The sequence below is a fragment of the Rhinolophus hipposideros genome, assembly GCF_964194185.1.
Source record: "Rhinolophus hipposideros genome assembly, chromosome: 13".
NCBI lineage: Eukaryota > Metazoa > Chordata > Mammalia > Chiroptera > Rhinolophidae > Rhinolophus > Rhinolophus hipposideros.
In genome coordinates, this window is record NC_138059.1 from 50609562 (window position 1) to 50753740 (window position 144179).

The following is a 144179-nucleotide window of genomic DNA, read 5'->3' on the forward strand; positions in this document are numbered from 1 at the left end:
CAGCCTCAGCAAATTTAAGAAAATTGAAATCATACCAAGCATATTCTCTGATCACAAGGCTTTGAAATTGGATATCAACTGCATAAAGAAAGCAGGAAAAAACACAAATACATGGAGATTAAACTACATACTTTTAAAGAAAGATTGGGTCAAAGAAGAAATTAGAGGAGAGATCAAAAGACATAGAAACAAATGACAATGAAAATACATCCTACCAAAATTTTTGGGATGCCGCGAAAGCAGTTTTAAGAGTGAAATTTATATCATTACAGGCCTATCTCAACAAACAAGAAAAATCCTAAATAAATAACCTCATTTACACCTAAAAGAACTTGAAAAAGAAGAACAAGTGAAACCCAAGGTCAGCAGAAGAAGGAAATAACAAAAATCAGAGCAGAGCTTAATGAAATAGAGAACAAAAAGACAATAGAAAAAATTAATGTGACAAAAAGCTGGTTCTTTGAAAAGATTAACAAAATCGACAAACCCTTGGCTAGACTCACTAAGGTAAAAAGAGAGAAGACACTAATTAACAAAATCAGAAATGAGAAAGGGGAAGTTATCACAGACACCACAGAAATACAAAGCATCATTCAAGAATACTATGAAGGACTATATGCCACCAAATTCAATAACCTAGAAGAAATGGACAAGTTCTTAGAAACATATAGCCTTCGAAGGCTGAGCCATGAAGAACTGGAAAATATAAACAGACCAATCACCAGTAAAGAAATTGAATCAATCATCCAAAACCTTCCCCAAAGCAAAAGTCCGGGACCAGATGGCTTCACTAGTGAATTCTACCAAACCTTCAAACAGGATCCAATACCAATCCTGCTCAAACTCTTCCAAAAAATTGAAGAAGAGTCAGTACTCCCTAACTCATTTTATGAGGCCAACATTACTTTGATACCAAAACCTAGTAAGGACAACACACACACACACAAAAAAAAAAACAACTACAGACCTATATCTCTGATGAATACTGATGCAAAAATCCTAAACAAAATTTTAGCAAATCGAATACAACAATACATTAAAAAGATTATTCATCACGACCAAGTGGGGTTCATACCTGGGGCACAAGGATGGTTCAACATCCGCAGATCCATCAATATGATACAGCACATAAGCAAAATAAAGGACAAAAATCATATGATTATATCAATTGATGCAGAAAAAGCATTTGACAAGATACAACATCCATTTATGATTAAAACACTCAATAAAATAGGTATAGAAGGAAAATACCTTAACATAATAAAGGCCATCTATGACAAGCCCTCAGCTAATCTCATAATTAATGGTGAAAAACTGAAGCCCTTTGCTCTATGTTCAGGAACACGACAGGGCTGTTCCCTATCACATCTGCTTTTCAACATAGTGTTGGAAGTCCTTGCCAGAGCCATCAGGCAAGAGAAAGAAATAAAAGGCATCCAAATTGGGAATGAAGAAGTTAAAATATCACTCTTTGCAGATGACATGATGCTATATATAGAAAACCCTAAAGACTCCAACAAAAAGCTATTAGAAACAATCAATGAATACAGTAAAGTTGCTGGCTACAAAATCAACGTACAAAAAGCCTTGCATTCTTATATACTAGAAATGAAATCTCAGAAAAAGAAATACAAAAAACAATTCCCTTTACAATTGCAGTAAAAAGAATAAAATACCTAGGAATAAACTTAACCAAGGATGTGAAGGATTTATATGCTAAAAACTATAAGACATTTTTGAAAGAAATTGAAGAAGACACAAAGAAATGGAAAGACATTCCGTGCTCATGGATTGGAAGAATCAACATAGTTAAAATGGCCATATTACCCAAAGCAATATACAGATTTAATGCAATCCCCATCAAAATCCCAATGGCATTTTTTAAAGAAATAGAACCAAAAAATCATCAGATTAGTTTGGAACCACAAAAGACCCTGAATAGCCAAAGCAATCTTAAGAAAAAAGAACAATGCTGGAGGTACCAAACTGCCTGACTTTAGCTTGTACTACAGGGCTACAATAATCAAAACAGCATGGTATTGGCAGAAAAACAGACACATAGACCAATGTAATAGAATTGAGAACCCAGAAAGAAAACCACATAAATGTGGACAGATGATTTTTGACAAAAAGGCTAAAAACATACAATGGAGGAAAGACAGCGTCTTCAATAAATGGTGCTGGGAGAATTGGATAGCCATGTGCAAAAGAATGAAACTGGACTGTTATCTGTCACCATGTACCAAAATTAATTCAAAATGGATCAAAGATTTAAGCATAAGACCTGACACAATAAACTGCATAGAATAAAACATAGGTACTAAACTTATGGACCTTGGGTTCAAAGAGCATTTTATGAATTTGACTCCAAAGGCAATGGAAGTAAAAGCTAAAATAAACAAATGGGACTATATGAAACTTAAAAGTTTCTGCACAGCAAAAAGAACCATCGACAAAATAAAGAGGCAACCATCCGAATGGGAGAAGATTTTTGCAAATGGTTCCTCCGATAAGGGTCTAATATCCAAAATATACAAGGAACTCATGAACCTCAACAACAAAAAAACAAACAACCCAATTGAAAAATGGGCAGAGGACCTGAAGAGACATTTCTCCAAAGAGGAGTTAAAAATGGCAAATACACATATGAAAAATTGCTCAACATCACTAATCATCAGAGAAATGCAAATAAAAACCACAATGAGATATCACCTCACCCCAGTCAGAATGGCTATCATCAACAAGACAAATAGCAACAAGTGTTGGAGAGGCTGTGGAGAAAAAGGAACCCTCATACACTGTTGGTGGGAATGCAGACTGGTGCAGCCACTATGGAAGGCAGTGTGGAGGTTCCTCAAGAAATTACGAATAGAATTACCATATGACCCAGCAATCACTCTCCTGGGTATCTACCCAAAAAATTTGAAAGCATTTCTCTATTAGAAACACATGTACTCCAATGTTCATTGCAGCTTTGTTTACGGTGGCCAAGACATGAAAACAACCAAAATGTCCTTCGATAGATGAATGGATAAAGAAGTTGTGGTACATATACACAATGGAATACTATTCGGCATTAAGGAAATATGATATAGGGACATTTGTGACAACATGGATGGATCTTGAGAGTATAATGCTAAGCGAAATAAGTCAGACAGAAAAAGCAGAGAACCATATGATTTCACTAATATGTGGTATATAAACCAAAAACAAGACAAACAAATGAGAAACAAAAACTCATAGACACAGACAATAGTTTAGTGGTTACCAGAGGATAACGGGGTGGGGGGAGGGAGATGAGGGTAAGGGGAATCAAATATATGGTGATGGAAGGAGAACTGACTCTGGGTGGTGAACACACAATGGGATTTATAGTTGATGTAATACAGAATTGTACACCTGAAATTATGTAATTTCATAACAATTGTCACCCCAATAAATAAATTTAAATTAAAAAAAAAGAAAGTAAGGGGAGAAGAATAATTAAGCAACATTTGATCCTATAACATTTCCCCATGAAAAAGAAAACGTTTAAAGGCATTTCCAAATAGATAATGGAGATATGGAACAATAAAAGAATACAAGAAGTACCAGAACATATGTGACAAGAGATCAGAAAAGTTACCAAACACCAAATCCCTCCCACTGCCAACCCACTTCAGCTAGTTCTAGTTAGGCTTCCTTTTAGTTAGGAAAACTTAAAATGCAGTGCTTATTAAATCGATTTTTTATTATTATTATTATTAGTTTCAGGTGCACAAGACAAGGTAATACTTAGACGTTCATCATTTATATCCCTCACACTGTGGACCCCCCTCTCTCCATTCCCCCATCCACTATCCCTCCAACGTCGCACCAAGCTATCACATTATATATATATATATAAAATTATAGTTGGCATTCATTATTGCTCAGCTTCAGGTGTAAAGTACCTTGATCAGCATCTACATCTTCCCTGAGGTGGTCTCCCAAATAGGACCTGTGTCCATCAGATACCCTACAAAATCTTTACAAAATTATTGATTATGTTCCCCAAATTATTTTTCAAAAACCCTAACGCCATTTTGTGGTTACCGACTGTTTTCTAATCCCCTCACCTTTCCCCTTATCCCCACCTCCCTGCCCATCTAACAACCCTCAGTTTTCCTCTTTCTCCCCAAAACTGTTTCTGGTTAGTTCATTCACTTATCCTTTTCTTAGGATTCCGCATATAAGTGAGATCATATGGTACTTGTCTTTCTCTTTCTGACTTATTTCGCTTAACATAATGTTCTCTAGATCCATCCATGTTGTTGCAAATGGTAACATTTCTTTTTTCTTTATGGCTGCGTAATACTCCATTGTATAAATGTACCACTGTTTCTTAATTCAGTCATCTACCGATGGGCATTTCAGTTGTTTCCATGTCTTGGCTATTGTGTATAGTGCTGCAATAAACATAGGAGTGCATACAGATTTTTGAACTGGAGTTTTGGATTTCTCCTCATAGATACCTAGGAGTAGAATTACTGGATCATAAGGTAGTTCCATTTTCAGATTTCTGAGATACCTCCATACTGTTTTCCACAGAGGCTGCACCAATCTGCAATCCCACCAACAGTGCACAAGCATTTCCCTTTTTCCACCTCCTTGCCAGCACTTGTTGTTTGTTGATTTATTGATGATAGCCATTTTGACTGGGGTGAGGTGGTATCTCATTGTGGTTTTTATTTGCATTTCTCTGATGGTTAGTGAGGTTGAGCATTTCTTCATATGTCTTCTTGCCTTCTGTATGTCCTTTTTAGAAAAATGTCTCTTCATGTCCTCTGCCCATTTTTTAATTGGGTTGTTTTTTTTTGGAGTTGAGTTGAGTGAGTTTTTTTTATAGATTTGTGATATTAATCCTTTATCAGATATATCATTGGCAAACATCCTTTCCCATTCAGTAGGATCCCTTTTTGTTTTATTGATGGTTTCCTATGCTGTAAAAAATTTTTTGTTTGATGTAACCCCACGTTTTTATTTTTTCTCTTACTTCTCTCGCACGACAGGATATATCAGTAAAAATCTTACTCTGGATAATGTCTGTGAAGTTTCTTCCTATATTTTCTTCTAGATATTTTATGTTTTCAGATCTTACATTTAAATCTTTAAGCCATTTTGAATTTATTTTTGTATATGGTGTAAGGAGGTGGTCCAGCTTCATTTTCTTGCATGTGTCTGTCCAGGTTTCCCAACACCATTTATTGAACAGACTGTCTTTCCCCATCGTACATTCTTGCTTCCATTGTCGTAGATTAAATGGGCATATAGACATGGATTTATTTCTGGACTCTCTACTCTGTTCCATTGATCTATGAGTCTATTTTTATGTCAGTATCATGCAATTTTGATTACTGTACCCTTGTAGTGTAATTTGAAGTCAGGTATCGTTATACCTCCCACTTTGAACTTATTTCTCAAAATTGCTGAGGCTATCCGGGGTCTTTTATGGTTCCATATAAATTTTAGGATTATATGTTCTATTTCTGTGAAAAACATCCTTGGTAGTTTGATAGAAATTGAGTTGAATATGTAAATTGTCTTAGGCAGTATGGACATTTTAACTATATTAAGTCTTCCTATCCATGAACATTTATGTGTTTCCATGTATTTATGTCTTCTTTCATTTCTTTCTTCAATGTCTTATAATTTTCTGAGTACAGATCTTTTACTTCTTTGGTTAAATTTATTCCCAGGTATTTTATAGTCTTTGGAGCAATTGAAATGGAATTGTTTTCTTAATTTCTCCTTCTGATATTTTATCATTGGTATATACAAATGCAACTGATTTCTGAATATTAATTTTGTATCCTGTTACTTTACTAAATTCATCTATCAGCTCTAATAGTTTCTTGGTGGAGTCTTTAGGGTTCTCTATATATAGTATCATATCATCTGCATATAGTGATAATTTTACTTCCTCCTTACCAATTTGGATGCCTTTTATTTCTTTCTCTTGTCTGATTCTGTGGCTAGAACTTCCAGCACTATGTTGAATAGAAGTGGAGATAGAGGGCAACCTTGCCTTGTTCCTGATCTTAGGGGGGATGGTTTTAGCTTTTCCCCCATTGAGTATGATGTTAGTTGTGGGTTTGTTATATATGGCCTTTATTATGTTGAGATATGATCCCTCTATTCCAACTTTCTTAAGGGTTTTTATCATAAATGGCTGCTGGATTTTATCAAATGCTTTTTCTGCATCTATTGATATGATCATGTGATTTTTATTTTTCATTTTGCTAATGTGGTTCATCACATTAATTGATTTGCGGATGTTAACCACCCTTGCATACCAGGGATGAATCCCACTTGATCATGGTGAATGATCTTTTTAATGTATTGCTGAATTCTGTTCGCTAATATTTTGTTGAGGATTTTTACATCTATGTTCATTAGAGATATCAGCCTGTAGTTTTCTTTTTTTGTGGTGTCTTTGTCTGATTTTGGGATCAGGGTGAGAGTGGCTTCGTAGAAAGTGTCTGGGAGTCTTCCCTCCTTCTGGATTTTTTGGAAGAGCTTGAGGAGAATAGGTGATAATTCTTTTTTGAACGTTTTGAAAAATTCACCTGTAAAGCCATGTGGTCCAGGGCTTTTATTTGTTGGGAGATTGTTGATTACTGATTCAATTTCCCTGATGGTAATCAGTCTATTCAGATTCTCTGTTTCTTCTTGAGTTAGCCTTGGAAGGTTGTACGCCTCTAGAAAATTGTCCATTTCTTCCAGATTGTCAAATTTGTTGGTATATAGTTGTTCATAGTAGTTTCTTAAAATTTTTGTATTCTGCAGTGTCTGTTGTCACTTCTCCTCTTTCATTTCTGATATTATTAATTTGGATCCTCTCTCACCTTTTTTTAATGAGTCTGGCTAAAGGTTTGTCAATTTTGTTTATCTTCTCTAAGAACCAACTCTTGGATTCATTGATCTTTTGTATTGTTTTTCTGGTTTCTATTTCATTTATTTCTGCTCTGATCTTTATTATCTCCTTCCTTGTGCTCCCTTTGGGCTTATTTTGCTGTTCTTTTTCCAGACCCCTTAAGTGTGAAGATAAACTGTCGATTAGTGATGTTCTTGTTTCTTTAGGTAGGCCTGCAATGCTATGAATTTCCCTCTTAGGACTGGTTTTGCGGCATCCCATAGATTTTGGGTCGTGGTGTTCTCATTCTCATTTGTCTCTATATATCTTTTGATTTCTTCCTTGATCTCCTGCTTGACCCATTCATTATTTAGTAATAAGTTATTCAGCCTCCCTGAATTGGTGTGTCTTCCAGTTTTTTTTCTGTAGTTCATTTCTAATTTCATAGCACTGTGGTCAGAGAAGACAATTGGTATGATTTCAATTTTCTTTAATTTATCAAGACTTGTTTTGTGTCCTAACATGTGATCTATCTTGGAAAATGTTCCATGTGCGCTTGAGAATAACGTGAATTCTGCAGCATTGGGGTGAAATGCTCTGAAAATATCAATTAAATCCAAGTGGTCCAATGTGTCATTTAAGGCTGTTGTTTCCATATTGATTTTCTGTCTGGAGGACCTGTCCTTTGTTGTCAAAGGTGTTTTGAAGTCCCCTACTATGATAGTGTCACTGTTGATCTCTGTGTTTATGTCAGTCAGTACCTGTTTTATATATTTAGGTGCTCCTATGTTAGGTGCATAGATGTTTGTTAGGGTTATGTCCTCTTGTCGGATTGATCCCTTTATTATTATATAGTGCCCATCTTTGTCTTTTAATACGTTCTTCATTTTAAAGTCTATTTAGTCAGATATAAGTATTGCAACTCCAGCTTTTTTTTTTCGTTTCCATTTTCATGAAATATGTTACTCCAACCCTTCACTTTCAGCCTGTGTGTGTCTTTTGATCTGAGGTGAGTCTCTTGTATACAGCATATCGAAAGGTCTTGCTTCCTTATCCACTCAGCCACCCTATGTCTCTTGATTGGAGCATTTAATCTGTTTACAGTTAAAGTGATTATTGATAGGTACATAGTTATTGCCTTTTTTTTAAATTTGTAGTTAGATTGTTTTCATCTATCTTCTATTTACAGAAGTCCTTTTAGTATTTCTTGCAATGCTGGCTTGGTGGTAATAAATTCCTTCAGTTTATTCTTTTCTGGGAAGCTCTTTATCTCTCCATCTAGGTTGTAGGCCTTTGTGATCCATCACTTTGAGTTTCTCCTGCCACTCCCTCCTGGCCTTCAATGTTTCTGTAGAAAAGTCGTTTGATAGTCTTATGGGAGTTCGCTTGTATGTAACCCTCTTTCTTTCTCTTGCTGCTTTTAGGATTCTCTCTTTGTCTTTAAGCTTTGCCATTTTAACTATAATTTGTCTTGGTGTGGACCTCTTTGTGTTTATACTGGTTAGAACTCTCTGTGCTTCCTGGGCTTGTATGTTGGTTTCCTTCATCAGGTTAGGGAAGTTTTCGGACATTATTACCTCAAATATATTCTCAATCCCTTCCTTCCTCTCTTCACCTTCTGGTATTCCTATCATGCGCATGTTGTTGCGCTTGATGTTATCCCAGAGGTCTCTTAATCCATCTTCATTGTTTTTTACTCTTTTTTCTTTCTGTTGTTCTGTTTGGGTGATCTCTTCTAACTTGTGTTCTATGTCGCTGATTCGATCCTCTGCTTCCTCTAACCTGCTGGTCATTCCTTCAAATTCCTTCAGTAATTGTGTTCTTTAGTTCTAACTGGTTGTTCATTATGATTTCTACATCCTTCTTTAGTTCTAACTGGTTGTTCTTTATGATTTCTACATCCTTCTTTATGTCTCCTCTAAGCTCCTTAAACATTCTTATCACCAGTGCTCTGAACTCTGTCTCTGAAAGGCTGGTTTCCTCTGCTTCATTTGGTTCCAGTTGTGGAGGTTTCTTCTGTTCTTTTATTTGGGACATGTTTCTTTGTCTCCCCATTCTGACTGACTCTCTGCGTTTGCTTTGATGTATTAGGTAGATCCCCTAGAGTTCTTAGTTCTTGCTGGGTTATCTTATGTAGTATGTGTCCTTTATATTTGACTTGCACTATTTCGCTCTTCTCCTCTGCATGTGCTCCAAAGGTGACTCTTGTGTTGGGTATATTGTCCTGTTCAAGAAGAAGTTTAATTGCTTTTTGGTTGTGAGTAGGTGGGTTTAAGTCCTAGGCTGACTAGTTGTGAGACTTGGCTCTGCCCACAGCAGGGTGTTCTGCTGGGTGAGGATTGACAAGTTGAATGAGGTTTGGCCTCTATGGGCTCTTGTGTCTGCAGAGAATTCCCTCTGGCTGTATGACTTGTAGGTTAAACCCGGTAGTACTCTGGTTAGGTCTGGAGTTGGCTTCTTGATATGTTGAATCTTGTGCCTCTTAAGCTGGGCCCTGGTAGGGCAGTTTCAGAACAAAGCAAATCACCAAGCACAACAACAACAACAGCAACAGCAAAGAAAAAAAAAAAAAACAAGTACATTCACATGTAAAAACAACCAACAACCCCCACTCAACACTGTCAAATATATCAAAGAAATAAAGACAAAACAAAGCAAAACAAAACAAACAAACAAACAGAAAAAACACAAAAAAACAAAAAAACAAAACAAAAGAAAAGAAAAGAAAAGAAAAAGGAAAAAAAGAGAGAAAAAAAAGTAAAGCAAAACAAGGAGCAGCACCAGTATTGGCTTAAGCCCACCAAGTAATCTCCATGTTGTCCTGCATTGTGCCAAAGAGTCCCCTGCCTATTGCACAGGCAGCGCCAGTCACCTGGTGCTCAGAGTGAATTTGGGACTGTAGATTTAAATGCGAGGGGCTGAGGGGTCTGAATGACAGTTTTTAGAGAGTCAGTGCTGTTTCTTCCCTTGCCTGCACAAATGCACACTGAGAGTAGCACCCCCAGCCCTGTTTCCAGTACTCCTGAGACTTAAGACACTTCGTCCGTGTGTGTGTGAGGAGGGGGGCGGGCAGGTTATTTTTGAGCTGCTGAAAGCAAGAGACTGCCTCTGCCGCTTCTCCCTGTCAATCTCAGGGAATGCCTCTGCAGTTGCCCTGGCCTTGCCCCAGGCCAGCCAGAAAGGGTTGGGGCTGGGGAAGGAGGGGTCTTCTCTCTCCCAGGCCAGCTGCGTCAGACTCCTCCCGCAGGCCCGAAAAGGTGGTGGCAAGGGGGTGGAGGAGTCTCCTCTCTCCTCCTCCAGCGAAAATCCCACTCCTCCCAGCCTCTTCAGTGGGTCAAAGCTGGCTGCCAATCTTCCCAGAGCCTGAGCACTGAGGCTCCTCTGTAATCTGACACTACTCCTCAGTTCAGGGGTCAGTTTAAGTCTCTGGAAGGGGGGGCCAGGTGTTGAGTCCGTGTTCTTTGTCTGCCCTAGGGCCCACTAGCTGCCCGCCCCGGCGGGCGAAATCATCCATGTGAACAGGGAAAGAGCCCACCTCCTGGCTTTTGTGTTCTCTGTTCCGCCCTGTGCTTTCATGAAGCAGCGCACTGCAGGATCGGGGCTATACCGTGTGGGGGAGGTGGACGAGGCACGTTTCCTCTCGCCCTCCTCTCTCCTCCCCAGCTCGCCCACTTAGCGCACCCCTAAGCAATCCTTGCACGAGTCTCTTAGCTGTTCTCCTGGCTTCTGTGCTCTCCTTTCCACCCTGGACTCCCATATGTCGTTGGAGCTGCCGTTGCTGCTGCGCTGCTGCTGTTTTCGGCACGCTGCCATCAGCGACTTTACTGGGGGAGTGCACATCTCCACCTGGGGAGTGCGCATCTCCACTTCGCGCCCCTCTCTTCTCCCCCACTCGCCCAACTAGCGTACCCCTAAGCAAACCTTCCACTAGTCTCTTAGCTGTTCTCCTTGCTCTTGTGTTCTCCGTTCTGCCCTGGGACCCACTGTCCCCGGGGCTTTGGGGGCCGCCCAGCTGCCACTCCGCCGTGGGGGGGGACGTTTGCACTTTGCTGTCCTGCCTCTTCCCCTGCTCACAATTAGCGCGCAACTTCAGGTAATTCTTCCACAAGTCTCCCAGCTGTTCTGCGTGATAAGCAAAGAACTCCTCGATGAGTTATATGTCCCGTTTACAATAAGATCCTGAGGAGAACTCAAAAAGAGCGCCCAGCTGCAGCGATTCCTATGACATCATCTTAAATAGATTTTTGAATTAATGAGGGAAAGAGGGGAAGGGAAGAAAGAAGGGAGGGAAAGAGGGAACAAAAAAGAGAGGGAGGAAGGAAAGAGGGAAGAAAAGAGATGGAGGGAGGGGAAGAAAGTTGTGAAGGCAGGCTGTCTCTTATAATTTCCTAGACATTTGCCACTCCTGCATGCACTGAGGTTGACTCCTTTGCAGGCTCTTCCACCTCTGCAGCTCACCTCTGGGCATTCCCTTGGATACCTGAGGACAGGAATACTGAGTTGGGCAATCTGTGCATAGGAATGGCGAGGCTGAGATGAACTTTCTCAGCAGGGCCACGTCTTGGGCACAGATTGGAAAAGCCAGAAAGGAGTCCATGATCCCCAGAGCAGGAGTGAGGGCGATTAGCTTTGCCACAGATTCCTTTTCTGAATATCATGACTACCATATAGGATTTTTGTAAGGATTAAAGAAGATAAAAAGTAAAATATTCCTATAATTGTGTCTAGTACATACGGAGCACTTAAAATAAAATAATATGCTTTTTAAAAAAAATAAAAATAAAAGCTAAATCATTTGCTATCCTTTGTTCTGATAATGTCTCAACTGCCCTGCAGTTCACTCTGGGCACAAAGAGCATCAGTCTTTAGAGGTCACGAGCGACTTTTCAACAGAGCCCAGCCATGTGACTTTCTGCCCAGCTTCTGCACAAAGCAACTTCACAGCCCAGAGTCACCTCCTATCAAACACTTTGGGCCTTTGAAGGTGGGTGAGACTTTGTTTTGCATTTAAAGTGCCCATTTAAGGATAATCTCTGCTGTTTGGTGTCATGGCTAAATGAAAGAAATTTTCAAAGATAAGAATCCACACCACAGAGGGAAGACACAGGGGAAGGAACTTCTGCTCAGAAGTCCCTAGAGGGTACTTTTCTGTGAGAGAAGGGGAGGGATGTGACTCGGAGTAAAGCAAGGAGCAAAAACAAATAGAGTGCTCTGCAGTGAAGACAAAAGACTGGATTCAAGCTGTTCCTAATTAAAACTGTTTTCCTTTCACTCTGCAAACTATGTATTTAGCTCTTTTATTTTTTCCCAAATGTCAGATGTTTGAGACAAACTTATTTTCTTCAGCTCTCAATTTTCCTGTGCCTTTTTACCATGTTGTGGCTCATGCAAAACAGCTCCAAAGCCCAAACTAAATTATCCAGACCAGATCAGCATTTTCTCAAACAGAAATACGTGGTGTCTCAGGAATCTTTTTTACATCCTTTGAATGGTTCATGTCTGCTATACGGAAGTTGCACTAATCAGATTACATAGAAGGAAAGTAACCACAAAATTTCCCCTAGATTTTTTTTTGTTTTTCCTTTGTCTGTGAGTCTGTAAATCAAAGTGGGGGTAAATGAAGGATGAGGTGGAAGATTGGAGGAGGGCAGAGCATACAGAGCGGTGTGCAAACTCACAGATGTTTTAACAAGGCATGGGAGTGAGCAAGAGCCAAAAATACTATGGGCACAGGAGGTTAGGACCTTGGGGAGGGAAGAGCAAAGTGTGCAGTGGTCAACATGTACCAGCTAAGAGTGGTGAGGCAGTATGGCTGACACAGTAAGTAAGGAGAGCACCACCATGGTTAAAACAAAACTATACAATTCCACAATGCATAGAGTGAAATGCTTGGCTCCAAAAGAAAAGTAAAGAATGTTGAAAGAATTTGGAATAGAGGCAAAAGAATCATGGAGTGCCAACTAATTACTAAATGGTATCTCCCTCCAGGAGCTATCTAACCCTGACCAATCAGTCTCCTCTGCAGCATGCTAAACTTTCCCTCAATTAACATCAGAAGTATTTTTAAATATACTTAGTATTTATTATAATTGCAAGGGTATATGATCAGTATAGAAAATTTATTAAAAATAAACATTATGAAGAAAATCATCTCTAGTCTCACAAAGATGACCATTCTGAACATATTCTGAGTTATACTTTAATACAGATTCCCAGGTTCCCAAGTCATTACATATTCTTTGAAAGCATTCTTATCTGTGTATACTGTGTGTACATGCCATGATTTATTTAACTACTATTTGGGTATTTAGATGATATCAGTTTTTCCAAAAGTGTTTTCATATATACCACTTATAAGCCACACATCTTATTCTATGGATTATGCACATGATTTCTGTCCCAATTATGAGGCTTCAATTAATAATAAATTTTGTTTTGTTCAGATACTGCCAGTCTATCCCACATGTAAAATATGGAAGATAAGAAAGGAATTTGATATGTATCTGTTTGCAACTATATCAAGGGAGAGTGGGGTTTAGGGACACATTCCAGAGGTTAGGGCCTCTTCTGGGGCCATGCTGCCTTGCCTTAATATTCTTAACCCCTCTTTCCTGAAAGTAACATACACACACACACACACACACACACACACACACACACACACACACGCACACACAGAGCCAAAATATTTTGAGAATAGAAATACATTGATAAAATATGTAAGTATCACTAGGGTAAAATTATATTCTATTGAATGGTTAGAAGTACAGAAACCATACTGAGAATTTAACAGCTTGTAAATCTAATGAAGACAGTTTCTAAATCCAAGCTCTTTCCCAAGTTGTTTTTCCAAGAATGCTACATTGGTTCAAACGGTAACAAATGTCATTCAAAACTGATTGAGAATACGTCTTCTGATCTTCATGATCTCTTCCTACCTCCATCTATATACTAAAACTTCTGCCCTTTTCCCCAGTGTTATTGTCTCTGCCTAGAGCTTATGATCTTATTATTCTCTTAAATTCATAACCATGTTGTTTTATACAGAAAAAGAAGAGTCATGTCTTATTTTCACATAATCAACAAATTGTCCAAACACCTCAACAGACACAGTGAATATGGTTGTGAAGACAATGCAATACAACCAAGTGTATGCAATAAGAACACACACCACAACAAAAAAGTATGATTTTTATCTGCAATAAGAAAATGTTCATGATAGATGTTGGAGTAAGTTATTATAAGAAAATATGAAATTCTTTAAAACTAAAACAGTTTTTTAATGTTTCATTTTAACTCCTTTGGAATGAAGTGTTCAACAGTAGGAAGAATAAATTTTTTTTTAAGATTATGTTAAAACTTAAGTTCATTTGTTGCTATTTTTAAATGCACATTTTGTTATTCTTTAAATATAAGCATATTTTTGTATCTTTAAATAAATGAAGAAAGTACCAGAGTTAAATGTGAACATTAATTTCAGAAATCACTGTCACAAATAATAATAATAATAATAATAATAATAATAAATAACAATGAAATATATATGTAATTGTAAAATTGTAAATGAGGGTAAAAATCTTCCTGTAGAAATAATCAAATTACTCAACTGAATGTGTTTAATTAGTTCAAAATGTAAATCATTTCATTTTAAAGTTATTTTATTTTATTTTATTTTAATTTATTTTTACTCATCTGACCTGGCCCCCAATGACTTCTTTCTTTACCTGAAGATAAAGGAAATATTGAAAGAAAGAAATTTTGATGACATTTGGGATATCAAGGGTAATGCGACGACAGCTCTGATGCCCATTCCAGAAAAAGTGTTCCAAAATTGCTTTGAAGGGTGGACTAGGCACTGGCATTAGTGCATAGCTTCCCAAGGGAGTACTTCAAAGGTGACCGTAGTGATATTCAGTAGTGAGGTATGTAGCACTTGTTCTAGGATAAGTTCACGAACTTAATTGTCAGACCTCGTATATTATGACCGCCAATTTGTATTTTCTTTTTTTCTCCCCACTTCTTCCTCCTGCCCGCCCTGACTCCAGTTCAAGCTGTTGTTTCTCAGTCTAGTTGTGTAGGACACAGCTCCCTGGCCCATGCTGGTATTACGAGGCATGCGCTCCCACCCGGCTGAGGCAACTCATTTGCCTGTCATCGATCGGCTGCTCACAGCAGCTCCACTCATGCTAGCCACCAACTGGCCACTCACGGTGGCACATGGTAGCCCACGCAGCTTATGCCAACCTCCAGCTGCTCACGGCAGAGGGCACAGCTCACTGGCCCATGTGGGAATCTAACCGGAGACCTCGGTGTTAGGAGCATGGAGCTCTAACCACCTGAGCCACCAGGCCAGCCCCAATTTGTACTTTCTAATTCCTTCACCGTCTCTCCCATCCCCATTCCCCCTCACCCTCCATCAACCAGCAGTTTTTTCTCTATGTCTCTAATCCATTTTAAAGTTATTTTAGAAACTCAGTCTTGTGCTTTTGATTTCAGAAATAGCACTCTTACTAAATAAGATAAAACCTCCAACTGGCAACAATTAAAAACGATAAATTAAATATTTAAAATATTCTTAAAAGCATCAAATAAGCAACAAGATAATGAGGAATTACTCTGCTGAAACCTAAAAGTAGGTGAGAACCCACAAAGATAAGTCCAACACACTTAGGCATTTATGCCCTCGCAGAATTTACCATTTGAATAAACCACACAAAAACTGCACCACACACCTGAAACTAATAAAAAAAAAAAAAACTGCACCACAATTGCAGTGGCTTCATTTAGATAAGGGGACAAAGTCAAAGTTGGATTTTTCCAAAGATAGAGATTCTAATAAACCAATCTTCATTTAAACAGGAATCCTAATGGGCTACATCTTCATTTGAGGATAAACTGTGAGTTTTTAGTGTAGTTTCTTAACACTTCTGTGGTCTAGAAAATCTCAAGCCTTAAATTTGGAATAAGATAGTCTCACATGTTAGCAACTCCGCAGCCTGACAGAAGCAAATAAAATCATTTCAAAAAGATAATACTATAATCTTTTTATTTGTTATCATTTTTTTATTAGTTTTGGGTGTACAAAACAATGCACTAGTTAGACATTTCACCCCTCACAAAGTGGTAAACTCCCTTCCCCAATATATTGCCCCTCTGACATCATATATATCTATTACAATTCCATTGACTCTATTCCCTATGCTATACTCCATACCTCATGACTATATATATTAAATTATAGTTAACATACAATATTATTCAGTTTCAGGTGTACAGTGCAGTGGTCAAGCATCTACACCATCCATGAAGTGGTCTCCTTAATAAGACATGTGCCCATCTGACACCCTATAAAATCTTTACAACATTGATAGTACTATAATCTTGACCTAAAATTATTCCTACAGTGTTTTAAATCACAATGACCAGCACACAGTCAAAGATAACCAGGTCCAAAAATAAACAAGGCACCGTGAACCATATAAGCTGCAACAGACAAAAACAGACCCACAATACTTGCTATATTGGAGTTACCATACAAAGACTATAATATAAATATGCTATAATGATTTTTAAAACTTTAATTGAAAATTTAATATGGCACCAGAAACTAAAAAGAGACATACTAGATTTTTAAAAGAAACAAATAGAAAATCTAAAATTGAAAAATACAACAGTGTATATATACACAATGGAATATATTCTGCCATAAGAAAAGATAAAATAGTGCCATTTGTGACAACATGGATGGATCTTGAGATTATTATGCTAAGCGAAATAAATCACACAGAAAAAGTCGAGAAACATATGATTTCACTGATATATGTCACATAAAAATGAAAACAACAAAGGAACAAGAGAAACAAATAAAGAAACAAAAACTCGTAGACACAGACAATAGTTTAGTAGTTACCAGAGGGTAAGGGGGGAGGGAGGTGGTAGATGAAGGTAAAGGGGATCAAATATATGGTGATGGAAGGAGAACTGTCTCTGGGCGGTGAACACACAATGGGATTTATAGATGATACAGTATAGAATTGTACACCTGAAATCTATGTAACTTTGCTAATAAACTTTAATTTTTAAAAAAGACTTAAATGTAAAACCTGAAAATATAGAACACCTATTGGAAAACATTGGCAGTAAACTCTGAGATTGCCTTAGTAATATATTTTTTCTGATGTATCTCCTTGAACAAAGGAAACAAAAGAAAAAGTAAGCAAATGGGACTTCATCAAACTAAAAAATTTTTTGCACAGCAAAGGAAACCATCAAGAAAATGAAAAGATATGTTACTGAATGGGAGAAGATATTCACCAATGGTACATCTGATAAGGACATAATATCCAAAATTTGTAAAGAACTTATACAACTCAAAATGAAAAAAAAAAATCCAGTTAAAAAATGGGCAGAGGACCTGAATAGGCATTTCCCCAAAGAGGACATACAGGTGGCCAATAGACATATGAAAAGATGCTCAACATCACTAATCATCAGAGAAATGCAAATTAACACCACAATGAGATACTACCTCACACTTGTCAGAATAGCTGTCATTAATAAATCAAAAAATAACATGTATTGGTGAGAATGTGGAAAAAAAGGGAACACTCATTCACTGTTGGTGGGATTCCAAATTGGTGCAACTATGTAAAAGTTTGGTGGTTCCTCAAAAACTAAAACTAGAACTACCTATGACCCAACAATTCAATTTCTGGATATTTATCTGAAGAAATTTAAAACACTATTTTGAAATATATGCATACCCCTGCAGTGCAATTTACAATATTCAAGATATGGAAGCAACCAAAATGCCCATCAATAGATGACTGGATAAAGAAGAGGCATATATATTACTCTGCCATAAAAGAAAGTGAAATTTTATCATTTGCAACCTAGAGGTATTATGCTAAGTGAAACGGTCAAATAGAGACAAATACCATATATCTCACTTATATATGGAATGTAAAAAACAGAATAAACAAACAAATACAAAAACAGAAATGGACTCATAGATACAGAGAACAAACTGATGGTTCCCAGATAGGAGGGAAGTTGAGGGATGGGTGAAAAAGGTGAAGGGATTAAGACATACAAATTGGTAGTTACAAATAGTCATGGGGATGTAAATACAGTATAGGGAATATAGTCAATAAAATTTTAATAACTATGTATAGTACAAGGTGGATACTAGAGTTATCAGAGGGATCACTTCATAAATTATATAAATGTCTAACTACTGCACTGTATACCTGAAACTAATATAAAATAATTCTCTATGTCAATTAAAATTAAAACAAATAAATAAAAACTAAAGTAGTAAAAGGTAAAATGAATGATTTTTTTAAATGGCCATTCAATCTGAAAGAAGCCAAGAAAAAAGTGGAAAAAAAACCAGAATAAACAAGGCAGTTAATGCAAAATAAAATGTAGATTAAAACACAAATATTTTGATAATGAAATTAAACATTGATAGGCTAAGTGTTCCCAGTAAAAGACAAGATTACCTACTAGATTTTAGAAAACACAACTAAATATAACTATACCATATTTACAGAGACACATCTAGAATACCACAATATAGAAAGATTAAGAGCAAAAGGATGGGAAAATATCTTCCATGCAGCACTATATTAATATCAGGCAACTAATATAAGCAGCTATATCAGACAATATAGTCTTAAATGCAAAAGGCATTCCTTGGAACAAATAGCGTTATTTATAATAAGTTTCAACTCACCTAAAATAAATTTATCATATTTGTGTTCACTTAGTAACATAGGATTAAAATATATAAAGCAAAAATTGACACAACTACAAGAGGAATTTGACAAATCCACAATCATAGTACATTTAACACAGCTCTCTCAGTAATAGAACAAGCAGACAAAAATAACTAAGGATATGTAAGTTTTAATTTACACAGTAAACAAACTATACCACAGGCTTCGATGAAACACTGCATTCAAAAATTGCAAAACATATTCTTTTCAAGCATATTCAGAACCAATTTGACTATTCAGACCATAAAGCAAATCTTACTTAAATAAGTTAAAAGTTCCTTTAATAAAATAGTAAGTTAATATTCTATGAATATTTTACAGATATATCTTAAGCTTGACAACCATTTTGGCCCAGGACTTAATGGTTATGTTAGTTTTGTCTTCTGTTAAGTATTGACCATTGTCATACCAGCTGGCCTCTCTTAATAACTGTATCCTAGCTTCAGTTTCCACTGTTCTACACTTCAACCCACCTCCCATATCACTCCTCCCATATGTAAATTAAATATAATAAACATACCTTGTAAGTTACTATAAAAATTAGATATGATTTATGTAAGGATCTAACATAATGTCTAACATATAGTAGACATTTAATAAATTATAGTTATTGTTTTGGGAAAACAGTATTTGGATATACATATTCAGAGAGCCCTTCAAATATCTTTCCTATTGCTTTGCCATGGTATTCTCTTCTCCATTCTGTCCAGAATTTCTGACCATTAGAGTCACTAAAGGCCTAAAAAGACATCATGTCCAGAAGTTAAAGTGACCCATTGTCATTCCTCAAAGATTCAATAATAAGCACAAACATCTTGGTGCACTTATAAAAGACACTGTTGGGCTCACTATTGGGTATGGAGAATTCAATGTGAACAAATTATTATAAGATATGGCAGGTGATAAAAGTTTCTATTAAAAAGTATAAGCAAAAATCCAAAAACAAAAAAACAAAAAACAAAAAGAGAGAAGAGCATGAGATGATTTTGATCTTAGAAAAAAGTGAGATTTGAGATAGGCTTTGAACAACAATGAGAAGCTCAGGAAACTAGGAGTGGGCCCAGATGGGTTCTTTTACCAGACCATGAGCAGTGTAGGCTGGCACCTACTCAAAACAAACAAACAAACAGAAACACTGCCTTTACACAAAGGCAGAATCAATTCACCCAGATGTGGCTCACTGGGCTATACCCATGGGAGTAGGAAGCACTGTTGTCTATTGCACACAATCACCCTCAGCTCACAAAACCACCCCAGGGGGAGAATGTGTTTCCTAATTAATCTAAAGATACACTATAGGCTAACAGTGGCCCTAGACAAAAGACACTGGGAGGAATGGTTCCTCTTCCACTGTACATTGTTGGATTGGGTGTGAAATCTGGAATTAGTATAGTCAACTCTAATCATAAAATTAATAACTAACTCATTGAGCATTTATTCCTTGTAGCAAACAAGTGGGCTAAGTTTCTTTATTTTCCTCTACTTGGCATATGTGGAGACTGAGGCACAACTTCTAAGTGGCAGAGCTTGGATTTGAACCCAAGACCAAGCTTCAAGCTTCCACATTACACCCTTGTCAGCAAGACTACAAAAGGAATACTATTCATAGGACAAAGACAAGACATTGAGGAAAGATGGAAAGAACCTCGTTTAATAACATTACAGAACCATTGGGTCAACCTTGTGTATATTTGCCCCACCGTGAGACATCTCAATTTTTAGATTATCAATCTACTTATTGTTTGAGGCTCTCTGGGATTGGATTTTCTCTTTCTTGTGATTCAAAGCATAATAAATAGATACAGGTAAGTAAAAAAGAAAGGAAAAATGATGGGTGGTGTGAGATTACGGACAGGACCCCAGACCCGTAAGAGGTCTAGACTTTAGACATATTTTTTTCTTTTTTTTTTTTAATTTATTGGGGTGACAATTGTTAGTGAAATTACATAGATTTCAGGTGTACAATAAGTCAAGACATATTTATGATTGGGAGGGTAGGTCAAAAGGAGAGAACAGAGTGAAGCCCTAGCACGTCTGGTCTGGGAAAAAGCAGCTCAATAAATCTCCTAAATGAAAGAGGATCTGAGAAGGAATAGTTGGCAATTGGGGAGTGAGTTCTATTGATGACTATTCAATATCACACCTTTGTATTTCTCTCTTTGACCATACTTATATCCAGTAGATACTAAATGAAGCTAATAATAACCAGTCACACCCCTCAGTCCAAGACATTGGACCAAGAGACCTTGAGCTACACTTTTCAGGTAACAAGATAATTATCAAAGTAATGTTCCTGCTACCTTTTCCCATGTAAATTAAGCTCTCTGTTGAATTTAGCTATCAGAGATATGTTAACTGATGTTGGAGATTTAAGGTAAAAGCAGAAAGGTAGTAATTGAGGTTTTGTGGTTGTTGTTGTTTGTTGTTGTTTTGTTATTTTGTTTGATTTTTACCATTTACAGACTGTAGCTGTCAAGCCTTAAAAAAAACATTTTTTTTAAAGAAAATAGAACAGGCTTCCCACAACTTACTCCAAATAATTAGAACACTTTAAAATAACACATCAAAGAGCTGGGGAAAGATTATCCAAAGACAATAATACAATTCTTAGCTCACCAAGTACAAATTAATTTCCCTATATTGAGCAGCAAAAGGGGTCATGTATTTAGCATAAGAAAATAGTAGAGGTTTGCTGTATTTCTCATGCTATCTTGAGGCCACATAAAAGGCAACAGTTCATAAACAATTTTAGAGGAAGATACATATTTTTTCCCTACTTAACCAATGAGTATAGTGAAAACAGAAAAGCCTTTAATTAAATTCACTTAGGCAGTGCTGAAAGGGCACTGGATTGGGATTTGATTCTAAATAATAAGGATGCAAAACGGATAAACTAATTTCTACGGTATGGAATACAGTCAATGACCTCTAACCTAAGCAACCTGGGTGTTAAATTCTAGGTCTATCTTAATGTGGTCTCAAGCTCTCTTCCCAGGAGTCATTTGGGCCCTTTCTCTCCTAATAAGCTAAGTGACTTTGGATAAGGCATCCAAATCTCCATGGCTTCAACCTAAAGAGAGGGATTTGGGGGAAAATGAGCTCTGCTAAACTGTAGTGTTTCATAAAACAGTGTGGAAAACGAGAAAATTTGGCCCTTCTTCTCTCTACAAGCCTAAGATTCTCTGATACCTAACTTTCTCTTGGGATCTACATGAGAATTATTAGTTTCTCTGTTCTTCTCCTATGGGCTGTGAAAGAAGGAGAGGTGGTTAGAGCTGGAAATATGTTATTCTTTTCCATCCATTCCTTCTGTCAGTGAGTCAGTCATACCAATTAATGGATATCTGAATTTCACTACACACCCACAGTGAAACAGGACTGTCTTGTGCTCTGAAGACACAAAACACCCAAAAAAATGACATACTTCTGCCTTGGGCTTTTGTATTTAGATGCCTCTGAACCCAGGGTCTGGATAGTAAACCCAGTGTCTACTACAAAGAATGACTTTGCTAAAAACATATGCCACTGGCTTCCTGTCTCAGGATCCAAGTCAAGTTATAACATTGCCTAAAGTAGAAAAACTGAGACTTTCCCTGCTCACTTGCTTCCTGTTAGATATGGCCCATCCCTGCTCTAAATCAGAAGAAACTTACAGGTCCAGATTCTACTTGAATTACCATGTGACCCTAAGGAAGTCTTTATGCCTCAAATTGTTCTTCAGAGCACCAGGAGACCATGGAAATAGATAAGCTTTATTTGATTGTGAGTATGACAAAGTTTGCCTTCAACTGCACACACAGAATCTGAAAGCAAACTTGGCCCCGATAGTGAAATTCAGCAAGCAGAATGATTGTTTTGATTTCCTAAGGAACATGTGAGAACTGACTCACAAATATAAATAGACACTGGCTTCCTACAAAAGACTGTTTTTTCATATCAGTTGAGTAGGTTTTTATTAGATCTATATTTCACATTTTATCAATGGCTTCTTTATCTTAAAAAGATACAATTTACAATGTGTATGATTTTTTATTCACTGGTCAGGAGCCACTTAACCCATGCATGAAAGGCTTTTATTAATACAAAATATAGCTGCCAGCTATGTATTTTACAGCTCACCTATTCCAGTAGGAGCCATCAGAGCTCACAGCTGTTGGATTATGTCCATCTTCCTCTGTGGTCCATAAATGGCAGAAGGCTCAGCAATTTGGCATTTCCAATCAACGAAGCGCATAGTCTCTTTGTCACCATGAGCTCTAAGTAGAGATTTTTCTTCTTTTTTTCCTTTTTGTTGGCTCCAACTTTCTCCAGTCAGAGATGTTCACTTACCTATTTAGGAATACATTATAGTGCCTAATAGTATACTAGTACTTTTTAAAAAAGGTAAATAAAGTATGAATTCCCTCATATAATCAAGAGTCCAGACTTACAAGAATAATTGGAACTGGTTAGAGCTCAGGATCTGCAATCTGAGTCAGAAAGTATGGGTGAATCCTACTTTTGTCATTATCTAGTAATGACACAGAGGAGAAGCCCACCTTCCAGCCAAGCCCCCATCACATGAGAAGCTGTAAAAGCACAAGAGAAAATATGATGCTACAGCATGAGAGAAGCTAAAGGCTGCAGTGAGAGAGAAAAATAAAACATTGCAGCAACACCTACTGGAAAGCAAATGAAAGACCTCTTTACATCAACCTGCTGCACAACCCACTCCTATAGATGCCAAGGAAGAGAAATAATAATTAATTAACTCCCAGGTAACAAGGAAGCTGGAAAGAAAATGAAAAATCTCCAGAAAATGAACTTAAAGACATAGAAATATGTGACTTAAATGACAGAGAATTCAAGATAGCAGTTCTGAAAAACTCAATGAAATGCAAGAAAACACACATAGAGAGTTTAATGAGCTCAGAAAAAAAATCAATGAACAAAATGAATATTTTACCAAAGATTGAAACTTTTAAAAAGAAGCAAATATAAATTCTGGACATGAAGAACTCAATAAAAGAAATGAAGAATGAAATAGCCAGCTTAGGTAATAGAGCTGACCAGGTGGAATAAAGGATTAATGGTGTCGAAGATAGAAATCTGGAAATGACACAAAAGAAGAGAGAGACTGAAGAGTTAACAGAAATAAAAGAAACTTACAAGAACTTTCTGACTGCATTAGAAAGAGCAACATAAAAATAATGGTATACCAGAGGATGAGAGAGAGAGAGAGAGAGAAACAGAAAGAATATTCAAACAAACTGTCAATGAGAATCTCCCAAACTTGTGGAAAGAACTGGATCCTTGAATCCAGGAAGCAAACAGAACACCTAATTACCTCAATCCCAACAAGCCTTCACCAAGGCTCATTGTATTGAAGCTATCAAAAATTAATGACAAAGAAAGAATCATCATGGAAGCCAGGGAAAAGAAGACAGTAATCTAGAAAGGAAAGCCCATTAGACTATCACCAGACTTTTCAGCAAAAACTCTACAAGCCAGGAGTGAATGGAATCAAATATTCAAACTATTGAAAGAAAGAAATTATGAGCCAAGAATAATATACCCAGCAAACATATCCTTTAGATATGAAGGAGGAATAAATATTTTTCCAGACCTAAAGAAGCTGAGGGCAATTTTTAACACACAACCTGCATTACAAGAAATATTGAAGGAGGCTATTCGACCTGCAACAAAAAGTCAGAAGAATACATTTAAAAAAGGAGAGAGGGGAGGAGGCAGGACAGCGAAGTGGAAGCACGCTTGCCCCCACACGGCGGAGCCGAGGCCAGCCGGCGACCACCGCCGCGGCGCCCAGGACTGAGCGCACACTCGTGGAAGGTTTGCTTTGGGGTGCACTAGTTGGGCAAGCGGGGGAGGAGAGAGAGGTGCAAAGTGGAAACGTGCCCCCCCTCCACGGTGGAGACCAGGCCGGTTGGCAACCGCTGCGCGACTCCCAGGATGGAGCGGAGACTCGTGGAAGAGACTTAAACTGACCCCTGAACTAAGGAGTAGTGTCAGATTACAGAGGGGCGTCTGTGCTCAGTCGCTGGGAAGATTGGCAGCCAGCTCTGACCTACGGAAGAGGCTGGGAGGAGGGAATTTTCGCTGGACGAGCAGAGAGGAGACTCCCACACTCCCAGCCACCACCTTTTTGGGCCTGCGGGAGGAGTGTGACATGGCTGGCCTGGGAGAGAGAAGACCCCTCCATCCCCAGCCCCCACCCTCTCTGGCTGGCCTGGGGCAAGGCAAGGAAAACCATGGAAGCACTCCCTGAGTTCAGCTGAAAGCGGCAGATGCAGCTCCCGGCTATCAGCAGCTTAGAGATTTCCCACCGGCCCCCTCCCACACACCCACGGAAGGAGGGCCCTAAGACTCAGGAGTACTGGGCACAGAGCTGGTGGAGGTACTCTCAGCATGCATTTGTGCAGGAAAGGACAGAAACTGCACAGTCTCTCTGAAAACTGTCATCCAGACCCCTCAGCCCCTCGCATTTAAATCTACACTCCCAAATTCACTCTGGGCACCAGGTGACCAGCACTGCCTACGCAATAGGCAGGGAACTCTTTGGCACAGCGGAGGACAACCTGGAGATTACTTGGTGGGCTTAAGCCAAGACTGGTACTGCTTTCTGTTTTGCTTTGCTTGGTGTTTTTTGGTTTTCCTGCTTGTTGTCATTTGCTTTGTTCTGTCTTTATTTCTTTGATATCTTTGCCTATGTTGAGTGGGGATTGTCAGTTGTATTTTACATGTGAATGTACGTGATTTTTTTCTTTGTTGTTGTTGTTGTTGTTGTACTTGGTAACTTGATTTGTGCTGAAACTGCCCTAACAGGGCCCAGCTTAAGAGACACAAGATTCAACATATCCAGAAGCCAAATCTGGACCAAACCAGAGTACTACCAGATTTGACCTACAAGTCACACACCCACAGGAAATTCTCTGAAGGCACAAGAGCCCATAGAGGACAAACCTCATTTAAGTGGCCAATCCTCACCCAGCAGAACACCCTGTGGTGGGCAGAGCCAAGTTTCACAACTAGACGGCCTAGGAGTTAAGCCCACCTGCTCACAAGCAAAAAGCAATTAAAGTTATTCTTGAACAGGACAATATACTAAACACACGAACCACCTGTGGAGCACATGCAGAGGAGAAGAACGAAGTAGTCCAAGTCAAATATAAAGGACACATACTACATAAGATAACCCAGCAAGAACTAAGAGCTCTAGGGGATCTTTCTAATACATCAAAGCAAACACAGAGAGTCAGTCAGAATGGGAAGACAAAGAAACATGTCCCAAATAAAAGAACAGAAGAAACCTCCACACTGGAACCAAATGAAGCAGAGGTAACCAACCTGTCAGAGACAGAGTTCAGAACACCGGTAATAAGAATGTTTAAGGAGCTTAGAGAGGACATAAAGAAGGATATAGAAATCATAAAGAACAAACAGTTAGAACTAAAAAAAAAATGAGGAAATCTTAACGAACAACCAGCTAGAACTAAAGAACACAATTACCGAAATTAAGAACTCACTTGAAGGAATGACCAGCAGGTTAGATGAAGCAGAGGATCGAATCAGCGAATTACAAGACAAGTTAAGAGAGATCACTCAAAATAAACAACAGAAGAAAAGAGAATAAAAAATAATGAATATGGGTTAAGAGACCTCTGGGATAACATCAAGCGCAACAACATGCGCATCATAAAAATACCAGAAGGCGAAGAGAGGAAGCAAGGGATTGAGAACATATTTGAGGTAATAATGTCCGAAAACTTCCCTAACCTGATCGAGGAAACCAACATACAAGCCCAGGAAGTGCAGAGAGTTCCAACTAGGATAAACCCAAACAAGCCCACACCAAGACACATTATAGTTAAAATGGCAAAGCTTAAAGACAAAGAGAGAATCCTAAAAGCAGCAAGAGAAAGACAAAGGGTTACGTACAAGGGAACTCCCATAAGGCTATCAAATGACTTTTCTACAGAAACATTGAAGGCCAGGAGGGAGTGGCAGGAGATACTCAAAGTGATGGAACACAAAGGCCTACAACCTAGATTGCTTTATCCAGCAAGGCTATCATTTAAAGTTGATGGAGAGATAAAGAGATTCCCAGAAAAGAACAAACTGAAAGAATTTATTACAACCAAGCCAGCATTGCAAGAAATACTAAAAGGACTTCTGTAAATAGAAGAAAGATGAAAACAATTTACTACAAATTTAAAAATGGCAATAACTATGTACCTATCAATAATCACTTTAAATGTAAATGGATTAAATGCTCCAATCAAGAGACATAGGGTGGCTGAGTGGATAAGGAAGCAAGACCCTTGTATATTTTGTATACAAGAGACTCATTTCAGATCAAAAGAAATACACAGGCTGAAAGTGAAGGGTTGGAGTAACATATTTCATGCAAATGGAAGCGAAAAAAAAGCTGGAGTTGCAATACTTATATCTGACAAAATAGACTTTAAAATGAAGAACATATTAAAAGACAAAGATGGGCACTATATAATAATAAAGGGATCAATTCGACAAGAGGACATAACCGTAGTAAACATTTATGCACCTAACATAGGAGCACCTAAATATATAAAACAGGTACTGATGGATATAAAGACAGAGATCAACAGCAACACTATCATAGTAGGGGACTTCAACACACTTCTGACAACAAGGGACGGGTCCTCCAGACTGAAAATCAATATGGAAACAACAGCCTTAAATGATACTTTGGAGCAGTTGGATTTAATTGATATTTCCAGAGCATTTCACCCAAATGCTGCAGAATACACGTTCTTCTCAAGTGCACATGAAACATTTTCCAAGATAGATCATATGTTAGGACACAAAACAAGCCTTGATAAATTTAAGAAAATTGAAATCATACAAATTATCTTCTCTGACCAGAGTGCTATGAAATTAGAAATGAACTACAGGGAAAAAAAACCAGGAAGACACACCAATTCATGGAGACTGAAATACATGTTACTAAATAATGAATGGGTCAAGCAGCAGATCAAAGAAGAAATCAAAAGATATCTCGAGACAAATAAGAATGAGAACACGACGACCCAAAATCTATGGGATGCTGCAAAAGCAGTCCTAAGAGGGAAGTTCATAGCACTGCAGGCCTACCTAAAGAAACAAGAAACATCACTAATTGACAGTTTATCTTCACATTTAAGGGATCTGGAAAAAGAACAGCAAAATAAGCCTAAAGGAAGCACAAGGAAGGAGATAATAAGGATCAAAGCAGAAATAAATGAAATAGAAACGAGAAAAACAATACAAAAGATCAATGAATCCAAGAGTTGGTTCTTAGAGAAGATAAACAAAATTGACAAACCTTAAGCCAGACTCATTAAAAAAAGGCGAGAGAGGACTCAAATTAATAAAATCAGAAATGAAAGAGGAGAAGTGACAACAGACACCACAGAAATACAAAAAAATTTAATAAATTACTATGAGCAACTATATGCCAACAAATTTGACAATCTGGAAGAAATAGACAATTTTCTAGAGGCCCACAACCTTCCAAGGCTAACTCAAGAAGAAACAGAAAGCCTGAACAGTCTGATTACCACCAGGGAAATTGAATCAGTAATCAATACTCTCCCAACAAATAAAAGCCCTGGACCTTTACAGGTGAATTTTTCAAAACGTTCAAAAAAGAATTATCACCTATTCTCCTCAAGCTCTTCCAAAAAATCCAGAAGGAGGGAAGACTCCCAAACACTTTTTACGAAGCCACTATCACCCTGATCCCAAAAGCAGACAAAGACACCACAAAAAAAGAAAACTACAGGCCGATATCTCTAATGAACATAGATGCAAAAATTCTCAACAAAATATTAGCAAACAGAATTCAGCAATACATTAAAAAGATCATACACCATGACCAAGTGGGATTCATCCCTGGTATGCAGGGGTGGTTCAACATCCGCAAATCAATTAATGTGATACACCACATTAACAAAATGAAAAATAAATATCACATGATCATATCAATAGATGCAGAAAAAGCATTTGACAAAATACAGCAACCTTTTGTGATAAAAACCCTTAAGAAAGTGGGAATAGAGGAATCATATCTTAACATAATAAAGGCCATATATAACAAACCCTCAGCTAACATCATACTCAATGGAGAAAGCTAAAACCATTCCCTCTAAGATCAGGAACAAGACAAGGTTGCCCACTTTCTCCACTTCTATTCAACATAGTGCTGGAAGTTCTAGCCACAGCAATCAGACAAGAGAAAGAAATAAAAGGCATCCAAATTGGTAAGGAGGAAGTAAAGTTATCACTATATGCAGATGATATGATACTATATATAGAGAACCCTAAAGACTCCACCAAGAAACTATTAGAACTGATAGATGAATTTAGTAAAGTAGCAGGATATAAAATTAATATTTGGAAATCAGTTGCATTTGTATATACCAATGATAAAATATCAGAAGGAGAAATTAAAAAAACAAATCCATTTACAATTGCTCCAAAGACTATAAAATATCTGGGAATAAATCTAACCAAAGATGTAAAAGATCTGTACTCAGAAAATTATACGACACTGAAGAAAGAAATGAAAGAAGACATAAATAGATGGAAACACATTCCATGTTCATGGATAGGAAGAATCAATATAGTTAAAATGTCCATACTGCCTAAGGCAATATACAGATTCAACGCAATTCCTATCAAACTACCAACGATGTTTTTCACAGAAATAGAACATATAATCCTGAAATTTATATGGGACCATAAAAGACCCCAGATAGCCTCAGCAATCTTGATAAATAAGAACAAAGTGGGAGGTATAACGATACCTGATTTCAAACTATACTACAAGGCTACAGTAATCAAAACAGCATGGTACTGGCATAAAAATAGACACATAGATCAATGTGAACAGAATAGAGAGTCCAGAAGTAAATCCATGCCTATCTGCTCATCTAATCTACGACAATGGAAGCAAGAATGTATGGTGGGGTAAAGACAGTCTGTTCAATAAGTGGTGTTGGGAAACCTGGACAGACACATGCAAGAAAATGAAGCTGGACCACCTCCTTACACCATATGCAAAAATAAATTCAAAATGGCTTAAAGACTTAAATGTAAGATCTGAAACCATAAAATATCTAGAAGAAAATATAGGAAGAAACTTCATGGACATTACCCGGAGTAAGATTTTCACTGATATATCCCCTCGCGTGAGGGAAGTAAGAGAAAAAATAAACATGTGGGGTTACATCAAACTAAAAAGTTTTTTCACAGCAAAGGAAACCATCAATAAAACAAAAAGGGATCCTACTGAATGGGAAAAGATATTTGCCAATAATATATCTGATAAGGGATTAATATCACAAATCTATAAAAAACTTACTCAATTCAACTACAAAAAAACAAACAACCCAATTAAAACATGATATAATACAGAATTGTACACCTGAAATCTATGTAAATTTACTAAGAATTGTCACCCCAATAAATCTAATTAATTTTTTTAAAAAAGTAAGTCACAAAAGAGTATATAAAAAAAAAAAAGATGGGCAGAGGACTTGAGGAGACATTTTTCTAAAAAGGACATACAGAAGGCAAGAAGACATATAAAGAAATGCTCAACCTCACTAACCATCAGAGAAATGCAAATAAAAACCACAATGAGATACCACCTCACTCCAGTCAAATGGCTATCATCAATAAATCAACAAGCAACAAATGCTGGTGCGGATGTGGAGAAAAGGGAATGCTAGTGCACTGTTGGTGGGATTGCAGATTAGTGCAGCCACTATGGAAAACAGTATGGAGGTATCTCAGGAATCTGAAAATGGAACTACCCTATGATCCAGTAATTCTACTCCTAGGCATCTACCCGGAGAAATCCAAAACTCCAATTCAAAAATCAGTATGCTCTCCTATGTTTATTGCAGCACTTTACACAATAGCCAAGATATGGAAACAACCGAAATGCCCATTGGTAGACGACTGGATTAAGAAGCTGTGGAACATTTATACAATGGAGTATTACGCAGCCATAAAGAAGAAAGAAATCTTATCATTTGCAACAACATGGATGGATGCAGAGAACATTATGTTAAGTGAAATAAGTCAGAAAGAGAAAGACAAGTACCATATGATCTCACTTATATGTGGAATCTAAAGAAAAGAATAGGTGAATGAACTAATCAGAGACAGTTTTGAGGACACAAAGAAAAAACCGAGAGTTGTTAGATGGGCGGGGGGGGGGAGTTGGGGATAAGGGGAAAGTGAAGGGATTAGGAAGCAGCTGGTAACCACAAGATGGCCTCAGGGTTTTTTGAAAATTAATCTGGGGAACTTATTCAATAATGTTGTAAAGATTTTGTTGGGTATCCGATGGACTTGCGTCCTATTTGGGAGACCACCTCAGAGATACTGTGGATGCCTGATCATGGCAGTGTATACCAGAAGCTAAACATTAATGAATGCCAACTATAATTTTATATATATAATGTGATGGCTCGGTGTGAGGTCGGAGGGATAATGGATGGGGGGAGAGGGGTTCACAGTGTTAGGGATATATATGGTGAACGTCTAAGTATTACCTTGTCTTGTACACTTGAAACTAATAAATTAAAAAAAAAAAAGAAACACAAAAGAAGCATGTTTGAGAATAAAGGTAACTCATCTTTGGACTTCATGGTTTTGAAGAACCAATGATATATTAAAATAAAAATATCCAATAAAAAAATAAATAAATAAATAAAAAATAGAAAAAGGAGAAAGACAACTTGGTAATGCAACTCAGAAATTGACTCACATCATAAATAAGGATAACTTGTGACAACAAAAACACAAAAGTGGAGAGAGTAAAGTTTGAATCTGCAAAGGGGAATGGAGATAAGAAGCATGCTGAAGAAAAAGAACTGCATATATGAAACTTTCTTTTTTACATAAAGTTAATGTTAACCACTCAAAAGAATCCAGAATTGAGATATATAACATAAAAAAGAAGAAACAGAGGGGTAAAGAAGTCATAGACTACCACCACAGTAAAATAACAGACAGCAACAAAAGGAAAAAGAAAAAAAGAAAAAAAAACAGAGACACAGAGATACCAGAAAACAGAAGACAAATTGGATGTAGGAAACCTTCACATATCAATGATTACCCTAAATATAAATGGACTGAACTAACCAATGAAAAGGCACAGAGTACAAGATTGCATCAAAAAAGAAAACCCAACCCCATGCTGTCTCCAAGAGACTTATCTGTGTGACAAGAACAAATATAGACTCAAAGTGAATGGGTAAAAGTTGATACCACAAGCAAATGACATCCAGAGAAAAACAGGTGTATCTGTACTTATATCAGGTGAAACAGACTTCAGGATAAAATGGTCACAAGAGACAAAAGGGACATTTCAAAATGATAAAGAAGACAATACAACAAGAAAACATAACATGTATCAATATACCAGGTCTGACAATTATATTCACGAACTCATCCTAGAAAAAGTGCTACATTGCTAAATATCACTATCGTCACCTTTGAAGTACTGACCTTGGTAAGATATGCAGTGATACCAGTACCTACTCTACTCTTCAAAGCAATTTTGTAACTCTTTTTTTCTGGAATGGCCATCAGAGCTGTCATCGTATTACACTTGATGTCCTGAATGTCATCAAAAGGTCTTTCTTTCAATTTTCCTTTATTTTATGGTAAAGAAAGAAGTCACTGGGGGCCAGATCAGGTGAGTAGGTAGGGTGTTCCAATACACTTATTTGTTCACTGGCTAAAAACTTCCTCAAAAACAGTGCTGTGTGAGCTAATGCATTGTTCTGAAGCAAGAGCCATGAATTGTTGGCGAGAAGTTCAGGTCATCTAACTTTTTCACACTAAGTCTTTTCAGTAATTCCAAATAGTAAAATTGGTAAACTGTTTTATCCAATTGGTACAAATTCATAATCAATAATCCCTCTGATATCAAAAAAGGTTAGGAAAATCATTGCTACAAGTTCGCAAACTTAATTGTCACACCTCGTATATGCCCCCAATCAGGAGGCACTGAAATATACAAAGCAACTAGTAACAGAACTAAAGGAGAAATTGACCAAAACACAATTATGTTACGGGACCTAAATACACCATTGACAGTAATGGGTAGATCATCCAAAAAGAAAATAAACAAGGAAATATTATCCCTAAATGACATATTAGACCAAATGGAAATAATTGACATTGATAGAGCATTTCATCCTAGAACACCAGATTACACATTCTTTTCTAGTGTACATAGAACATTCTCAAGAAAAAATATCATATATTGGGACATAAAACTAGCCTCAGCAATTTTAAGAAGATTGAAATCATACCAAGCACATTCTCTTGGCATAAGGTTTTGAAATTGGATATCAACTACAAAAAAAGTGGGGAAAACCACAAATATGTGGAGATTAAACAACATGCTTTTAAAGAACAACTGGGTCAATCAAGAAATAAGATGAAAGATCAAAAGATACATAGAAACAAATGAGAATGAAAATACATCCTATCAATATTATAGGGATGCAGCGAAAGCAGTAATAAAAGGGAAATCCATATCATTAGAGGCCTGTCCCAACAATAAAGAAAATTTTCTATAAACAACTTAACACTATAAACCTTTCTATAAACAACCTAACACTATAAACAACCAAAGACCTAGAAAAAGAAGAACAAATGAATCTAAAGTCAACAGAAGGAAGGAAATAATAAAAATCTGAGCAGAACTAAATGAAATAGACAAAAAGTAGTAGAAAAATTAATGCATAAAAGAGCTGGTTACTTGAAAAGATTAATAAGATTGACAAACCCTTGGCTGGACTCACTAAGATGAAAAGAGAAAAGGCACAAATAAAAACAGAAATGAAAGAGGGTAACTTACCACAAATGCCACAGAAATACAAAGAATCATTTAAGAATACTATGAAGGACTATAAATTACCAAATTCAATAACCAAGAGGAAATGGACAATTTCTGAGAAATATCTAGCCTTCCTAGACTGATTAATGAAGAACTAGAAAATCTAAATACACCAATCAATAGTAAGGAAATTGAATCAGTCATCCAAACCTTTCCAAAAGAAAAAGTCCAAGACCAGATGGCTTCAGTAGTGAATTCTACCAAATATTCAAAGAGGATCTAACACCTGTCCTCCTCAAACTGTTCAAAAAAAACTGAAGAAGAGGCAATAATCCCCAACTCATTTTATGAGGCCAAAATCACCCTGATACAAAAACCTGGTAAGGATAACACACAAGAAAAAGAAAATTACAGACCAATAGCTCTGGTGAATACAGATGCAAAAATCCTAAACAAAATTATACCAAATCACATGCAGCAATGCACTAAAAAGATTATACATCAGGATCAAGTGGGGTTCATCTCAGGCGCACAAGGATGGTTCAACATATGCAAATAAATCAATGTGATACAGCACAGAAGCAAAACAAAAGATAAAAATCATGTGATTATATTAATAGATGCAGAAAAAGTATTTGACAAGATACAACATCCATTTATGATTAAAACATTTCATGAAATGGGAATAGGTGTAAAATACCTTAACATAATAAAGGCCATATATGACATACCCTCGGCTGATATCACAATTAATAGTGAAAAACTTTCTCTCTACATTCAGGAAAAAGACAGGGTTGTTCCCCATCACCACTGTTATTCATCATAGTATTGGAAATCCTAGCCAGAGCAATCAGGCAAGAGAAAGAAATATGACATACACAAATTAGGAATGAAGAAGTAAAATTGTCACTTTCTGCAGATGACATGATTATTTATATAGAAAATCCTAAAGACTCCATCAAAAAGCCATTAGAAACAATAAATGAATATAATAAAGTTGCTGGCTACAAAATCAACATACAAAAATCCATTACATTCCTATGTACAAACAATAAACTTTCCACAGAAAAATAACAATTCCTTTTGAAAATGCTACAAAAAGAACCAAAAACCTAGAAATAATCTTAAAGGATGTGAAGCACCTATACACTAAATACTATTAATATAAGATGTTTTTAAAAGAAACTGAATAAGACAAAAAGAAATGGAAAAACTTTCTGTGTTTATGGATTGGAAGAATCAACATAGTTAAAATGGCCCTGTTACCCAAAGCAATATACAGATTTAACACAATCCCCATCAAAATCTCAATGCTATTTTAAAAAATAATAGAACAAAAAATCATCAGATTTGTATGGAATCACAAAAGACCACAAATAGCCAAAGCAATCCTAAAATAAAAAAATAAAAAAATAAAAAAAAAGAATAATGCTGAAGGTATCAGACTCCCTGACTTTAGCTTGTACTACAGGGCAACAATAATCAAAACTGCATGGTACCGGCAGAAAACCAAACACACAGACCAATGGAATGGAATTGAAAACCCAAAAATAAATTCACATAAATATGGAGAGATAATTTTTGACAAAGGAGCCAAAGGTGTACAATGGAGAAAAGAAAACCTCTTCAAAAAATGGTGCTGGGAGAATTGGAAAGCTACATGCAAAAGAATGGAACCAGACTGCTTTCTGTCACCATGTACCAAAATTAATTCAAAATGGATCAAAGACTTAAACATAAGATCTCCAACAATAAACTGCATAGAAGAAAACATAGGTACTAAACTTATGGGCCTTGGGTTCAATGAGGACTTTATGAATTTGACCACAAAGTTAAGGGCAGTAAAAGCTAAAATAAATGAATGGGAGTATATCAAACTAAAAAGCTTCTGCACAGCAAAAGAAACCATTGACAAGATAAAGAGGCAACCAACTGAATGGGAGAAGATATTTACAAACAAGGCCTCTGATAAGGTGGCTAATATCTGAAATATATAAAGAATTCATACAACTACACAACAACAAGACAAAAAATCCAATTTGAAAAATGGGCAGAGGACGTGAACAGACACTTCTCCCAAGAAGACATACAAACAGTCAGCAAATAAATGAAAAAAATAATGTTCAACTTCACTAGCTATTATGAAAATGCAAATCAAAACCACAATGAAATATCACTTTCACACCTGTTACAATGGCTATCATCAACAAAACAAATAATAACAAGTGTTGGAGAGGCTGTAAAGAAAAAGGAACACTCTTACACTGTTGCTCAGGACATAGAATGGTGCAGCCACTATGGAAGACAGTGGGGAATTTCCTCAAAAAATTAAGAATAGAATTACCATATGACCCCAGCAATCTCTCTCCTGGGTATCTATCCCCCCAAAAATCTGAAAATATTTATCCATGAAGATACATTTACTCCAATGTGTAATTGCAGTATTATTTGAGGTGGCCAAGACATGGAAACAACGAAAGTGTCCTTCAGTAGATGATTGGATAAAGAAGATGTGGTATATACGACGTCTGACAATTAAGTTTGTGAACTTGTTGCAATGATGTTGCTAACATTTTTTTGATATCAGAGGGATTATTCATCATGAATTTGTACCAAGTGGACAAACAGTTAACCAAGTTTACTATTTTGAAGTGCTGAAAATGCTGCATGAAAAAGTTAGACGACCTGAACTTTTCACCAACAATTCATGGCTCTTGCATCACAACAATGCACCAGCTCACATGGCACACTGTCTATGAGGGCGTTTTTAGCCAGTAAACAAATAAGTGTATTGGAACACCCTCACTAGTCAACCCCCAATGATTTCTTTCTATACCCAAAGATAAAGGAAATATTGAAAGGAAGACATTTTGATGACATTCAGGACATACGATGACAGCTCTGATGGCTATTCCAGAAAAAGAGTTCCAAAATTGCTTTGAATGGTGGACTAGGCACTGGCTTCGGTGCATAGCTTCCCAAGGGGAGTACTTCAAAGGTGACCATAGTGATATTTAGCAATGAAGTATGTAGCACTCTAGGATGAGTTCACAAACTTAATTGTTCAGCCTCCTATAGGATGGAATACTACTCTGCCTAAAACTCAAAATAAATAATTATTCTCAAAAAAAAAAAAGAAAGAAAGAAAAGTTGAAATACTTCCATTTGCAACAACATGGATGGATCTTGATATTATATTATTATGCTAAGCGAAATGAGTCAGACAGAAAAAGTCAAGAACCATATGACTTCACCCATCTGTGGGATATAAAACTGAAAGCAACAAATGAACAAGACAAACAAACAAAAACTCGTAGACATAGACAACAGTTTAGTCATTACCAGAGGGTAATAGGGGAAGGGAAATGGTAGAAGAGGAAAAATGGGGTCAAATATATGGTTATGGAAGGAGAAGTTATTGGGTGGAGAGCACAAAATGTAATATATAGATGATGTATTATAGCATTGTACAATTGAAACCTATGTTACTTTACTAACCATTGTCACCCCAATAAATTTAATTAAAAAAAAAACGTAGACACATAGATCAATGGAGCATAATAGGCAGCCCAGAAGTAGATCCACACCAATTAAAAAAAAGTCAAAGGTCATTTGAAGTAGTCAAAGAAGCAAAGGTCATTTAGTGGAGAAAGTTTCATCTTTTCAATAAATGGTGCTGGAAAAATTGGATGTCCATATGCAAAAATAAATAAAATTAAACACAAACCTTAAAAAAAATAAACCAATTAAGCAAATGGATGGAAGATGGTGTAGGCCAGGTCTCTCACTGCTGGAGTGTGAATTTATAAATAAGCAAGGCAGGATGCTACAATGAGCCATATGTTAATGAATTAAAGGTGGAGTCATCAGTGTTGTCTTAGTTTGCTCAGGCTCTTACAACAAAATATCATAGACTGAGTAACTTACAAACAACAGAGATTTATTTCTCACCATTCTGGAAGCTTAGAAGTCCAAGATCAAGATCCTGGCAGTTTCAGTGTCTGACTAGAGCTTGTTTTTTGGTTTCCAGATGTGTTCACCTGGTGGAAGAAGCAAGGGAGCTCTCTGGGGTCTTTTTATAAGGTCACAAATCACATCTATGAGGGCTGCACCATCATGACCTAATCTCCTCCCAAAGGCCCCATTTCCAAACACCATCATATTGGGAATTAGGTTTCAAATATGAATTTTGGGAGAACACAGTCATTCAGTCTATAGCAAGTACAAATTCATCTTTAGCTTAATATAGATACAGGTCAGTACATATAAAAATATTAGTAAATATGTATTTTGGTGTGTATATGTGCATATACATGTATATATATTAGTATACACACATACATTTCCTGGCTCTGTCAGTTGAGAGGGCCTAGCAACAATGACACCCCAGTAGCAACCATAACACCTGTCACACATCTTGATTTCTAATACCATTTACCAATATGGTTATGTTAGGTTCAATGAAGCAATGGCTGGTTCTAGGACTGGGGCAGGAAGCATACAAGATGAGCCAATATTTTATAATGTCAGAAAGTAAAAGAGTCCTTTAACACACGCACAGAATAGTGGGAACATATCAATAGGACACAGAAGCCAAGTGGAAGAATTTCTAATGGCCAGACTTGAAACAATTTAAGCAACCAAGTAAATAAAGTTGCATTTGATTGTCACCCAAAATATAAAATTAGTATCCATGAGTGCATACTGATACAAATGATTGAAGAAAGAAAGAAAGAACGAAAGAAAGAAAGAAAGAAAGAAAGAAAGAAAGAAAGAAAGAAAGAAAGAAAGAAAGAAAGAAAGAAAGAAAGAAAGAAAGAAAGAAAGAAAGAAAGAAAGACATCTCCCATGCAAAAGAATTCCAAATAATTTATGTGTATACCCCTCCTTCAAGGAGGTAGAGCACAACTTCCCACTCCTTACAATTACAGGCTGTGCATAGAGACTTTCTTCTAAAGAGCTCACTATGAAAAATGGGGTTGCAGGGGGAGAGGAACTCCACAGTGAAGAAACCTGGCAAACAGTACCTCAGCCAGATAACCCAGGTCAATACCAGAAGGGATGTCATGTTGATTGTATGTACTCTTGATAGGATGTGATGAAAATGACAATTTACCTCTGTTTTTTTTTTTTCTTTCACAAACCCATAACCCCAGTCTAAACAGCAGAAAAACATCAGAAAAATCCAAACAGGTGGATATTCTATTAAATACCTGACCAGTACTCCTCAAAACCATTAATGTCATCAACAACAAGAAAATAAGTTGTCACAGCTAAGAGGAGCATAAGAAGACAAGACAACTGCTATAGAGTGAATGTTTGTGTCGTCCAAAATTCATATTTTGAAATCTAATCCTATTATGATGGTATTTGGATGTGATGTCTTTGGGGGGGTGATTAAGTTGTGAGGGTAGAACCCTCATCGATGGGATTCATGACCTTATAAACGAGATCCCAGAGATCTCATTTACCCCTTTCACCATATGAGGACACAATGAGAAGACCGCCATCTAGGAACCAGGAAGTGGACTTTCATCAGAAACCAAATCTGTCAGTGCCTTGATCTCAGATTTTGCAGCCTCAAGAACTGAGGTGTTTGTTGTTTAAGCCACCAAATTGAAGGTATTCCGTTAGAGAATCCCAATGGTCAAAGACAATGATTAAATGTAGTATGGGATCCTAGAACAGAAAAATGGCATTGAGTAAAAACTACAGAAATTTGAACAAACTATGGACTTTAGCTAGTTAATAATAAAGTATTGGTTCATTAGTATGAGACAAATGTACTATTGTAATGTAAGATATTAATAATAGTGGAAACTGGGTGCGGGATATGTGGTAACCCTGTATAATCTTTAAATTTTTTCTGTAAATCTAAAACTGCTCTAAAAAAATACTGTTTATTTAAAACACATTTGTCCATGTCATTCCCTCACTTGAAATTCACCAGTGACTTCTGGTTAATCAGGTTCCAACTACTTCTAAATTTCCATTTATAGCCCAAAGCTCTCCATGTTCTCCACTCACTGGCCTTGAGGTCCATGAAAGAGCAGTCTTCTACTGTGGTCTTCACACACTTATCTCTCTGCCCGCCATAGTCTTACCCCAGTTTCTGATGAAGAAGTTAAGCCAGATCAAAATTTTCAGGATTTCACCAACATAATAATTATGGTGGATTTAGGATATATAACCAGCCTCAGGCTACGTGACTCAGTGGCAAAGCTGGGCTATATATTTCCTTCCATGGCCCACATCACCTTCACATCCCTCACTGCCAAGTTTGTGGGTGTTCTGAAGAGCATTCACTTCTCATTTCAACATGACCTTTACGAAACTAGATATGTAGTTACCAGCTGTTAAAAAATTATTCAGGAGAGTCTTGCTTTTTCACAGTAATCAAACAAACATATGCTCCAAGAGTATCATTCTCTTTCTGGTGAAAGTCAGCCAGATGATCCCATCTGTACCATGGCAGCAGAAGAGGCTTCTGCAAATTAATTTCTCTAAGACCAGCTGTCTGTGCAGCTTTTCCTCCTGCTGCCAGAGCCCATGTCCTTAGTTTTCTGTCTGCTCTAAAGTGGCACTGACTTTGCAGAGGTTGCTTATGTCACAGACTCTCAGCTATCTATTCTTTTCCCTTTCCATGGCAAAACCTACATGATTTCCAATTAATTTCTGTAGAAAAAACTCCACAGTAAAAAATAAAGCAACTTTTTCAAGGTGATATTTTAAACCAGATTTGACTGTCAGTACTTCTATAAAAGTGTAAATGATATATTCTTTCTCCCACTTCCCCCAAAAGTCTAGAAAACATTACAAATTCTCTAGTAGACCTGCCCAGGCTTCCCAATAAAGGTTAAAAACCTCCTTTTTCTTCTTCAGGAACCATACTGAATCTTTAAAGTGTCTCATGATGACCTTAATTGGCTGCAAATCTCTGAATTATTTCTACACTACAGTGTGATCCATGATATTTTTCTTATTGCTCTTAATAGAAGCTATTTTACCCAGTGCACTTCTATGCCTCTAGCTCACAAAAACGTCAGTGAAGTTGATCTTTTAAAACCTATTCCTTATATGGCAGTACATAAGATATTAAAGCAATATTAAGCTCAACTGTTTTTTGTTGTTTTTGTTGCCGTGTTTATAAACAAATGATTTGAAATTTGTTGGCAGAATAAATCATTCATTTAAATGGCCCCAAATTAGTATAATGTCAGTCTAGCCTCAGCTCCACACTTTCCCACATTTACTAACATTCTGAAATAAGCTTTGTGTAGTTTATTTACAAAGAAAGCCAAGTACATGTGCAAATATCACACTAGAACTATTTTAAAAAATGGTTTCAAAAGGTTAAACAATTCACCATCAGTATCAGTAAACACAGCTGCTAGATGAGAGAAGAATATCTAAACAACAGAAGGGTTATTGAATTATGTAGCATCAGGGAGCTTTAAAAAATAAAAGATTTGATATTACTATTATCATAAACATCTGTTAACCAAAATGTGAAGCCTTTTAAATAATTGCAGATCCATGCCAACTCTACCATTCTTAGAGAAATAATGTTTTTCAATAAGAATTGTTGAAATAAAAATTTGTTTTTAACTGATCCTAAGATATATAGCTGTAAATTTTAATTAACCAGAAATACTACAGTTATGCGCCACTTAGCAATCAGGATGTCTTCTGAGAAATGCATGGTTAGGTGATTTCATCACTGTGCAAACATCATGGCATGCGCTACACAAACCTAGACGTTATAGTCTACTACACACGTAGGCTATATGATAGAGCCTATTACTCCTAGGCTGAAAACCTGTACAGCATGTTACTGTACTGAACACTGCAGGTAATTGTAACACAATGGTAAGTATTTATACATCTACACATATGTAAACATAGAAAAGGTACAGTAGAAATATGGTATAAAAATCATGGCTTACCTCTATAGAGCACTTTACCAAGAATGGAGCTTACAGGACCGGAAGTTGCTCTAGGTGAGTCAGTGAATGAATATGAAGGCCCAGGACATTGCTGTACACCACTGTAGACTTTATAAACACTGTATACTTAGGTTACACTAAATTTATTTTAAAAAACAGTTTTCTTTCTTCAATAATAAATTAATCTTAGCTTATTGTAACTTTGTCACTTTATAAACAATTTTTTTGTAACTCTGACTCTTATAATAACACTTGGCTTAAAACATGAACACATTATATAGCTGTATAAAAACATCTTAATTATTTACATCGTTATTCTATAAGCCTTTTTCTATTTAAAAAAAAATTAAAACTTTGTTGGTAAAAACTAAGAAACAAACACACAAATTAACCTAGACTTACACAGAGTCAAGATTATCAGTATCAATAGCTCCACCTCCACATCTTGTCCCACTGGAAAATCTTCAGGGGCAGGTTTAATACATATTGAATATTTGCTCTGGAAGGTAATTTTCCTCCACAATCAGCTTACCTGGAGTTTCCAAAAATTCTTCAGCTGTTTTCACGTCAGCACTCACAGACTCATCACTTACGTTTATATTATGTAATGGATAACTATTCCTGAAGTGTTTAAACTATTACTGAAGTGTTAAACTATTATGTAATGAATAACTATTCCTGAAGTGACCCAGAAATATCAGTAAAATCATAGTCAGGTCCAGACTTTTCTTTCAAGATTAAAAACAAACTTATTGCTTTGACTATTATGAGCACGATATTGAGATGGATATGCTTCTGTGTCTAGTCTTTGATCCAGGTCACTAGAAGGTTCTCTGTGTCTGATGTAGGCTCTTCTTGAACTGTTAGTCTCATTGTCTTCAATGAAGCTGATCCTTTATAGCTTCTATCACTTTGTTCTTGTTCTTCAAGATTGTAACTATGTTAGAATAGAAAATGCCTGACTGGTGAGCATTAACCATCATTGATTTTCTACCTTTATTATCCTTAATCACTTTTAATTTTATTTCCAGGTAAATCACTCAACATGGTGTCTAATTGGCAACATTAGCAGTGGATTTTGTATGCTTAGGGGTCATACTGAATGAGATTAAATCAAGGACAAGAGAAAATGATGCAATCAAGAAACACGGTAAATACAAGATATGTGAAGCTGCTGCCAGAGTAACATGAATACTGTTTAACAGCAAACTTTTTTTTTATAATTAGAAATAGTACACTTTAAAATAATGATAAAACGTATAGTATGGAAAATACACAGTAAAATATTCATTTATTACTATGGTCAAGCATAGGTACTGGACATAATTATATGTTCTATACATTTATTTGACTGGCAGTGCTATAGGTTTGTTTACACTAGCATCTCCACTAACATGTGAGTAATGCATTGGCCTACAATTTCATAGGTACTAGCAATTTTTCAGCTTCATTATAATTTTATGGGACCACATCATATGGGTCTGTTGGTGACTGAAACATCATTATTCAGTGCATGACTATATTCCAGTTAATTACAGTTTCCAATAATAGCAACAATGAATTCCTTTCAAATGAGTAACTGCAATAACAAAAGTGTCTTTGATGATGACTGTCATTCTAGAGAAATCTAGAAGACAGTTTATCAATTAGGTGCAAGTGACAGAAACCTCAATTCATACTAAAATTTCATAGTAAAGAGAATTCACTGGATCACTTACTTAAAAAGTCTGGAAGCACACGAGTTCTGACAATACAGTTCATGAACTTGATGCAATGATGTTGCTAACCGTTTTGATAGCAGAAGGATTATTCATTCTAAATATGTACCAACTGGACAAACAATTAAACAAGTTTACTATTTGGAAGTAATGAAAAGGCTGCATGGAAAAGTTAGACAACCTGAACTTCTTGCCAACAATCCACGGCTTTTGCATCACAACAATGAACCAGCTCACACCACACTGTCTGTGGAGGAGTTTTTAGCCAGTAAGCAAATAACTGTATTGGAACACCCTCCCTACTCACCTGATCTGGCCCCCAGTGAATTCTTTCTTTATCCAAAGATAAAGGAAATATTGAAAACAAGACATTTTGATGATATTCAGGACATCAAGGATAATACGATGACAGCTCTGATGGCCATTCAAGAAAAAGAGTTCCAAAGTTCCTTTGAAGAGTACAATGGAGAAAACACAGCCTCTTCTTCAATAAACAATGCTGGCAGAATTAGAAAGCCACATGCAAAAGAATGAAACTGGACTGCTATCTTTACCATGTAAACTTATGGCTCTTGGGTTCAAAGAGCATTTCATGAATTTGACTCCAAAGGCAAGGGAAGTAAAAGCTAAAATAAATGAATGGGATTATATGAAACTTAAAAGCTTCTGCACAGCAAAAGAAACCATCGACAAAATGAAGAGGCAACCAACCGAATCAAAGAAGATTTTTGCAAAAAGTGCCTCCAATCAGGGGCTAATATCCAAAATATACAAGGAGCTCATACAACTCAACAACAAAAAAACAAACAACCCAATTGAAAAATGGGCAGAGCACCTGAAGAGACATTTCTCCAAAGAGGACATACAAATGGCAAATAGACATACGAAAAAATGCTCAACATCACTAATTAGCAGAGAAATGCAAGTAAAAACCACAATGAGATATCACCTCACCACAGTTAAAATGGCTATCATCAACAAGACAAATAATAACTAGAGTTGGAGAGGCTGTGGAGAAATAGGAACCCTCATACACTGTTGGTGGGAATGCAGACTGGTGCAGCCGCTATGGAAGGCAGTGTGGTGTTTCCTCAAAAAATTATGAATATAATTACTGTATGACCCAGCAATCCCTCTCCTGGATATCTACTCAAAAACTCTGGAAATATTTATCCATAAAGACACGTGTGATCCAATGTTCATTACAGCTTTATTTACAGTGGCCAAGACACGGAAACAACCAAAATGTCCTTCGATGGATGAATGGATAAAGAAGTTGTGGTATATAAACACAATGGAATACTATTAGGTGGTAAGAAAAGATGAAATAGGACCATTTGTGACAATATGGATGGATCTTGAGATTATAATGCTAAGCGAAATTAGTCAGACTGAAAAAGCAGAGAACCATATGATTTCACTGATATGTGGTGTATGAACCAAAAACAACAAAAGAATAAGACAAACAAATGAGAAACAAAAACTCATAAACACAGACAATAGTTTAGTGGTTACCAGAGGGTAAGAGGGGAGGGTGGTGATAGATGAGGGTAAAGAGTATCAAATATATGGTGATGGAAGGAGAACTGACTCTGGGTGGTGAACACACAATGTGATTTATAGATGATGTAATACAGAATTGTACACCGGAAATCTATGTAACTGTACTAACAATTGTCACCCCAATAAACTTTAATTAAAAAATAATACCTGGATGCTAGAAGATTGAGTGGTAGAAAAGATATATAGAATAACTTAAACAAATAAAAAATAACAATTTGGGAAAAAAATGGCGGCGTAAGGTGAGCCTCTGTAACGCTCCCCTGGAATTTACAACGAATCAGACAACAATAACTTCACAAAGGACTCCTTGCACAGCAGAGAGGCAAGACGAAGAGGCCCACTGCTGAATTCACCTCCAGGTGGGTGAATCGCGCGAGCGGGGGAGGAGTGAGAGAAGAAGTTCGGAGACTGAGCCGTGCGGGCGCAGGACGCAGACCTAGCTCAGGGCTCGGAGCCCGCTGCTCCCGGATCTTCCGCAGCTGCGGGAGAGGGAAGGACTCGGACTGCTAGGGCTCCGCTTACGGCCCACAGGGCTGAGGGGGCAGCATACAAAACGGCTGAACCCAACGTTCCTGGCAGCAAAGACTGAGGGAAGAGGGCTGAAATCAGCGGGTTAAGCCCTCACTGCCAAGCAGAGAACGGAAGTCTTAGGCACGGAGATTAGCCAACCCCTTTCTACCTTCCCAGAGCTCGCCCCGCTCCCACCTGCCAGGTGCTAGAAGCGATAAAGTAGCAGTGTCGGATCAAAGGACACAATATTTGCTGCTCTGAGAACTGTGGACGGCAGACACAGATTCGGGGCTCAACTGGTTCCGGCAAAGGGGAGGGAGCTGTGGAAGCAGGACTGGCTGTGGTGGTGGTTGCCGCCATTGCTCTGGGCCACCTCTCACAACTCACCCCGCCCCTGGCCCCACCTATCTGGGCGGATCCCTGCAGGAGTAAACAGAACTGCTGAAACATATGGGCTCTGATTCTGGTGCAGAAAGAGCTTTGGAACATCAAAAGCTCTTCGCATACCTATCAACCTGTTGCAGAAGCCACTCCTGTAGATGTCCAGGAAGAGAAATAGTAAATCAGTGATTGCCATGAATAACCAAGGCAACAAGATAGCTCAGAAAGAAAGTGAAAAGTCTCCAGAAAAGGAACTTAGAGATATGGACATTTGTGATTTAAATGACAGAGAATTCAAGATCACAATTCTGAAAAAACTGAACGAGATGCAAGAAAACACAGAAAGGCAGTTTAATGAACTCAGAAACACAATCAAAGAACACCATGAGCATTTTACAAAAGAGATTGAAATCTTGAAAAAGAACCAAATAGAATTTCTGGAGATTAAGAACTCAATAGAAGAAATTAACAATAAAATATCCAGCTTAGGTAGTAGAGTTGACCAGATGGAGGAAAGAATCAGTGACATCGAAGATAGGAACCTGGAATTTACACAGAGGGAAAAAGAAAGAGACTTGAGACTTAAAAGAAATGAAAGAACTCTACAAGAACTTTCTGACTCCATCAGAAAGAGCAATATAAGAATAATGGGCATACCAGAAGGAGAAGAAAGAGGGAAGGGAACAGAGAATATATTCAAACAAATCGTCGATGAGAACTTCCCAAACTTGTGGACAGAACTGGATCCTCGAATCCAAGAAGCAAATAGAACACCTAATTACCTCAATCCCAACAGGCCTTCACCAAGGCACATTGTATTGAAGCTGTCTAAAATCAATGACAAAGAAAGAATCCTCAAGGCAGCCAGGGAAAAGAAGACGGTAACTTACAAAGGAAAGCCCATTAGATTATCATCAGATTTTTCAGCAGAAACTCTACAAGCTAGGAGGGAATGGAACCAAATATTCAAACTATTGAAAGAGAGAAATTATGAGCCAAGAATAATATATCCAGCAAAGATCTCCTTTAGATATGAAGGAGGAATAAAGACCTTTCCAGACATCCAGAAGCTGAGGAAATTTTCTAATACACGACCTGCACTACAAAAAATACTAAAGGAGGCTATTAGACCACCATCAACAGGGACAACTTCTGGCAACCAAGACATAAAAAGGGGGAGCGTAAAGGCCTGAACTGGAATATGGGAATAGAGAAAGTAAGCGTACTGAAGAAACTGGAATACTCTAAATATCAAACTTTCTTTTACATAAACTCAAGGGTAATCACTCAAAAAACATCCAAATCTGAAAAATATACTGTAATAAAAGAAGAAACAGAGGAAAACATCATAGAATACCACCACACAGAAATAATAGACAACAACAAAAAGGCAAAGAAACAATGGAGACACAGCCTTACCAGAAAACTAAAGACAGAATGACAGGAAATCCTCACATATCAATAATCACCCTAAATGTAAATGGACTGAACTCACCAATAAAGAGACACAGAGTAGCAGGTTGGATCAAAAAACGAAACCCAACCATATGCTGTCTACAAGAGACACATCTCAGCTACAAGGACAAACATAGACTCAAAGTGAAAGGGTGGAAATTGACACTCCAAGCAAATGGTACCCAGAGAAAATCAGGTGTAGCCATAATGATTTCCGGTGAAACAGACTTCAGGGTGAAAAAGATAACAAGAGACAAAGATGGACATTTCATAATGGTAAAGGGGACTATACAACAAGAAGACATAACAGTCATCAATATTAATGCCCCCAATCAGGGAGCACCGAAATATACCAAGCAACTACTAACAGAACTAAAGGGAGAAATTGACCAAAACACAATTATACTAGGGGACTTAAATACATCATTGACAGCTATGGATAGATCATCCAAACAGAAGATATATAACGAAACCACAGCCCTAAATGACACATTAGATGAAATGGACATCATTGACATATATAGAGCACTTCATCCTAAAACATCAGACTATACATTCTTTTCGAGTCTACATGGAACATTCTCAAGGATAGACCATATATTGGGACACAAAATCAGCCTCAGCAAATTTAAGAAGATTGAAATCATACCAAGCATATTCTCTGATCACAAAGCTTTGAAATTTGATATCAACTGCAAAAAGAAAGCAGGAAAAAACACAAATACATGGAGATTAAACAACATACTTTTAAAGAATGACTGGGTCAAAGAAGAAATTAGAGGAGAGCTCAAAAGATACATAGAAACAAATGACAATGAAAATACATCCTACCAAAATTTTTGGGATGCCGCGAAAGCAGTTTTAAGAGGGAAATTTATATCATTACACGCCTATCTCAAGAAACAAGAAAAATCCCAAATAAATAACCTCATGTTGCACCTTAAAAAACTAGAAAAAGAAGAACAAGCGAAACCCAAGGTCAGCAGAAGAAAGGAAATAACAAAAATCAGAGCAGAACTAAATGAAATAGAGAACAAAAAGACAATAGAAAAAATTAATGTGACAAAGAGCTGGTTCTTTGAAAAGGTTAACAAAATTGACAAACCCTTGGCTAGACTCACTAAGATAAAAAGAGAGAAGACACTAATTAACAAAATCAGAAATGAAAAAGGGGAAGTTATCACGGACACCACAGAAATACAAAGGATTATCCAAGAATACTATGAAGGACTATATGCCACCAAATTCAATAACTTAGAAGAAATGGACAAGTTCTTAGAAATATATAGCCTTCCAAGGCTGAATCATGAAGAACTGGAAAATCTTAACAGGCCGATCACCAGTAACGAAATTGAATCAGTCATCAAAAACCTTCCCAAAATCAAAAGTCCTGGACCAGATGGCTTCACCAGTGAATTCTACCAAACCTTCAAAGAGGATCTAATACCAATCCTGCTCAAACTCTTCCAGAAAATTGAAGAAGAGTCAGTACTCCCTAACTCATTTTATGAGGCCAACATTACCCTGATACCAAAACCTGGTAAGGACAACACAAAAAAAGAAAACTACAGACCTATATCTCTGATGAATACAGATGCTAAAATCCTAAACAAAATTCTAGCAAATCGAATACAACAATGCATTAAAAAGATTATTCATCACGACCAAGTGGGGTTCATCCCCGGGGCACAAGGATGGTTCAACATTCGCAAATCCATCAATGTGATACATCACATAAACAAAATAAAGGACAAAAATCATATGATTCTATCAATTGATGCAGAAAAAGCATTTGATAAGATACAATATTCATTTATGATTAAAACACTTACTAAAATTGGTATAGAAGGAAAATACCTCAACATAATAAAGGCCATATACGACAAGCCCTCAGCTAATCTCATAATTAATGGTGAAAAGCTGAACCCCTTTGCTCTACGTTCAGGAACACGACAAGGTTGTCCCCTATCACCTCTGCTTTTCAACATAGTGTTGGAAGTCCTCGCCAGAGCTATCAGGCAAGAGAAAGAAATAAAAGGCATCCAAATTGGGAATGAAGAAGTTAAATTGTCACTCTTTGCAGATGACATGATGCTATATATAGAAAACCCTAAAGACTCCACCAAAAAGCTATTAGAAACAATCAATGAATACAGTAAAGTTGCTGGCTACAAAATCAACGTACGAAAGTCCATTGCTTTCTTATATACCAACAATGAAATCTCAGAAAAAGAGATAGAAAAAACAATTCCTTTTGCAATTGCAGCGAAAAGAATAAAATACCTAGGAATAAACTTAACCAAAGATGTGAAGGATTTATATGCTGAAAACTATAAGACATTTTTGAAAGAAATTGAAGAAGACACAAAGAAATGGAAAGACATTCCGTGCTCATGGATTGGAAGAATCAACATAGTTAAAATGGCCATATTACCCAAAGCCATATACAGATTTAATGCAATCCCCATTAAAATCCCAATGGCATTGTTTAAAGAAATAGAACAAAAAATCATCAGATTTGTTTGGAACCACAAAAGACCCCGAATAGCCAAAGCAATATTAAAAAAAAAAGAACAATACTGGAGGTATCACACTCCCTGATTTTTCCTTGTACTACAGGGCTATAATAATCAAAACAGCTTGGTATTGGCGGAAAAACAGACACATAGACCAATGGAATAGAATTGAGAACCCAGAAATAAAACCACATAAATATGGACAGATAATTTTTGACAAAGAAGCTAAAAACATACAATGGAGAAAAGACAGCCTCTTCAATAAATGGTGCTGGCAGAATTGGATAGCTACGTGCAAAAGAATGAAACTGGACTGCTATCTGTCACCATGTACCAAAATTAATTCAAAATGGATCAAAGACTTAAGCATAAGACCTGACACAATAAACTGCATTGAAGAAAATATAGGTACTAAACTTATGGACCTTGGGTCCAAAGAGCATTTTATGAATTTGACTCCAAAGGCAATGGAAGTAAAAACTAAAATAAACAAATGGGATTATATGAAACTGAAAAGCTTCTGCACAGCAAAAGAAACTATTGACAAAATAAAGAGGCAACCAACTGAATGGGAGAAGATTTTCGCAAACAGTTCCTCTGATAAGGGGCTAATATCCAAAATATACAAGGAACTCATGAAACTCAACAACAAAAAAACAAACAACCCAATTGAAAAATGGACAGAGGACCTGAAGAGACATTTCTCCAAAGAGGATATACAAATGGCAAATAGACATATGAAAAAATGCTCAACATCGCTAATCATCAGATAAATGCAAATGAAAACCACAATGAGATATCACCTCACCCCAGTCAGAATGGCTTTCATCAACAAAACAAATAGTAACAAGTGTTGGAGAGGCTGTGGAGAAAAAGGAACTCTCATACACTGTTGGTGGGAATGCAGACTGGTGCAGCCGCTATGGAAGGCAGTGTGGAGGTTCCTCAAGAAATTACGAATAGAATTACCATATGACCCAGAAATCGCTCTCCTGGGTATCTACCCCAAAAATATAAAAGCATTTCTCTATAGAGACACGTGTACGCCAATGTTCATTGCAGCTTTGTTTACGGTGGCCAAGACATGGAAACAACCAAAATGTCCTTCGATAGATGAATGGATAAAGAAGTTGTGGTACATATACACAATGGAATACTATTCGGCGTTAAGGAAAGATGATATAGGAGCATTTGTGACAACATGGATGGATCTCGAGAGAATAATGCTAAGTGAAATAAGTCAGACAGAAAAAGCAGAGAACCCTATGATTTCACTGATATGTGGTATATAAACCAAAAAGAACAAGACAAACAAATGAGAAACAAAAACTCATAGACACAGACAATAATTTAGTGGTTACCAGAGGGTAAGGGGGTGGGGGGTGGGTGATGAGGGTAAAGGGGCTCAAATATATGGTGATGGAAGGAGAACTGACTCTGGGTGGTGAACACACAATGGGATTTATAGACGATATAATACAGAATTGTACACCTGAAATCTATGTAAATTTACTAACAATTGTCACCCCAATAAAATTAATAAAAAAAAAAAAAGAAATTCTGTTTGTTTTTTTTCAAATTTCAATCTCTTTGGTAATATGTTCATTTTATTTTTTTATTGTGTTTCTGAGTTCATTAAACTGTCTGTCTTTGTTTTCTTGCATCTCGTTGAGTTTTTTTGTTGTTTGTTTTTTGTTTTTTGGGTTTTTTTTATTTATATTATTTATTTTTTTATTACTTTCAGGTGCACAAGACAAAGTAATGCTTAGACGTTTATCATATATACCCCTCACACTGTGTGAACCTCCCTCCGCCCATCCACTATCCCTCTGACATCGCACCGAGCCATCACATTTCCTCTCTCTCTATTCCTAATGCTGTACTCTGCTTCTTGTATATATATATATATATATATATAAAATTATAGTTAGCATTCACTATTGTTCAGCTTCAGGTGTACAGTGCAGTGATCAGGCATCTACATCTTCCCTGAGGTGATCTCCCAAATGGGACACGTGTCCATTGGATACCCTACAAAATCTTTACAACATTATTGATTATGTTCCACAAATTAATTTTCAAAACCCCGTGACCATCCTGTGGTTACCGACTGTTTTCTAATCCCCTCACCTTCCCCCATATGCCCACCCCTCCTCCCATCTAGCAACCCTCAGTTTTTTCTCATTATCTCCAAAACTGTTTCTGATTATTTCATTCATTTATTCTTTTCTTTAGATTCCACATATAAGTGAGATCATATGGTATTTGTCTTTCTCTGTCTGACTTATTTCACTTAGCATAATGTTCTCTAGGTCCATCCATGTTGTTTCAAATAGTAACATTTCTTTCTTCTTTATGGCTGCGTAATACTGCATTGTATAAATGTACCAAGTTTCTTAATCCAATCATCTACCAATGGGCATTTCGGTTGTTTCCATGTCTTGGCTATTGTGTATAGTGCTGCAATAAACATAGGAGTGCATAAAGATTTTTGAATTGGAGTTTTGGATTTCTCCAGATATATACCTAGGAGTGGAATTACTGGATCATAAGGTAGTTCCATTTTCAGATTTTTGAGATGCCTTCATACTGTTTTTTATAGTGGCTGCACCAATCTGCAATCCCACCAACAGTGCACAAGAGGTCCCTTTTCTCCACATCCCCGCCAGAACTTGTTGTTTGTTGATTTATTGATGATAGCCATTTTGACTGGGGTGAGGTGGTATCTCATTGTGGTTTTTATTTGCATTTCTCTGACGGTTAGTGAGGTTGAGCATATCTTCATACGTCTGCTTGCCATCTGTATATCCTTTTTAGAAAAATGTCTCTTCAAGTCCTCTGCCCAATTTTTAAATTGGGTTGTTTGTTTTTTTGGAGTTGAGTTTAGTGAGTTTTTTAATAGATTTGTGATATTAACCCCTTATTGGATATATCATTGGCAAATATCTTTTCCCATTCAGTAGGATCCCTTTTTGTTTTATTGATGGTTTCCTTTGCTGTGAGAAAACTATTTAGTTTGATGTAATCCCACATGTTAATTTTTTCTCTTACATCTCTCGCGCGAGGGTAAATATCAGTAAAATCTTACACCGGGTAATGTCTGTTAAGTTTCTTCCTATATTTTCTTCTAGGTATTTTACAGTTTCAGATCTCACATTTAAGTCTTTAATCCATTTTGAATTTATTTTTGTATATAGTGTAAGGAGGTGGTCCAGCTGCATTTTTTTGTATGTGTCGGTCCAGATTTCCCAGTACCATTTATTGAATAGACTGTCATTACCACACCGTACATTCTTGCTTCCATTATCGTAGATTAAATGGCCATAAAAGCATAGATTTATTTCTGGACTCTCTATTCTCTTCCATTGATCTATGTGTCTATTTTTATGTCAGTACCATGCTGTTTTGATTACTGTAGCCTTGTATATAATTTTATTTCAGGTAATGTTATACCTCCCACTTTGTTCTTATTTCTCAAGATTGCTGAGGCTATCCGGGGTCTTTTATGGTCCCATGTAAATTTTAAGATTATATGTTTTATTTCGGTGAAAAACGTCGTTGGTAGTTTGACAGGAATTGCGTTGAATATGTATATTGCCTTAAGCAGTATGGACATTTTAATTATATTAATTCTTCCTACCCATGAACATGGGATGTGTTTTCATCTATTTATATCTTCCTTCATTTCTTTCTTCAGTGTCTTATAATTTTCTGAGTACAGATTTTTTACTTCTTTGGTTAAATTTATTCCTAGGTATTTTTATAGTCTTTGGAGCACTTGTAAATGGGATTGCTTTTTTAATTTCTCCTTCTGATGTTTTTTATTGGTATATACAAAGGCAACTGATTTCTGAATATTAATTTTGTATCCTGCTACTTTACTAAATTCATCTATCAGCTCTAATAGTTTCTTGGTGGAGTCTTTAGGGTTCTCCATATATAGTATCATTTGCATATAATGATAATTTTACTTCCACCTTACCAATTTGGATGTCTTTTATTTACTTTTCTTGTCTGATTGCTGTGGCTAGAACTTCCAACACTATGTTGAATAGAAGTGGAGATAGAGGGCAACCTTGCCTTGTTCCTGATCTTAGGGGGAATGGTTTTAGCTTTTCCCCATTGAGTATGACGTTAGCTGTGGGTTTATCATATATGGCCTTTATTATGTTGAGATATGATCCCTCTATTCCCACTTTCTTAAGGGTTTTTATCATAAATGGCTGCTGGATTTTGTCAAATGCTTTTTCTGCATCTATTTATATGATCATGTGATTTTTATTTTTCATTTTGTTAACGGGGTGTATCACATTAATTGATTTGTGGCTGTTGAACCACCCTTGCATTCCAGGGATGAATTCCACTTGATCATGGTGTATGATTTTTTACTGTATTGCTGAATTCTGTTCGCTAATATTTTGTTGACTTTTTGCATCTATGTTCATTAGAGATATCAGCCTGTAATTTTCTTTTGTTGTGGTGTCTTTGTCTGATTTGGGGATCAGGGTGATAGTGGCTTCGGAAAAAGTGTTTGGGAGTCTTCACTCCTTCTGCATTTTTTGGAAGAGCTTGAGGAGAATAGGTGATAATTCTTTTTCGAACATTTTGTAATTTCACCTGTAAAGCGATCTGATCAAAGGTTTTTGTTTGTTGGGAGACTGTTGATTACTGATTCAATTCCCCTGGTCTTAATCAGTATACTCAGGTTCTCTGTTTCTTCTTGAGTTAGCCTTGGAAGGTTGTACGCCTCTGGAAAATTTCTTCCAGATTGTCAAATTTGTTGGTATATAGTTGCTCATAGTATTTTCTTAAATTTTTTTGTATTTCTGTGCTGTCTGTTGTCACTTCTCTTTCATTTCTGATTTTATTAATTTGGGTCCTCTCTCTCTTTTGTTAATGAGTCTGGCTAAAGGTTTGTCAATTTTGTTTATCTTCTCTAAGAACCAACCTTTGGATTCATTGATCTTTTGTATTGTTTTCCTGGTTTCTATTTCATTTATTTCCAATCTAATCTTTATTATCTCTTTCCTTGTACTACCTTTCGGCTTATTTTGTTGTTCTTTTTCCAGATCCCTTAAGTGTGAAGATAAACTGTTGATTAGTGATGTTTCTTTGCTCTTTAGGTAGAAACAAGATGCTGCAATGCTGTGCTGTGCAATGCTATTGCAATGCCTGCAATGCTATGAATTTCCCTCTTAGAACTGCTTTCACAGCATCCCATAGATTTTTGGGTCACCGTGTTTTCATTTTCGTTTCTCTCGAGATATCTTTTGATTCATTCCTTGATCTCCTGCTTGACCCATTCATTATTTAGTAATAAATTATTCAGCCTCCGTGAATTGGTGTGTCTTCCAATTCTTTTCCTGTGGTTCATTTCTAATTTCATAGCACTGTGATCAGAGAAGACAATTGATATGACTTCAATTTTCTTAAATTTATCAAGACTTGTTTTGTGGCCTAACATATGGTCTATTTTGGAAAATGTTCCATGTGCGCTTGAGAAAAACGTGTATTTTGCAGCATTGGGGTGAAATGATCTGAAAATATAGATTAAATCCAAGTGGTCCAATGTATCATTTAAGGTTGTTGTTTCCATATTGATTTTCTGTCTGGAAGACCTGTCCCTTGTTGTCAGAGGTGTGTTGAAGTCCCCTACTATGATAGTGTTACTGTTGATCTCTGTCTTTATGTCAGTCAATATCTGTTTTATACATTTAGGTGCCCCTATGTTGGGTGCATAGATGTTTACTAGGGTTATGTCCTCTTGTCGGTAAGATCCCTTTATTATTATATAGTGCCCATCTTTGTCTTTTAATATGTTCTTCATTTTAAAGTGTATTTTGTCAGATATAAGTATTGCAACTCCAGCTTTTTCTCATTTCCATTTGCATGAAATATCTTACTCCAACCCTTCACTTTCAGCCTGTGTGTATCTTTTGATCTGAGGTGAGTCACTTGGATACAGCATATACAAGGGTTTTGCTTTCTTATCTACTCCGCCATCCTATGTCTCTTGGTTGGAGCATTTAATCCATTTACATTTAAAGTGTTTATTGATATGTACATAGTTATTGCCATTTTTAAATTTGTAATTAGGTTGTTTTCATCTTTCTTTAATTTAGAGAAGTCATTTAGTATTTCTTGCAATGCTGGCTTGGTGGTAATAAATTCTTTTAGCTAATTCTTTTCTGGGAAGCTCTTTATCTCTCCATCAACATTAAATGATAGCCTTGCTGGATAAAGCAATCTAGGTTGTAGGCCTTTGTTTTCCATCGCTTTGAGTATTTCCTGCCACTCCCTCCTGGCCTTCAATGTTTCTGTAGAAAAGTCATTTGATAGTCTTATGGGAGTTCCCATGTATGTAACCCTCTGTCTTTCTCTTGCTTTTTTTGATTCTCTTTTTGTCTTTAAGCTTTGCCATTTTAACTATAATGTGTCTTGGTATGGACCTGTTTGGTTTTATCCTGGTTGGAACTCTGCACTTCCTGGGCTTGTATGTTGATTTCCTTTGTCAGGTTAGAGAAGTTTTCAGACATTATTACTTCAAATATGTTCTCCATCCCTTGCTTCCTCTCTTCACCTTCTGGTATTCCTATGATGTGCACTTTGTTGCGCTTGATGTTATCTCAGAGGTCTCTTAAACCATCTTCATTGTTTTTTATTCTCTTTTCTTTCTGTTTTTTGTTTGGCTGATCTCTGCTAAGTTGTCTTCTAAGTCGCTGATTCGGTCCTCTGCTTCATCTAACCTGCTGGTAATTCCTTCAAGTGAGTTCTTAATTTCAGTAATTGTGTTCTTTAGTTCTAACTGGTTGTTCATTATGATTTCTACATCCTTCTTTATGTCCTCTCTAAGCTCCTTAAACATTCTTATCACCAGTGTTCTGAATTCTGTCTCTGATAGGTTGGTTACCTCTGTTTCATTTGGGTCCACTTCTGGAGGTTTCTTCTGTTCTTTTATTTGGGACATGTTTCTTTGTTTCCCCATTCTGGCTGACTCTCTGTGTTTGCTTTGACATACTAGGTAGATCCCCTAGAGTTCTTAGTTCTTGCTGGGTTATCTTATGTAGTATGTGTCCTTTATATTTGACTTGCACTACTTCATTCTTCTCCTCTTCGTGTGCTCCAAAGGTGACTCTTCTGTTGTGTATATTGTCCTGTTAAAGAAGATCTTTAATTGCTTTTCACTTGTGAGTAGGTGGGGTTAACTCCTAGGCTGACTAGTTGTGAGACTTGGCTCTGCCCACCGCAGGGTGTTCTGCTGCATGAGGGTTGACCGCTTAAATGTGGTTTAGCCTCCATGGGCTCTTATGCCCAAAGAGAATTCCCTCTGGGTGTGTGACTTGTAGGTCAAACATGGTTGTACTCTGATTTGGTCTGGAGTTCACCTCTGGATATGTTGAATCTTGTGCCTCTTAAGCTGGGCCCTGGTGTAGAGCAATTTCAGAACAAAGCAAATCACCAAGCACAACAACAACAACAACAAAGAAAAAATCAAATACATTCACATTAAAAACCACCGATAAACCCCACTCAACACAGGCAAAGATATCAAAAATATAAAGACAAAAGAAAACAAAACAAAACAAAACAAAAATCAGCGCCAGTCTTGGCTTAAGCTCACCAAGTAATTTCCAGGTTGTCCTCTGCTCTAACAAAGAGTCCACTGCCTATTGTGCAGGCAAAGCCGGTCACCTGGTGTCCAGAGTGACTTTGGGACTATAGATTTAGATGCATGGGGCTGAGGGGTCTGGATGGTAGTTTTACAAAGTCAGTGCAGTTTCTGCCCTTGCCTGCACATATGCACACTGGGAGTAGCACCACCAGCCCTGTGTCCAGTTCTCCTGAGTCTTAGGGCACTTCTTCCGTGTGTGTGTGTGTGTGTGTGTGTGTGTGTGTGTGTGGTTGGCGGGAGATTTTTGAGCTGCTGAAAGCCAGGAGCTGAGTCTGCTGCTTACTGCTGATCTCTGGGAGTGCCTCCCCAGTTGCACTTGCCCCACCCTAGGCAGGCCAGAAAGGATGGAGGCTGGGGATGTAGGGGTCTTCTCTCTCCCAGCTCCGTGTATCACACTCTTCCTGCAGGCCAGAAAAGGTCGTGGCTGGGGGGTGGAGGAGTCTCTTCTCTCCTAGCCCAGCCAAAATCACACTCTTCCCAGCCTCTTCTCTGGGGCAGAGCTGCCTGTCATTCTTCCCAGAGCCTGAGCACTACAGCTCCTCTGTAATCTGACACTACTCCTCAGTTCAGGGACCAGTTTAAGTCTCTGGAAGGGGGGGTGTAGGATTGGAACAGCAGGGAGGATGCGCCCAGGTATGGAGTTTGTGTTCTTTGTCCACCCTAGTGCCCACCTCGCTGCCCCCCCTCCCGGCGGGAGAGATCAGCTGTGGGATGCAGGCAAAGAACCAACCTCCTGACTTTTGTGTTCTCTGTTCCATCCTGGGATTCCCTGTGTCTCTGCAGCTGTGGATGCCAGCTGTGTTTCCACCGCTGCAGATGCCGGCCACGTCTCCACTCTGCTCCCTTCCCTCTTCCCCTGCTCTCCCAATTTGCGCACCTTCAAGTAATCCTTCCACGAGTCTCTTAGTTGTTCTGCGTGATGAGCAAAGAGTTCTTTGATGGGTTATATGTCCTGTTTGTGATAAGATCCGGAGGAGAACTCAAAAAGTGAGCCCCGCTGCCGCCATTCCTGTGACGTCACTCATTGAGATTTTTAAGAGCTACAATCTTGAATTCTCTGCCATTTAAGGCATATATTTACATATCTTTACGTTCATTTTATGGACACTTTACGCGTTCTTTCTGAGCTGTCTTGTTGCATTGGTTATGCATGGCAATTAATGATTTATTATTTCTCTTCCTAGACATCTACTGGAGTGGGTTCTCCAACAGGTTGATAGGAAAAGGTCTTTCTTTTGTTTTCCAGTAGGTGATGGTAAAATGTTTCATTTTCTCTCTGAATGCAGCCTTTTATTCTCTCTCACACTGTAGTATTATGTTTTCTCTGCACTGTTCTTACTTCTCAAACAATGAAGGTATTCCCTGGATGGCGGGCTTCTCCTCTGTTAACAGTTCACCTAGGTCATATGGCTTCGCCTCTGTGTGGGGATGTGGAGAACTTCTGAAGTTCTGAAGCACTTCCTGAACCATATTCAGAGACCCTGTGTTTCAGCAGTTCTGTTTACTCCTGCAGGGATATTACCAGATATGTGGGGAAGGGGAAGGGGAGGTTGTGAGAGGTGGCCCAGAGCAATGATGACAACCATTAACAAAGCCAGTCCTGCTGAAGTCAGAAAGTTTCCTCCCAAAAAAGAGAAATGTTTTCCCTCCCAAAAAAAGAGAAATTAAGAAAAGAATCCCATTTACAATTGCATCAAAAAAATACCTAGCAATAAATTTAACCAAAGAGGTAAAAGACTTGTACTCAGAAAATTATAAGACATTGAAGAAATTGAAGAAGATAGAAATAAATGGAAGCATATACTGTGCTCATGGATAGGAAGATTAACATTGTTTAAATATCCATACTACCCAAAGTAATCTATAGTTTGAATGCAACCTCTATCAAAATACCAATAGCATTTTCACAGAACTAGAACAAATAATTCTAAAATTAATATAGAACCATAAAAGACCTCGAATACCAGAGGAATCTTGAGAAAGAACAAAGTTGGAGGTACCAGAATACCTGATATCAAAGTATACTGCAGGCTATAATAATCAAAACATCATGATACTGGCATAAAAATAGACACATATATCAATGGAACAGAATAGAAATCCCAGAAATAAACCCACGCCCATATGGTCACTTAAAGTATGACAAAGAAGGCAAGAATATACAGTGGAGTAAAGACAGTCTATTGAGAAGAAGGTAAAGGGGGTCAAACATATGGTGAAGGAAGGAGAAGTGACTCTGGGTGGTGAGCACACAATGTGATATACAGATGATGTATTATAGAATTGTACACTTAAAGCCTATGTAATTTTATGAACCACTGTCATCCCAATAAATCTAATTTTTAAAAAAAAGACAGACTATTCAATAAATAGTATTTGAAAAACTGGACAGATACATGCAAAAAGAAAAAAAGAAAGAAATTAAATCATCTTCTTATACCATATACAAGAATAAGCTCAAAATGGATTAAGACTTAAATGTAAGACCTGAAACCATAAAACTTCAAGAAGAAAACATAGGCAGCAAACTCTATGACATTGCTCTTACTAATACTTTTTTCTGATATGTCACTTCAGGCAAGGAAAACAAAAGAAAAAAAATGGGACTACATCAAACTAAAAAGTTTCACAGCTAAGGAAACATGCAACAAAACTGAAAGACAGCCTACTGAATGTGAGAAGATATTCGCAAATGGTATGTTTGATAAGGGGTTAATAAACAACATTTATAGGAAGTTCACACAACTCAACATCAGAAACAAAACTAACAATCCAGTTAACAAATGGGCAGAGGACCTGAATAGACATTTCTCCAAAGAGGACATATACATGACCTATAGACATATTAAAAGATGCTCAACATCACTAATCGTCAGAGAAATGCAAATTAAAACTACAATGAAATGTCACCTCACACCTGTCACAATGACCATCATCATAAATCAAAAAACAACAAGCGTAGGCAAGGATTTGGAGAAAGAGAATTCTTATGCACTATTGGTGGGATTGTAAACTGGAGTGGCCACTATGGAAAACAGTTTGGAGGTTCCTCAAAAAGTTAAAAATAGAACCACCTTCTGACCCAGCAATTCCACTTCTGAATATTTATACAAAGAAATCCAAAACACTAATTTGAAAAGATATTTGCACCCTTATGTTCACTGCAGCACTATTTACAATAACCAAGATATGGAAACAACCCAAGTGCCCATAAATGGACAATTAGATAAAGAGGTGACATTATATATATATATATATATATATGGTCAGACAATTAAGTGCTTGAACTCAACGTAGAAAAAGTGCTACGTACCTCATTGCTGAATATCACTGCACTCACCTTTGAAGTACTCCCCTTGGGAAGCTATGCACCGATGCCAGCACCTAGTCCACCTTTCAAAGCAATTTTGGAACTCTTTTTCTGGAATTGCCATGAGAGCTGTCATCATATTATCCTTGATGTCCTGAATGCCATCAAAATGTCTTCTTTTCAGTATTTCCTTTATCTTCAGGTAAAGAAAGAAGTCATTGGGGGCCAGATCAGGCAAGATGTTATTTGTTCACTTCCCAAAAACTCCCTCATAGACAGTGCCATGTGAGCTGGTGCATTGTTGTTATGCAAGAGCCATGAATTGTTGGAGAAAAGTTCAGGTCATCTAACTTTTTCATACAGCCTTTTCAGACTTGCAAATAATAAACTTGGTTAACTGTTTGTCCAGTTGGTACAAATTTGTAATGAATAATCTCTGATATCAGAATAATCTAATCTCAAAAAAAGGTTGGCAACATCCTTGCAGCAAGTCTGTAAACTTAATTGTCAGGACTCATGCAATGGAATATTACTCACCCATAAATAAAAGAAGTATGAACTCTTACCATTTATAACAACATGGATGGACTTAGAAGATATTCCTAGTGAAATAAGTCATCAGAGAATAACAAATACTATATGATTTCACTTACATGTGGACTCTAAAGAACAAAATAAATGAACAAACAAAACAAAAAAACAGACTCACAGATGCAGGAAATAAGCTAACAGTTGTCAGTTGAGAGAAGTTTTGGGGGACATGGTGAAAAAGATGAAGGGATTAAGTACAAATTGGTAGTTATAAATAGTCACAGGGATCTAAAGTATAGGGAATATAGTCAATAATGTAGTAATAACTATGTATAGTTCTAGGTGGGTACTAGAATAGTCGGGGGATCACTGACTCAGTAGGTTATATATGTATATGTCTAACCACTATACTGTACATGTGAAACTAATATAAAATAATATTGAATAACAACTGTAATTGAAAATTTAAAAGGGGAAGAAGGTGAAGGGAAATAAGAGATTCAAATTTCCAAGTATAAAACAAATACCCCATGGGGATATAATGTACAGCATAGGGAATATAGTCAATAATATTTTGATAGCATAGTATGGTGTCAGATAATTGCTGGACTTATCATGGTGACCACTTCTTTAGGTACATAAATGTTGAATAACTATGTTATACACCTGAAACTAACATAATATTGTTGGTTATCTATATTTTAATAAAAATCTTTTTAAAAAAATATATAGATTACTATTATTATCTTCTTGTCAATTGCATGAGAGGGTTAAATCTTACTTGTATGTGTTAGCACTGAAGGTTTTAATAGGAAGGGAAGTTTAGAAAGAAGATAAAAGTAATAAAAAGAGGGATAGAGTGAGGAGGAAGGTATCTAGAGGAAGATGAAAAAAATCGACTGGTTTGTCCTTAGCAAATAATTTGAGGAGGGCCAAAGTTGATGAGGCTGCCCCAGGCACTGATCAAAAGTGGTCTTATGCGTTTTTAACAGAAATAGAACATATAATCCTAAAATTTATATGAAACCATAAAAGACCCCAGATAGCCTCGGCAATCTTGAGAAATAAGAACAAAGTGGGAGGTATAACGATACCTGACATCAGATTATACTACAAGTCTACAGTAATCAAAACAGCATGGTACTGGCTTAAATACACACACATAGATCAATGGAACAGAATAGAGAGCCCAGAAATAAATCCATGCCTATATGGTCATTTAATCTACGAAAATGGAAGCAAGAATTTATCGTGGAGAAAGACAGACTATTCAATAAATGGTGCTGGGAAACCTGGACAGACACATGCAAAAAAATGAAGATGGAGCACCTCCTTACATCATATACAAGAATAAAATCAAAATGGCTTAAGACTTAAATGTAAAATCTGAAACCATAAGACTCCTAGAAGAAAATATAGGAAGAAACTTCACAGACATTACCCAGAGTAAGAATTGTACTGATATATCCCCTCGGGCGAGGGAAATAAGAGAAAAAATAAACATGTGGGATTACATCAAACTAAAAAGTTTATTCACAACAAAGGAAACCATCAATAAAACAGAAAGGGATCCTACTGAATGGGAGAAGATATTTACCAATGATATATCTGATAAGGGGTTAATATCCCAAATTTAAAAAAACTCACTCAACTCCAAAAAAACAAACCCAACTAAAAAATGGGCAGAGAGGAGTGAAGTCATAAGAATGGCAGCAGCAGGATGGACTTTTTGAGTTCTCTTCTGGATCTTATCACAAATGGGACATCTATAACCCATCAAAGGACTGTCTGTTCATCACGCAGAACAGCTAAGAGACTTGTGCAAGGATTACTTGAAGGTGGCAAATTGGGCAAATAGGGGAAAAGGGAAGGGAGTGGAGTGGAGACACAACCGCACTTGCAGCTGTGGAGACGCGGCTGGCATCCGCGGCTGCAGAGACGCAGAGGCTCCTAGGATGGAATAGATGATACAAAAGCCAGGATGTGGGCTCTTTCCCTGCATCCAACAGCTGATCTCTCCCACAGAGGGGGCAGCATATCCAGCATTTGAGTCAGTAACCTCAGCTGAGACCTCCAACTGGGCCCTAGGGCGGAAAAAGGACACAAACTCCATACCTGGGCCCCTACCCTCACTCTCCAAATCCTACCCCCACTCTTCCAGAGACTTAAACTGGCCTCTGAACTGAGGAGCAGTGTCAGATTACAGAGGAGCTGTAGTGCATGGGCTCTGGGAAGACCAGCGTGGAGCTCTGAATCAGAAAGAGACTGGGAAAAGTGTGATTTTTGCTGGGCTGGGAGAGAGAAAACCCCTCCATCCCCAGCTCCTACCCTTTCTGGCTTGGCTAGGGCAGGGCAATTACAACTACAGAGGCACTCCCAAGGATCAACAGTATGCAGAAGACGCAGCTCTAGGCTTTCAGCAGATCAGAAATCTCCCGCCCCACACATGCACACACACACACACACACACACACACACACACACACACACAGAAGAAGTGCCCTAAGTCTCAGGAGAACTGGGCACAGGGCTGGTGGTGCTACTCTCAGTGCTCCTATGGGCAGGCAAGAACAGGAACTGCACTGACTTTGTAGAAACTACCATCCAGAACCCTCAGCCCACTCATCTAAATCTGCAGTCCCAAGGTCACTCTGGGCACCATGTGACCAGCTCTGCCTGCACAAAACACAGAGGATTATTTGCTACAGCAGAGGACAACCTGGAGATTACTTGGTGGGCTTAAGCCAAGACTGGCACTGCTTTTTTTGTTTTGTCTTGTTTTTATATCTTTGACATCTTTGCCTGTGTTGCATTGGGGTTATTGATTGTTTTTACATGTGAATGTATTTGATTTTTTTCTTTGTTGTTGTTGTTGTTGCTGTTGTGCTTGGTGAATTGCCCTACACCAGGGCCCAGCTTAAGAGGCATAAGATTCAACATATCCAGAGGTGAACTCCAGACCAAATCAGAGTACAACCAGGTTTGACCTACAAGTCACACACCCAGAGGGAATTCTCTACAGGCACAAGAGCCCATAGAGGCCAAACCTCATTTAAGTGGTTAACCCTCATGCAGCAGAACACCCTGCGGTGGGCAGAGCCAAGTCTCACAACTACTCAGTCAACCCCACCTACTCAAAAGCAAAAAGCAATTAAAGATCAACATTAACAGGACAATATACACAACACAAGAGTCACCTTTGGAGCACATCTAGAGGAAAAGAAGGAAGTTGTGCAAGTCAAATATAAAGGACACATACTATATAAGATAATCCAGCAAGAACTAAGAACCCAAGGGGATTTACCTAATACATTGAAGCAAACACAGAGAGTCAGCCAGAATGGGGAAACAAAGAAACATGTCCCAAATAAAAGAACAGAGGAAACCTCCACAATTGGAACCAAATGAAACAGAGGTAACCACCCTATCAGAGACAGAGTTCAGAACACTGATGATAAGAATGTTTAAGTAGCTTAGAGACGACATAAAGCAGGATAGAGAAATCAAAATGAACAACGAGTTAGAAATAAAGAACACAATTACTGAAATTAAGAACTCACATGAAGGAATTAACAGCAGGTTAGATGAAGCAGAGGACCGAATCAGCGACTTAGAAAACAAGTTAGCAGAGATCACCCAAACAGAAAAATAAAAAGAAAAGAGAATAAAAAACAATGAACATGGTTTAAGAGAACTCTGGGATAACATCAAGCACAACAACATGTGCATCATAGGAATACCAGAAGGTGAAGAGAGGAAGCAAGGGATTGAGAACATATTTGAAGTAATAATGTCTGAAAACTTCCCTAACGTGGTGAAGGAAACCGACATATAAGCCCAGGAAATGCAGAGAGTTCCAACCAGGTTAAACCTAAACAGGTCTCTACCAACACACGTTATAGTTAAAATGGCAAAGGTTTAAGACAAAGAGAGAATCCTAAAAGAGAAAGACAGAGAGTTACATACAAGGGAAATCCTATGACTATCAAATGACTTTTCTACAGAAACTTTGCAGGCCAGGAGGGAGGAGCAGGAGGTACTCAAATTGATGGAAAACAAAGGCCTACAACCTAGATTGCTTTATCCAGCAAGGCTATCATTTATAATTGAAGGAGAGATACAGAGCATCCCAGAAAAGAATAAGCTAAAGGAATTTATTACCACCAAGCCAGCAATGCAAGAAATATTAAAAGGACTTCTGTAAACAGAAGAAAGATGAAAACAATTTTACCACAAATTTAAAAACTGGCAATAACTTTGCACCTATCAATAATCACTTTAAATGTAAATTGATTAAATGCTCCAATCAAGAGACATAGGGTGGCGGAGTGAATAAGAAAACAACACCCGTGTATATGCTGTATACAAGAGACTCACCTCAGATCAAAAGATACACACAGGCTGAAAGTGGAGGGTTGGAATAAGATATGTCATGCAAATAGAAATGAGAAAAAAAGCTGGAGTTGCAATACTTATATCTGACAAACTACACTTTAAAATGAAGAACATATTAAAAGACAAAGATGGGCACTACATAATAATAAAGGGATCAATCTGACAAGACAACATAAACCTAGTAAACATCTATGCACCCAACATAGGAGTACCTAAATACATAAAACAGATATTGACTGACATAAAGACAGACATCAACAGTAGCACTATCATAGTAGGGGACTACAACACACCTCTGACAACAAGGGACAGGTCTTCCAGATGATTATCAATATGGAAACAACAGCCTTAAATGGCACATTGGACCACTTGGATTTAATCAATATTTATAAAGCCTTTCACCCCAAAGCTGCAGAATACACGTTCTTCTCAAGTGCATATGGAACATTTTCCAAGATAGACCACATGTTAGACCACAAAAAAAGTCTGGATAAATTTAGGAAACTGAAATCATAACAATTGTCTTCTCTGACCACAGTGCTATGAAATTAGAAATGAACTACAGGAAAAAAACTGGAAGACATACCAATTCATGGAAGCTGAATAACATGTTACTAAATAATGAGTGAGTCAACGATGAGATCAAGGAAGAAATCAAAAGATATCTCAAGACAAACGAAAATGAGAATACGACGAGCCCAAATCTATGGGATGCTGTGAAAGCAGTCTTAAAAGGGAAATTCATAGCATTGCAGGCCTACCTAAACAAACAAGAAAAATCACTAATCAACAGTTTATCTTCACACTTAAGGGATCTCGAAAAAGAACAGCAAAATAACCCCAAAGGTAGTACAAAGAACGAGATAATAAAGATCAGAGTGGAAATAAATGAAATAGAGACCAGAAAAACAATACAAAAGATCAATGAATCCAAGAGTTGATTTTTAGAGAATATAAACAAAATCGAAAAACCTTTAGCCACACACATTTAAAAAAAGAGAGAGAGGACCCAAATTAATAAAATCAGAAATGAAAGAGAAGTGACAAGAGATACCACAGAAATACAAAAAAATTTAAGAAATTACTATGAGCAACTATATGCCATCAAATTTGACAATCTGGAAGAAATGGACAATTTTCTAGAAGCATACAACCTTCCAAGACTAACTCAAGAAGAAACAGAAAACCTGAACAGACTAATTACCACCAGAGAAATTGAATCAGTAATCAACAATCTCCCAACAAACAAAAGCCCTGAACCAGATGGCTTTACAAGTGAATTTTTCAAAACATTCAAAAAAGAATTATTGCCTATTCTCCTCAAGCTGTTCCAAAAAATGCAGAAGGGGGGATGGCTCCCAAGCACTTTGTACGAAACCACTATCACCCTGATCTCAAAGTCAGACAAAGACACCACAACAAAAGAAAACTACAGGCCGATATCTCTAATGAACATAGATGCAAAAATTCTCAACAAAGTATTAGTGAACAGAATTCAGCAATACATTAAAAAGATCATACACCGTGATCAAGTGGGATTCATCCCTGGTATGCAACGGTGGTTCAACATTCGCAAATCAAAAAATGTGATACACCACATTAACAAAATGAAAAATAAAAATCACATGATCATATAAATAGATGCAGAAAAAGCATTTGACAAAATCCAGCAGCCATTTATGATAAAAACCTTTAAGAAAGTGGGAATAGAGGGATCATATCTCAACATAATAAAGGCCATATATGATAAACCCACAGCTAACATCATACTCAATGGGGAAAAGCTAAAACCATTTCCCCTAAGATCAGGAACAAAGCAATGTTGTCCACTTTCTCCACTTCTATTCAACACAGTGCTGGAAGTTCTAGCCACAGCAATCAGACAAGAAAAAGAAATAAAAGGCATCCAAATCGGTAAGGAGGAAGTAAAATTGTCGTTACATACAGATGACATGATACTATATAGAGAACCCTAAAGAGTCCACCAAGAAACTATTAGAGCTGATAGATGAATTTAGTAAAGTAGCAGGATACAAAATTAATATTCAGAAATCATTTGCATTTGCATATACCAATAATAAAACATCAGAAGGAGAAACTAAGAAAACAATCCCATTTACAATTGCTTCATAGACTATAAAATAGCTGGGAATAAATTTAACCAAAGAAGTAAAAGATCTGTCCTCAGAAAATTATAAGACACTGAAGAAAGAAATGAAAGAAGATACAAATAGATGGAAACACATCCCATGTTCATGGATAGAAAGAATTAATATAGTTAAAATGTCCATACTGCCTAAGGCAATATATATATTCAACGCAATTCCTATCAAACTACTAAAGAGGTTTTTCACAAAAATAGAACATATAATCCTAAAATTTATATGGAACCATAAAAGACCCCAGATAGCCTCAGCAATCTTGAGAAATAAGAACAAAGTGGAAGATATAACAATACCTGACATCAAATTATACTACAAGGCCTACAGTAATCAAAACAGCACGGTACTGGCATAAAAACAGACACATAGATCAATGGAACAGAATAGAGAGCCCAGAAATAAATCCATGCCTATATGGCCATTTAATCTATGATAATGGAAGCAAGAATTTACGATGGGGCAAAGACAGTCTATTCAATAAATGGTGCTGAGAAACCTGGACAGACACATGCAAAAAAATGAAGCTGGACCACCTCCTTACACCATGTACAAAAATAAATTCAAAATGGATTAAAGACTTAAATGTAAGTTCTGAAACCATAAAACTCCTAGAAGATAATACAGGAAGAAACTTTATAAACATTACCCAGAGTAAGATTTTTACTGATATATTCCCTCGGTTAAGGGAAGTAAATAAACATGTGGGATTACATCAAACTAAAAAGTTTTTTCACAGCAAAGGAAACCATCAATAAAACAAAAATGGATCCTACTGAATGAGAGAAGATATTTGCCAATGATATATCTGATAAGGGTTTAATATCCCAAATTCATAAAAAACTCACTCAACTTAACTCCAAAAAAACAAACAACCCAATTAAAAAATGGGCAGAGGACATGAAGAGACATTTTTCTAAAAAGGACATACAGATGGCAAACAGACATATGAAGAAATGCTCGACCTCACTAACCATCAGAGAAATGCAAATAAAAACCACAATGAGATACCACTTCACTGCATTCAAAATGGCTATCATCAATAAATCAACAAACAACAAGTGCTGGCGAGGACATGGAGAAAAGGGAAACCTTGTGCACTGTTGGTGGAATTGCAGATTGTTGGAGCCACTATGGAAAACAGTATGGAGGTATCTCATAAAACTGAAAATGGAACTACTTTATGACCAGCAATTCCACCTCCTATGTATCTATCCAGAGATATCCAAAACTCTAATTCGAAAAAATTTATGCACTTCTATGTTTATTGCAACACTATGCACAATAACCAAGACATGGAAACACCCAAAATGCTCATTGGTAGATGCCTGGATTAAGAAACTGTGGTACATTTATGCAATAGAGTGTTACGCAGCCATAAAGAAGAATGAAATCTTACCATTTGCACCAATATGGATGGGCCTAGAGAACATTATGCTAAGTGAAATAAGTCAGACAGAAAAAGACAAATACCATATAATCTCACTTATATGTGGAATCTAAAGAAAAGAATAAATGAATGAACTAATCAGAAACAGTCTCAAAGACATAGAGGAAAAACTAGGAGGGGGGTTGGGGATAAGGAGGAAGGTGACTGGATTAGAAAGCACAATCAGTAACCACATGATTGCCAAGGGGATATGAAAGTCAATTTGGGGATGTAATCAATAATGTAAAGATTTTGTAGTGTATCCGATGGACACTTGTCTCACTAGGGAGACCACCTCAGGGATAATGTAGATGCCTGATCACTGCACTGTACACCTGAAGCTGAGGCTGAACAATAATGAATGTCAACTACAATTATATATATAATTATATACATACACACACAAGAAGTGGAGTACAGCATTAGGAATTGAGACAGTGGAAAATTAATGGCTGTATGCAATATCAGAGGAGTAGTAGATGGGGGCAAGGGTATTATCACTGTGTGAGGGATATAAATGATAAATGACTAACTATTTACATGGTTTTGTACACCTGAAACTAATAAAAAAATTTAAAAATAAAATTATTATTACCAAAAGATGAGAGAGAGAGAGAGAGAGAGAGAGAGAGAGAGAGACTTGTTTGGCTTTTTAAGTTCTCTTTCATTTGGGTTTTCTGTTTAGTGAGCAAAGTCCTGTGTATTATTTTAGACAATAATTTGAATCTTCTAAGAGTGCGAATAATAAAAGTTTGAAGGTTGTAAGAAGGAATATTTTGTCATTTTGTCCCCTTTTGGGAGGAGGAAGTAAAGATGAAGTATGTTTTTGTCATCTTAATCTAATGTTTCTTAATTTAATGTTTGTGAAAGGGCTTCCAGTTGAATAAACCTACTGCTTAATAGACTATATAACTTGCTTTGTAACCTGAACTACTTTTGAAGGATTATTTTGCAAACCTGTCAGAGTGTGATCACTTATAGAATAGTCTCCAGGTAAGCATCAGAATAAAACAAAACCTGTACTTTGCTGAGATTTAATGGCTTTGGCTAATTTAATAAGGTAACCAATAATGTTGATATTGTTTTAATGGTCTATTTTCTGAACACATGAGAAAATCCTTTTTCTTTGTAAGTTATCTGTAACTCAAAACAACTTAGTAGATGCTACTTCTGTAAACTTAATTTAAAATTTTTTTAAATGGAAAAAAAAGAGTGTGATTACTTTTTTTGATGGTATTGACAAGCTCTTTGTCAGTGAATGCTTTGACACCTCATTGCTGGAGAATTCAAATGACTTGGAAACTTTCATTTTACACTGCATGTAACAGTGTTTAGTTATGTTCAGTGTTTTGGTGATTTCCTGTTTGTTTTTTTGTACTTATTTATTTATTTATTTATTTATTTATTCTTTTTACCTTTTGACATCCTTCACTCAATTCTTCCACCCTCCACAGATGGATGTTGACAAGACATTAGTAATATTGAATCACATACAATAAGAGTTAATCCTTTTTAATGATCTTTTTATTAATATGATCACAGCAAAAAGAAAACCACCATTCATTTTTAATAAAATCAGTTTTTTTTATTATTTTTTTCAGATACAGTTGACATTCAATATTATTTTGTATTTATGGTGTACAGCATAGTGGTTAGATATATATAAGAGTATAATTTATGCATCAACCCCCATGATTAGTTTAGTACCCACCTGCTACTATACATAGTTGTTGCAACATTATTGACTATATTCTCTGTGCTGTACTTTACATCCCTATGATGATTTTGTCACCACCAACATGTATTTCTTAATCTCTTCACCTTTTCATCCAGCTCCTCAACCTCCTTCACCTCTGGTAGCCATCATTTATTTTCTGTATGACTCTGTTTCCATTTTGTTTGTTTGTTTATATTGTTCTTAAGATTCCACACATATAAGTGAGATCACTTGATATTTGTCTTTCCCAGTGTCACTTATTTCACTTAGCATAATATCCTCTAGGTCCATCCACGTTGTTGCAAATAGTAAGATTTTATTAATTTTTATGGCCAAGTAATACTCCATTGTATATATGCACAACATCTTCCTTATCAAATCATTATTGATGGGCACTTGGGTTGCTTCCATATCTTGGCTATTGTGAATAGTGCTGCAGTGAACATAGGGGTATATATATCTTTCAAAAATAGTGTTTTGGATTTCTTCAGATAAATATTCAAAAGTGGAATTGCTGGGTCATAAGGTAGTTCTATTTTTAATTTTGGGGGAATCTCCGGACTGTTTTTCATAGTGGCTGCACCAATTGGCAATCCTACCAACAGTACAACAGAGTTCCCTTTTCTCCACATCCTTGCCAAGACTTGTTTTGTTTGTTTGTTTGTTTGTTTTATTGATGATGGCCATTCTGACAAGTGTGAAGTGATATCTCATTGCGGTTTTAATTTGCATTTTTCTGATGATTAGTCATATTGACCATCTTTTAATATGTTTATGGGTCATGTGTATGTCCTCTTTGGAGAAATGTCTATTCAGTTCCTCTACCCATTTATTTTATTTATTGGGGTGACATTGGTTAATAAAATTATGTAGATTTCCAGTGTACAATTCTATAATACATCATCTTTATATTGCATTGTGTGTTCACCTAAAGTCAAATCTCCTGTCACCATATATTTGGCCCCCATTACCCTCTTCTAGCTCACTTCCTTCCCCCTTACCCTCTGGCAACCAATAAACTGTTGTCTGTGTCTATGAGTTTTTGCTTGTTTGTTTATATTGTTCATTTGTTGCTTTCAGTTTTATATCCCACATATATGTGAAATAAAGTGGTTCTTGATATTTTCTGTCTGACTGATTTTACTTAGCCTGGTAATCTCAAGACCCATCCATATTGTTGCAAATGGCAGTATTTTATCTTTTCTTATGACTGAGTAATATTCCATTGCATTTATGTACCACATCTTCTGCCCATTTTTAAATTGAATTATTTGTTTTTTGATGTTGAGTTGTATGAGTTCGTTATAGATTTTTTTATATTAACCACTTATCAGATGAAATATTGGTGACTATCTTCCCCCATTTAGTAGGCTCACTTTTCGTTTTGAAGATGGTTTCATTCCTAAGCAAAAAAATTTTTGTTTGGGGTCAGCCCGGTGGCTCAGGCGGTTAGAGTTCCATGCTCCTAACTCCAAAGGCTGCCGGTTGGATTTCCACATGGGCCAATGGGCTCTCAATCACAAGGTTGCCAGTTCAATTCCTTGAGTCCTGCAAGGGATGGTGGGCTCCGCCCCCTACAACTAAGATTGAACACGGCACCTTGAGCTGAGCTGCCGCTGAACTCCCAGATGGCTCCCAGTTGGTTGGAGCGGCAGGCTCTCAACCACAAGGTTGCCGGGTTGACTCCCCAAGGGATGGTGGGCTGTGCCCCCTGCAACTAGCAACGGCAACTAGACCTGGAGCTGAGCTGTGCCCTCCTCAACTAAGACTGAAAGGACAACAACTTGAAGCTGAACAGCACCCTCCACAACTAAGATTGAAATGACAACAACTTGACTTGGAAAAAAGTTCTGGAAGTACACATTGTTCCTCAATAAAGTCCTGTTCCCTCCCCCCCCCAAAAAAAAAACACACCAAAACAACAAATATTAAAAAAAAGAAAAACTAAAAAAAACCCACAAAAAAAATTTTGTTTGATGTAGTCCCATTTGTTTATTTTTCTTTTTTTCCCTTGCCTGAGGTGACATATTAGGAAAAATATTACTATAAACAATATCACAGTTTACTTCTTGTGTTTTCTTCTAGCAGTTTTATGGTTTTAGATCTTACATTTAAGTGTTTAATCCATTTTGAGTTTATTCTTGTATATTCTGTAAGAACATGGTCCATTTTCATTCTTTTGCATATATCTGTCCAGTTTTCCCAACACCATTTAGTCAATAAACTGTCTTTACTGCACTATATACTCTCGCCTCCTTTGTCATAAATTAAATGACCATATAGGCATGGGTTTATTTCTGGATTCTCTATACTCTTCTGTTGATATACGTCTCTTTTTATGCCAATACCATGCTATATTGATTACTATAGCCTTGTAGTATAATTTGATATCTGGTAGCTTGATACATCCAACTGTGTTCTTTCTTTTCAAGATTGTTGTGGCTACTTGGGGTCATTTTTGATTTCACATAAATTTTAAGATTATTTGCTCTAGTTTTGTGAAAATTGTCATTGGTATTTTGATAAGAATTGCATTGAATTTATAGGTAGCTTTCGGTGGTAGGGACATTTTAATGTTAATTCTTCCTATCTATGAGCATGGTATATGCATCCATATATTTATATATTCTACAGTTTCTTTCATTAATGCCTTATAAATCTCTGAGTACAAGTCTTTTACCTCTTGGTTAAATTTATTCCTAGGTATTTTTTGATGCAATTGTAAATAGGGTTGTTTTCCTAATTTCTCTTTCTGAGAGTTCACTTTTGGTATATAAAAATGCAACCAAATTTTGAATATAAATTTTGTATCCTGCCACTTTACTGAATTAATATATTGGTTCTAATAGTGGGTTTTGTTTGTTTGTTTGTTTTTTGGTGGAATCTTTAGGACTCTCTATATATAGTATCATGTCATCTGCAAATAATGACAATTTTATGACTACTTCCTCCTTTCCAATTTGGATGCTATTTTTTTTTTTTTTTTGCTTGTCTGATTGCTGTAGGTAGTACTTCCAAACAAGTGGTGAAAGTGGAGGTCCTTGTCTTGTTCCTGATCTTAAGCAGAATGCTTATGTTTTTTCCCCATTGAGTGTATTAGCTGTGGGTTTGTCCTATATAGCCTTTATTATGTTGAGATATCTTCCTTCTATTACCACTTTGCTAAGAGTTTTTATCATAATGGATGTTGGATTTTGTCAAATGATTTTTCTGTATCTACTGACATGATCATACGATTACTATCTTTCATTTTGTTTTAGTGGTCTATCATGTTAATTAATTAATTTGTGGTTATTGAATCAACCTTACATCTTAGGAATAAATATCACTTAATCACGGTGCATGATCCTTTTAATGTATTGCTGCTGAATTTGTTTTGCTAATATTTAGTTGAGAATTTTCATCAAGGAGATCAGCCTATAATTTTCTTTTATTGTATTGTTTATGTTTGGTTTTGGAATCATGGTAATTATGGCCTCATAAAATAAGTTCAGGAACTTCCCTCCTCTTGAATTTTTTGAAATAGTTTGAGAAGGATATGTGTTAATTTTCTTTCAATGGTTGGTAAAATTCACCTGTGAAATTATCTGGTCCAGGACTTTTTGTTGGGAGCTTGTTGATTACTGATTTGATTTCATTGGTAATATTCAGTCTATTCAGATTTTCTGTTTCTTCTTGACTCAGCCTTGAAAGATTGTATGCTTCTAGGAATTTATCCATTTCTTCAAGATTGTGCAATTTGTTAGCCTATAATTGCTCATAGCATTTTCTTATAGTCATTTGTATTTCTGTGGTGTCAGTTAGCACTTCTCTTCCTTCATGTCTGATTTATGTATTTTGGTCTTCTCTTTTATTTTTCTGATGAGTCTGTTTAAAGGCTTGTCAATTTGGTTTATCTTTTCAAAGAACCAGCTCTTGATTTCATTGATCTTTTGTATTGCTTTTTTTCTAGACTCTATTTCATTTATTTTAGCTCTGATCTTAATTATTTCCTTCCTTCTACTCACTTTGGGCTTTGTTTGCTGTTTTTCTTTTCTAGTTCCTTTAAGTGTAAAGTTAAAATGTTTATTTTAGATTTTTCTTGTGTTTTGAGGTTAGCCTATATTGCTATGAATTTCCCTCTTAGAACTGCTTTCACTGTGTCTTATAGATTTTGGGTCATTGTGGTTTCATTTTCATTTGTCTCAAGGTATCTTCTGATTTCTTCCTAGATCTTATTGTTAACATTAATTATTTAGGAACATGTTATTTAGCCTCCAGGTGTTTGCATGTTTTACACTTTTTTTCTTCTTGTAATTAATTTCTAGTGTCATACCACTGTGGTCAGAAAAGATGCTTGATATGATTTCAATCTTATTAAATTTATTGAGACTTGTTTTGGGACCTAACATGTGGTCTATCTTGGAAAACGTTCCTGGTGCACTTGAAAAGAAAGTATATTATGTTGCTCTGGGATGAAATGCTCTACAAATATCAATTAAATCTATCAGGCCTAATGTGTTATTTAAGGCTGTTATTTCCTTGTTATTTTCTGTCTGGAATATCTGTACATTGGTGTCAATGGGATGCTGAATTCCCTTATTATGATTGTATTACTGTCAATCTCCCCCTTTATGTGCTCAATATTTGCTTTATATATTTAAGTGCTCCTATGTTGAGCACATAAATGTTTACAAGGTTTATATCCCCATGTTAGATTGATACCTTAATTATTATGTAATGTCCCTCTTTGTCTCTTATTATATAGCCTTTGTTTTAATGTCTATTTTGGCTGGTATATGAGTAAGTATTGCTACCCCAGATCTTCTCTTTATTTCATTTGCATGAAATATCTTTTTCCATTCTTTTTTACTTTCAGTCTGTGTATGTCTTTCAATCTGAAGTGGGTCTCTTGTAGACTGTATATGTATGGTTTTGTTTTCTTATCCATTCAGCTACCCTATGTCTTTTAATGGGAGGATTTAATCCATTTACATTTAAAGTGATTACTAATAGGTACACAGCTACTGCCATTTTACTAGTCATATTTATGTTCTCTCCCTCCTTTTTCTTCATAAAAAAAGAAGTCCCTTTAACATTTCTTGTAATACTGGTTTTGTGGTGATGAACTCCTTTAGCTTTTTCTTGTCTAGGAAGCTCTTTATCTGTTCTTCAATTTTACATGGTAGCCTTGCTGGGTAGAGTAATGTTGGTTGTAGGTCCTTGCTTTTCATCACTTTGAATATTTTGTGCCTGTCCCTTCTAACTGCAAAATTTCTGTTGAGAAATCAGCTGACAATCTTAGGGAAGCTTCTTTGTGAGTAACTAGTTCCCTTTCTCTTGCTGTTTATAGGATTCTCTGTCTTTAACCTTTGATTTTAATTATAATATGTCTTGGTGTGGGACTCTTTGGGTTCATCTTGATTGAGATTCTGCACTTCCTGAACTTGTATGTCTATTTCCTTTACCATGTTAGAAAAGTTTTCAGTCATTATTTCTTCGAATAGGTTCTCAATCCCTTTCTTTCTCTTTTCTCCTTCTGGTACCTGTATGATGTGAATCCTGTTATGCTTGATGTTTTCCCAGAGGTCTTTTAAACTATTCTCTTTTGTTTCATTTTGCTGTTCTGAATGGGTGTTTTCTGCTAGCTTATCTTCCAAAATCACTGATTCAATCCCCTGCCTCATTTCGTCTGCTGATGATTTCTTCTAGTACATTCTTCATTTCAGTTATTATATTCTTCATTTCTAATAGATTATTTTTATAATTCTATGTCTTTTTTTATACTTACTATCTCTTTCTAAAGTTCTCACTGAGGCCCTCTACTCTTCTAAGTTTCTAGAGCATCCTTATAATCATTGCTTTGAACTCTGTATCTGGTAGATTTCTTCCTCCATTTCATTTATTTCTTTTCAGGAGTTTTCTCCTGTTCTTTCGTTTAGGAGATATTTTTTGTATCTTCAGTTTTGCCACTTCTCTATGTTTGTTTCTATATATCAGATAGGTCTTCTTTGTCTCCCAGTCTTGGTTAGGTGACCTTATGTAATAGGTTCCCTGTGGGGCCCAGTGGTACAGTCTTTTTGGTCACTTGCACTGTGTTCTCCAGGAGTGTCCTTTTTGAGGGCTGTGTGTGCCCTTCTGTTATAGTTGAGCCTTGATTGCTATTGGCATGCCAGTAGGTGGGATGGATCCTCAGGCTGACTGGCAGTTGGGTTTGGCCCCATCCACAGTTTACGAGCTGCTATGTGGGGAGATTACCCCATGGAACAGCATTCACCCTAGTAGGATCTGGTGCCTGCAATCATATGTTGATCCCTCGTTTTTAACAAAGAAAGATCAAATTATATCTGAAAGTATTGACAGTAATAGTAATGCAGTGTGGTGTTGGCTGAGAGGCAGACCAAGGATCAATGGAGCAGAATAGAATACTCAGAAATAAAGCCACACAAGTACAGCCAACTGTTTGTGATAATGGTGTAAAAGCAATTCAACAGAGGAATGACATTCTTTTCAACATATGGAGCTACAGCTGTTTGACTTCTACAAGCAAAAAAATAAATAAATAAACCTCAAATTACGTTTCACACATTATGCAAGAATTAACTCAAAATTGATTACAAATTTAAATGTAAACTATAAAATTTTTAGAAGATAATATAGGATAAAATATTTAGGACCTACTGCTTCATTAATAATTTTATACATACCAACAAAAACTTGCTAAATTTGACTTAAAATTAAAATTGCTGTGTGAAAGATACTGTTAAGAGACGAAAAGAGAAGATAGATATTTTAAAATCACATAGGTGACAAATAACTTATATCTAGAACCCTCTAACCTCAACAGTAAAACCATAATCCAATTAAAAAATGGGCAAAAGACATAAAGAGATGTCTCACCAAAAATAGTATACAAATGACGAATAAACCCATAAAAAGATGTGCAACATTATTAGCCACAAGGAAGATAAAAATTAAAACCACAGTGAAATATCATTACACACTTATTAGAACAGTTAAATTAAAAGTGGAAAATACCAAATGCAGGTGAGGATGCAAAGAAATTGGATTTCTCATACATTGTTGGTGGGAATATAAGATGGTACAGTCATTTTGGAAAACAATTTTGCAATTTCTTTAAAAAATTAAACATACACTTACCATACAACCTAGCAATTGCACCCTTGGATGTTTATCACAGAGAAATAAAAACTTATGTTTACACAAAAAAAACACCTGTGCATAACTGTTTACAACAGCTTTACTAATACTGGCCAAACACTGAAAATAACCAAAGTGTCCCTCAGTAAATTAATGGTTACATGAACTGTGGAATATCCATACCATGAAATAGCACTCAGCAATAAAGAGAAACTAATTCTTGACACACACAACTTGGATGTATTTCAAGAACATTAAAATTTCATTAAATGGCAAGTAAGTGAGATAATCATATGTAGAGATATTATTTCAAAAGACTTTACAACTAATAATTTGATTTTGTATTCTTAGAGGGATATATCTTAAAGGTAAAAAGGCCAACAAAACAAAATCTTCAACTGTTTCCAATAATCATATGGTTGGTGATAAATTTATCATTTTTCTGAGACAGTTCTGTGTGTATTGTAGCAAAAAGCAAATTTGTTGTTGCATTATTATCACTGGGAATTGATATTTTCGGCATGGATGAAGAGAAATAGACATTTAATATCAATAACATTGAATGAAAATATTTAGTTCTAAATTTGAGTTGAAAATATCAGTATAAACCAAGAAATAGTTTATCTTTGTCATTAGGTCCAATAAAAAGGTATAGAAACAATGAGCAAGCCAGTAGAGGTGATCATCTCTAGAATGCTGTATATGCTTTCTAAACACTATTTCTCACACTAGAAACCAAGGCTGTTTATATATATATATATATATATATATATATATATATATATATATATATATATATATATATAATATATTATATATTATATATTATATATTATATATTATATATATTATATATTATATATATATGCACACACATATATATATATATACACACACATACATATATATGTATGTATGTATGTATGTATATGAAGCATGGAAGTATACATGGTAAATTCAAGTATATGAGGTGTGATCAAACAATACAATGAATGTTTAAATTTTAAAAAGTAAAAGACACATTGTCATTAATCTCCCTCATAATACTCTCCCTCACTTCAAACACACTTATCCCATCATTCTTGCCACTTTCTGAAGCAGTTCTGGAAGTCCTACTTCATGAGTGTCTTTAGTTGCGCTGTCGTGGCTACCTCGGATGTCCTGAATCATTCTGACTTTGAGAAAGAGCCAGAAGTCACATGGTGCCAGATCCAGTGAATAAGGTGGATGAGGACATACCGTGATGTTTTTATTTGACACAAATTGTCATATACCAGAAACAATGTGTGACAAGGAACACTGTCATGATGAAGAATTATTTATGGCACACTTTAAAACACACCTTCTCTCAGCTGTAGCTCACATCCGATTGACTGCACTGAACAATTGAAACTTGTCACACATTGTTACTAAGGTTTAACATGCCACCTCCTATATTGAAGATCCCTGCCTTCCCGTTGGATGGCACTCGGCATTTTGTGATTACAATAGAAAGGCTTTCTGTCACACATGGCTTCTGGTATGGCAATTTCTGTCAAACAGAAATATTACGGTGTGCCCTCATCCACCTTATTCACTGGATCTGGCACCGTGTGACTTCTTGCTCTTCCCCAAAGTAAAAACGGCCATGAAAGATAGATGTTTTGAATCAATTCAGGTCATCGAGGTAACCACGACAGCAAAATTGAAGACACTCGTGAAACAGGACTTCCAGAACTGCTTCAGAAAGTGGCAAGAATTATGGGATGAGTGTGTTCAAAGTGAGGGGAAGTATTTTGAGGGGTATTAATGGCAATTTGTCTTTTACTGTAATAATTTTTTTAATTTAAACATTCACCATATTTTTTTTTTTTTATCACACCTCATACATAGTAAAGCTGGAATATCTTCCCATCAAAAGGCAAGGAAGCTGTGAAGGGCAATTGGTGTCATATCAAAAAGACTCAGACGCAGTTCCAATAAGGTCAATTTGAGACTTGAAGATGATGATGATGATGATGATGATGATGATGATGATGATGATTAAAATGGATTGAACAGGTCAAAAATTTTTTAATCCATGAATTGATGATACTAATAAAAATTTAGTGATCCACCAGATAAAAGCACATAACATGACTTATAAAGAATTCTTTCTTTACTGGGGGGAGATAGCTGAATAATTATAAGTATAGGAGATGGAAAAGTATCTTCAGTTAGGCATCAATCAGCAAAATTCAGGCCGAGGGAATGTTGAAGTATTAGCAACAAATAAATTGTGAGGGAAAAAGAAAATAAGTGGAAACCTATAGAACAAAGAAATTTATGAGCTGTATCAACCAATTGCAACATGTAGACTTATCTGGAAACTATGAGTATTTGAACACTGATGATTGAATTTTTGATATTATAGAATATTTTGAAATTACTGTTAATTGTTAAGTGTGATAATGTTATTATGACTATGAATTTTTAAAGAGACTTCTTCTTTTGAGATATTTCCTTATTTATGGATGAAATAATATGATGTCTGGGATTTACTTCAGAAGAATACAGAGAAAGGAGGGGTGTGGGGGTAGAAGTAGACAAAGATATGGAAGCAACAGAACTGACCACAAGTTGATCTCTGTCTTTATGTCAGTCAATATCTGTTTTATATATTTAGATGCTCCTATGTTAAGTACATAGATGTTTACTAGATTTATGTTCTCTTGTCGGATTGATCCTTTTATTATTATATAGTGCCCATCTTTGTCTTTTAATATATTCTTCATTTTAAAGTCTATTTTGTCAGGTATAAGTATTGCAACTCCAGCTTTTTTCTCATTTCCGTTTGCATGAAATATCTTACTCCAACCCTTCACTTTCAGACGTGTGTGTATTTTGATCTGAGGTGAGTCTCTTGTATACAGCATATACAAGGGTCTTGCTTTCTTATCCATTCAGTCTCTTGATTGGAGCATTTAATCCATTTACATTTAAAGTGATTATTGATAGGTACATAGTTATTACCATTTTTTAAATTTGTAGTTAGATTGTTTTTATCTCTTCTGTTTACAGAAGCCCTTTTAACATTTCCTGCAATGCTGGCTTGGTGGTAATAAATTCCTTTAGCTTATTCTTTTCTGGGAAGCTCTTTATCTCTCCTTCAATTTTAAATGATAGCCTTGCTGGATAAAGCAATCTAGGTTGTAGGCTTTTGTTTTCCATCAGTTTGAGTACCGCCTGCCGCTCCCTCCTAGCCTGCGATGTTTCTGTAGAAAAGTCTTATATGAGTTCCTTTGTATGTAACGCAATGTCTTTCTCTTGCTGCTTTTAGGATCTTCTTTGTCTTTAAGTTTTGCCATTTTAACTATAATGTGTCTTGGTGTGGACCTGTTTGGGTTTATCCTGATTGGAACTCTCTGCACTTCCTTGGCTTTTATACCGGTTTCTTTCACTAGATTAGGGAAGTTTTCAGACGTTATTACTTCAAATATGTTCTCCATCCCTTGCTTCCTCTCTTCACCTTCTGGTATTCCTATGACGCGCGTGTTGTTGCACTTGATGTTATCCCAGAGGTCTCTTAAACCATTTTCATTGTTTTTTCTTTTTTCTTTTTGTTGTTCCGTTTGGGTCATCTCTGCTAAGTTGTCTTCTAAGTCGCTGATTCGACCCTTGCTTCATCTAGCCTTCTGGTAATTCCTTCAAGTGTGTTCTTTATTTCAGTTATTGTATTCTTTGGTTCTAACTGGTTGTTCATTATGATTTCTCTATCCTTCTTTATGTCGTCACTAAGCTCCTTAAACATTCTTATCATCAGTATCCTGAACTCTGTCTCTGATAGGTTGGTTACGACTATTTCATTTGATTCCACTTCTGGAGGTTTCTTCTGTTCTTTTATTTGGGACATGTTTCTTTGTTTCCCCATTCTGGCTGACTCTCTCTGTTTGCTTCAATTTATTAGGTAGCTCCCCTAGGGTTCTTGGTTTTTGCTGGGTTATCTTATGTAGTATGTGTCCTTTATATTTGACTTGCACCACATCCTTCTTCTCATGTGCATGTGCTCCAAAGGTGACTCTTATGTTGTGTATATTGTCCTGTTACAGTTGATCTTTAATTGCTTTTGTGTTGTCAGTAGGTGGGATTGACTCCTAGGCTGACTACTTATGAGACTTGGCTCTGCCCACGGTGGATGTTCTGCTGTGAATTGCTTTTCTTTTGCTGCTTTTAACATTCTGTTTTAGTCTTTAATCTTTGGCATTTTAATTATGATGTGTGTTTGTGTGGGCCTCTTTGGGGTCATCTTCTTTGTGACTTTCTGTGCTTCCTGGGATTGTATATGTATTTCCTTCACTAGGTTAGGGACGTTTTCCATCATTATTTCTTCAAATAGATTTTCAATTTTTTGCTCTCTCTCTTCTTCTGGAACCCCTATGATGCAAATGTTGATATGCTTGATGTTGTCCCAGAGGACCCTTAAACTATCTTCATTTTTGGATTGTTTTTCTGTTCTGATTGAGTGTTTTCTGCTACATTATCTTCCAAATTGATAATTTGATCTTCTTCATCTAACCTACTATTGATTTCCTCTAATGTATTTTTCATTTCAGTTATTTTATTCTTTATTTATGACTGGTTCTGCTTTATGTTTTCTATCTCCATTTACATGTCTCCTATCTCTTTGTTGATGTTCTCACTGAGATCATTGAGCATCTTTATAATAAGTGTTTTGTACTCTGCATCTGGTAGATTGCTTGTCTCCATCTGTTTAGTTCTTTTTTGTGGATCTTTGTTCTCTTCTTTCATTTGAAACATTTTTTTTTTTGGCTTTCCATTTTGGATGCTTTGTTGTGTTTGTTTCTATGTATTAGAGAGGGCTGCTATGCTTCTAGTCTTAGTAAAGTGGTCTTATATAGTAAGTGTTCTGTGGGGCCCAATGGCACATTCTCCCTGGTCACCAGAGCTGGGTGCTCCAGGAGTGTTCCTTGTATGGGTTGTGTGTTCCCTCCTTTTGTAATTGAGCTTTGTTTTCTGTTTGCATGTCAATGAGAGAATTGAACCTCGAGCTGACTGGTTATGAGGACTGGGACTGACTATAGTGGAGAAGCTGTGGTGTGGGGGCTGACCCTACAGAACAGGATTCAATTTCAGGGCTCTGGTGCCTGCCAGTCTTTCCCTTGGGTGTGCCATTTTTGGATGCCACTGGGTGATGCTCAGTCTTGGTCTAAAGAAGCCCCAGAGCATGCCAGCCCTGTGTTCTTCTGTGAGTGGCTCCACCACAGGCCAAGTTTAGCTGTACACTGTGCCCTCCTTGGGGTCACCTGGCATGAGACACAAAGCAATCTGTACATGGCTGCCACCCACACAGGGCTTGGAAGTGCCTCACGGGGCCAAGCCAGGAACAAAGGTCAGATGTTGCTACTGGCAGGCATAGGGCTGCTCAGATAAAGGTACAGGACATGCTGAAGCCAGATGCTGCTTTTTGGGGTTTTGTAAACCTTTGAGAGATTTTTAGGAAAACCCTCAGCATGAGCCAAGACAAGCCATTTATATGGAAAAGCTACTGGAAGGTTGAGTGGGATGGGGTCTCAGAGAAGCAGTGCCAGGTTGAGAAACTGTTAACCAGATTGATGAAGACTCAGATATTGCAGGTGCCTGTGTCTGCATGCAGGACGAGGGGAGGGCTCAACAAAGAAACAATGGTATCAGTCAGCTCCTATGTCTGGGAGAAAGCTGTCCCTCCTGCCCTTGACCTGAAAGCCAGACAATTCTGTTCCTCCCTGTATGTCTCTGGAGCCTTTCAAGTGACTGCCCCAGTGTCAGAGCACAGGGCAAGTGAGTTCATCAGCGAGTGAATCCATGCCTGGCCTTTTAAGAGTATTGCCTGGTACGGCAGCCGCCCTTGTCTCACTGAGCCTCTGGTTTTCACTGCCAGAAGTTGTGTGGACTTCCCTCTCCCCAGCACTGCAACCCTGGGCTGGGGAGCCTGGTGTTGGTCTGGGACTCCTTACTCCTCTGGAGGGGACCTCCACAGCTAAGCTATCCCTCCCAAATTTGAATGATTACACATGGTTTTGAGACTAGCTCATACTTTGTCTCCACCTCTTGAGTTGGCTTCTTATGTCCTTAGTTGTAGGGCTTCAGTTTAGCTATACTTCAGGCAAGTGATGGTTGTGCTGTAGTTTAGTTGTAATTCTGATGTGGTCATGAGAGGAGGTAAGCATGGCATGTACCCTGTTTCCCCAAAAATAAGACTTAGCCAGACAATCAGCTGTAATGCATCTCTTGGAGCAAAAATTAATGTAAGACCCAGTATTATATTATATTATATTATATTATATTATATTATATTATATTATTATATTATATTATATGAGCCACTATTATATTATAGTAAATAAGATCAGGTCTTATATTAATTTTTTTCTCCAAAAGATGCATTAGAGCTGATTGTCTGGCTAAGTCTTATTTTCGAAGAAACACAGTACCTACTCCACCATCTTGACTGGAAATCTATTTTTTAATAAATGTATTTGTTTTCTACTTGGAGCCCCTATTTTCACAAAAGAAATTAGCCTCTATCATGTAGGGAGTTTCATCCTTCGGCAGGCTCCAGTCAGGGTTTCCAGGGAAGGATGAGGTGTCAATCCATTGCAGGAGCCCCAACAATTCATCTATCCACATAAGTCACCACTAGAATGCTCATTGTTCTGTTTCTTTGTAGTGATTAGGATTTTTTAAATATTGCAATAAAATTGGATTTATCTTTTTTTTAATTTATTAGTTTCAGGTGTACAAGACAAGGTAATACTTAGACGTTCATCATTTATATCCCTCACACTGTGAATCCCCCTCCCCCCATCCACTATCTCTCCGACCTCGCACCGAGCCATCACATTATATATATAAAATTATAGTTGGCATTCATTATTGTTTAGCTTCTGGTGTACAATGCCATGATCAGGCATCCACAGTATCCCTGAGGTGGTCTCCCAAATAGAACACATGTCCATCGGATCTTAATGAAAGCATTTTTTGGCACCCTCCTTAAATTTTGCTCTCCAGGCAAATGTCTCAGTGACCCTACCCTACTCCTGACCCTACAAGTCAACATGAAGGCCCTCTGGCTTTGTAGTAGCAGTTTTTCAGGCTCAACATGGCTCTTGTCAGAGAACTTGAACTCAGGTAAATTTCTGAGAATTACTATTTATTTTTCCAGGAGATTTTCTTTCCTTCTAAAGGAGTAGTATGCTATTTTATTTTCCTTGACTATGTGACAGTAACCTACAAAATTACTTCTCCTGAGAAAGCGTTTTCTAATTTTTGGTTTACTTTATTATACACCTGGAGGAATTCATGTGCTCTTGAGTACACAGGCTCTGACAATCTTTCACCCCCTTCCTTGATCGCTGTTTTGTCTTCAATGTCCAAGACAATGTTCATGCTTTTCTGGCCTATGGAAATTGAGGCCAAGAAGTAGTTCAGAGCCAAAACCAGTTAGCTTGAATGACCATTTATTATCACTCATGATAAACTTCTAGTTTTCCAATTAACTTCTTTTTTTTAAATTTATTGGGGTGACAATTCTTAGTGAAATTACATAGATTTCAGGTGTACAATTCTGTATTACATCATCTATAAATCCCCTTGTGTGTTCACCACCCAGAGTCAGTTCTCCTTTTATCACCACATATTTGATACCCCTTACGCTCATCTCCCACCCACCTCCCCCTTTGCCCTCTGGTAACCACTAAACTATTGTCTGTGTCTATGAGTTTTTGTTTCTCATTTGCCTGTCTTGTTCTTTTGTTGTTTTTCGTTTATATTCCACATATCAGTGAAATCATATGGTTCTCTGCTTTTTCTGTCTGACTTATTTCACTTAGCATTATACTCTCAAGATCCATCCATGTTGTCACAAATGATCCTATTTCATCTTTTCTTACTACCAAATAGTATTCCATTGTGTATATATACCACAACTTCTTTATCCATTCATCTATCAAAGGACATTTTGGTTGTTTCCATGTCTTGGCCACCTTGAATAAAACTACAATGAACATTGGAGCACACTTGTCTTTATGGATAAATGTTTTCAGATTTTTGGGGTAGATACCCAGGAGGATTGCTGGGTTATATGGTAATTTTAATCGTAAATTTTTTAGGAACCTCCATAAAGCCTTCCTTAGCAGCTGCACCAGTCTGTATTCCCACCAACAGTGGATGAGGGTTCCTTTTTCTCCACAGCCTCTCCAACACTTGCTACTATTTGTCTTGTTGATGATAGCCATTCTAAATGAGGTGAAGTGATATCTCATTGTGGTTTTTCTTTGCATTTCTCTGAAAATTAGTGATGTTGGGCATTTTTTTTCATATTTTTATTTGCCATTTGGATGTCTTCTTTGGAGAAATATCTCCTCAGGTCCTCTGCCCATTTTTCAATTGGGTTGTTTGTTTTTTTTCTTATTGAGTTGTATGAGTTCCTTGTATATTTTGGATATTAGCCCACATCAGAGGCACTTTTCACAAAAATCTTCTCCCGTTCAGTTGGTTGCCTCTTTATTTTGTCGATGGTTTCTTTTGTTGTGCAGAAGCTTTTAAGTCCCATTCATTTATTTTAGCTTTTACTTCCCTTGCCTTTAGAATCAAATTCATACAATGCTCTTTGAACTCAACGTCCGTAAGTTTAGTACCTATGTTTTCTTCTATGCAGTTTATTGTTTCAGTTCTTATGCTTAAGTCTTTCATCCATTTTGAATTAATTTAGGTACATGGTGACAGAGAACATCCAGTTTCATTCTTTTACACATGGCTTTCCAATTCTACCAGCACCATTTATTGAACAGGCTGTCTTTTCTCCATTGTATGTTTTCTGTTTCTTTGTCAAAAATGATCGGTCCAAATTTACATGGTTTTATTTCTGGGTTCTCAATTCTATTCCATTGGTCTATGTGTCTGTTTTTCAGCCAATAACATGCTATTTTGATTATTGCTTCCCTGTAGTACAAGCTAAAGTCAGGGAGTGTGATACCTCCAGCATTGTTCTGTTTTCTTTTTTTTTTAATTTATTGGTGTAACAATTGTTAAATTACATAGATTTCAGATGTACAATTCTGTATGACGTCATCCATAAATCCCATTGTGTGTTCACCACCCAGAGTCTGTTCTCCTTCCATCACCATATATTTGATCCCCCTTACCCTCATCTCCCTCCCAACACCCCCTTACCCTCTGGTAACCACTAAACTATTGTCTGTGTCTATGAGTTTTTGTTTCTCATTTGTTTGTCTTGTTCTTTTGTTGTTTTTTCTTAATATTGTTTGGCTATTCGAGGTCCTTTGTGGTTCCAAACAAATCTGATGATTTTTTGTTCTATTTCTTTAAAAAATGCCATTGGGATTTTGATGGGGATTGCATTAAATTTGTATGTTGCTTTGGGTAATATGGCCATTTTAACTATGTTGATTCTTCCAATCCATGAGCATGGAATGTCTTTCCATTTCTTTGTGTCTTCTTCAATTTCTTTTAAAAATGTCTTATGTTTTTTGTCTTATATAGGTCTTTCACATCCTTGGTTAAGTTTATTCCTAGGTATTTTATTCTTTTTGCTGCAATTGCAAAAGGAATTGTTCTTTTTTATTTCTTTTTTCTGAGATTTCATTGTTAGTATACATGAATACAATGGACTTTTGTGTGTTGATTTCGTAGCCAGGCAACTTTACTGTATTTGTTGATTGTTTCTAATAGCTTTTTGGTGGAGTCTTTAGGGTTTTCTACATATAGCATCATGTCATCTAAAAAGTGTGACAATTTAACTTCTTCATTCCCATTTTGGATGCCTTTTATGTCTTTCTCTTGCCTAATTGCTCTGGCAAGGACTTCCAACACATTGTTGAAAACCAAAGGAGATGGGGGACAGCCCTGTCCTGTTCCTGAACGCAGACAAAGGGCTTCAGATTTTCACCATTAATTATGAGATTAGCTGAGGTTTTATCATATATGGCCTTTATTATATTAATGTATTTTCCTTCTATAACTATTTTATTAAGTATTTTAATCATAAATGCATATTGTATATTGTCAAATGCTTTTTCTGCATCAATTGATATAATCATATGATTTTTGCCCTTTATTTTGTTTATGTGATGTATCACATTGATTGATTTGTGAATGTTGAACCATCCTTGTGTCCCTGGGATGAAACCCACTTGGTCAGGATGAATAATCTTTTTAGTGCATTGTTGCATTCGATTTGCTAGAATTTTGTTTAGGATTTTTGCACTTTTATTCATCAGAGATATTGGTCTGTAGTCCTCTTTTCTTGTGTTGTCCTCACCAGGTGTTGATATCAGGGTAATGTTGGCCTCATCAAATGAGATAGGGAGTACTGTCTCTTCTTCAATTTTTTAAAAGAGTTTAAGCAGGATTGGTATTACATCCTCTTTGAAGGTTTGGTAGAATTCACTAGTGAAGCCATCTGGTCCTGGACTTTTGCTTATGGGAAGGCTTTGGATGATTTATTCAATTTCATTACTGGTGATCGGTCTGTTTAGATTTTCCAATTCTTCATGGTTTAGCCTAGGAAGGCTACATGTTTCTAACAAGTTGTCCATTTCTTCTAGGTTACTGAATTTGGTAGCATATAGTCCATCATAGCATTCTTGGATGATCCTTTGTATTTCTGTGGCATCCGTGATAACTTTCCCTATTTCATTTCTGATTTTGTTTATTAATATCTTCTGTCTTTTTATCTTAGTGAGTCTATGCAAGGGCTTGTCAATTTTGTTAAACTTTTCAAAGAACCAGCTCTTTGTCACATTAATTTTTTCTATTGTCTTTTTGTTCTCTATTTCATTTAGTTCTGCTCTGATTTTTATTATTTCCTTTCTTCTGCTGACCTTGGGTTTCATTTGTCCTTCTTTTTCTACTTCTTTAGGTGTAATGTGAGGTTATTTATTTTGGATTTTTCTTGTTTCTTGAGATAGGCCTGTAATGATATAAATCTCCCTCTTAAAACTATTTTCGCTGCATCCCAAAAATTTTGGAAGGATGTATTTTCATTTTCATTTGTTTCTATGTATCTTTTGATCTCTCCTTTAATATCTTCTTTGACCCGGTCATTCTTTAAAAGTGTGTTGTTTAATCTCCAGTTATTTACAGTGTTTTCTGCTTTCTTTTTGAGGTTGATATCCAATTTGAAAGGCTTGTGATCAGAGAATATGCTTGGTATGATTTCAATCTTCTTAAATTTGCTGAGGCTAGTTTTATGTCCCAATATATGGTTTAATTGACAATGTTCCATGTACACTAGAAAAAAAATTTGTATTCTGATGTTTTAGGATGAAGTGCTCTATAAGTGTCAATTATGTCCATTTCAACTAATGTGTCATTTGGGCTACTATATCATTATTATTTTCTGTTTTGGATGATCTATCCATAACTGTCAATGAAGTATTGAGGTCTCCTAGTATAACTCGTAGGAGAGTTATACTAATTGACCAATTGTTTTGGTCAATTTCTCCCTTTAGTTCTGTTAGTAGTTGCTTGGTATATTTCGGTGCTCGCTGATTAGGGGCATAAATATTGATAACTGTTATGTCTTCTTGTTGAATAGTCACCTTTACCATTATGAAATGTCCATCTTTGTCTCTTGTTACTTTTTCACCCTGAAGTCTGTTTCATTTATATCAGTATGGCTACACCTGATTTTCTCTGGATACCATTCGTGTGGAGTGTCAATTTCCACCCTTTCACTTTGAGTCTATGCTTGTCCTTGTAGCTGAGATGTGTCTCTTGTAGACAGCATATGGTTGGGTTTTGTTTTTTGATCCAATCTTCTACTCTGTGCTTTTTATTGGTGAGTTCAGTCCATTTATATTTAGGGTGATTATTGATATGTTAAGATTTCCTATCATTCTATCTTTAGTTGTCTGGTAAGACTGTGTCTCCATTGTTTCATTCCCTTTTTGTCTGTCATTTCTGTGTGGTTGTAATCTATGACTTTTCCCTCTGTTTCTTCTTTTATTACATTGTACATTTCAGTTCTGGATTTTTTTGAGTGGTTACCCTTAAGTTTATGTAAAAGAAAAGTTTGATTTAGAATAAAAAGTTTGATTTAGAGTAATCCATTTTCTTCAGCACGTTTACTTTCTCCATTCCCATATTCCAGTTCAGGCCTTTACTCTCTCCCTTTTTATGTTTTGGTTGCCACAAATTGTGCCAGTTGATAGTGGTCGAATAGCCTCCTTTGGTATTTTTTTGTAGTGCAGGTCATGTATTAGAAAATTCCCTCAGCTTCTGTATGTCTGCAAAGGACTTTTTTCCTCCTTAATATCAAAAGGATATCTTTGCTGGTATCTTATTCTTGGCTCATAATTTCTCTCTTTCAATAGTTTGAATATTTGGTTCCACTCCCTCCTGGCTTGTAGAGTTTCTGCTGAAAAAATCTGATGATAATCTAATGGGCTTTCCTTTGTAGGTTACCGTCTTCTTTTCCCTGCCTGCCTTGAAGATTCTTTCTCTGTCATTGATTTTTGACAGCTTAAATACAATGTGCCTTGGAGAAGGCCTGCTGGAGTTGATGTAATTAGGTGTTCTATTTGTTTCTTAGATTCGAGGATCCAGTTTTTTCCACAAGTTTGGGAAGTTCTCATGGACTAGTTGTTTGAATATACTCTATGTTCCCTTCTCTCTTTCTTCCCCTGCTGGTATGCACAGTATTCTTATATTGCTCTTTCTGATGGAGTCAGAAAGCTCTTGTAGAGTTGTTTCATTTCTTTTAAGTCTCAAGTCTCTTTCTTCCATCCGTGTCATTTCCAGGTTTCTACCTTCGATATCACTGATTCATTCCTCCATCTGGTCAACTCTACTACCTCAGCTGGCTAATTCATTCTCATTTCTTCTACTGAGCTCTTAATCTCCAGAAATTCTATTTGGTTCTTTTTTAAAATTTCAATCTCTTTCGTAAAATGTTCATGTTGTTCTTTGATTGTGTTGCTGAGTTCATTAAACTGACTGTCTGTGTTTTCTTTTTTTTTTCATTTTACATCCCTCACACTGTGAACCCCCCTCCCCCATCCACCACCACCCCGACCTCACACCGAGCCATCACATTATACACATAAAATTATAGTTGGCATTCATTAATGTCCAGCCTCTGGTGTACAATGCCATGACCAGGCATCCACAGCATTCCTGAGGTGGTCTCCCAAACAGGACACATGTCCATCGGACACCCAACAAAATCCCCAAACACTATTGAATAAGTTCCCCAAAGTAATTCTCAAAAAACTCTGAGGCCATCCTGTGGTCACCAGCCGCCCCCCAATCTCTTCACCCTTCCCCCCATCCCCAAACCCCTTCTCTCCGCCCATCTAACAACTCTCGGTTTTTTGTGTCCCCAAAACTGTTTCTGATTAGTTCATATACATATTCTTTTCTTTAGATTCCGCATATAAGTCACGTTGAGTTTTTCAGAACTGCAATTTTGAATTCTCTGTCATTTAAGTCACATATTTCGATATCTTTAAGTTCATTTTGTGGAGACTTTTCACTTTCTTTCTGAACTGTCTTGTTGCCTTGATTAGTCATGGCAATTAATGATTTATTGTCTTCCTAGACATCTATAGGAGTGGGTTCTGCAACAGGTTGATAGGAAGAGGACTTTCTTTTGTTTTCCAGTACTTGTTGGTAGAATGTTTTATTTTCTCTCTGACTGCAGCCTTTTATTCTTCCCTCAGTCTTTGCTCCGGTCTCTGCCGTGACCATTATGTTCAGCCGTGTTATATGCTGTCCCCTCAGCCCTGTGGGCCATAAATGGAGCCCTAGCAGTCCGACTTCTTCCCTTTCCCGCAGTTGTGGAAATTCCTGGATGCAGCGAGCTTGGATCACTGAGCTAGATCTGCGTCCTGTGCCTGTGCGGTCCCGTCTCCACACTTCTCCCTTCCCTCCTCCCCTGCTCGCACAATTTGCCCACCTTCAGGTGAATTCAGTAATGAACCTCTTTTTCTTGCTTGTCTGCTGTGTAGGGAGTCCTTTGTGGAGTTATAATTGTTCAATTTGTTTTAAATTCCAGGGGAGATTTCCAGAGGCTCACCTCATGCTGCCATTTTGATGACATCACTTGAACTGAGCTTTCACATCAGCTTGAGGAGGCCATTAAAGGGCTGAGTCTGGAGGCCGAGACAAACTCTGTCTGTGACAAAGTGTGCCACAAACCTTAGCATCAGGGAAAACAACAAGTTAGCAGCAGGCTGTTTACTCACTATGACCCTTAATTGAACAGCTTTTAAGTTCACTAATGAATGGACCTTGTAGGATTAATAGGACTTTAAGTGGTTTTTCCATTTTATTTGCTATTTGTTTGTATGTCCAAAGGACAAATCCTATGCCCAGAAAAGTCTCTTCTTACAGATCGGAGTTGCCAAGGTTTGAAATTCATGCCCATGAAAGATAAAGGCGGGCTTCAGTAACTGCACATGTGTGTACACATATGTGAAAGTGCCCATGAAAGCAGTTAATCTAATGACAACTCACAGGTAAACGTTGTGGGTTTTGGATGTATCAGGTCTATAGAAATCACAGGTTCGTACGGAAAAAAAATGAGGTTTATAACTAGAAATATAAAATGTGTAAGGGGAAAATGGAGTTTTTGACAGAGAAGTGATACATTTGTTCCTTACAATTATTGGAAATAAATAGCTTCCCATCTACTATTACCCTCTTTCTACCATTGTAGAAATGCCTCCAATTTCTCTTTTATGTTAAAGCTGTTGACATGCTAATTTTCATATTTTGTCCAATCTTGAAAATAAGAACAAAATTTTTACCATCCACAAAATTATCTTATCTCCTTGGCCCTACATACAGAGTTAAAGAAATGAAGTAAACACATGTTATTACTTATCCTCAACTCTACTGTTCCTAATTTACAAACTTTAAATATTTAAAAGGTTACAAAGTAAAATTGTGGAAAGAAATGTGGGCTTCAGTTTTGAGTCAAAATTTAAAATTCATGTAAATTAGAAAGTAATTCCACCAATCTGTGCCTCAGTTTCTTGTTTACATAGTAAAAGGCATGGAATTGATAGACTTGGAAGTTTTACAGCACTGAAATTCAGCGATCCTCTCTCAGGAGGCTAACTTGACCTTTCTTGAATGAGAAAGAGGCCATTGGGTTTGAACCAGACCTGGCTGAGAATACTGACTCTCTTGCTTAGCAGTTTTGTTACCTCAAGCACCTCAGCCTTAATTTATTGCTCTGAAATTATAGTCAGCTGTGAGAAGAGGTTTAGAGGATGGTAAAGCATCTATTCCAATGCCAGTGGTAAAGCATCTATTCTAATGCCAGGCTGGTGGTCACAGAGCAGAAGTGAAACAATGTAGTGTGATAAGTAGTAAGTGCTTGGGAGTAGATGTTTTGCAGAGAAATGGGGGAAGTAGAGGAAGCCCATGGAGACTGGTACAGGGAGATGAGGACAGGAAGGGAAGAAGGTAGGATGCCACAGAGCAGAAAACCAACAACATGAACTTAAACTTGACTGAGCTCATTTCAGAATTGTACTAATATTCTTTATTTCTATGAAATTGGAGAAGTGAAGAATTTGAATATCTCATTCAGTATAACTGAAAGATTTGGTAAAATAAATACATAAATGGGTTCAAAAATAAAAATAAAGTCTGCTCTAGTAAATTTGGAAACCCCTAAATCATGAGCCGCTGCTCTATATCAAAATACTTGGTATTGGTTCTCTAGACCAAGCTTTTCCAGAGGGTGGTCTTCAAAGGTCTGCTGCAGAATCATCCAGAGTATTTGTTAAATGTGCAGAATCCCAAGTTGCAGCCAGATCTCAGGATTCAGAATTTCTAGGGTGGGCACAAGACTATGCATTTTAAGTCAGTTTCCTAAGGTTTGTGTGCACTCTACTTTGAGAACCTCTGGTCTAAACTGTAAGTCAAGATTAAGGAGCCCCTAATATCAACCAAACATTTCCAATAGTCCTTGTTGCTTTCATTACCTTCTGTCACCTTATGTGCAGGAATAATCAAGCAAGAATAACTTGCCTTTGAGTCTTTTTCCAAGTGTACAACGCCACAAAAGCTTTCTGTCCTTAGAATTTTTTAAATTAAATTTATTGGGGTGACAATGGCTAGTAAAATTACATAAGTTACAAATGTACAATTCTATAATACATCATCTATATTACACATTGTGTGCTCACCACACAGAGTCAGTTCTTTTTCCATCACCATACAAGTATATTTAACCTCCTAACCCTCTGCTATCCTCCTGCCTCCCCCTTTACCCTCTAGTAACCAGTAAACTGTTATCTGTGTTCATGAGATTTTGTTTCTTTGCTTGTTTATCTTGTTCCTTTGTTACTTTCAGTTTTATATCCCACAAATGAGTGAAGTCATATGGTTCCCAACTTTTTCTACCTAACTTACTTTGCTTAGTATAATAATCTCAAAACCCATCCATGTTGTCACAAATGGCACTATTTCAATTTTTTTTTATGACAGAGTAGTATTCCATTGTGTATATATACCACATCTTTTTTATCCAATCATCTTTCGAAGGACACTGGAATTTTTGTCTGTGAGCTTGACCAAGAAGATTTGAACAGTTTCTAAACCTTAAAGTTTAGTTTTCTGTCTTTCTCTTGGGTTAACAAATGTGGGCAATTAAGAATAAATACTGAACAGAAAATCCAAGAATGCTAAATAATAGAAAAAAATATTTAAAAATTAACTCTAAAATGTAATAATAGATATATCTACAACACTGCTGGCTTCCACAGACTGTGTGGGTTTCATAGATAACCATGCCTGGAATTTTTGTTGGAAACTCAAAGAGACACTCATAGATCATAGCCCACATTTCCATCTCTGCCATCTGACAGAAAGTAAATATTACACAGAGCAGGCAGCCTGAGAAAGCAGCAAAGTCCCCAGGGGATGGGAGTAATCTTAGTCTGAGAAGAGGCTGACAGCAACCACCTTAAAGGGCTAATCTAAATTTATGAGTCTTCACCCTTTGCCTGTTCTCCAAATGGTGATTATGAAATATGTGCCCCAGAAAAGATGGGAGCTATTGAGCTCCCTAAATGGAGGGTGTGGAAAGGTCAAAGTATTTATGGCAGAAAAAAATAGCTTTCTGGATAAAGTCAACTCAGAAATCATAGATTGTCCAGTGTTCTTTCCCCTTAACCAGACAACAACTCTTAATTTGAATAGTGGTGTAGCTTCACCTCGTTTCTTGTCCTAAGACCCCGTTAATATTTTTTAGCCTTCAAAAGATCTCTGGGGAGTTAGTCAAAGGTTTCTATCAAGTGTTTTCCCTTACTGAGTGAATGGGGAGACCATTCTAGAAGAACCACAGAAGGAAGTTTGCAAATATTTAAGGTAGGTTTAGAAAATACGGTACTGAAAAAAAAATCTAATAATTATTCATACTAGACAAACAACCACAAATAGCAACTGATTATGAAAGATAATAGTTTCATAATTATTATCTTTATAATAATTATGAAGATAGTCTATCTTCCTCACTCAAGTTCACATACTATCTTCTTACATGTGGAAAAGATACGAACTAGTCATCCTTCCCACTATATTTCACATCTTATCAATGTAATTCTCCCTCCAAGTTTTAAGACAAAATACCTGTCCAGAGTCACCAAGTCATTTCAAGTTCATAAATCCCAAAACTCCGAAATAAATGCTTCTTAGAGAGAGAGGACTAAACTTCCAATTTCTGATGAGAAATATATTATTAGGAAGCATCATTGTGATCATTTTAAGCCTCTTGAAGACCTAGAGATCCTTGTTCATTTACATAATGTCATAGTTTATTCTAATTTTATAGAAGAAAAATAAAACATTCATTTTCTGGTGTAGAGAAGTGACTTCAAATTAACTCTCAGTAATCCAAGTAATGGGTCATCACCTGGATAATCCAAAATAGCAGATATTTTTTTTTAATTTATGTACCTTTGTATTTCATTTGGATTAATTATTTTAAGTCACTGCATATAAAATTACATTTTAAATCCCTCAGTGCCTACTGGCTAGTTAATAGCACAACATGAATGAACAGAGAAGGAAATGAAAATTTTCTCTACTTTGGAGGAAACTACAATGAAATGTTCTTCATTGTATCATCCAAAAATGAGTACAGGGAGCTTACTTTTGCAGACTGTGAAGAGACCACCTATTAAACAACAAGCCAACAACTGTTAGGAAATACTTTGGCACCATTTCCAGAATTTCAGCAAAAAAAAAAAATGTATGAGCATAGGAAAAGTAAATTTTTTGTAACTTAGGAAGATAACACCAATAGGCTTTACTTGGATAGCATAGGACATCACAGCCTACACAACAGTCCTGAGCTAGAGGCAGACCAAGTACTATCATCTTCGGAGACTCAAAGTGGTTGCTCACTGGCTGCAACCACAAACCTAGAAGCACCCAGGCCAGGACTCAACACCAAGGATTAAGACTCTGAGTCTGAGTCCAGTGCTGGGGTGTTTAAATTGTCATGATGCCAAGAACATTCTCCTTCTGAACCAAGACATTCCCATAGGAGATAAAAAGACCATGTAAAAGTTAAAGTACTCCAGTGCTCCCTATTTCATATCTTTGTTCTGTGTTTTCTTCATCTGAGCTCTATGCTCCTAGTAGTAAAAATAAATCAAGTGAATAGCTTTCACTGAAATTGCAGTGAAAAAATGGCCTGTCTACAGATCATTAAACATTGGTCCAAGTTTGGATGCATTGGTGAAAGCCTTTAGGAGGTTGAAGGGAGGATTGCAAAGTTCTTACTTCAGTTTCCTAAACCAAAATGAGCTGTCAACATGATTCTGTCCTCCTAATAGGCTTTATGTGTATGGTGAATTTGTCCTCACACCCATGTTACTCTGCTGGAACTACCAGTTTCAGACTTCTTCTTTCAATGAAGTTTCACCCTTGGATGGCAAAAAGATGGAACAAAAGATTCACAAAACAGATGACACAAATTCCAAGATGCCACAGCAAAATATATGGCTATTGCTCTCTCTCCTTCTCCACCCTCACAATGGGTAAAATGTGCAGTTTTCACTCACCACAGGCCACCAGGTAAAACTCTGTTCTCTACCAATTTGGCTAACCCAGTACAGACATAATGGAAATACAGACAAGTCCTTTAAGACAGCAGGATGGACAGGATATCTGTCGTGCAAGGTCTCTGGTCTCGCTCCCCACAAAAGAACGCAGGGTATGGTGAGGCCAGAAAGGAACACCAACGGAGCCATAGGTAGGGGAGTCATACCATTATAGTCTCACTGGTGGCTGGTTGGAGACACAGGAAGTAGGAGCCACAGGATCTGCTACTTGCTGTCCACTTCTCTACAATCCGCAATCTACACTCCGCTGCTTGCTAGCTCAGCCACCATCTTGCTAGACCTCATTTTCTGCTAGCGTAGGCACGGCAGTTATATTCATCACCAATTGCTCACTGGTTACAGCTGACGGCCAAGTAGCCACAGCTGATGGCCATCCAATCACAGTTGATAGCCATTTACTAACTGAGCCAACAACTTTCTATGTGAGGCCGAGAGCCTGGAAACTGCTCTCTGGGGCTCTGTCCCCACACTATCTCATGTGCTTCCAAAGGGAACTGCTGTCACCATAGATGTCTGCTGGGGAGAGCTGGCAGAGGTTTGTGCGAAATCAAGTCGGAAAGACATATGATGAGATTTTATTCAGACTGACTGGATGAGACTAGATTGTAATCATTCTCAAATGCTACTCACTGCCTCTGTGAGCCCAAGTACTTCACTCACTACTATAACAAAATCAAGAGCTCTTTAAAACAGAAGGAAAAGAAGGAATGGTGAGAGATTGTTTATTATTTCCATTGGAAAAATTAGGGCTGAAAGTGGCCGATCGCCCTTATCTCCACTAACAGAGGTGGAATCTGCTGCTCTTCCTCCCCTTTGAGTTCAAATACTGCACTAGATAGCATGTGTAACTTAACACTTTTGAATGGCAAATGGCAAAGCAGGAAAGAACATATCTTACAATGCAAATCCTACCGTCTTGGCCTCAGCCTCTGGGAAAACTATTGATTCAGAAAAACCCTTCTCAGCTCCTGAGAAGGGGTGGTGACTTTATGTGTTGCATCCAGGCAGCTCTCTTTGCCAACCTTTGGCTTCCTGATCCTTATGCTTGGTCATCATCCCTCCTATCCAGAAAGCAGTCTTCAACAGCTAAGTTCTACTTTTGAGGATTTTTCTAATACAGGAATGTAGAATACTGTAGCACTAGAACTGCCTCCTCAAGGGTTAAGAAACCCTTTACTGTAGCACCAGAACTGCCTCCTCAATGGTTAAGAAACCCTTTACTGTAGCACCAGGACTGCCTCCTCAAGGGTTAAGAAGCCCTTTTCTGAACAGCCCCCAGACCAAAATACCTAGTCATTAATCATAAACACCACGTATTGCAAGGTCAGGAAGCTCTGTTGAGAAAAGTCTTATCTTGCAGCAAAAATGTAAGCAAGGACACAGGACCAAAAGTCTTGTAAATATCTTGCCTGCATGGAAAGTTACTGAGAGTCTTAAAATGTTATGCTATAAAAACCCCTAGCTTTGTGTGTTTGGGGTCCTTGTTGAAACCCGCTGTGTCGGGCAGATACTCGGACCCCAGCTAGCTGGAAATAAACCTCGCTGTGTGACTTGCATTATCGTGTGACTTCTGTTTGCTTGAGGAGGGGTTGACTCCGCACCCTAACATTTGGGGGCTCGTCCGGGATGAAAAGACCCTACCTCGGGGGAACAGATGACTCCAGATACCGAGGTTTATTCAGGAACCGTGGTAGGAGGTTTGGCCACCTCCAATCAGGGAAGGGCTGAAACAGGCCCTCGGCTGGAGAGATTGAAACAGGTCTCTGCCCGGTCATCAGTTTGAGAATTCTCATGGGAAGGAAGGAGTGGGTTGCGACCCTAGAGGCTCCATTATTGGAAGTCGTGGGAGACATCCCCGACGAGAAGGTGGCCCAATGACGTCCACAGTGGACGCCGTTCGGAAGGGCCCTGGGTAAGAATCCTGGTGTGATTGGTGTGAGTGAGACGGCGCCAGTGGCTGTGGTGTGGTTGACCAGCCGGTGGGTGTTGAAAAGTCCTGTGCGGTTGTGTATATTTGCTGGCACTGTATTTCTTGTCTTTTCCTGGCTTCTCTTTATGATAATTATGGGACAAGCTCAGGTGATATCTAAGACTCTGCTCCTGAACCACTTTCCTGAAATCCGCGCCAAGGCTCGTAATTATGGCGTGGAAGTGAGGAAAGGTAAGTTTGATACATTCTGCTCTGCAGAATGGCCCACTTTTAATGTAGACTGGCCCCCCCAGGGGACCTTTTCCCTGGACATTATTAAAAAGGTCCGAGATATTATTAATCAGCCTGGCTTGGAGGGCCATCCAGACCAACTTCCCTATATTTTGATGTGGCAGGACTTAATACACAGTCCAACCTCCTGGCTGAAGCCCTTTATCCCTGAAAGGCCGGAAGATCCCCCTAAGGTCCTGACCATTTCTGGGCCCTCCCGCCAACCGGCGGTGCCTACGGCCGGCCGACACCCCCGGAGAAAACCCCAAGACCCATCCTGCAGGAAGGATCAAACATGTATCCCTCCCTGATAGACTTAGATCTTGAAGAGACTCCCCCTCCCTATGCGCCTGTGGCGCTGCTCCAGCCTGAGGCGGCTGCCCCTCCCGGGTCTCCTCACTCGACCGCCTCCCCCGGCTCCCCCTTCCCTGCCCAGGGACCAGCGAGGGGATTGAGGCCCCGTAGACACCGGGAAGAGACCCCGGAGGAGGAGGAACCGTCTTCCTCCACCTCCGCTGGGGCACCGATCCTCCCGGTGCGAGCACAAGGAGGGACTGGTCCTAATGGGGAGCAAGCCTGTCAGTATTAGCCTTTTTCAAGCAGTAATCTGTATAACTGGAAGGCCCCAAACCCCTCTTTTTCTGAGAACCGGAAAGGTCTGACTGATTTGTTTGAGTCTGTCATGCACACACACAGCCCCACTTGGGATGATTGCCAGCAGCTTCTTAAGACCATATTCACCACCAAGGAGCGCGAGCGGATCCTCACCAAGGCTAGAAAAAATGTCCCCAGTGACAACGGACGGGACGGCCTACAGCCTTGCCAACGATCGACGAGTGCTTTCCCTTGAATAGACCGGATTGGGACTTTGGGGATGCAGAAGGTAGGGAGCGTCTCTGAGTCTACCGCCAGACTCTTATGGCAGGTCTCCGAGCGGCAGCACGCCGCCCCCCCAATTTGGCCAAGGTAAAAGCTGTGATGCAAGGGGAAAATGAAAGCCCGGCCATATTTTTTTTAGAACGCCTCTATGATGCATTTAGACAGTACACCCCGTTGGAGCCCCTGGTAGAGGAGAATCAGTCAGCCGTGATTATGTCTTTTATGAACTAGGCTTCCCCAGATATTAGAAAGAAATTATAGAAGGAAAAAAGAAAGTGGGAAAAGAAAGAAGAGAGAAAGTGAGGAGAACCAGGGAGAGGAGGAAACAGCAGATGTGGAGGGCCATAGAGAGAGAGAGAAATAGGAAGAGAGAGAGAGAGAGAGAGAGAGAGAGAGAGAGAGAGAGAGAGAGAGAGAGAGAGAGAGAGACGGCAAGACAGAGAGCATCAGAGAAGAGAAAACAGGAGACAGCAGAGGGAGATGGCAAAGGTTTTGCTGGCAGGAGTGCAAGGCATAGCTGGGCTGGGACCGAGTCTAGCTGGACAAGCCTGACCTCGGGGAATGGGGCCCAGACTGGATAGGGGACAGTGTGCATACTATGGACATTGGAAGAGGGAATGTCCCAAGCGACAGGGCCAAACCAGACAGGACGCTCGGGTTCTGCGGGCGGGAATAGATAGTGACTAGGGGGGACGGGACTCAGATCCCCTCCCCGAGTCTTGGGTAACCGTGGATATGGAGGGGGAGCCGGTGGGATTCATGGTAGACACAGGGACTCAGTACTCAGTTTTGAATAAACTTACAGAGCCTTTATCTCAGAAAACCAGTTTAGTGCAAGGGGCAACTGGGTCCAAGACTTATTGGTGGACCAGTAGGCGCCGGGTGGACTTGGGCTGCCACCAAGTGACCCACTCCTTCCTGGTTATTCCTGAATAACCAGGTTATTCCTGAATGCCCTGCCCCCTTGTGGGACGCGACCTCCTAACTAAGGTCAGGGCTCAGATCCACTTTTAGCCAGGTGGCATTAAGGTAATGGATGGCCAGGGACAGCCCCTCCATTTTTTAACCCAGTCTCTTGCGGATGAACATTGCTTGTTCACCTTGGAGGACAATCCTATCAACCATCCGCCTACAGAATGGACTTGGGACATGGATTATTGGCTTAAGAAATACCCTCAGGCGTGGGCAGAGATAGCAGGTGTGGGTCTGGCAGCCTGCTGAGCACCAGTAGTGGTCGAAGTCAAAGCCTCGGCCCAGCCTATTCGGGTCCGCCAGTACCCCATGTCCTCCGAGGCGCGGAAAGGGATTGCCCCACATATTAACCGCCTACTGGAAGCTGGGATACTGAAACCCTGCCACTCTGCCTGGAACACCCCGCTTCTCCCCATTAAGAAACGGGGGGGGGGGGGGGGAAGATTATAGGCCAGTCCAAGATTTGAGGAAAGTGAATAAGAGGGTCGAAGACATCCACCCAACCATGCTAAGTCGTTTGCCCCCTTCACATGTTTGGTATACCACCTTAGACCTAAAGGATGCATTTTTTAGCATAGCCCTGGCACCCAGCAGTCAACATGTTTTTGCCTTTGAATGGCATGATGGCATTACGGGAACCCCTGGGCAGTTGACCTGGACTAGACTGCCACAAGGCTTCAAAAACTCTCCTACTCTGTTTAATGAAGCCCTGAATCAGGACTTGGACTCGTTCCGCCGGAGCCATAATTCAGTTACGCTCCTGCAGTATGTAGATGATTTGTTCCTGGCAGCCCCCTGTGAAGCCGAATGCCGACGGGCCACTGGAGACCTCCTCCAGGAGCTGGGGCAATTAGGTTATCGGGCCAGTGCAAAGAAGGCACAAATATGCAGGCAAACAGTCACCTACTTGGGGTAAAACTGAAAAGAGGAACCCCATGGCTGACAGAAGCCATGAAAGAGACTGTTGGCAGCCGTACAGAAGCCCAGGGCAGTTGCAATTGTTCCATGTCCCTGGATACCGGTCTGCCCGGACCCGGAAGCTGAAGGAAACCAGCGGGTGGATGAAGCCACCAAGCAAGCAGCAGTAACTTCATCAGCTTTAACACTCGCCCTGCTCGCACCCGAGCTCCCGCGCCTGCCCCCGCGACCTGACTACACCCCGGAAGACCTGCAATGGATCCAGAACCACCACTGCCTGGAGCCTGATCAGCATGGGTGGCTTCGGGATGAAGAGAGAAGATTGATACTGCCGGCGAAATTAGGACTGTTTCTCCTTTCCCACCTGCACCAAGCCACCCACTTAGGAAAGAGGAAGTTACTGACGATTCTCGAGTCCGCTCGCCTCCGGTTCCCCTGACAAACAGCTCAGATCCAGGAGATCGTGGATCAGTATGTTGGGTGCCAGGCTATGAAACCCAGTAGGAAGGGACCCCTGCATACAGGTACAAGGGTAAGGGGGGAGGGCGCCGGGACGGAGTTGGGAGGTGGATTTTACTGAGGTAAAGCCTGGGAGGTATGGGTATAAGCACTTGCTAGTAATGATTGACACATTTTCAGGCTGGGTAGAAGCCTTCCCCACGAAACGGGAGACTGCCCAGATTGTTGCTAAGGCATTGTTGGAGGAAATTATTCCCAGATATGGGGTCCCCAAGGTATTAGGTTCTGATAACGGCCCAGCTTTCAACAGTAAAGTCCTACAGGGACTGGCCCAAGTGTTGGGGACCAATTGGAAGTTACATTGTGAATATAATCCTCAGAGCTCAGGGCAGGTAGAGAAAATGAATTGGACCTTAAAGGAGACTTTGTCTAAATTGGCCATCGAGACTGGCGGGGACTGGGTGACCCTCCTACCCTATGCCATCTTCCGGGTTCGGAACTCACCATATGTACTTGGATTGACACCCTTTGAAATTCTGTATGGGGCACCACCTCCCATTATTGTCCGTACGATAACAGATCATGACCCTAATATGGCCCCAAATTATCTAGTCCATCTGCGAGCCCTGCAGGAGGTCCAGCAGAAGATATGGCCTCTAGTGCATTCCCTGTATAAGACAAAGGACGCACCGAACCTGAAACATGACATTGTCCCAGGAGATTGGGTATGGGTAAAAAGACACAGGTCCCGGACCCTGGAGGAAAGGTGAAAAGGTCCTTATCTGGTTATTCTGGTTACCCCCACTGCCTTAAAGGTTGACGGCATCGGGCCTTGGGTCCATCACTCTCACGTACGCCGAGCCAATCCTCTGGAACAGATGCAAGCTGGGGAGTGGACTGTGCGGCGACACCCTAAGAACCCCCTGAAGCTATAGTTCTCCCGACCTAGGAGAAGCGCTGAGTCCCCTGCCTTGCTCAACGATGAGATGGCTGCTGCTGCTTGCCCTGACTCTGCTCAACATTTGGAGAAGGAGCCACATGTAGACACCAGCATGACTACTCAGTCATGTCCAAGCGGGCCTTAATCGACACAGCCCAAGGGTATAGGGCACAAGGGTTTGGGGCGTGCCCGGGGAACTTGAGAAACTCTTGGACAACATATGGGGGCCCAGACAGATATTATTGTAGCAGTTGGAGTTGTGTTACTTCCAATGATGGGCCCCAACGGTGGGACGTTGGGAACAGGGATCTAGTCAAATTCTCCTTTAGGGACCCCAACAATCGAGTACCCGAGATACGTGTCCAATTCAACTAAGAATTGGCACAAAAAGAAAGCAGTTGGATCTCGGGATTAACTTGGGGCTTCCAGTTAGATCAGGGCTGAACAGCATGGATAGGTCCCCACCCTGGTGGTCTTTTGACTATTTCAACTATCAGTCCAGACAATCAGTACTCCAGTAGGTCCAAATAAAGTACTAGCCCCTCTCGTCCTTAAGGTAAGGGCTTCTCTCGTCCCTACAAGGTACCCAGGAATACCAAGAGATAGAAACACTGCTGAAAAAAAAAAAAAAACTGCAGGATCCCACACAAAGATCTCTATAACCCCTTCAACGCCTGTTGTGCAGGCTACCGAAGACTCCCTGCAGAAACTGGTATGCACTATATATGAGACCCTTAATGCTACCAGTCCAAACCTCACGACCTCCTGTTGGCTGTGTTATGATGTGAAACCCCCGTTCTATGAGGCCATAGGATTACATGCCACCTACGACGCCTTACACAATGAGAACCCCTCCCAGTGTTCATGGGGAAATCGTAAAATTGGCTTAACTCTACAACTTATAAGCGGTAAAGGGACCTGTCTAGGAAAAGTGCCCCAGGGTAGGCAAAGTTTATGTACTTCCATAGACAGCACCACTAGTTGGAAAAGTGGCACTAAGTGGTTTGTCCCCAGGTCTGATGGATGGTGGATATGTTCAAAAATTGGCCTCACCTCGTGTCTCTCAACAATAGTCTTTAATGCTTCTAATGAGTTTTGTGTCCTAGTAACTGCTGCCCCGCATACTATATCATCCTGAGGAAAGCATTGGACTGGAGGCCCCAGAGTAATAAGTAAAAGAGAGCCTATCACTGCACTAACCATTGCTACTCTGCTCAGCTTAGGAGTAGCCAGTGCCGGGACCGGTATCGCCTCTTTAGCCACTCAACAGTCTAGGATGACCTTCTTAAGGGCAGCCATAGATAAAGATATTAAAAGAATAGAAACTTCTATTAGTCATTTAGAAAAAATCGCTCACCTCCTTATCTGAGGTAGTACTCCAAAATAGAAGAGGGGCTTGATTTGTTGTTCCTCCAACAGGGGGCACTATGTGTTGCATTAGGAGAGGAGTGCTGCTTTTATGCTGGTGTAGTTAAAGAATCCATGACAAAGGTAAGAGAAGGGTTAGCCAAGAGAAAACGGGAAAGAGAAGCTCAGGAAACTTGGTTCGAAGCTTGGTTTAATAGGTCCCCTTGGCTCACCACCCTGATTTCCACCCTAATTTGCCCGGTGGTCTTGCTTGTGCTTATTTTAACTTTTGGCCCCTGCATTTTAAATAAGCTTATTAATTTTGTGAAAAATCGTGTAAATACTGTCCAGCTCATGGTCCTACGACATCAATATGAAAAATTGCCTGCCTCTGCAGGCCTCTACGGTCAGTCTACATATGAGCATGATTCCTCATTATGAACAACACAAGGGGGAAATGTAGAATACTGTAGCACTAGAACTGCCTCCTCAAGGGTTAAGAAACCCTTTACTATAGCACCAGAACTGCCTCCTCAAGGGTTAAGAAATGCTTTACTGTAGCACCAGGACTGCCTCCTCAAGGGTTAAGAAATTCTTTACTGTAGCACCAGGACTGCCTCCTCAAGGGTCAAGAAGCCCTTTTCTGAACAGCCCCCAGACCAAAATACCTAGTCATTAATCATAAACACCACGTATTGCAAGGTCAGGAAGCTCTGTTGAGAAAAGTCTTATCTTGCAGCAAAAATGTAAGCAAGGACACAGAACCAAAAGTCTTGTAAATATCTTGCCTGCATGGAAAGTTACTGAGAGTCTTAAAATGTTATGCTATAAAAACCCCTAGCTTTGTGTGTTTGGGGTCCTTGTTGAAACCCGCTGTGTCGGGCAGATACTCGGACCCCAGCTAGCTGGAAATAAACCTCGCTGTGTGACTTGCATTATCGTGTAACTTCTGTTTGCTTGAGGAGGGATTGACTCCGGACCCTAACAAGGAAAATCCTACTACAGCCGCTTTAAAGGGAAAAATGTCCACAAGTAGTGATTTAGAGAAAATTTTAAAAGTTTAGGATTGTAGACAGTTTTGTCCTCAGAGACATTAAGGAAAAAAGGGCAATAGGGCCAGGGGAAGATGTGTAGGAAAGGTGTCATTCAGGGACTCATGCGGGATCTCTGGTCCCACTCCCCACATAAGAATGCAGGATATGGTGAGGCCAAAAAGGAACACCAAGGGAGCCATAGATAGGGGAGTCATACCACTATGTTCTCGCTGGCAGCCGGGAGAGACACCCACAGTCCGCCATTCACTTCTCCCTGCCTACCAACCAACCAACCAATCAACACAGTCCCAGCAGCTACATCAGTAGCCAATTGTCTAACCGGTTACAGCTGCTGGCCAACCAATCACAGTCAATGGTCATTCACCATCAGAGCCAGCACCTCCCCACGCAAGGATTTTCACTGACTGACTCCTCCAAACCCTTAGTCTATTAAACTGACACCCAACTCAAGTTATCACATGGACTCGTTGCTTCAACACCCATGAATTCTTCAGGATGCTTTCAGGGCATGGGATGCTACTGCAGAAAGCACATAGCATCAGCCTCATAGAATCAAGCATTTTAAAATAAGGAGGAAATTTAAAGATTACCCATTCAAATCCTTCATTTCCAAGGCCCAGAGAGGTAAAGGGACTTGTCCAAGGTCACAGAATTAACTACAACAGACTATGAACAAGAGTTTCATCTTTACAAAAGGAGTTGGAAGAACCACTGTGGGGACAGAGCCAAGAGTGCCAAGAGTGCCAAGAGTGCGGTTTCCAGGCCTCACATGGAAAGATGCTAGCTCAGGTACTAGATGGTCATCAACTGTGGCTAGTTGGCTGTCAGCTGTAACCATTGAGCCATTGGCCAGTAATATAACTGCTGTGGCTATGCTAGCAGAAAAATAGGGGCTAGCAAGAAGATGGTGGCTGAGCTGGCAAGCGCGGATTGCAGTTAGCAGGGCGGATTGCAGCTAGCAAGAGAGGTTGTTTGGTTGGCAGAGAAGCGGACGGCAGGTTGCGGATAGTGTGCCTCCTGTTTCCTGTGTCTCCAACCCAGCCTCCAGTGAGAATATAGTGGTATGACTCCCCTACCTATGGCTCCGTGGGTGTTCCTTTTTGTCCTAGCCACATCCTGCGTTCTTATGTGGGGAGCAGGACCAGAGACCCCACAGGCCGCCCCACATGACAACCACTCTAGCCATCTAATCGTTGCCAAATGAAATGAATTTCAATTGCGCTGCATCTCAGCTAGAGCTCCCAGCGGCAACTTGGTAGCACATGGGAGGGACAGAGAGAAACTGGCAGAGATTCTGCTCAAACACCTGCCTGACAAGGTCAGCCAAATTCTCAGAAAGCCAGAGAAGAATGGAGCCCTGAAGACTGCACCTGTTTTTTTTTTTTTTTTTTTTAAGGCACGCACTGTTTAACCTAATGTTTTCCTGAAATGTGCTGCATTTTACCTCTATTCTCTTTAATTCTTCAAAGTAGTTGAGGCTGTCAACTTGCTATCAACCGGATCACAGCATCTTTCTCTGAACACTTAGCACACAGGTGTGTACGAAGAGGCAATGCTGTTTGTGATGCTGAGGCACCATAGTGTATTGGGCAATGCCCTGACTTGGGAATCCAGAATTGAATGACACTTGAATACCTGAAGTAGCCCAAGGAGAGGAACAAACATGACATGAAGGAAAATTGGCCTGATGAGAATAATCCCAGGGAATAAAGAGTGCTCTATGCTTTATTGAAAACTGGGGTAAGGAGACTCCAATAAATGTCTCCAAGATGTTTTATGGATGGTAATGGGAACTGTTTCTCACTCCATTGAGAAAAAGAGATGTGAAAAGAAGTAGGAATTAATATAAGGAAGGGACAGAGCCAGAGTTGGAGCCATATGCTTTTGTCTATTACAGTGGTTTTAAAACTGATAATACAGTGACTTTGAAATTACTACCCTGATTTTTTACACCTTGGAGCTCTAAGGTTGCATGATGATGCTGTCTCAGAATTGCATGAGACTGAGCTCTCAGCCACACTGTTCCCATATAGACCACAGATCCTCCCAAGCTCTGCAGCTCAGCACTAAAGCCCTTAACCAGAATTCATGCCAGCTTAACCAGTCCTTTTACTCATCACTATCTCAGTCTCTCAATTCTCTCTCTCTCTCTCTCTCTCTCTCTCTCTCTCTCTCTCTCTCTCTCTCTCTCTCTCTCTCACACACACACACACACACACACACACACACACACACACACACATTTATGCCTTACACATACCATTCCCTGATGAGGAAACTGCTGTATAAGATAACAGAATAAATCCTATTTTCCTTAATTGTATTTTCATGTGCAGGAAAAAAGATAAGATTTGAGCACTTTCCTCTCCAATAAATTGTTTTAGAAAGAGTCAGTATAAAATTAAATGATTGAATCAATGAATCAGAAGTTAATTGCTAAAGGAAACCTTAATTAGAAAAGATGCCATCCCATCCAAAAAATCCAGGAGCCTAGATAATTAGTTTAGATGGCTTCTTGGGTATTCAATCCACATAGCCACAAGAAAGTACAAAAGATTGAAAGCCCAAAGTTTCACCAACCAAGTTGGAATATTCTTGGAGAAATTTAAAAGCTAGCAGGGGAGAATGAATAGAAAAATCTATTAGAAAAGGAGTATTGAGGAGGCGCTGACATTTTCACTTTAATGAGTAACTTGAGCCAAGTGTCATGAATGGGGTGGGCTGACAATGTGTTTACCCATAGCTTTGTTGCTCTGTATTTTCTTCAGTTGTCACTTCATAGGCGTATCAGACAGCAGTATTCAATTGTCATTTCAGTGAAGATGTATATTTTTCTGAATAAAATAGTAAGTAATTGGACTATATGCTAAACCATTGTCAGTCTCAATTCCTTACCTGAGGAGAGCCAAATACACTGAGCTTGCACACCCTTGGGAAGAGTATCGGCATCATGCCCAGAAGCTGACCAGTCTCCATATCTGGTATGGGAAAGAGCACCAAACAGTGTTGCTCTCTGGAACATTCTCCTTCTTTCTTTCTGCTCAGCTAAATTATACTCACTCTTCCAATTCCAAAGAAAGTCTCACTTTGTCCAAAAGTATTTCTAATCCGGCACACATTAAACCTCTTTCCTTAAGCCCCTATAAATACATATACTCAGAATGTTTTTTATGTTTTATGTAATGTTTTGCTGCTCGAAATTTCATATTCTCATGAAGTAAGTTCTCTTCACAGGAAGTAACTCTGTCATAGTTCTCATGTGTCTCCTACCTACCATACCTAACCTGGCCCAGTGAAGTCTCAGTGAGCACACGCCAGTTGATTAACAAAGGATGAGATGGTCAAAACAGGAAAGCTTAAAAGGTAAAACAGAGCAGAAATAAGGAGCTGTTACAGCTAGGAATGGCACTTGGGGGTACTTGGGGAAGAAATAGAAGGACCCAAGGAGTAGACATGCAAGGATTTGCAAGAGGAAACACGAACCTTGTGCCAGAAAGCGTATGACATGGAACTTCCAGTTATGGAAGATTTAGTCAGTGCCCAGCACAAGTGCAAAACCTTCATTTAATCCTCACAGCAACTCTATAAGGTAAATGCCATCATAATATCCAATTTACAGATAAGTACACTGAGGCACAGAGAAGTTAATTAGCTTGCATGAGATGGAACAGCTAAGTAGTGTCAGAGCAGAGCTACAATTCAAACCCAAGCATTCCTGCTCCAGGGCTCCAGCTCTTTATTAACAGGCTCTGCCACCTTTTGGGAAAGAGTAAGGAGGAGAAGCTATGGATATTGAAGCCAAACAATTTTTGCCGCAATGTCTGATTGTTGACAGAGTTCAAAGGAAATATTAAAATATTTTTACTTAGCCACTAGATGTGAAGCACAGAGACTCAAATACAGCTTGATTTTCTTTTTCTTTTTTTTGAGTTGTTATTTTATTGTTATTATTAATTTCAGGTGCACAAGACAAAGTAATACTTAGACGTTTATCATTTATATCCCTCACACTGTGGACCCCCCTCCCCCCATCCACTATCTCTCTGACATCACACCGAGCCATCACATTTCCACTGTCTCCACTCCCAATGCTGTACTCTGCCTCTTGTAAGTATATACATACATATATATACATATACATACATATATATATATATATATATATATATATATATATATATATAATTATAGTTGGCATTCATAATTGCTCAGCTTCAGGAGTACAGTGCAGTGATCAGTCATCTACATTTTCCCTGAGGTGATCTCCCAAATGGGACACGTGTCCATCGGATACCCTACAAAATCTTTACAACATTATTGATTACGTTCCCCAAATTAATTTTCAAAACCCCGTGGCCATCCTGTGGTTACCGACTGTTTTCTAATCCCCTCACCTTCCCCCTTATCCCCACCCCCCCACCCATCTAACAACCCTCAGTTTTTCCTCTTTGTCTCCAAAACTGTTTATGATTAGTTCATTCACTTATTCTCTTCTTTAGATTCTGCATGTAAGTGAGATCATATGGTATTTGTCTTTCTCTGTCTGACTTATTTCACTTAATATAATGTTCTCTAGGTCCATCCATGTTGTTGCAAATGGTAAGATTTCTTTCTTCTTTATGGCTGTGTAATACTCCATTGTATAAATTTACCACGGTTTCTTAATCCAGTCATCTACCAATGGGCATTTCGGTTGTTTCCATATCTTGGCTATTGTGTATAGTGCTGCAATAAACATAAGAGTGCATAAAGATTTTTGAATTGGAGTTTTGGGTTTCTCCGGATAGATACCTAGGAGTGGAATTACTGGATCATAGGGTAGTTCCATTTTCAGATTTTTGAGATACCTCCATACTGTTTTCCATATTGGCTGCACCAATGTGCAATCCCACCAACAGTGCACAAGCGTTGCCTTTTCTCCACATCCGCGCCAGCAATTGCTTGTTGATTTATTGATGATAGCCATTTTGACTGGGGTGAGGTGGTATCTCATTGTGGTTTTTATTTACATTTCTCTGATGGTTAGTGAGGTTGAGCATTTCTTCATATGTCTGTTTGCCATCTGTATGTCCTTTTTAGAAAAATGTCTCTTCAACTCCTCTGCCCATTTTTTTAATTGGGTTGTTTGTTTTTTTGGAGTTGAGTTGAGTGAGTCTTTTATAGATTTGTGATATTAACCCCTTATCAGATACACAGATACAGCTTGATTTTCTTCATTCCCCTCACAAATAGAGAAGGGAGTGAAAATATGCATGCACACATGCCCCACACTCTATACCACATTATACATACACATGCCACACTCACATACACACACTATATACAATACAACATACACACGACACACACCATACATCACATAGAAAACACACACATGAACACACCACCATACACACAGATCACAAATACAACACACCACATAACACCACACACTGCACTCACACAAACCACATACACACACCATACACAATACAACACACACTACACACAGTCATAACACACACAAAACACCAGATATCACTTACAACACATATAAATATACCACATAACACCACATACTACACTCATATACACACATATTACACACATAGACACACCACACACATATACCATACTCAATACAGCACACACACTACACACATATGACACATATAACACAAAACAAATACACAACACACAACAGAACACATACCACACAACACACACACCACATCACAAACACGATATGTACAAACCATGCATCACATATACACCAAAAACACAACACACATATAAACACATAAAACCACAAACAGCACACCCACAAAGCACACACAATACAACACATACACATATAATGCACACACATAAACAGACCACAGACACAACCTTTCCTTGCATGCTTTTCAGCTGCCAACACCATTATTTGCAAACTTAGGGTGCCCATTTATAGGATCCTATAAAACATTACCTAAGGGATCCAATTTATAAGGAAGGAGGTGTGACAAGAATCTCATAGTGCATCACTCTTTAGCAGTCAACTGTACCAGTTCCCCGACTTCCAATTATCTTCTATACCACTGCCAGGATTTTTTCCTAAATAAAATATGATATATTCACTTCTCAGCCTAAAACCCATTGATAATTTCCCAAAGACTCCAGGCTATAAACCAAGCCCCTTAGTATGTTGCATAAGACCTTTGTTAACCCAGCATTAAACTCCGGAGCTTCATCATCTCCTGCTGCTCCCATTACCTTCAGAAGAAGCCACGCTGAATTTGCACTGTTTTCTGAAAGCATCTGCTTTCTCAGGCATTCCATTTGCATTTACTACTCCTTCAAAGGAAAATCCTTGCATTAATTCTCCATCTAGAATCAACCACCATGACCATCAACTCCCCTAGGACCTCATATGACTGTGTAGCAAATTACCACATATTTAGCATCTTAAAAAAGTACACAAGTATAAATTTCAGTTTCTGTGAAAAGGGTTCCAGACACAGTTTAGCTGTGTCCCCTGGCCCCGGGGTCTCTCAAAGGCTGCAAGCAAGGTGTCAGATAGGGCCGTAATCTCATTTTAAGGATCAAATTGGGAAGGATCTGTGGTTGTTGGGAGAATTTATTTCCTTACAGGCTGTTAAATGAAGGCCTCATTTTCTTATGGCTATCAGCTAGAAGCCACCCTCAGCTCTTGGCCACAAAGGCCTCTCCAAAGAGCAACTTACAATGTAGCACCTTGCTTCATAAAAGCCAGCAAGGGAGAGAGTCTGCTAGCAAAACACACATCTTATGTAACATAATCATGGAAGTAACATAGATCATTTTGCCATAGCCCGTTAGTTAGAGGTCAGAGAGGACCTCTGGGATGGCAGAGGGTATTTTACTCCCCAGGTGGTTTTTACTCTACTCCAAACAAACTTGCAAAATCAAGTCTTGTGGCTCCAGAATCTTCTGCCTGGGAGCGGTACTGCCCATCCGGTGGGATTTGGTGATCTCAGCAAAGACACTGGGGCAGAAGCCTGAGTGAAACATGAGGGGCTGGAGAACTGGCACCTGATCAAGAGCTCATCATACCTGGAAGAGCCTCTAAGATCCTAGCTGCTAAACCAACTTTTAAAACTCTCACCAAAAGAAAATTCATTTGAGAAGGTTATGTTTAATTGCCTTATAGGCACTCTCTTTACTCAGAAATACCTGATTACATGCAAAGTGCTGTAAATGACTGATTTACTCTAACTTCCTTGAGACCACCAGGAAAGGCATCAGACTCAGAGCCCCATCTCCTTCCTTCACAGAAAATTCTTACAGCAGGTGTTCCAGAAGGGCATGGGATGGTTCTGGTAGACAGAAGAAGCAAAGAAAGCCCACAATAGTGTGATTTATTTAGCTTTCTATCTGTATGTTTTATCTGGTAGAATTTTGTGGTTTACCACTATCAGAGGAAAATCTTGTTTGATGTAAAATGCCCTCAGGTGTCACTAGTTAATTTAAGATTCATTCCTTTCAGAAATATTTACTGAACATCTGCTTTGCCCTGGGCTTTCTTCTGAGAACCAGCTTCTGTCTTCTTCAGGTCCTTCCTTAGTGAAGTATTGTGATGCGAACTGCTCTTCAAAGTCCCCATTAACAAGCCTCATGACTCTAATTCACTTACTTAGTTCCCTCTAGCCTCCATGAAATGAGAAGGCAGAGAAAGAATAGATGATCCCACAGTTTGTTTCAGCTCCTGAGAGCAAGTAAATTGATGATCTTTTTAATCCTTTGTCATACATTTTACCATCTAAAATATGACTATTACTGACTTGCAATAGGTTTACTCCCTCCAGGCAGTTACTTGAAAAGACAAGCATAATACCCACTCCAAACTGCAAAAAATAAACAAGCTTTCAGACATGCCATGCAATTGAAAATAGTTGGAATTGCTCTCTCAAGAATTAATAAAATGTATTTATATGAATTCAAATAAAGGATCCAGTTCGGCAGACTTTAGTCTCTAACCCTCTGAAAAGCACTGTATAGTCTACAAAAGTAGACTTACTGATGGGCAGAGAGGGTAATGCAAATGACAGTGCCAGCACAGATTCTAGTACATGGTGGACACTCAAGAGAGTTCATCCTCCAAGAGACTCCAGTATCAGTGACATGCACATGCTGCTGATTTGTTCTCAAGGTGTCACAAGGACAACTATGTACTCCACCATCACTGAGCCAGGAGGGGGATCTCCACCCTGTACCTCCAAACCCTGGAAACTGCAGCTCTGGAAACATTTATGAAAAAAGACAAATCTCCTGAGACTAAACCCCTCAAAGGCCTGGGAAACCAGCAAGTGTCCATGGGTAAATGGTATATGAGGGCTCCAGAGTTATTCCTGGCAGCCAGAGACACTAAACTTGTCCACAGCCAAGGCCCCACACACACCAGCTGGGCACGAAGGGATCCTGTATGATCATGGGATCACAACTTATGAAACTTATGAAACTGTCTATGCCAACCTGAGTTTCTGAGAGAGGAAAGAGGCATTCATGATGTCAAAGCTAGGAGCCCCTCATGTCATTCACTATGAAGACAAAAAAAATTACCATGGCTCTACTCTGTTTCAGAGGCACCCCAACCCTGGGAGGGATGGAGACGCAAAACTGGCTGGCCCCAAACCTCCGTGTGGTGATTGAGAATCAGGAGGGATATCTCAGCTGCAAAGTTTCCCCCAAAGAAGTGAGGGACCCTAACTGCACACCAGGCTCCCCAGCCTGGAGTACTGGTGGTGAAAAGAGGAGTCCCCACATCTGGCTATGAAAAACAATGGGATCTTGACCATCTGGGTGGGACAGAAGTCTGCAGGAAAACCAGATGTACTCTTAAACAGCCTGCAGAGACTCTATCACTCCCAGGTGCTGATCCTGGGTTCCAGTGGAGGAACGCTGGTTTGGGGAGTATCAGAGGCATACGGGAAGGCAAAGGCTGGAAGACAGTAGCCACTTTCCCTGTGTGGGGTCCTTCTCCTATGTAGCCGGCAGGCAGGTGCCATATTTCCTGTGCTGCACCCTCCCCCACAGAGCCAAATCTGAATCAGATTGGCCTGGTAAGCTCTGCTGGGATCCCACCCCACCCAACTCCTCCAACGCTAGAGGTACTTTCTCCTGAGCAACCAGTCCTGCCTACATTGCACTCTTTCTTAGAAAACTATCAGAGTGTGAGGGCTCCAGGAGGGTGGCAACTGGCCTCAGTGTGCTCTGAGACTTTTGCTGAGTAGCACTGGGACCATACCAGTGTCTACATTAACCTGGCGACCACAACTCTTCCCACTCTACTGAGTCCCTGAGACCCTGCCTCACCCAAATCCTGTATTGCATGAGGTTTAGTCAGTGACTGAATATAAGGGAGACAACATGTGGGCCTTGAGGTGTCCTGTCTTTTTGTAGAGCTAACCGAGGCCTGGTACTGGTGGCCTGGGTACATGGTGGACACTCAAGAGAATTCATCCTCCAAGAGACTCCAGTATGGAACTGAGACTCCATCCTCAGTTCACAGTGTGGCCTCTCCCACGTGCCTCCAACTTTAGCATAGGCAGAAACAACTGTGGATCACTTTGTAGCTCCTACCAGGTAGTCCCAGGCCAATTGCAGACACAGTGTGACTTGGGCCTGCAATAGAGCCCCTCCCAAGATGCCCCAGAACCAACATATGAAGGTTAACTTCCAACCACAGCAGAACATCATCCAATTAGCCACATATGTGGCACACATGGGGCGGAGGGGTGTCTCAACAGGCATCAACATCTACCGGGATCAATCGCACTCAGTGAGGTAAGCCACACACACACAGCAGCCCATAAGCTGTGAACATGGTCAAAGCCCACAGCCAGTCAGCCTGACATGCCAATAGCAATCAAGGCTCAACTGTAACAGGAGAGCACACACAACCCACTCAAGGGGCACGCCTGGAACACCTGGAGTAGGTGACCAGGGAGGCTGTTCAGGGCCCCATGGGATAGCTACTACATAAAGTCACCGAGCCAAGACTGGAAGACTTAGGAGATCTACCTAATACATTGAAATAAACACACAGAGGCAGCCATAAAGAGGAAACAAACAAACAAAAACGCCCCAATTTAAAGACCAGGAGAAAACTCCAGAAAAAGAATTAAACAAAATGGAGGTAAGGAACCTACCAGAGACAGATTGAAAAACGATGGTTATAAGGATGTTCAAGGAACTTAGTGAGAACCTCAACAGAGAGATAGCAAGCATGCAAAAGGACATAGTAACCTTGAAAAAGAACCAGTCAAAAGTGAAGAATACAATAACTGAAATAAAGAATGCTCTAGAAGGAAACGACAGCAGACTAGATGAAGCATAGGATCAAAACTGATTTAGAAGTCAAGGATGGCAGAAAACACCAAATCAGAACAGAAAAAAGAAAAAGGAATTAAAAAAAAAAAGAGGATAGTTTAAAAGACCTCTCAGACAACATCAAGCATAACATTCACATCATAAGGGTACCAGAAGAAGAAGAGAGAAAACAAGAAATTGAGAACCTATTTGAAGAAGTAATGACTAAACGCTTTCCTAACCTGGCAAAGGAAATAGACACACAAGTCCAGGAAGTGCAGAGAGTTCCACACAGGCCCACACCAAGACACATTATAATTAAAATGGCAACAGTTAAAGACAAAGAGAGACTGTTAAAACCAGCATGAGAAAGACAACTACTAACTTATAAGGGAGCCCCCACAAGGTTGTCAGCTGATTTCTCAACAGAAACTTTGCAGGCCAGAGGGCTTGGCACAAAATATTCAATGTGATGAGAAGCAAGGATCTACAACCAAGATTACTCTACCCAGCAAGGCTATTATTTAAAATGAAAGGACCGATAAAGAGCTTCCCAGACAAGAAAAAGCTAAAGGAGTTCATCACCACCAAACCAGTATTACACGGAATCTTAGAGGTATGTCTTTAAGATGGAAGGGAAAAAAGATCAAAGTTATGAACAATAAAATGACAATAGCTATGTATCTATCAACAATTACGTTCAATGTTAATGGACTAAATGATCCAATCAAAAGACATAAGAGGGCTGAATGGATAAAAAAATAAAATCCTTATATATGCTGCCTACAAGAGACTCACTTCAGATTGAAAGGCACACACAGACACAATGTAAAGGGATGGAAAAAGTTATTTCATGAAAATGGAAATGGGAAGAAAAAGCTGGGTAGCAATACTTGCATCACACAAAATAGACTTCAAAACAGTTTATAACAAGAGACAAAGAAGGACCCAGTAACCTCACATCTGGGTATTTATCCAGAGAAACCCAAAATGTTACTTAGAGGGGACCTATGCATCCATATGTCCATTGCAGCATTGTTTACAATGGCCAATGTGTGGAGGCAGCCTGGGTGTCCAACGATGGATGAATGGATAAATAGGAAGTGGTACTTATATAAAATGGAATATTGCTCGGCCATGGAAAGGAATGGGCTCTTGCCATCTTTGGCAGCATAGAGGGGCCTGGAGAGTATTGTGCTGAGTGGAGTATGTCAGACAGACAGACAGATGCAGTGTGATTTTGCTTACATGTGGAATCTAAAGAACAAAATGAGTAAACAAACAAAACAGAAACATGCTTATAGATACAGAGAACATGTTGATGGTTGCCAGATGGGAAGGGGTTTGGGTGTGAGTGAAAAAGGAGAAGGGATTAAGAAGTACGAGTTGGGTAGTGGAAAAAATAGCGGCGTGAGGTGAGCCTCTGTAGCGCTCCCCTGGAATTTAAAACGAATCAGACAACAATACTCCACAAAGGACTCCCTGCACAGCAGACAGGGAAGACAAAGAGGTCCACTGCTGAATTCACCTCCAGGTGGGTGAATCGTGTGAATGGGGGAGGAGGGAGAGGAGAAGTGCGGAGACGGAGCAGAGCGGGTGCAGGTCGCAGACCTAGCTCAGTGCTCAGAGCTCGATGCTCCAGGATCTGCTGCAGCTGCGGGAGAGAAAAGAACTCGGACTGCTAGGGTTCCACTTACGGCCCACAGGGCTGAGGGGGCAGCATATAGCATGGCTGAACCCAACGCTCACGGCAGAGACCTCAAAGCAAAGACTGAGGAAAGAGGGCTGAAATCGGTGGATTAAGCCCTCACTGCCAAGCAGAGAATGGAAGCCTTAGGCACGGAGATTAGCCGCCCCCTCCCTACCTTCCCAGAACTCGTCCCGCACCAACCTGCCCAGTGCTAGAAGCGATAAAGTAGCAGTGTCAGATCAAAGGACAGAATATTTCCTGCTCTGAGAACTGTGGACATCAGACACAGATTCGCAGATCAACTAGTTCCGGCAAAGGGGAGGGAGCTGTGGAAGCAGGACTGGCTGTGGTGGTGGTCACCACCATTGCTCTGGGCCACCTCTCACTACTCACCCCACCCCTGGCCCCACCTATCTGGGCGGATCCCTGCAGGAGTAAACAGAACTGCTGAAACATACAGGCTCTGAATCCGGTGCAGAAAGAGCTTTAAAACCTCAAAAGCTCTTCACATACCTATCAACCTGTTGCAGAAGCCACACCTGTAGATGTCTAGGAAGAGAAATAGTAAATCAGTGATTGCCATGAATAACCAAGGCAACAAGATAGCTCAGAAAGAAAGTGAAAAGACTCCAGAAAAGGAATTTAGAGATATGGAAATATGTGATTTAAATGACAGAGAATTCAAGATTGCAATTCTGAAAAAACTGAACGAGATGCAAGAAAACACAGAAAGGCATTTTAATGAACTCAGAAACACAATCAAAGAAGATCATGAGCATTTTACAAAAGAGATTGAAATTTTGAAAAAGAACCAAATAGAATTTCTGCAGATTAAGAACTCAATAGAAGAAATTAACAATAAAATATCCAGCTTAGGTAGTAGAGTTGACCAGATGGAGGAAAGAATCAGTGACATCGAAGATAGGAACCTGGAATTTATACAGATGGAAGAAGAAAGAGACTTGAGACTTAAAAAAAATGAAAGAACTCTACAAGAACTTTCTGACTTCATCAGAAAGAGCAATATAAGAATAATGGGCATACCAGAAGGAGAAGAAAGAGAGAAGGGAACAGAGAATATATTCAAACAAATCGTCGATGAGAACTTCCCAAACTGGTGGAAAGAACTGGATCCTCGAATCCAAAAAGCAGATAGAACACCTAATACCTCAATCCCAACAGGCTTTCACCAAGGCACATTGTATTGAAGCTGTCCAAAATCAATAGAAAGAAAGAATCCTGAAGGCAGCCAGGGAAAGAAGACGGTAACTTACAAAAGAAAGCCCATTATTATCATCAGATTTTTCAGCAGAAACTCTACAGGCTAGGAGGGAATGGAATCAAATATTCAAACTGTTGAAAGAGAGAAATTATGAGTCAAGAATAACATATCCAACAAATATCTCCTTTAGATATGAAGGAGGAATAAAGACTTTCCAGACATACAGAAGCTGAAGGAATTTTCTAATACATGACCTGCACTACAAGAAATACTAAAGGAGGATATTAGACCACCATCAACACGGACAACATGTGGCAACCAAAACATAAAAAGGGGGAGAGTAAAGGCCTGACTGGAATATGGGAATGGAGAAAGTAAGCGTGCTGAAGAAAATGGAATACTCTAAATATCAAACTTTCTTTTACATAAACTTAAGGGTAACCACTCAAAAAACATCCAGACCTGAAATATATACTGTAATAACAGAAGAAAAAGAGGGAAACATCATAGAATACCACCACACAGAAATAATAGACAACAACAAAAAGGCAAAGAAACAATGGAGACACAGCCTTACCAGAAAACTAAAGATAGAATGACAGGAAATCCTCACATATCAATAATCACCCTAAACGTAAATGGACTGACTCACCAATAAAGAGACACAGAGTAGCAGATTGGATCAAAAAACTAAACCCAACCATATGCTGTCTACAAGAGACACATCTCAGCTACAAGGACAAGCATACACTCAAAGTGAAAGGGTGGAAATTGACACTCCAAGCAAATGGTACCCAGAGAAAACACTTTTAGCCATACTGATATCAGATGAAAAAGACTTCAGGAAGAACAACATAATAAGAAACACAGATGGACATTTCATAATGGTAAAGGGGACTATACAACAAGAAGACATAACAGTCATCAATATTTATGCCCCCAATCAGGGAGCACCAAAATATACCAAGCAACTACTAACAGAACTAAAGGGAGAAATTGACCAAAACACAATTATACTAGGGGACTTAAATACATCATTGACAGCTATGGATAGATCATCCAAACAGAGAATAAATAACGAAATCGAAGCCCTAAATGACACATTAGATGAAATGGACATCATCGACATATATAGAGCACTTCATCCTAAAACATCAGACTATACATTCTTTTCGAATATACATGGAACATTCTCAAGGATAGGCCATATATTGGGACATAAAATCAGCCTCAGCAAATTTAAGAAGATTGAAATCATACCAAGCATATTCTCTGATCACAAGGCTTTGAAATTGGATATCAACTGCAAAAAGAAAGCGGGAAAAAGCACAAATACATGGAGGTTAAACAACATACATTTAAAGAACGACTGGGTCAAAAAACAAATTAGAGGAGAGATCAAAAGATACATAAAAACAAATGACAATGAAAATACATCCTACCAAAATTTTGGGGATGCAGCGAAGGCAGTTTTAAGAGGGAAATATATATCATTACAGGCCTATCTCAAGAAACAAGAAAAATCCCAAATAAATAACCTCATGTTACACCTTAAAGAACTATAAAAAGAAGAACAAGCAAAACCCAAGGTCAGCGGAAGAAAGGAGATAACAAAAATCAGAGCAAAACTAAATGAAATAGAGAACAAAAAGACAATAGAAAAAATTAATGTGACAAAGAGCTGGTTCTTTGAAAAGATTAACAAAATTGACAAACCCTTGGCTAGACTCACTAAGATACAAAGAGAGAAGACACTGATTAACAAAATCAGAAACGAAAAAGGGGAAGTTATCACGGACACCACAGAAATACAAAGGATTATCCAAGAATACTATGAAGGACTATATGCCACCAAATTCAATAACTCAGAAGAAATGGACAAGTTCTTAGATACATACAGCCTTCCAATGCTGAACCATGAAAAACTGGAAAATCTAAACAGGCTGATCACCAGTATCGAAATTGAATCAGTCATCAAAAACCTTCCCAAAATCAAAAGTCCTGGACCAGATGGCTTCACTAGTGAATTCTACCAAACCTTCAAAGAGGATCTAATACCAATTCAGCCCAAACTCTTCCAAAAAATTGAAGAAGAGTCAGTATTCCCTAACATTTTATGAGGCCAACATTACTCTGATACCAAAACCTGGTAAAGACAACACAAAAAAAGAAAACTACAGACCAATATCTCTGATGAATACAGATGCTAAAATCCTAAACAAAATTCTAGCAAATCGAATACAACAATACATTAAAAAGATTATTCATGACTGAAAAAAATGGCGGCGTGAGGTGAGCCTCTGTAACGCTCCCCTGGAATTTACAACGAATCGGACAACAATAACTCCACAAAGGACTCCTTGCACAGCAGACAGGCAAGACGAAGAGGCCGACTACTGAATTCACCTCCAGGTGGGTGAATCGCGCGAGCGGGGGAGGAGGGAGAGGAGAAGTGCGGAGACGGAGCCGCGCAGGCGCAGGACGCAGACCTAGCTCAGTGCTCTGAGCCCTCTGCTCCCGGAACTACCGCCGCTGCGGGAGAGGGAAGGACTCGGACTGCTAGGGCTCCGCTCACGGCCCGCAGGGCTGAGGGGGCAGCATACAAAACCGCTGAACCCAACGCTCGCTCACGGCAGACCTCGGAGCAAAGACTGAGGTAAAAAGGGCTGAAATCGGTGGTTTAAGCCCTCACTGCCGAGCGGAGAACGGAAGCCTTAGGCACGGAGACTAGCCGCCCCCTCCCTACCCTCCCAGAGCTCGCCCCGCCCCCACCTGCCTGGTGCTAGAAGGGATAAAGTAGCAGTGTCGGATCAAAGGACAGAATATTTGCTGCTCTGAGAACTGTGGACCGCAGACACAGATTCGCAGCTCAACTAGTTCCGGCAAAGGGGAGGGAGTTGTGGAAGTAGGACTGGCTGTGGTGGTGGTCGCCGCCATTGCTCTGGGCCACCTCTCACAACTCACCCCGCCCCTGGCCCCACCTATCTGGGCGGATCCCTGCAGGAGTAAACAGAACTGCTGAAACAAACGGGCTCTGAATCTGGTGCAGAAAGAGCTTTGGAACTCCAAAAGCTCTTCGCATACCTATCAACCTGTTGCAGAAGACACTCCTGTAGATGTCTAGGAAGAGAAATAGTAAATCAGTGATTGCCATGAATAACCAAGGCAACAAGATAGCTCAGAAAGAAAGTGAAAAGTCTCCAGAAAAGGAACTTAGAGATATGGACATTTGTGATTTAAATGACAGAGAATTCAAGATCACAATTCTGAAAAAACTGAACGAGATGCAAGAAAACACAGAAAGGCAGTTTAATGAACTCAGAAACACAATCAAAGAACACCATGAGCATTTTACAAAAGAGATTGAAATCTTGAAAAAGAACCAAATAGAATTTCTGGAGATTAAGAACTCAATAGAAGAAATTAACAATAAAATATCCAGCTTAGGTAGTAGAATTGACCAGATGGAGGAAAGAATCAGTGACATCGAAGATAGGAACCTGGAATTTACACAGAGGGAAGAAGAAAGAGACTTGAGACTTAAAAGAAATGAAACAACTCTACAAGAACTTTCTGACTCCATCAGAAAGAGCAATATAAGAATAATGGGCATACCAGAAGGAGAAGAAAGAGGGAAGGGAACAGAGAATATATTCAAACAAATCGTCGATGAGAACTTCCCAAACTTGTGGAAAGAACTGGATCCTCGAATCCAAGAAGCAAATAGAACACCTAATTACCTCAATCCCAACAGGCCTTCACCAAGGCACATTGTATTGAAGCTGTCTAAAATCAATGACAAAGAAAGAATCCTCAAGGCAGCCAGGGAAAAGAAGGCGGTAACTTACAAAGGAAAGCCCATTAGATTATCATCAGATTTTTCAGCAGAAACTCTACAAGCTAGGAGGGAATGGAACCAAATATTCAAACTATTGAAAGAGAGAAATCATGAGCCAAGAATATTATATCCAGCAAAGATCTCCTTTAGATATGAAGGAGGAATAAAGACCTTTCCAGACATCCAGAAGCTGAGGAAATTTTCTAATACACGACCTGCACTACAAGAAATACTAAAGGAGGCTATTAGACCACCATCAACAGGGACAACTTGTGGCAACCGAAACATAAAAAGGGGGAGCGTAAAGGCCTGAACTGGAATATGGGAATAGAGAAAGTAAGCGTACTGAAGAAACTGGAATACTCTAAATATCAAACTTTCTTTTACATAAACTCAAGGGTAACCACTCAAAAAACATCCAAATCTGAAATATATACTGTAATAAAAGAAGAAACAGAGGGAAACATCATAGAATACTACCACACAGAAATAACAGACAACAACAAAAAGGCAAAGAAACAATGGAGACACAGCCTTACCAGAAAACTAAAGACAGAATGACAGGAAATCCTCACATATCAATAATCACCCTAAATGTAAATGGACTGAACTCACCAATAAAGAGACACAGAGTAGCAGATTGGATCAAAAAACTAAACCCAACCATATGCTGCCTACAAGAGACACATCTCAGCTACAAGGACAAGCATAGACTCAAAGTGAAAGGGTGGAAATTGACACTTCAAGCAAATGGTACCCAGAAAAAATCAGGTGTAGCCATAATGATTTCCGATGAAACAGACTTCAGGGTGAAAAAGATAACAAGAGACAAAGATGGACATTTCATAATGGTAAAGGGGACTATACAACAAGAAGACATAACAGTCATCAATATTTATGCCCCCAATCAGGGAGCACCGAAATATACCAAACAACTACTAACAGAACTAAAGGGAGAAATTGACCAAAACACAATTATACTAGGGGACTTAAATACATCATTGACAGCTATGGATAGATCATCCAAACAGAAGATAAATAACGAAATCGCAGCCCTAAATGACACATTAGATGAATTGGACATAATTGACATATATAGAGCACTTCATCCTAAAACATCAGACTATACATTCTTTTCTAGTGTACATGGAACATTCTCAAGGATAGACCATATATTGGGACACAAAATCAGCCTCAGCAAATTTAAGAAGATTGAAATCATACCAAGCATATTCTCTGATCACAAGGCTTTGAAATTGGATATCAACTGCAAAAAGAAAGCAGGAAAAAACACAAATACATGGAGATTAAACAACATACTTTTAAAGAACGACTGGGTCAAAGAAGAAATTAGAGGAGAGCTCAAAAGATACATAGAAACAAATGACAATGAAAATACATCCTACCAAAATTTTTGGGATGCCGCGAAAGCAGTTTTAAGAGGGAAATTTATATCATTACAGGCCTATCTCAAGAAACAAGAAAAATCCCAAATAAATAACCTCATGTTACACCTTAAAAAACTAGAAAAAGAAGACCAAGCGAAACCCAAGATCAGCAGAAGAAAGGAAATAACAAAAATCAGAGCAGAACTAAATGAAATAGAGAACAAAAAGACAATAGAAAAAATTAATGTGACAAAAAGCTGGTTCTTTGAAAAGATTAACAAAATCGACAAACCCTTGGCTAGACTCACTAAGATAAAAAGAGAGAAGACACTAATTAACAAAATCAGAAATGAAAAAGGGGAAGTTATCACGGACACCACAGAAATACAAAGGATTATCCAAGAATACTATGAAGGACTATATGCCACCAAATTTAATAACTTAGAAGAAATGGACAAGTTCTTAGAAACATATAGCCTTCCAAGGCTGAACCAAGAAGAAGTGGAAAATCTAAACAGGCCGATCACCAGTAACGAAATTGAATCAGTCATCAAAAACCTTCCCAAAAGCAAAACTCCTGGACCAGATGGCTTCACTAGTGAATTCTACCAAACCTTCAAAGAGGATCTAATACCAATCCTGCTCAAACTCTTCCAAAAAACTGAAGAAGAGTCAGTACTCCCTAACTCATTTTATGAGGCCAACATTACCCTGATACCAAAACCTGGTAAGGACAACACAAAAAAAGAAAACTACAGACCTATATCTCTGATGAATACAGATGCTAAAATCCTAAACAAAATTCTAGCAAATCGAATACAACAATGCATTAAAAAGATTATTCATCACGACCAAGTGGGGTTCATCCCCGGGGCACAAGGATGGTTCAACATTCGCAAATCCATCAATGTGATACATCACATAAACAAAATAAAGGACAAAAACCATATGATTCTATCAATTGATGCAGAAAAAGCATTTGATAAGATACAACATCCATTTATGATTAAAACACTTACTAAAATTGGTATAGAAGGAAAATACCTCAACATAATAAAGGCCATATACGACAAGCCCTCAGCTAACCTCATAATTAATGGTGAAAAGCTGAAGCCCTTTGCTCTACGTTCAGGAACACGACAAGGTTGTCCCCTATCACCTCTGCTTTTCAACATAGTGTTGGAAGTCCTCGCCAGAGCTATCAGGCAAGAGAAAGAAATAAAAGGCATCCAAATTGGGAATGAAGAAGTTAAATTGTCACTCTTTGCAGATGACATGATGCTATACATAGAAAACCCTAAAGACTCCACCAAAAAGCTATTAGAAACAATCAATGAATATAGTAAAGTTGCTGGCTACAAAATCAACGTACAAAAGTCCATTGCTTTCCTATATACCAACAATGAAATCTCAGGAAAAGAGATAGAAAAAACAATTCCTTTTGCAATTGCAGCAAAAAGAATAAAATACCTAGGAATAAACTTAACCAAGGATGTGAAGGATTTATATGCTGAAAACTATAAGACATTTTTGAAAGAAATTGAAGAAGACACAAAGAAATGGAAAGACATTCCGTGCTCATGGATTGGAAGAATCAACATCGTTAAAATGGCCATATTACCCAAAGCCATATACAGATTTAATGCAATCCCCATTAAAATCCCAATGGCATTTTTTAAAGAAATAGAACAAAAAATCATCAGATTTGTTTGGAACCACAAAAGACCCCGAATAGCCAAAGCAATATTAAAAAAAAAAGAACAATACTGGAGGTATCACACTCCCTGATTTTTCCTTGTACTACAGGGCTACAATAATCAAAACAGCTTGGTATTGGCGGAAAAACAGACTCATAGACCAATGGAATAGAATTGAGAACCCAGAAATAAAACCACATAAATATGGACAGATAATTTTTGACAAAGAAGCTAAAAACATACAATGGAGAAAAGACAGCCTCTTCAATAAATGGTGCTGGCAGAATTGGATAGCCACGTGCAAAAGAATGAAACTGGACTGCTATCTGTCACCATGTACCAAAATTAATTCAAAATGGATCAAAGACTTAAGCATAAGACCTGACACAATAAACTGCATTGAAGAAAACATAGGTACTAAACTTATGGACCTTGGGTTCAAAGAGCATTTTATGAATTTGACTCCAAAGGCAATGGAAGTAAAAACTAAAATAAACAAATGGGATTATATGAAACTGAAAAGCTTCTGCACAGCAAAAGAAACTATTGACAAAATAATGAGGCAACCAACTGAATGGGAGAAGATTTTCGCAAACAGTTCCTCTGATAAGGGGCTAATATCCAAAATATACAAGGAACTCATGAAACTCAACAACAAAAAAACAAACAACCCAATTGAAAAATGGACAGAGGACCTGAAGAGACATTTCTCCCAAGAGGATATACAAATGGCAAATAGACATATGAAAAAATGCTCAACATCGCTAATCATCAGAGAAATGCAAATGAAAACCACAATGAGATATCACCTCACCCCAGTCAGAATGGCTTTCATCAACAAAACAAATAGTAACAAGTGTTGGAGAGGCTGTGGAGAAAAAGGAACTCTCATACACTGTTGGTGGGAATGCAGACTGGTGCAGCCGCTATGGAAGGCAGTGTGGAGGTTCCTCAAGAAATTACGAATAGAATTACCATATGACCCAGCAATCGCTCTCCTGGGTATCTACCCCAAAAATATAAAAGCATTTCTCTACAGAGACACGTGTACTCCAATGTTCATTGCAGCTTTGTTTACGGTGGCCAAGACATGGAAACAACCAAAATGTCCTTCGATAGATGAATGGATAAAGAAGTTGTGGTACATATACACAATGGAATACTATTCGGCGTTAAGGAAAGATGATATAGGAGCATTTGTGACAACATGGATGGATCTCGAGAGAATAATGCTAAGTGAAATAAGTCAGACAGAAAAAGCAGAGAACCCTATGATTTCACTGATATGTGGTATATAAACCAAAAAGAACAAGACAAACAAATGAGAAACAAAAACTCATAGACACAGACAATAATTTAGTGGTTACCAGAGGGTAAGGGGGTGGGGGGTGGGTGATGAGGGTAAAGGGGATCAAATATATGGTGATGGACGGAGAACTGACTCTGGGTGGTGAAAACACAATGGGATTTATAGACGATGTAATACAGAATTGTACACCTGAAATCTATGTAAATTTACTAACAATTGTCACCCCAATAAAATTAATTAAAAAAAAATATATAAATAAATAAAATAAAATAAAAGAAAAAGAAGTGTTAAAAAAAAAAAAAAAAAAAAAAAAAAAGATTATTCATCACGACCAAGTGGGGTTCATCCCAGGGGCACAAGGATGGTTCAACATTCGCAAATCCATCAATGTGATACATCACATAAACAAAATAAAGGACAAAAATCATATGATTCTATCAATTGATGCAGAAAAAGCATTTGATAAGATACAACATCCATTTATTATTAAAACACTTAATAAAATAGGTATAGAAGGAAAATACCTCAACATAATAAAGGCCATATACGACAAGGCCTCAGCTAATCTCATAATTAATGGTGAAAACCTGAAGCCCTTTGCTCTACGTTCAGGAACACGACAAGGTTGTCCTCTATCACCTCTGCTTTTCAACATAGTGTTGGAAGTCCTTGCCAGAGCAATCAGGCAGAGAAAGAAATAAAAGGCATCCAAATTGGGAATGAAGAATTTAAATTGTCACTCTTTGCAGATGACATGATGCTATATATAGAAAACCCTGAAGACTCCACCAAAAAGCTATTAGAAACAATCAATGAATACAGTAAAGTTGCTGGCTACAAAATCAACGTACAAAAGTCCATTGCTTTCCTATATACCAACAATGAAATCTCAGGAAAAGAGATAGAAAAAACAATTCCTTTTGCAATTGCAGCAAAAAGAATAAAATACCTAGGAATAAACTTAACCAAGCATGTGAAGGATTTATATGTTGAAAACTATAAGGCATTTTTGAAAGAAATTGAAGAAGACACAAAGAAGTGGAAAGACATTCCATGCTCATGGATTGGAAGAATCAACAGAGTTAAAATGGCCATTACTCAAAGCCATATACAGATTTAATGCAATCCCATCAAAATCCCAATGGCATTTTTTTAAAGAAATAGAACAAAAAATCATCAGATTTGTTTGGAACCGCAAAAGACCCCGAATAGCCAAAGCAATATTTAAAAAAAAGAACAATACTGGAGGTATCACACTCCCTGATTTTTGCTTGTACTACAGGGCTACAATAATCAAAATAGCTTGGTATTGGCAGAAAAACAGACATATACACCAATGGAACAGAATTGAGAACCCAGAAATAAAACCACAGAAATATGGACAGATAATTTTTGACAAAGAAGCTAAAACCATACAATGGAGGAAAGACAGCCTCTTCAATAAATGGTGCAGGCAGAATTGGATAGACACGTGCAAAAGAATGAAACTGGACTGCTATCTGTCACCATGTACCAAAATTAATTCAAAATGGATCAAAGACTTAAACATAAGACCTGACACAATAAACTGCATTGAAGAAAACATAGGTACTAAACTTATGGACCTTGGGATCAAAGAGCATTTTATGAATTTGACTCCAAAGGCAATGGAAGTAAAAACTAAAATAAACGAATGGAACTATATGAAACTGAAAAGCTTCTGCACAGCAAAAGAAACTATTGACAAAATAATGAGGCAACCAACTGAATGGGAGAAGATTTTTGCAAACAGTGCCTCTGATAAGGGGTAATATCCAAAATATACAAGGAACTCATGAAACTCAACAACAAAAAAACAAACAACCCAATTGAAAAATGGACAGAGGACCTGAAGAGACATTTCTCCCAAGAGGATATACAAATGGCAAATAGACATATGAAAAAATGCTCAACATCGCTAATCATCAGAGAAATGCAAATGAAAACCACAATGAGATATCACCTCACTCCAGTCAGAATGGCTTTCATCAACAAGACAAATAGTAACAAGTGTTGTAGAGGCTGTGGAGAAAAAGGAACCCTCATACACTGTTGGTGGGAATGCAGACTGGTGCAGCCCCTATGGAGGCAATGTGGAGGTTCCTCAAAAAATTACGAATAGAATTACCATATGACCCAGCAATCGCTCTCCTGGGTATCTACCCAAAAAATCCAAAAACATTTCTCTATAAACACACGTGTACTCCAATGTTCATTGCAGCTTTGTTTACGGTGGCCAAGACATGGAAACAACCAAAATGTCCTTCGATAGATGAATGGATAAAGAAGTTGTGGTATATATACACAATGGTATACTATCCGGCGTTAAGGAAAGATGATATAGGAGCATTTGTGACAACATGGATGGATCTTGAGAGTGTAATGCTAAGTGAAATAAGTCAGACAGAAAAAGCAGAGAACCCTATGATTTCACTGATATGTGGTATATAAACCAAAAACAAGACAAACAAATGAGAAACAAAAACTCATAGACACAGACAATAGTTTAGTGTTTACCAGAGGGTAAGGGGGGTGGGGGGAGGGAGATGAGGGTAAGGGGGATCAAACATATGGTGATGGAAGGAGAACTGACTCTGAATGGTGAACACACAATGGGATTTATAGATGATGTAATACAGAATTGTACACCTGAAATTATGTAATTTCATTAACAATTGTCACCCCAATAAATAAATTTAAAAAGAAAAAAATAAAATAAAAAAAAACAATGAAGTACAAGTTGTTAAAAAATAGTTACAGGGGTGAGGACATACAAGGTCTGACAATTAAGTTCGTGAACTTGTTGCAACAATTGCTAACCTTTTTTTGATATCAATGGGATTATTCATTATGAATTTGTATCTACTGGACAAACAGTTAACCAAGTTTACTACTTGGAAGAGCTGAAAAGGCTTCGTGAAAAAGTTAGATGACCTGAACTTTTCACCAACAATTCATGGCTCTTGCATTACGACAGTTCACCAGCTCACAAGGCGCTGTCTATGAGGGAGTTTTTAGGCAGTGAACAAATAGCTGCATTGGAACACGCTCCCTACTCACCTCATCCGGCCCCCAGTGACTTTTTTCTTTACCTGAAGATAAAGGAAATATTGAAAGGAAGACATTTTGATGACATTCAGGAGATCAAGGATAATAGAACGACAGTTCTGATGGCTATTCCAGAAAAAGAGTTCCAAAATTGCTTTGAAGAGTGGACTATGTGCTGGCATCAGTGCATAGCTTCCCAAGGGGAGTACTTCAAAGGTGACTGTAATGATATTCAGCAATGAGGTATGTAGAACTTGTTCTGGGATGAGTTTGAGAACTTAATTGTCTGACCTTGTAGGATAAGGAATACTGTAATAACTATGTGTGGTGTCAGATGTGTATTAGACTTGTTGTGGTGATAGATGGGAAAGGATTGGGGAGCTGGGTGAAAAGGTGAAGGGATTAAGAAGTGCAAATTGTCATGGGAATGCATAGGGAATATAGTCAATGATACTGTAATAACTATGTATATTGTCTGGTGGGTACTAGACCAGTCAGAGGGATCACTTCTTAAATTATATAAATGTCTAACCAGTTTGCTATAATGGTTAGACACCTGAAATTAATATAAAATAATATTGAATGTCAACTGTAATTTAAAAATTAAAAAGAAGGGGTTGGTGAAGGGGAATAAAAGGTCCAAATTTTCAGGTATAAAACAAATAAGTTATGGGGATGTAATATACTGCATAGAGAATATCATCAATAATATTGTGATAGCAAAGTAGGTTGTCAGATGGTTGCTAGACTTATCATGGTAATCACTTCTTTAGGTATATAAATGTTAAGTAACTATGGTGTATCCCTGAAACTAATATAACACTGTATGTTTGCTATATTGTTAATAAATATCTTTCAAAAAGGATAATTATAAAGCAAACCCCTCTGTAACTACCACCCATGCCAAGCAATTGTGTACCAGAGCCCTAGAAGTCACCTCTCCCTCCTGCATCCTTCCCAGACCAGTACTTTCCTCCTCCCCCTTGGAGGTTACCATTATGCTGACTTTTGTGATGTTAATTTCCTTGCTGTCTTTAGTTTTATTACCTCTGTATATATCCCTAAATAATGTACTCTGACTTTGCTTGGTTTTGAAAGTTGTATAAATAGAATTATACTATATGATTTTTGTGTGCACATGTGTTAGTGTGGGTCTTGCTAGTGTCACTCAACATTATATTTGTGAGATTTATCTATGTTAAAACCATATAGTTTGCACATTTTTATACAACTGTATAAGATTACATTAGATAAATTTATGAATGAACTCTTTGGGTATTAGGTGTAGGGATATTCAATTCAGGAAATAATGCCAAACTATTTTCGAAAGTAGTTGAGTAAATTTATCATGTCACCCAGCAGTGTATGAGAGTCCCTGTTGGTTTATATTTTCAATACTTGGAATTATCAGTCATTTTAATTTTGCCTATCTATCCAGTGAGTATGTAATAGAATCTCATTGTGGTTTGAATTTGCATTTTTCTGATTATCAATTAGTTTGATTTTCTTTTCCTCTGTAGTAGCTATTTACTGGCAAACTATCTGCTCAAGTTTACCCACTTTTCCTTTGGATTTTCCATTCTATTTATTTAAAGGAACTCATTATATATTCTTGACACAAGCTCTTTCTCAGATATATATATACACATATAGCTTTTCATTCTTGGTGGTTTGTCCCTTCACTATCTTTAATGGAGTCTTTTTAACTTTTGATGAAATCTGTGCTGAAGTTTAATGTATTGAATTTTATCAATATTTTATTTTTTGGCTAGTGGATTTTGTGTATTTTAATGAAATCATTCCCTATGCCCTGGGTTATAAAGATTCTCTCTTAAGATTATCTTCTAAATATTTTTATTTACTTTTTACATTTAAGTCTTTAATCCAGCCAGAATTGACTTATTTATACAATGTGAAGTAGAGGTCCATTAGGATATCCAACTGTCCCATCATCATTTACCAAAAATGACTTATTTCCCCACTGCTCTGTAGTTCCACCTCTGTCATATGTCAATGTAGCCCAACTTTTTTTTTTTTTTTTTTTTTTTTTTTTTTTAAGGAGGGCGCAGCTCACAGTGGCCCATGCGGGGATCGAACAGGCAACCTTGGTGTTATCAATACCATGTTCTAACCAACTGAGCTAACCAGCCACACCTCATGTCAACATGTGCCTTGGCCTCTTCTGGGCCCTCTGTTCTGAATTTTTAGTCCAACTCTCCCATTTTGACTGACTGATAGAGGTAGTTATAACATACCTCAAAACCATGTTACACATCTTGAAAACTTGCCTAAGTGGTTATAAGTCTGCCTCTAAATGAGTTAAAATATATGTAGAACACAATATATCACTTCTCTTCCCTTGCCCAGTACAAACAATATCTGTACATTTCCTCTCCACCCCCACAAAGCTCCAACCATTGCTTCCTATAGGGAGCTGTACAAACCCCCCCCAGACCAGATGGGATACTTAACTGTACCCACACCTGTACTCCTACAGCATTGCTACCTCTAATGGAATAACTAGATTAATTGTTTTCATTTCTAGGCTCTCAATTCTCTGAGGGCAGAAACTGGGATGTTCTCATCTGCCATCTTCAATATCCTCAATATCTAATGCACTGCCTGAATATTGTAGGTGCTCAAGTAAGTTTTTTGTGGTTGAATGGGCAGCACCAATCTCAAACGCCCATTTAACACAGTACTCCAGGCAGCCTTCACCGAACAATTAAAGTTGACACAGGAGTTGAAATCTCATTACCATGAGGCAATTAGTACACCTAATGAGAAGGCAACTCTCACTAACTGTGGTTGACATGAATTTATCTTTCAAGTATTAATATTTCCAAATAATACATGTGGTGATAAATTAATTTTTTCTTCTAGAAGAGCAAATGGCTTATTGTCTGCCTTGTTTTGCTTCCCCTGAGAAAATCTATTCTTCATTATAGCTATAGATGCAGAGGCAATATAAATATATTCACATGTTCACCTGCAAGATAGTTAGATCTTCACTCACATGCTCTAACTAATAACCTGGTTTAACTGCTTCATAATAGTCCCCAAAATTAGTGAGCTCTAACACAATTGTTGCCTGGATTTTCAAATTTTATTTAATGTTATTAAGTTCCTTTTAACTGCTAGGGCATATTTTCATATTTCCAAAGGAAATAATTCAGTATCACCTTAGAAATGGAGAAATGTATACTTAAAAAGGGATAGAATGGTAAATTTTACATTATATATGTTTCCCACAAGAAAAGAAAAGTAAAAACTGGGCAGAAGAGATGAGCATAAGGAATTGTCAGCATTAGTTCAGTCTTCCTTGTTGCCTAAACTAGAATTTACTCATGTGAAAAATGTGAGCCTTGGTTTCTTCATATACAAAATATTAATCATAGTGCCAGATTCACAGTTATTTGAACAGAAAAAAAGGCAGGGAGATGTATATAATTGAATGCACAATCTAATTCCTTCCCAGGGACTTGAACACTTCTAATTAATCTGAGTGCTTAATCCGCAGGCCAGGAATTTATCTAAGGCAAGATTAGACCAGGATGCTGCTAGATCCTGTGTGTGTGTGTGTGTGTGTGTGTGTGTGTGTGAAGAGGGGGAGGGGTTAAAGAATTGAATCATGCAATCGTGGGGTCTAACTCCAAAATCTGTGTAAGCCAGTAGGCTGTAGACTCAGGGAAGAGTTGATGTTGCAGCTCAAGTCCAAAGGCAGCCTGGGGGCAGAATTCCTCCTTACTCTGGGACCTCACTCCTTGCTCTTCAGGCCTTCAACTGACTGGATGAGTTGCATCCGCATTGGGTGAACAATAGGTTTTATTCAAAATCTGCTAATTTAAATGTTAATCTCATCCAAAAAGTACCTCCACAGTGACATCTAGACTGGTCTTTGACCAAAAAGTGAGTACCATTTCTCAGCTAAGTTAACATAAAATTAACCATCACCACATGGTACAGGTGTAAGCAACTATTATGATTTCTGGCAAGTTTCACTGAGCATAAGGTTTGCTATAGGTCTTGGAAGTCCTGAATTTTATACTTTATTTTAAATTAAAGTTTATTGGGGTGACAATTGTTGGTAAAGTTATATAGATTTCAGGTGTAAAATTCTGCATTACATCATCTATAAATCCCATTGTGTGTTTACCACCCAGAGTCAGTTCTCCTTCCATCACCATATATTCTATAGTTTTTACTCAAACTCCCCCTCTTCCCTTCTCCAAGACCTTGCTCCGTGGCAAATAAGCTGCAATACATTATTCTCCAAATTCTCCCATTCACTCCTTTTCTCTACTGAGACCCAACCTTCCTGAGTTTCACACCAGCTATAGGACACTTGAATCATTCCTGCTTATGCTCCAGTGCCCCAAAGCCTAGGAGGCAGGGTATATCTGGGTCCTTCTTTGTCCCCATTCTTCTTGCAGTTATGACTCCCTCACCATCAAGTGAAAAGCCTTGTTTCTTTTAGGTTCCTGCCATTCAGCCATATGACCTTCTGGTTCCACCCCAAAGACTGAGACACTCCTCAGTTCAGACTGTTCTTTCTACCCTCATCTATCTTCCTGGGTGTTTTGCATATGCATAAGGGCAAACATCCAACAAGCTGGCTTCTCAGCCCTAACTTGCTAATTCCCATGCCCTTTGTTCTTCCTCTTCTTTCACCTTCATGCCCATGAAGACGCCTGAGAATTGTCACCACTTAGAACTGCTTCACATTTGAAACCATAAATTGAAACATACTTCCCTCTCACTGTGTTGACTTGAACTGCAGTGTTATTCATCCATTATTTCCTCTATATATACTTTATTATCTCATTACAACTTCCAGGTCGCTGACGACTTTGACTTAATCCAGTCTATGAATCCGCTCTCAGCTTTGCCTCCTTCTTTGTCCAGCTATGTCCATATCTCAACCCTTCTACTATAAGTCCTACCATTCTTTCCTTCCTTGTTTTTCCCTAACCACATCTCAGTAGAACCACAGCTGCCTGCTTTCTTTCACCTGTGGAGATGAAGCCACCACAGGGACTCTCCTCAGCTCACTTGGACGAAAAACATTGATTGCTAGGAGTTTTATGTTTCCCTGTTTTCATGGTAACTGGTTCAGATGCTTTCCTCTGGTCGGGTTATCCATTTGCAAAGATTCCTAGTTAAGTCCTATTTTCTCATTTTTAATAGTTTTATTTATCTGGTTAACACTGTTTATTGGTTCTTGAGATTTAGTGTGTCTAACAGAAACAAGCTAAATTCTTTCTAGGTCAATTATCAATGCTATGTGAGAGAGGAAGAACATCTGCCAAGCTCGGGGTCGACAAGTTTTCATTTTAATGCATTATGTTACCATATAGGCTTGGACATCTAGCACTTTGACTGGTTGACTCCACATGTGAAAAATAAAGTTCACTGTGAAAACTGGGAGGAAGACCAAGTAAAATGTATTGCAAACTTACATGAAAATACAAAGCACGAAGCCATTCAAAGCATAACAATTATTCTGCTGCTGTTGTCTCCCATTGTCCTCTCTATGGTATTTGAAGAAATAATTAACCTTATGAACTCTGATAAACTCATAAAAGATGGAAAAGCTAATAGTTTGTATATCAGGGCTAAATGAGTATTTGAAGATAAGTAGCTAAAGGACCCAGAGCAATCAAAAGAAAAAATATAAACCTGCAGGGGGAAATAATTATCTTGTATGCTCCAAGGGCATTGAAAATATCTGGCTATCCTATTTTAAGTGAGTCCTCTTTATCTGGATTTTTCAGCCAGAAATCACATCTGCTTTGTGCAGAAGCCAGTACCACATGAGCTTCTATATGCTGGGATTTCCTTTCCACTCTTTCTGTTGAAATGGGTACAAAACTTACTCTCAATATAGGAGGTAGTTTATCCTGAATCAAAAGGATGCCAAGAAGATATATAATTCTCATATGTTAGACTAATCAGAGCCCAGGCTTCTGCCTTTACATTCCCATCAAAAATCACTCCCAGTGGCCTAGGCTGTCTCCCATAACCTCATTCATTCCCTCTGTGTGGCTCCCCCAGCTGCATTTCCATCAGCTCACACTTCTGTCTCTATTTATGAGACAGAAATGCCTCCCTTATTCAACACACCAGACACTCATAGAAGCAAGTTCAGTAGATCATAAACAATTTTCAGGCTCACTTTCTTGTCACCTTCTGAATCAGTTGGAAATTATAGAAATGAAATTTGACTAATTCAGAAGGAATTTAGTAAATATTTAGTTGCTCAAAGTATCTCTAGGGAGTTGTAGAACCAGTGGCTAAGTTTACACAGCCAAGCAAATATTCCAGAATAATGCCACAAACTGTCCCATAGAGATCTCTCCACTGCCACTGTCTTCCTAGCTGTCATCCTCAACATCAGTCCCTGGACCCTTTGCAAGAACCCCCACTGCTATCCTTGGAAGTGGCCACTTCTCATGCTGCTGCCTTTATCAGAAAGAATTCCCTGTGGCCCCTGATTCTGTGGGATACCATATTCTGAGGCAAACGCTGGCCCAAGTGCTTGTGATGGAGGGAATCAAGGTCATTGTGATGGATAATTTTGTGTGTCAATTTGACTAGGCTATAGTGCCCATTTGTTTGGTCAAACACCAATCCAGTCATTTATCTGAAGGTGTTTTTTTAGATGTGAGTAACATTTAAATCGGTAGACTTTGTGTAAAGCAGTTACTCTCTGTATTGTATGTGGGCCTCATCCAATCAGTAGAAGGTCTTAAAAGAAAAGACTGAGATTCCCCAAGGAAAAATAAAAAGGAAGTCTGTCTCCAGATTGCACACAGCAATTCTGCCTAAGTTTCAAGTCCTTGGACTCAAAACTGTAAGATCAGCTTTTACCTGAATCTCTAGCTACCCAGTAGATTTCGAACTTGCCAACCTCCATAATCATATGAGCCAATTCCTTAAAATAAAAATGCTTTCTCTCAATCTCTCTCTCTCTCTCTCCTCTGTATGTACACACACACACACACACACACACACACACACACACAGAAGGTCTGACAATTAACGTTTGCGAACTCATCCTAGAGAAAGTGCTACATACTTCATTGTGAATATCACTAGAGTCACCTTTGAAGTATTCCCCTTGGGAAGCTATACACAGATGTCAACACCTAGTCCACCCTTCAAAGCAATTTTAGAACTCTTTTTCTGTAATCAGAGCTGTTGTCATATTACCCTTGACGTCCTGAATGTAATCAAAATATCTTCCTTTCAATATTTGCTTTATCTTTGGGTAAAGAAAGAAGTCACTGGGGGCTGGATCAGGTGAGTAGGGAGGGTGTTCCAATACAGTTATTTGTTTACTGGCTAAAAGCTCCCTTTGCTTTTGTTCATAGGTGAGCTCCTTCGGGATCATTTTTGCACACACCTTTTTCATGCCACGATTTTCAATTAAGATATTCCTAACTATTTCTCTATCAATGTTTACTTGGTCTGCTATTCCTCTCACAGTCAGTCGACAATTTTTACACACAATTCTATGAATTTTTGCAACGTTTCATCAGTTCTGCTCGTTACTGGCCGCCCTGACCTCTCTTCATCAGTAACATGTTCTCTCCCCTCAGAAAAACATTTAATCCATTTGTACACTGCCATTTTCTTCATGGCATTATCCCTATAAACTTGGACTAACATGTCCCTGATTTCATTCCCACTCTTGCCAAGTTAAACAAGAAATTGAATGTTTTTTCTTTGCTCTAATTCAAGCTCAGACATTCTTACGACAGTACACAAACACACGCAACAACAATAATGAACGCCACTCAGCAAGATACCACCACACGTCCACACAAACACAGCTGTGAGACAATGACATACCAAGATTATGAAAGCTTACTGAACTGTTTGTACAATGCTGCCAACGTAACTGCACGGTGGCAAGTTCACAAACTTAATTGTCAGACCTCGTGTGCATATGTGTGTGACTGTGTGTGTAATATATATGATGTGTATGTATGTGTGTATCTTCCCACAAAGATTCTGAGAAAAGTATGCTAAGCATCCAGAGAAAATGGTAAATTATACTGCTTTTATTCTCTTGCAAATTTCATATGTAAAAAGAAACAACTAAGAGTTTTTCACTTTACAAGGTTTGCAGCTATAATTATTTTAAAAGTTTTTTGATTATCCAAAAAACTGACCCCCAGTGACTTTCTTAAAGCATGGATTTAAATTGCCATGAGGCTTCAGGATTCACTCAGCTGGAGGAGAACATGACCTGGTTAATAAGTACATCTCAGTGTTCGCCCACTGTTCTTTGCAAATCACAAGATTTAGCAACTCTTGTGAAGGAAGGTTTGATTTCTTTATGAAATAGCCTCCAAAAGAAAGTCAGATTTTAGGTTGCTGATGAAAAAGATGAGGTTGAGTCATGAGATGATTCACATTTTAGAGCCAGAAAATGGAGCCTTTTTTTTTCAACCACTTTGATTCCAGGCTTGTCATTTTCTATTTAAGTGAGAGAAAGTCATCTGTGTGATCAGATAAAGTCCAGGTGGCTTTGCATGATATAAAAGTCCCTCTATGATCTGATCTCTAATATTTGCCCAGTCTATCTCTCAGCCTCCCCAAGCTCATACTCCATACGTTAGCTGTAGTAGGTTTCTCATGGTTCTTGGAAGGTTCCATGCTTTTTTGATTACTTCATACATTCATATAGTTCCTTCTGCTTTTGATAAACAAATGAAATCAAACGGACATTGAATACGTCTTACATTTCTCCCCTAAAGTCACCACACGCTCCGTAAAGACAATAAAACAGAATTATTGAGACTGGCTCAAGAAGTTCTCAAGGCAAGGAAAAACCTGCTTATCAAATGAAAGATTCAAATTTCAGTGAAACTCGAAAGGTTCATCAATTGGTGATATAAGGAAGCACATGACTAACGACTGAAATGTATTCCCAAAGGAAGACAAGGATCAAGTGTTCTGAAGTGTGGGATTAATGAGTGTTCAGATGTATTATGATAAGAACTACATACCAGGCACTGTTCTATGGGCTTAACTTGACTTATCTCATATAAGCCTCCAAACAAACATGGGGCAAATATCATCATCATTATCATCACCATAATCATCATCATCGTCAACATGATTTCTGGTGAAGGATCTGAAGTTCAGAGAAATTAATTCAATTTTCCAAGCTTGTGAAGCTAATCAATCGTAGAGCCTGGATTTAAACGCATACAGCCTACACTCTGACCACCACACCATACTATACCATCTCTTTTAACACATATTCAAGTATCTCTAGTGAATGTCAACTATAGCTAGCTTTCTGGTTTATATCCTGTTTGTTTCATTAAGTGTAATTCTTAAATCAGTATCATCCTACATCTGAAAGTAATATAATTTCATATGTCAATTTTATCTCAATAAAAGTAAAATTTGAAACATTAAAAAAAAGACAGAGATAGAGGCTGTTTGTCCACCTTGAATCTTAGCTGACCTCATGACTTTGGGACAATAGGAGTGACATTGTGCAAAGTCTGAGTCTAGGCCTCAGGAGACCTCACATGTTTCCATTCCCTCTTTTGGAACTCTGCCCAGCCACCATGTGAACAGACCTGGGCTAGCCTGCTGGGTGATGAGACACATCCCACATTGCCCCAGCTGACAGCCTGACAATGGCAGACATGTGATTGGTTCCATCCCAAATCATCTGATGACCATCCCCGAGATCAATCAAGATTGGCCATCATCCGTAGCCATACACCAGCTGACACAGATACATGAGTAGGCCCAGCCAAGATCAGCAAAGCCTGACTCAGATCAGCAGAACTTCTAAGCTGACCCATAGATTCATGAGCAATGATACGTGGTTGCTGTTTACAACCATTTCATTTTAGGGTGATTTGTCACACAGCAATAAATGATATACAAATGTAATCACAACTATTAAAACTGGCTCAAGAATATGAACTCTGCTGGCACCACCTCCTTCCTTTCTCCTTTATCACTTTCGTTTCCCCTCCCCCCACCCTACACACACACCACTGCGTGTATGGGCTAGGGATTTCCAGTCACCTTGTCACAAGGCAACATACTAAAGATGATGGAGCAGGATGGTGGTTGTGGTGGTGGTGGTTGTGGTGGTGGTGGTGTTAAGTTCTCTCATCTTTCCTGGACTGCCTACCTCTGAACATTATGTGAGACAAATGAAACCTTTTATTTATTTTTAAAAATCACTACTATTCAAGTTAACTTCAATGTTTATTTAAGTTTTGATCCCATGCCATCTGTAGTTTATGCAACACTCCTCAGTACATGCAAAAGATACACTCCACATCTGTTAGTGGATATTGACCTCTACAATCAAAGATTTCTACCATTATAGGTATATTCTTACCACATGTGTATGTAGATATGCCTCTACTATGAGGATGGATAGGTAAGTAGGTAGATAGATCAAGAGATCAATAGATGATAGATAGATAGATAGATAGATAGATAGATAGATAGATAGATGATAGATAGATAGATAGATAGATGATAGATAGATAGATAGATAGATAGATAGATAGATAGATAGATAGATAGACTCCCCAACATGTGCTATTTTTAAAACCCCAGTCATTTATGCATGAATGAATAAGGTGAAATTTATCCATTGGGGAGATCTGATCTGTCATGGGAAGGACCACTTTTGTGATCAATTTTGCTCATACATGTACAAGCTGTTGTTGAACTTTGGTGAGGTAATCCAAATGCAGATGCCTCTGACTTTGTTTAGTTTATTATGGTTAAATGTGGAAAAAGTTACTTCTTTTGTGGTGGAATGCACCTTGATAATATAATTATGAGGTAAGAGATTGGTTTCCCACTAACAGACATGTAATTAGGAGTCCTGGTATTCTGTGGGGAGGAAAGACATGATTAGGAGACACACCATCCATACCTGCCACCCCTGCAGAGGAATTTGAGGGAAAGAGGGTATCAGTACAAAAGGATTCTGAGGGTGCAGGCAATAATTATGAGGATAGAGAGGTGTAACCCATCTCTTGTTCTGGGTTATAATCCTGCTGTATCACCTCCAAGTCTCCACACCAGCCTCATTCTATTTTGTAGACTAAGGGGATGGGGCTGGTTCAGCATTTGGGACAAGAATAAAATAGAGAGATTCACAGATACAGTGACATTGTACATGGCCAGAGATTGAAGGCAAACAGCTAGAAGTCACTTGAAGTAAGAAGAAACAAGTAACAACCAGGAAGAAACCCTAAACATACCCAGGACCTTCAGAGACACTCTTTGGGATGGGACCAAACTTGCTGCAGTCATGCGAGATAAGGTCTCAATTATTTTGTTTAAATATTGTATGGGAAGTTGACTCCCAAGGGCTGGAGAGTTCAAGTACAGAGAAACAGAGGTACATCTAAAGCACATGTTTTCAGGGAGGAGGCAAATAATGATTACTAATTAAAAGTTGATAATCAAATTTGAGAATAAAAGCAATAAGTCTAAACCTATTTTCAGATGTGTGAATGGGAAATAAGATTTTTAGGACTGAATTTTCTCTAAAGCAATAATACCGTGCCAAAACTCATTGCAACAAAAAAATTTTCCCAAGTTATTGCTTTATTAGAGTATAAAGTATATCCCTAAGGAACTCAATAATGGGATTACTTTCATTTGGCATTAATGATTACAGCTGTGAAATATATACATAACTTTAAAAGATTATGATTAGTCATTCAGGATTGTTTTACTAATGTGTCAAGACACTGTGTGGAAATAAGAAATTGAATAACTTTTCTTATCTCCCCTCAACCCAGAATCACTCAAGACACAGGGCTTTGCCTTGGAAAGTGTGATTTAAATAATGGGCAGCTCACCAAATGTCCTTTAAAATTGAGAGGCTGCAAGTGAGAAAGCAATAATAATAATAATAATAATAATAATAATAATAATAATAGAAAAAGAAACAATTAGAAACAAAACCGGGCATTTTCAGAGGGCAACATGAAAGCCTGAGTAAATATCCATTGCATTATTACTGTGCAATCGCATGGAGCTCTCCATGTGGTTTTTAGAAAAGTGAAAAAATCTTCATTTGGAAAGGTCTTTGAAATGAGGACGTGACAAAGTATTGGAGGACAAGAGATCTCAGATTTCAAATGTAAGAAGCCACTACACGAGTTTTCCCATTTGCTGCTGAACTCTTCACATTGTCTCTGAGGCTCTACTCCGTGTCTGGTTCCGTGTCTGACCTGTTTAAGGTGAACATGATCAGGATGTATTTCTCCAAGCCCTTGCTTAAAACAGTCCTCCAAACTGAGCTCCCTCAAGTTACCAAGTCCTCTTCCTCCAAATAAATATTTCCTAATATCCAATTAATCGATGTGGCAACCAAGATTTAAGACAAGAGGAAGAGGGTACGGCAGACCACATCGTGTCTCAGGAGCATCTAGATGGCTTTCATTAGCCAACTGAGCTGCCCCGGACCTTGCCCTGATTGGGAACAAGCATAGCTCATGATTTAACTTTGGCTCCTACTCACAGGCTGAGAGCTCTCAATGGGACTGTCAGCACGAGGTGTAAACTACCAGTGGTGAAAACGAGGTCTTCACTCTACACAGGCTTTTTTAATAAGAGGGTTTACTGTAGCTTTGACATGATTCTTTTAACTTCTAGATACTAGAAAAGCCATAGAGCTGGATGTCACCTATAAGATCAACTTCATGAGTATGTTTTGATATTTGTAAACCTACGATTCCTTTAATGAGCATAAACATTTTACATGCACTTTTCTCTTGCTTGCCCTTTTTATAAAGGAATCACTGTACATAATTGTAATAATGTAGTTAGTCCTGTAAATTAAACGTTAAACTGAAAGCATCCAACAGCTATTCTACCACCAACTATCTTCTGGGCAATCCTCATTCTACTACCCATCAAAATGGCAGTTCTCACCCTCCATCCAGTTAACCTTCTGTGAGGATCTATGAAGACAATTGCTTGCATAGTCAGGGTAAAGAGAGTCACATGTTAAATGACCATCTCATCCACACTTTGCCTTTCTTACTGAGTTTAAACAGTTTCATAGATGAAATTGGCAATGTCCATTGTGCCTTCTGAGTGGCGGACAAAAATGAAATCTGAATACCTGATCATATCAGCAAGAATCTTATGAGCAGCCCTTTCTGTTTTTGGTTATATGGTTCCCAAATGTATTCATCACTTTGTAAATTTTAAATTTTCTTTTTGCCCTTCTCAAGATAAGTCCTAGGCAAGAAAACACAATTCAAGAGAAGCCTAAATTAGCCTCACTGGATCCCAAACTTAAGTGAATGTAAAGTAAAACCTTTTTTTTTTTTTTTAGCTAGATTTGAAGGCACAACTCTTTTTCTCATTTTGTTTGAGAGCAGGAAGAAGGAAAACTAAGTGGAGGATTAGTCAAATTGTTTGCCTGAATAAACTCTGCTAAAGGAAACATTTACATTTTATCTATATTGAATAATTCAACATTGACAAAATTAGAGAGAAAGAAAAATGAATTAAATAAACTTGGAATAATCGAGAGCCAGAGCCTTTAACCATAAAAAGAGGTCTCACTACTTTGTACTCTGAAAATGTACAACTGATTCGTTTTCTAATACATTGTTTTATATTTTTATTGAGGCATAATTGACATGAGGTCTGACAATTAAGCTCGTAAACTCATCCTAGAACAAGTGCTATATACATCATTGCTTTTTCATGCAGCCTTTTCAGCACTTGCAAATAGAAAAGTTGGTTAACTGTTTGTCCCATTG